This window comes from Tachyglossus aculeatus, chromosome 15, assembly GCF_015852505.1.
Source record: "Tachyglossus aculeatus isolate mTacAcu1 chromosome 15, mTacAcu1.pri, whole genome shotgun sequence".
Taxonomy (NCBI): domain Eukaryota; kingdom Metazoa; phylum Chordata; class Mammalia; order Monotremata; family Tachyglossidae; genus Tachyglossus; species Tachyglossus aculeatus.
In genome coordinates, this window is record NC_052080.1 from 7,112,579 (window position 1) to 7,255,772 (window position 143,194).

At 43.6% G+C, this 143,194-nt stretch overlaps 4 protein-coding genes and 2 long non-coding RNA genes across 13 annotated transcripts; 1 reads left to right on the forward strand and 5 right to left on the reverse strand.

Annotated features, from left to right (window-relative positions):
* Window positions 1-6,041: 6,041 nt before the first annotated feature.
* On the reverse strand, window positions 6,042-8,141 carry LOC119937825 (claudin-14-like). 4 transcript variants are annotated; one of them, XM_038757483.1, is made up of 4 exons: window positions 8,081-8,129; window positions 7,817-7,983; window positions 6,438-6,857; window positions 6,042-6,305 (listed from the first exon to the last, which is right to left on the reverse strand). In XM_038757483.1, exons 3-4 carry the CDS (start codon window positions 6,819-6,821, stop codon window positions 6,177-6,179), a joined length of 513 nt encoding a protein of 170 aa, XP_038613411.1. In that variant the 5' UTR covers window positions 6,822-6,857; window positions 7,817-7,983; window positions 8,081-8,129; the 3' UTR covers window positions 6,042-6,176. The 4 variants fall into 4 exon arrangements, with proteins under 4 accessions (XP_038613411.1, XP_038613408.1, XP_038613409.1 ...); XM_038757480.1 differs by having other exon boundaries at window positions 6,042-6,857; XM_038757481.1 differs by having other exon boundaries at window positions 6,042-6,857; window positions 7,813-7,983.
* Window positions 8,142-23,454: 15,313 nt separating this feature from the next.
* Window positions 23,455-70,785, reverse strand: MOSPD2 (motile sperm domain containing 2). Of its 3 annotated transcripts, XM_038757114.1 has the most exons (18): window positions 70,761-70,785; window positions 70,477-70,546; window positions 58,402-58,557; window positions 55,049-55,135; window positions 53,181-53,335; window positions 48,780-48,840; window positions 47,617-47,655; window positions 46,912-47,036; window positions 46,133-46,309; window positions 45,445-45,599; window positions 44,488-44,584; window positions 43,652-43,748; window positions 41,906-42,038; window positions 39,425-39,527; window positions 36,358-36,526; window positions 28,901-29,013; window positions 27,827-27,936; window positions 23,455-23,660 (listed from the first exon to the last, which is right to left on the reverse strand). In XM_038757114.1, the coding sequence occupies exons 1-15, from the start codon at window positions 70,767-70,769 to the stop codon at window positions 36,461-36,463; spliced, it is 1,530 nt and encodes a 509-aa protein (XP_038613042.1). In that variant the 5' UTR covers window positions 70,770-70,785; the 3' UTR covers window positions 23,455-23,660; window positions 27,827-27,936; window positions 28,901-29,013; window positions 36,358-36,460. The 3 variants fall into 3 exon arrangements, with proteins under 3 accessions (XP_038613042.1, XP_038613043.1, XP_038613041.1); XM_038757115.1 differs by lacking the exons at window positions 23,455-23,660; window positions 27,827-27,936; window positions 28,901-29,013; window positions 36,358-36,526 and adding an exon at window positions 36,551-37,404 and having other exon boundaries at window positions 70,761-70,783; XM_038757113.1 differs by lacking the exons at window positions 23,455-23,660; window positions 27,827-27,936; window positions 28,901-29,013; window positions 36,358-36,526 and adding an exon at window positions 38,520-38,911 and having other exon boundaries at window positions 70,761-70,784.
* Window positions 70,786-74,436: 3,651 nt separating this feature from the next.
* On the forward strand, window positions 74,437-90,623 carry FANCB (FA complementation group B). Its single transcript, XM_038757338.1, has 9 exons — window positions 74,437-75,448; window positions 77,671-77,823; window positions 78,891-78,986; window positions 81,272-81,400; window positions 83,023-83,186; window positions 86,885-87,327; window positions 87,442-87,679; window positions 89,304-89,737; window positions 90,484-90,623. Exons 1-8 carry the CDS (start codon window positions 74,519-74,521, stop codon window positions 89,722-89,724), a joined length of 2,574 nt encoding a protein of 857 aa, XP_038613266.1. The 5' UTR covers window positions 74,437-74,518; the 3' UTR covers window positions 89,725-89,737; window positions 90,484-90,623.
* A 22,234-nt stretch (window positions 90,624-112,857) lies between these two features.
* Window positions 112,858-117,522, reverse strand: LOC119937796 (sperm protamine P1-like). Of its 3 annotated transcripts, XM_038757442.1 has the most exons (3): window positions 117,017-117,522; window positions 116,466-116,535; window positions 112,891-112,997 (listed from the first exon to the last, which is right to left on the reverse strand). In XM_038757442.1, the coding sequence occupies exons 1-2, from the start codon at window positions 117,347-117,349 to the stop codon at window positions 116,488-116,490; spliced, it is 381 nt and encodes a 126-aa protein (XP_038613370.1). In that variant the 5' UTR covers window positions 117,350-117,522; the 3' UTR covers window positions 112,891-112,997; window positions 116,466-116,487. The 3 variants fall into 3 exon arrangements, with proteins under 3 accessions (XP_038613371.1, XP_038613370.1, XP_038613372.1); XM_038757443.1 differs by lacking the exon at window positions 116,466-116,535 and having other exon boundaries at window positions 112,858-112,997; window positions 117,025-117,522; XM_038757444.1 differs by lacking the exon at window positions 116,466-116,535 and having other exon boundaries at window positions 112,893-112,997.
* A 5,197-nt stretch (window positions 117,523-122,719) lies between these two features.
* Window positions 122,720-123,583, reverse strand: LOC119937809. Its single transcript, XR_005454218.1, has 2 exons — window positions 123,391-123,583; window positions 122,720-122,942 (listed from the first exon to the last, which is right to left on the reverse strand). It is a non-coding gene; the product is annotated as an uncharacterized LOC119937809 (long non-coding RNA).
* An 8,170-nt stretch (window positions 123,584-131,753) lies between these two features.
* Window positions 131,754-133,004, reverse strand: LOC119937812. Its single transcript, XR_005454220.1, has 3 exons — window positions 132,822-133,004; window positions 132,110-132,214; window positions 131,754-131,972 (listed from the first exon to the last, which is right to left on the reverse strand). It is a non-coding gene; the product is annotated as an uncharacterized LOC119937812 (long non-coding RNA).
* Between the last annotated feature and the right edge of the window lie 10,190 nt (window positions 133,005-143,194).

Here is a 143,194-nt window from a genome sequence, read left to right on the forward strand (position 1 = left end):
CCTGTCTCTGCTCACCTGTGGTAGGGGAAAGGCTGGTTTTTCTTCCTTTCTAATTCAGCTCTATCTAATTACAAGCAGAAAAAATAGCACATATTCAAGCTCTTTCCCCCCAAGGTCCATCTAATTAAAATTCCTTCAGACCAAACATTTCAAGACATAAATTGTGCTAGTCAGAATGTGTAAACAAGAGAAACAAATTACAAATATCCCAAATGGGATGATAAGAAAGAATGCTCTTTACCAAATGTCATTAAGCATTTAGTTCACCATTGCTCAATATTGAATATTTCTTTGTAAGGGTATTTTAACTTTATATCAATGGCAAGAGAAGATTTTTTTTTTTTAGCAGAAGCCAGTCAGTTCCATGTCCTTATTGTTGTAATAAGGAGAAAACAAATTCTGCCCTCAGATGGATGTGTTTACTTGCATGCATATTTGCAGTGCGTTTGTAGTATGTAAATTTCTATATTGATATGATAGATACATATGTATCTATTATAGGCATCTATATTCTCCAAAACCCAGGGGGGTTAATATTACCTGCTTCTTTACTCATAGAAATATTGAGAGGTTATGCGACAGATGTTATGAAAATGCTTAGGAAAAAAGCTATTCCAACTTGGAATTTGAAATTTCTGCTTGAAATACACTCAACATAAAGAGTTAACCCTGAGTACAATCAAAACTATGTTTTCTGGTAGCACATCTAACCTAACTGGATCACTCAGAGAAATCTCTGGTTTATCAAGTTGTGGGCCGCATTGTATTCTGCCTCATTGTAGACTGATGTCTGGGAAGGTGCTAAAATTCCTAATCCCATTCTGAGGTCTCCCTGCTACTCACTGCCTGGTTTAAACACCCAGGTTACTACTTTGAGCCATTCTGAGTGAGAAGAGAAAGTGAAGTTGGCAAATTCTTGGCCAATGGAAAGCCAGTAGAACAAACAGCAAAGTTGTAGGGGGTTTGGGGAAGAGGGAGGATTTTCATTTTGGCTAAAATCATTTCATCTGTTTAAACTGGTGAACAAGCAATGCACTGTCAGTAGATAGGACATAGAAGTTGGTAATGATTCCTCCTGAAATGTTCACTCCATGAGATCCACCGTAACTTCTTTCTCATAGTTTCCCAGGATAACAATAATAATAATGGTATTTAACCACTTACTATGTGTCAAGTGCCAGGGTAGATATAAGGTAGTCAGGTCAGGCAGAGTCCCTGTCCCATGTGGGTCTCACAGTCTAAGTAGGAGAGAGAACAGGTATTGAATACTCATTTGACAGTTGAGGAAACTGAGGCCCAGATAAGTTAAAGGACTTGCCCAAGGTCTTATAGCAAACATGTGACACAGCTGGGATTGGAATCCAGGTCTTCTGACTCCCAGACTCATGCTTTTTCCACTAGGCCACGCTGCTTCCCTTATAATATGAAAATATGTATGAGGAATATGCAGCAATGTGACCTAATGGAAAGAGCATGGGCCTGAGAGTCAAAGGACCTGGGTTCTAATTCCGGTTCTTCCACCTGCCTGCTGAGACTTTGGGCAAATCAGTAAACTTCTCTGTCCCTCAGATTCCTCATTTGTAAAACAGTAGTCATTTTACTCGATTTTCTTGTATCTACCCCAGTCCTTAGAACTGTGCTTTATACATAGTGCCTAATAAATGCCATTGTTATTAATTATTTCAGAATAATATGATATATATTAGGATTCTTGTTTAAAATTGCATGGTGATTGTTTTTGAGGAAAATTAATGAATTAAATTTGCATCGATTCTATGCTCCATATTATTTAAGCTGAACTCAAGAGCTAGCCATTGCATGGGCCTTCTAAAGAAAATTTTTCATTCCTTGAGGGAGCAGAAGTAAAATGTCATTTTTTGGGCACCTACAGAGTGCAGTGCACTAAAACATATGAGAAAGTAAATTTTAAAAAAGCCTAAGAAACATTTTTTGCTCACCAGAAGCAACGTGGCTCAATGGAAAGAGCATGGGCTTGGGAGTCATAGGTCATGGGTTCAAATCCCGGTTCCACCAATTGTCAGCTATGTGACTCTGGGCAAGTCAGTTAACTTCTGTATGCCTCAGTTACCACAATCTGTAAAATGGGGATGAAGGTTATGAGCCCCACCTGGGACAACCTGATCACCTTGTACCCTCCCCAGTGCTTAGAACAATGCTTTGCACATAGTAAGCACTTAATAAATGCCATCGTGTATGTATATATATATATATAGTGGATGTACCAGGAGATTGAACTAATCCAAACAATTTGATACGTTTTATTTTATCCTCAACTATGCCAAAATTCCAGTAGGCTGTCTTACTGAAGTTTCACAATCAAGGTGATGGCTTTACAGGCATCCACTGGATTTCATTAATTGGTCACATGCCGGGTAACACAAAAAGAGAAGACATCTTATGTAACATCTTCATTAGTGGTCTGGAAGAGAAAGTAAGCAGCGTGCTCATTAAGTTCTCAGTTGATACTAATCTGGAAGAGGCTAGAAACACCAGAGCAGACAGAGAAATAAAGTCAAGGAAAGTTGAGAGTTTTAGTATGTCCTTGGGAGCAACACGAAAGGATTTGGCCTTGGCATTTGCAAACACTAGCCCATCTGAGGAAAGGCAACATGAGCCACAGTTATTAAAAGGGAAAGAAGAAAATGTTTAGGAAACAGCATTGCTTGACAGGCCTTGAATTTGCCAGCAAAAACTTCATTAGAGATGAGCTTCAAGAGGCTTTACTAGTTGAAAGTTTAGGGTGGGAACTTCAGCAAAGCATTTCATGGGCAATTTTAGGCTGATGCAATGGGAAGAGACTAACTGCTTGAATATTAGGAAATTTTATTTCCTCTAGAGGAGACTTCAACCTAGAGGGTCAGTGCAGGAACAATGACCCTCTAGATGGGTTTCAGGCAGAGAAAGTTGAATGGTACCCCAGAAAGGCATGAGAATAAAACATAACATACTGGAAAGAGCTCAGGCCTGGAAATCAGGAGATCTAATAATAATAATAATAACAATTATGATATTTGTTAAGCGCTTTCTATGTGCCAATCACTGTTCTAGATAAAAGGTAATCAGGTTGTCTCACATGGGGCTCACAGTCTTAATCCCCATTTTACAGATGAGGTCACTGAGGCACAGAGAAGTTAAGTGGCTTGCCCAAGGTCACACAGCAGACAAGTGGCAGAGCTGGGATTAGAGCCCATGTCCTCTGACTCCCAGGCCCGGGCTCTTTCCAATACACCACGCTGCTTCTCTAATACCTGTGGTATTTGTTAAATGTTTACTATGTGCCAAGCGCTGTTCTTAACACTGGGATAGATACAAGGTAGTCATGTCAAACACAGTCTGCGCCCCGCTTGGGGCTCACAGGCTAGGTTGGAGGGAGAACAGGAATTGAATCCCCATTTTTCAGAAGGGAAAACTGAGGCACAGAAAAGTTCAAGAACTTGAACAAGGTTAGATAGCAAGTAGGTGGCAGAGTTGGGATCAGAACCCTGGTCTTCTGACTCCCCAGGCCTGGGTTCTTAGGTCCCGCTGATCCTCCCATTAACTCCTTAGTTTGAACCAACAGTATTCTGTCACTGTTCATTTAATCTTATTTATTGAGCTCTTACTGTGTGCAGAGCACTGTGCTAAGCACTTGAGAAGTACAAGTCATTGTTTGTTGACATTTAGTCCTTTAGGGATAGAGATTCTGATTTGTCCACAGGTTTAGTTATCAATCTGCCACAGGAAATAAAAATGGACCTAGCTTATCTTTATGAAGAGGAAGCAATGCGAGACTAAGAAAGGACTGAATATCTGGCCTCTTTTGGACCCTGGTGGACAGTGAGAATTATCAAGAGGGTTCATGCCACGTTATGATTAAAGCTAATGTACTAAATGGGAAAATTGTTTTCCTAATGAGTTGCAATTAATAAGCCTCTGCACCAGTTCCGATTCACTTTCCAACACTTTGCTGATGCACAAACCTAATCACTAAGTAAGCATCAGCAGATGTTTGTGTAAATAAATCGTTGTAAGGTAATTGGAAGAAAGTTAAAAAGGGAGAAAAAAATCTCCCAAGTTTATGATTTTAGTGAACTTATAATTAACTCTCCTGATAAAACTTGGTGCCAAAAGAATCTGCATTCTTTGTTCTTATTGTCTTCAGAGGTTGAAAAATGCATTTTTCATGGTTTGCTTTATTTTCAATGTTTGGTTTTTCTTTGACAACTCACTGGGGCCAGGCATACTCATACCTTGGACCCAGGCACGAAGTTTTTAGGCAGTGATGCATTGTCCATAATATATTTCAGCCCTTTCCCAAAGCAGTAGGTATGGGGGTAGTTGAAATAAGAGGAAAAATTACCATGAACCTGCTATTGTTAGATTTAAATGAGACATAAATGATGATAGATAAATGAAAATATATATTATTACTATTTATATTATGGTATTAGTTAAGTGCTTATTATGTGCCAGGCACTATACTAAGCACTGGGGTGGATCCAAACAAATCGGGTTGGACACAGCCCCTGTCCCCTGTGGGGCTCACAGTCTCAATCCCCTTTTTACAGATGAGATAGCCGAGGCACAGAGAAGTGAAGTAACTCGCCCAAGGTCACAGAGCAGACAATTGGTGGAACCGGGATGAAAATTCATGACCTTCTGAAACCCAAGTGTGGGCTCTATTGACTAAGCCATGGTGCAGGGGCTCTGTCTGGGGAGAAAAATGATTCGGGATATGGCTGTGGTGTTTTTCCACTGTCCCTCTTCTGTTTCTGTTCTAAAAATATGGAAAACACTTATTCTTTGGATTCAAAACTTGAGATTTCACAGATGCTGTACTAGATTGTCTACTTGCATGATTTAAATATCTGTGAAGTACCCATAATTAGTCATCATTTAAATATTTAAGACACCACACAATGCACCCATCCGTATTCTCTCCAGAAATATGGAGTTTTATATTTCCCCTCTCCTTTCCACAGTACGCAGATTTAGGGTAACTAACTCCTTGCAGAGGTTCTAAAAATAATTCATTGTCACCAGTGCAAGTTCTCTCTCTCTCAGGTTGGGCCTGATGAATTCAACTTTCTCCCTTAATACTGGCATTTGATAAGTTCATTCATTTCATATCATTTGTTCAGCACTGGGTTAGACACATAATAATCTGGTCAGATGGGGAGAGCAAAGCACCACACCCCCTCAGGTGTTGGAGGGCTCTGCTTGTGAGGGGGGCAAATCTGACTGCCCAGGATTTGGTCAGAACCTGGCTTTCCCCCAGACGAGTCACACAGTGATTGTGTACGGTGAATGTAGGGAGAAGAGCCATCAGGGGAGAGGGGAAAGGTCTGAGGTGAATGAACACAGAGACCACGGGGTAGGAAAGTGACAAAGCAGGAGTTAGGCAGGGAGTGCTCCGTCTGGCAAAGGAGGCAGGCAGGCAGGCAGAGATGGGTAGGGGAGGAGAGAGGAGCAAGCAGACAGGGTTAGCATTACAAGGGCATAGAACTAGCTCAAACCACGACTGACTGATTGGCTGATGGATCGATTCCTCAACCCAACCGTTTGGGAGCCAGTGTTTCCTGGAGGGGATTGGCCACGATGCTGGAGCCTCCATGGAGGTGAAGGCAGAGGACAAAAGGACAAGGGACGTCTTTAGTCCAAGGAGCGGGGATTGCAGCAAGCAGCAGCTTTGCCTATGCCACCTCTGGGACCCTCGTTGCCCTCTGCCCAGCTATACCCCTGTAAGCTCAGAGGGGAAGGAGCCAGTCCTGAGGTGACTCCACCCCTCATCTTGCCTTCCCTGTGGCAGAAAGCAGAGGGGAGGTGAAAGAGGTAGCAAACAATGGACCTGAGGCTGTCTTTCTCCCCTTTCCCGTGGTCAGCTCCCAAGGAACTCAGCTGCAGGCTTAGGGACTGCAAAATGCCCATGGAAGGGAAGGGCCGGATTTGGGAGGTGAGAGTGGAGAAAGGAGAGCAAGCATTCCAGACTCAAAACAGAACAGCTAGACAAAATGTGAAGCACCAACTTTAATGGACAAAAAGCTAAATTACCAGTTGAAGGTGTTGTTGGTCACTTCCTCTGTCTCCGAAGCATTTATCTGCTGTAAAACAGTCAAGCTGGAAAAGGAAATCTCTGGATGGCGGCAGACCACTTATCTTGTCGGAGGGAGTCCTCTTCAAATGTCAACAGGCTGAATTTGCCTGGTTGCCTTGACCCCACAGCCGTGGGCAAGTAAGATAGCCCCACTCTGTAAGACCAGCAGGGACGATATCATCCCTAGCGGGATGGCTCCGCCAATCTCTCTCTTCACCGGGAAGTCAGTCAGAAGGAAGACAGTGGGATAAGTGAAATGGCTGTTGATGGAATCTAAGTAGAAATTCCAGAATACCGTGCCCAAAACAATGGTACAACCCAGGGTCAGAAAGCTCCCACTCACCTGGTAGCAACTGCTGATGAATTCTGGGTAAGGCTCCTTCTTTAACGTACAGGAGAGTCCCATCAGAGCAAACAAAAGGGCAACTCCTTCCAGAAGGCTGGCAAAGGACATCAAGTCCTGACTCAGTGTGATCTCCAGGGGGAAATCCCAGGTTGTGTTCATTTTCACACAGACCTTCGTGAGAGTGTTGAGGGGGTCCGCGGGATCTCTGGGCAGATAGCAGTAGTTCCACAGGCCTAACCACATCGTGACGATCACGGGGCTGTTATAGTGCCACACTCTCCAGTACAGCAGGATGATGGTCAAGTTGCAGACTATGAAACCTATGCCACCAAACACGAGGGCAACCGCTGGGATGCAAATTTCTCTGAGCTTGAAGGGCATAATTTGCTGATGGCAGAGAACCTCAGGAAAGCTGAGCTGGAAAACACATACACTTATTTTTCATGCCTATATCTACTCTACACATGGATAGATGTACACTTGGGTTAGAGTGCCACCCTCTTTCCCTCGGTCCCATGATTTTTTATTTGAGCTTTCCATTTTGGAAAGTTCCCCTTCAAGAATTTGAATTCATTTGGCCTGACTTGAACTCTGGGGCTTTAAGCAGGATGTACTGCACTCTTGGCATTACCCATGATGGGACGGCCTCTCAAAAACACGTGCACATTTCTGTCCAGAAACAAAGATTTCAGGGCCAGAAATCTGCACAGTGTAACTGATTATACTGCTGGTAGTTTGCACAGCCCAGATCACACTCTGGTCCTTGCCGCAGGGTGTGTTCTCTGCCTCCCTATTCTTGGCACTGAGATTAATACTGTATTATTTTTCATCTAGCTACCTGCTTACAAAAAGTAAATGTCCTATGAATCTAAAGAGTGAAAACTTTTGGTCAGGGAACTACTCTGTTGCATATGTGGTACTTTCCCAAGCACTTAGTACAGTGCACTGCGCCAGGCATACTCCCAGTAAATATACTTCTTATTAGTAAGTTCAGTTTCTACTATACCTACTACCACAACCAGCAAGAAATTCACTCGTGCCTTCTAAAAGGTGAAGGGAAACTGGAGTTGGGATCAATCAGTCACATTTATCGAACGCTCACTGTGTGCCGAGCACTGTACTAAGCACTTGGGAGAGTACACTGTAATGATATAACTGACACATGCCCTGCCCATAACGAGCTCAGGTGCTCAGTCTCCTGTGCTTCCCTGCCCAGTGATGTTTCCTTTAGGTGGTCTTCTAAAGATGAGACCTGTTAAACTTTTAAAGCCAGCAGTTTGTTAACCATCAGTAATTGACTGCCAAATCTTGTATTTGCCTAGAATAATCCAACATCTTTCTCATAAACACCATTTCACTGTTTTATACTCACTTACAGAAAGAGGTTCCGTTCTGGCATGCAGAGTTTGATTTGTAACCAACTCTGTGGATTCTGGAACCTTTGAACATGGTCAGTGAAACTCTGATTAAGTCCGTTTCAAATTTGAGAAGATTTAACCTTGCCCAGGAAAGGATATGCTTCTAAATTTCTGGGTTGCCCAACCTAAAAATGTAGTAGAAGATACTCTTGGTTGGCCTTCTCTCCAACGCTCTATTAAAGCCTAAAGAGGATTTTAAAGCTTCAAAATGACTTGTTATACCTCTTTCTAGAGGGTCTCTCCAGAAACATTCACCGCACTCCTTCCACCAGTAAGGTAGGCCAAAACTTGTTGGAAGGGCAAGGAGAACTGATTTGTAAGATTTCTTTTTCCCCTCAATGCAGTATTCTCATTGGCACTCTGTGTTTCCATGGCAACCCTTCTCAGAGGGCCATTATAGGGGCCTTACAGAGTCTTCTTAAGGGGATCCCTGCCTGACTGTCCCTTGTCAGCTGGGAACAGGGTGTGGGGTTCTGGCATTCTTGGTAAAGAAGAAATTGCTTCTCGGGAATTTTCCCTGCAGATTTTAATTTTGTTTATCCCCAAGATATTTTTTTCCTCATTCCACTCCACAGCTGTTCAAAATATTTTTCAAACTGGTCCCTTATTCAATCTTAATTTAAAACCAATGAAAAAACCCTAGAACCATTCAAAATAAAACAGTTACCGGATAACACAAGGTTCCCCAACTTCTCTCAATTTTCGAACATAAAAGTTGCCTCCCTCCCAATTCTGTCAACTTTGAGTCAGATGCTGTAGGTTTCCCTGCTCCTGTCTCTAGGTTGAAGTAGTATGGATATCCTGAGCCACTGAAGGCCTAACCCCATACTCCTTCCTCATCTTCTCCCCATCCCCACCCTGATTGGGGCAAGGTCAACACTTTTGGGGTTGTGAGGAAAGAGAACCCTTCTCTCCTATCTGTGACTCAATTAATCAATCCAAGGTATTTATTGAGTACTTACTGTGTGCAGACTGCTGTGCTAGTGATGACAACACAAATATAAGGCGTCTTTCATTTGCCAAATATTACTCTACTCTGGAAGTTTCCCTCAGGTTGTTCTACAGAAGAAATACAGGGCTGGGGAAAGTTTTGGAAATGTGCTAGATTAAATAAGGATATGTGGAAATGATTTCCTCCTCCTTGCCTCACAGTAATCTAATATGTCACCCGTCCAAACTCAAATAGTTTATTATTCACTCCAAGCAACAATTATGCTCTTGGGAAGTAATGGGGAATTTGGGCTGGTAAATGGCAAATCCCAAAATGATTCTTAACCCTGCCGGAATAGGTATTTGCTATATGTCCAGATGGCAGCATGAATTCCACAAAATCATTACCATTTATTAGAAGCATAGACTATGAAAAATCATAGCCCTGGAAATACTTATGCCTAAGAAATTATAGGGGCTGCAATTAAGCGATAGCTGGAGTGCCAACTCCTCAAGGACTTCTATGAATACAGTATTTTGAAGTGGAAAACAGAAAAGGCAGAGAAACCTGGAGGTGGAAGAAAAGAAGTCAGTTTTTTTATGATTTGTTAAGCACTTACTATGTGCTAGGCACTGTAGTAAGCTCTGGGGTAGACACAAGCTAATCAGGTTGGACACAGTTCCTCTTCCACATGGGGCTCAATGTCTTGGATGTTATCTCCTTCTACTTCTCCTTTCCTATTCCAAAGCATTTATTCTCTCGGTGCCAGCTTATAATCAGAAAGTTTTCTGTCCTGGTGAAAGTCATTGCCCTGGATCAGGATCTCTGCCTGGTACAGAGAAATTCCATTTATGGTTGGATGTTATTAAAAGGGATGTTTTTGTCCGCTGTTCATTCCACTGTCAAACATTCATTATCCACTCTCCTTTGTTTTGCTGCTCCATTCGCAGACTTCTTGTCTTTTGGTCACTCCGGTGACTGGGGTGGGAGAGCCACTGATGACAGTAAATAATTTCTGTCATCTCTCTGCTAAACCTGTATTGTACCCTGCATTACAATACTAAGGGGATAGTAATAATTGCAAAAGTCGTAGTATTTGTGAACTGCTTACTATGTGCCAAGCACTGTGCTGAGCAATGGGTTAAAGAAAATAGGTCAGCCCCAGACCCATGAAGACTCATCACCAACGGGTTCTTTGCTGAAATTTGCAGAACCTGTGCAGTAGCTGTGTGTGCCTTTCTGGGGAACCCCTGAACCCCTCCATTGGCCTGGAGCCATTGGGTTCCACTCACAGGTCCCCGGAAACATGGGCGCCACTTCTGAGTCACGGGACATGGTGGCAGTAGCTGTGACAGAATCTTCATCCCCCCCCCCCCCCCAAGGCACAGAGAAGTCAAGTGACTTGCACAAGGTCACACAGCAGACAAGTGGTGGAGTCAGGATTAGAACCTAGGTCCTTCTGATTCCCAGGCCTGTGCTCTGTCCACTCAGTCACTCTGAGTACAACCTAAAGGAGTGTGGCTGACCTTTGTACCCGAGAGAGGTACCACTGCGGGTGAAATGCAACCTCTGGGGGTAGTTTTTGGCTGGATAGGTCAAGGCCAAAGCATGGCTCCTGGTCCCAACCACTCTGGGCACCCAGAAAGCCTGTCCTTTTTTGTATTGTCTTATTTATTGCTCTGAATGCCTGGTCCTGGCTTTGCTTTGGCCTCCTTATCTCTACATTCTTCCAAAACTTCTGCTTTTTTATTGGATTGCAGTGCTTTTAGACTGTGAGCCCACTGTTGGGTAGGGACTGTCTCCATATGTTACCAACTTGTACTTCCCAAGCGCTTAGTACAGTGCTCTGCACACAGTAAGCACTCAATAAATGCGATTGATTGATCGATTGATTGCCCCACGCATCTGTCTGTAGCAACTGCCTTCTACTTTTCGCTTGAGACTTGGTTTTACTATATCACAGTGGAACAGCTAGAAGGAATAAGTATTTCCTCTGGGGTTAGCCCCCATTGATATGAGGCAAACATAATTATTTATAAACTGCTACTGCCCCTGGATGTTTAATTGCATTCTGTGTCCCTTTGACTTATGGTGAGACAGGTTAAGAATACCCATCAAGATGTAAATTTAATTTATGATTTGTTTTAGCCTTAATTAGACATTCTGAAGTCTTCTCACAACTGCCAAACTCCGGGATCAAACAATTTTGCACTCGTGCATGAAGTGAATCTTATTCAGTGACTGATTGAGAATGATCTGCGCAACTTGATTCTCTACTTTCATAAATTTGTCACAGCTTCCCATATTCTATGTCCATCCTGCCCCCACTCCCACCCCAAAGCATTCCCTTCCTTCACAAAAGTCATTCTCTCATGAAGCCACCTTCATGGTTTTGCTGGGATTTGTCTCTAAACTCTACTGAAAATATTGACATGTATTAAGCTCTAATCTCATTTGGCCTGGATCACTTACTCTTAAAATTGGCATGTTATGATGTCCTGTTAACTTTGGCTTTCTGGAGAAGGGAGGTCTAGAAGTAGCAGGAAGAGTTTGGTGATGGAACTGATGAAAAAGACTTAAGAATTTTGCCCATTTATTTGCTAAAGCTTTATTTAGGCTCTGAAGCCGGGAACAGCTTCTGTGAATGGATAGTAAACTCCAGAGAAAAATTTCATAATTATTCTGTGTCTGTGGAGTTGGGTGGGGGCAGGGGATCGGGGAAGGATGTTGTGTGTTGACTTTGTCCACTAGTCATGCAAAAACTCCTTATATGGATATGGGTATGTGCTCTCTGGTTATTTAGATTTTTTTTGGTTGACTTCTTTGGAATTTTCCTTCTATTGCAGTGTCTGCCAAAATCACAGATTATTCAAATGGGTTGGCCAATCTCATATTTTTTCACCTGTGATTTTTCACCAATGAAAATAAAGTGTATTATCCTCACCTTGAGGGCTTTCAAAAAAGCCACCTTCTCCAAGAAGGAGTCCATGATTACCCCCCCCCCCCACCTTCCTTACCATCCCACGTAGAACCATGTATCCTTCTGTTTGTTGAGGGACATACTCAAGGGAAAGGTACAGATGAAGAAGGATAAATTAGTAGAGTTTGTTGGTGTATCCCAAGCCAATAGGGTGCATGCCAAGGAAGGCAACTATGACATATTTCTTCCAAGCATCCTGTTGCCTTGTTAGAAGCAGAATACTGCAATTAACCCAGTAATGACATTTTTATAATGATAATATTGATGGCATCTATTAAGCGCTTACTATGTGCAAAGCACTGTTGTCCTCCAAATGCTTACAGTCTAATTGAGAGAATGAAGACATGAAACTGTACTTTGCATAGGTGTGGACAGCTGTGACAGAAATGAGACCTTGTGAGAAGAGCATTTTTATAGATGACGGAGTTCGCTAGCAGACCTCATTTTTGAAGAGATGGTTATAAATCCCTATAAACCCTCATGAATACAATCATTCAGTCAATCAGTGGTATTTATTGAGTGCATGCTTTGTGCAGAGTACTCGGAAAAATACAATCCAGTTTTGTGCCAACATGATTTTAAAGCAAAACCCCAGAAATGCCTTTGTTTGAGATGAATGAGAAACATAGGAACTAGTATTTTCAGAATAGTACTTTCAAGAATTCCCTTAATAGCTAATGTCATTATAAGGGATGTTTTTGCTAGTTTCATCCAACATCAGATTACAGCGATAAAGAGATGAAAATAGTTACCATAGTTACCTTTCTCCCTCTGCAAAGGCCCCTGCAAAGTTCTAATAAACCACAAGTAACACCCACCCACACATCTCAGTGTCTGAATATGGACAATTTAGTTATCATAGTGATGAACAATGTTCTAATATGGAAACCAAAATTTCTATAAATGCACTGCCATTCTAAGGCATCTCCATGCAAATGGCATGTTTCAGATAAGTGCCAAGGCAACTGATATCTCCACATGCTCTTGGTACTCTTTAGGATCAGGAAATTTCATGCCAAGGACCTTGGGGAAAAGCGACAGAGAAGCACAGTGTTGTGGAAATTGAAAAATGAAAATTTAGGCCCTCAGCAGTCGAATCCCCACTAGCCTCTGAGCATGAAAATCTTCAGTTGGGCAAAATACGCCTCTAGGTGCCAGTATCCTACGAGACATAACTGACTAAAGGAATATCTCTCTGTGGCACTTATTAGGCCACTCTCCCACAAAGTAAATTGCAGTCATTTGACAGCAGTTTGAGCCAACATTCGTCTATTTGAAGTAATCAGATTATGATATAGGATATTTGGGAAGTACCAAAGCCTTAATTATAGTTCAAAAATGCCAGTGATCCTTGGGGACAGTTAACTGAAAAGAAGGCTGTGATGGACTTGCTGAATTTTGAACCACTGATATCGATCTGAAAGCCACTTGGTTAATCTGCCTTACTTGAAGATTGGCTATGGATTGCAATTTTCCTTTCCAGTTCATCAGCAACAGGGTTGGGAGTGATTTCAAAGGTGACTGAATTTTTATTGACCCTGGCAGAAGGACCTTAGGAAAAGAGGCCTTTCTTTTTCACCAGTGCAAGCGTAATGAAGGATAAACAGCACGGACACTGAGGCTGGGCCTCAGGCCCACGTGCGTGTGCACGCATGCTCGCACACATGCACACACACAAACACACACACACACACACACACACACACACACACACACACACATATATATGTATATATATATATATATATATATACCCCAGCCTGGAAGGAGTCTGGCAGGATGGTCTTGGCACCTCTGGGGTCCCCCCAGAGAAAACCCTTTGCGACTGAAGCTTCAGCTCCTCAGGGGAAGACCCTGCCTCCTTTTCTTGTTTCCAGCTGCTCAGGGAAGGATTGTTTTTGGCCCAAGGTAAAATGTGGCCAGGCACTTTTTATTCAAATCCAATAATAATAATAATAATAATAATAATAATGGCATTTGTTAAGCGCTTACTGTGTGCAAAGCACTATTCTAAGTGCTGGGGACGATACAAGGGGATCAGGTTGTCCCACCTGGGGCTCACAGTCTTCATCCCCATTTTACAGATGAGGTAACTGAGGCACAGAGAAGTTAAGTGACTTGCCCAAAGTCACAGACCTGACAATTGGCGGAGCTGGGATTTGAACCCATGACCTCTGACTCCCAAATCCGTGCTCGTTCCACTGACCCACGCTGCTTCTCTAATGAGAATCCAATGAGATGTTGGATGTTGTGGTCCTAAAGATTTTGCATTTCCCTCTGCCAGGCTGACTGCACAGGCTCTTTGAAAAATCAATCAATCAGTGGCATTTATTGAGGGTTTAGTGTGTGCCGACCAATGTACTAAGAGAGAGTACAGTACAATAGAGTTGGCAGACCCGGACTCTGCCCTTGAGAAGCTTATGGTCTAGTGGAAGACCTGGGGTAGAAAAACCAAGCAGCATCAGCACTATAGAGTGTAGGTTTGGAGCCGGGGGCTAGTTAGCTGCCACTGAGCTATGCTTTTGGTAGGTGGCAAGAAGGGTCTCAGTTAATGACTGGGGGAAGGGGTTGGCAGTACACAATGGACTATGCTCAGCCAGTGGCGAGAGAGGGAGAGAGTGGGACAGAGGGTAGGGCCAATGGTCTATATAATGATAATAATAATAATAATAATGGCATTTGTTAAGCACTTACTATGTGCAAAGCACTGTTCTAAGCGCCGGGGGAGGGGGGTGGGGGGATACGAGATGATCAGGTTGTCCCAGGTGGGGCTCACAGTCTTAATCCCCATTTTAACTGAGGTAACTGAGGCTCAGAGAAGTTAAGTGACTTGCCCAAGGTCACACAGCAGACATGTGGCAGAGCCAGGATTAAAACCCATGACCTCTGACTCCCAACCCCGGGCTCTTTCCACTGAGCCACATTGCTTATCTGTGCCTCTTCCACCACCTCCCCGGTGGCTGCTTGATTCCCTTTTCCCTCCCTCTCAGCCTTCTCTACCTTAGTCTTCATGTCCTCAGAAACCAACATTGAGGAGGAATCTGCCTTATACTGTCTTTCCTGCCTCCCCAACCCTAGCGGCCTTTCTGTATGTACACAATTCAAGGGTAAACTCCATGGATTTATGGATCGATTGCTCCTGGTGTGTTCTCCCAAACATTCTGCATACAGTAAATACTATTGATATAGATCCAGTGTTTGACTCTCTTTTTCATAAAAAGAAAAGCATTGAGTTTAAATAAGGGGCCAAAGAGATCACCTTTTATTTGTCCCAGAACCACTTAGAGAAATCCCCTGCCCCCTGAAGGCACTTAATAAGCACTTGGTTTTGATCTTCAAAATAGTCAAGCACACAAATTACTTCCCTGTAGAGTATCCTGCCTTAGAAGAGATGATTAATAATAATAATAATAATAATAATAATAATGGCATTTGTTAAGCACTTACTATGTGCCAAGCACTCTTCTAAACTCTGGGGAGGATACAAGGTAATCAGGTTGTCCCACTTGGTGTCACAGTATTCACCTCCATTTTACAGATGAGGTAACTGAGGCACAGAGAAGTTAAGCAACTTGCCCAAAGTCACACAGCTGACAATTGGTGGAGCTGGGATTTGAACCCATGACCTCCAACTCCCAAGCCCGGGCTCTTTCCATTGAGCCACGCTGCTTGCTATCCACAGCCAACATTAGCATATATTGTATAGAGCAATTAGCTGACAATAGCCAGGAATAAATGTGAAGTGGTACAAGAACTTATCTATTGTAATTGGGTCGGCCTTTCCAATGAGCAAGTGCTTGACCTGTGTTGTCTCTGCTTGTGGCAAGTGTGGAATTTGCCACCGTGCTGCCGCCTGCCTGCCTGCCAATTAATGATGGTGTCAGTTTTACAGCACAGATGTCACCTGCCCGAAAACTCCTCCGGGTAGTGTGAGAGGGAAGGCAAAAATAGACAGTCGGGTGTCCTTGTCCCTGTACCACTTCACTAGTGGACAAGAAAATTAGAGAACACAATATCTCTCCCTGCCACCTATCCCAGTAAGCACCACTTTGATTTCCCCCAAGTTGGTTAGAGGAGGATTGAGATGATAACGATAGTGAGCTCTGATATTCTCATCTAACAGGGTAATATTTCACAGAGTTAGATGCAGATTATTTCTACAACTGTGTGACGATCCACTGCTTTTCACAGACTCTTTCTAATTTTAGCAGCCAATCTCCACATCTACCATGCCCAGCCAGGAGAGTTGTTCTGTTTTGCTGTGTCTCCCCCTTCTAGACTGTAAGCCCATTGTTGGGTAGGGACCGTCTCTATATGTTACCGACTTGTACTTCCCAAGCGCTTAGTACAGTGCTCTGCACACAGTAAGTGCTCAATGAATACGATTGAATGAATGAATGAATGAAAGTTGCAAATGTTGAGTCCCTATCACACAGCTAAAACCTTGAGTCCACCACTTGAAAAAGCCTCCACTTAATCAATTAATCAAAAATATTTATTGAGTTTGTACTGGGTGCAAATCACTGGATCAAGCTCTTGGGAAAGTACAGTAAAATTAGTAGACCAGATCCCTGCCCTCAGGGAGCATAAAGCCTAGCAGGGGAGAAAGACACTAAAATAAATTACAGAAAGGAAGAAGGGATAGAGTTAAAAGATATGTACAACCCCAAACCTGTATGAAATCTGCCTTGAAAAAGAAATGGTCCCAAACTAGCATCCCATCCTATACTGAGTTGGGCAAGGGGCACAAATTCCATACTGCAATCGAACACACTGTCTTCTCCCATTTTTCATCAACTTCAATTTCCAGAATTGGCCCTCCTAGAACCTCCAGAGTGCTTCTTACTCTCCTTGATTGAGAGCACATTAGTGGAGAGGCACCGTTTTCCTTTCAAAACTAAATAAATGAATAAAGAAACCTCTTTTGTCTGCCAGGGAGCCTGTCTTGAGAATGATAGTGTTCTTAGTATATTGACTTACATTAAAATGAATCTGGAAGAATTAGAGCCATTGTTGGCATTAGTCCACCCAAGTAAAGCTTTTTACCTCCTAAAAGCACGAAAGTACTTCATGATAGATTATCTTGCTGATCATCACAGCATCCCTAAAACTCATCTGATCTAGGATTCGTCTTCATCATCAAGGCAGCTTCATCATGAAGGGCTTGCTAAAATGAGGTCTTTACAGGGTAAAGAGGAGAAAGAGAATTCTGAGCCAAGGGTATATGGAGAATGTTGTACTGTACTCTCCCAAGTGCTTAGTACAGTGCTCTGCATACACAAAACACTCAATAATAAAAAATTATGATAATTATGGTATTTGTTAAGCACTTACAATATGCCAAGCACTGTTCTAAGCTTGGGAGTAGATACAGGGTGGGGAGCCCAAGGTCACACAGCAGACATATGGTGCAGCCGGGATTAGAACCCTTGACCTCCCAACTCCCAGGCCAGTTCTCTATCCCTTACACCATGCTGCTTCTCTATGCATTTGTATATGGTATGCAGAGACAACATTTTTATTTGAATGAAGGAAAAAAATGGAACTCTTTCTGTGGAAAGACCAATGTCTTTAGATTGACATATTTTAATTAAAAGGAACTAGATATAGATCTGTGTTAATCCAAATTTTGGGAAGCAGGGTAATTCTTGAGATTCTGGAAGAACTAACTTGTCTGGGAATGCGTGAATCATATACTCAAATTCATTGTTTGCAGTCAGTTTTGAAATCCTGCTTTTATCACATATGCCTGAGAGAAAAGTTTATAAATACAATATCAATTTGTTCTTTAAAGAAAGCCATTATCAAAATGCATTTCTCCCACCTAAATGAAAATTATCATTCACCTTATTCCTTCCAACTCACTTAATCTGTAGAGTATGGGGAATTGGGAAGACAAGTAAGGAGGCTGATAAAGCAGTGAGAATTTGTACCAGTTTGGTAGCTATTTGGGTGGAGAGGGAGGGGCGGCTCAGAAGAGGGCATGCTGGAAAACCACAGGATTCTTGAAAGGGGCACAAAAGAACAGCAAGGAGTCAAGGATGACACAGACATGGTCAGCTTCTAAGACCCGGAAGACAGTGGTGTCATCGACTCAGAAAGTTAGAAAGAAGAGTAGCTGAACCTGGGAAGATGTAGCTGTACCCCAACCTACACCCAAGACCCACGATCCAGGAACTTTCAAATGGAAGCCTCCCTCCTGGTTCAAAACCAAACTAAGCTCCGGAACTAAACTGGGCTCTGAGGCCAGTCCAAGTGGGAGAGCTAAGTCACTGCAAAATTGACCAGGGCCCACTATTGCTTTTGAGATGATAATAAATGCAGTATTTTTCTAAGTGCTTACTATGTGCCATGGGGCAGATAATAACAATAATAATAATAATAATAATAATAATAATAATAATAGCATTTATTAAGCGCTTACTATGTGCAAAGCACTGTTCTAAGCACTGGGGAGGTTACAAGGTGATCAGGTTGCCCCACAGGGGGCTCACAGTCTCAATCCCCATTTTACAGATGAGGGAACTGAGGCAAAGAGAAGTTAAGTGATTTGCCCAAAGTCACACAGCTGACAAGTGGCGGAGCGGGATTCGAACCCATGACCCCCAACTCCAAAACCTGCACTCTTTCCAGTGAGCTATGCTGCTTCTCATAGATGCAGCTATGAAGACGGGGCACAGCCCTTGTTAGCACAGGGCTCGTAATCTAAGGGGAAGGGAGAATAGGCTTTTAATCCACATTTAACAGATAGGGAAGGTGAGGCACAGAAAAGTTAAGGGATTACCCAAGATCCTACAGGAGGCAAATGGAGGAGCTGGAATTAGACTCAGGTCCTCTGACTCCCAGACTCACGCTGTGTCCACTAGACCATATGTTAAAATCTTTCACTGGCTTGACTAGTGATTAAAGCCCATTGCAATTTAGCAATAGATAATGACAGATTTCATTAAAATTGCAAACTACAGATCTCTAGTACTTTAATGCAACTGCCTTTTTGCTGAATAGGATATAAAATTAAATTCTTTAAAAACACAAATGCAATTTCAAAGTCTTTATACCGTGCATGGCTCAGTGGAAAGGGCACGGGCTTTGGAGTCAGAGGTCAGGGGTTCAAATCCTGGCTCCACCAATTGTCAGCTGTGTGACTTTGGGCAAGTCACTTAACTTCTCTGTTGCCTCAGTCACCTCATCTGTAAAATGGGGATTAAGACTGTGAGCCACCTGTGGGACAACCTGATCACCTTGTAACCTCTCCAGCGCTTAGAACATTGCTTTGCACATAGTAAGCGCTTAATAAATGCCATTACTATTATTATTATTATTTGATTGTGATCATGTAGTGTGTTGTTGTTTATTGCTGTCTTATAAAGATATAATGTATTAATCAATCTAATGGGTCTTGGAAGCATGTAAATGCAATTTAAACTTTTCCTATAAGAAACTGTGCTTTGTTTGGGATCTTCTACTTAAGGCAGTATCTTCTCGGAGCTAATTAAGGTTGCTGACTAGGATAGAGCATTACATGGGCCCTAATGCCTTTTTGAAACAAAGATTTCTGGAGACTGGAAATAACTTTATTGGTCCCGAATCTGCACTTGACGTGTCTAAACTTGGCTCTAAGCCGATATTTGGTGTCTCCTATGAGGGAGAGTCATTTATGGAGAAGCAGCGTGGCTCAGTGAGAAGAGCCCGGGCTTGGGAGCCAGAGGACATGGGTTCTGATCCCAGCTCCGCCACTTGACAGCTGTGTGACTTTGGGAAAGTCACTTAACTTCTCTGGGCCTCAGTTACCTCATCTGTAAAATGGGGATTAAAAGCGTGAGCCCCAGGTGGGACAACCTGACTACCTTGTACCGTCGTAGCGCTTAGCACATAGTAAATGCTTAACAAATACCATCATTATTATTTATGGGGTTTTCAAGGGACCAAAAATACCAGTGCTGCCTCAAAGCCTGCCATAGCAACCAGGCTCACCATTCTAATGAATTATGTATCATTTATCGGGTCAGAAATTGCACTCTGAACACAGTGGGCATTAGGACCAAGGTCAGAAACACATAGCCAGATACCCAGCAACTGGAAATCTGTATGGCTGCCATTCCGTTTTCCAGGTGTCGAGGATCTGATTATTGATAATTTAATAACAATAGTGGTCCTTGTTAAGCTCTTAGCAAGTGCTGGGATAAATACAAGATTATCAGGGTGGATACAGTCCCTGTCCCACAGTCTAACTAGGAGGGAGCAGGATTTAACCCCTGTTTTACAGATGAAGAAACTGAAGCACAGAGAAGTTAAATGCCTTTCCCAAGCTAACACAGCAGAGGAGTGGCAGAGCTGGGATTAGAACCCAGCTCCTCTGACTCCCAAGCCCCCAGGCCCATGTTCTTTCCAATAGGCCAGGCTGCTTCTCTGTTAGTGGTTTTCATTGTTGAAAGATGAAGAAAGCCTGGCCCAGGAAAACCTCTGGGTCAATTTCTGCAGCCTCTGGCTGTGAAAGCGCCTTTTGACATTTCTGCTTTGATTAAGTGTTGTTCCTTCCTCATGAAGCAACATGAGAAGTTAAGGGTCACAGTTATGCCATTGTTGGAGCTGTTGCTGCCTGGGAAGGTGAGGAGGAAATGCTCTTCGAGCCCTATAATATACGACCGGGAGATGTCTTTATAACTGGTTAGGCATAAATAGAATTTATTTCACTCATCCTTACTGATGTTTCAAGAAATCCCGGGATTGCATCAGTGGCGATCTTAAATTGCGCATCGCATTTTCATGATTTAGCATCCTGTGCTTTTCTACCTTGGACTTTTGTATTTGTGCTTGTGCTTGTGTTTGTGTGTGCATGTTGTGTCTCTTTGCCTCCAGCAGGGGGAGGCAATACACTCCTTTCAGGAGCAGTCAGTGTGGTAAATAAAAATTCGCCGTGTTTTGCGGCCACAAAGCGGTGTGGAACATGGCCTGGAAGAGAAAAATAGGGTTTAGTAGTAATAGTATTTTTTAAGTGCATTCCCTACAGACTGTAAGTTCCTTCAACAATCAGTGGTATTTATTGAGAGCTTACTGTGTGCAGAGCACTGTACCAAGGACTTGAACAGAGTTGGTAGACACATTCCATAGAGAAGCAGCGTGGCTCAGTGGAAAGAGCACGGGCTTTGGAGTCAGAGGTCATGGGTTCGAACCCCAGCTCCACCATTTGTCTGCTGTGTGACCTTGGGCAAGTCACTTAACTTCTCGGAGCCTCAGTTACCGCATCTGTAAAATGGGGATGAAGCCTGTGAGCCCCATGCGGGACAACCTGATCACCTTGTATCCCCCCCCAGCGCTTAGAACAGTGCTTTGCACATAGTAAGCGCTTAACAAATGCCATCATTATTATTATTATTCCCTGTCCACTAAAGGCTGATAGTCTAGAGGGGTAGACAGGCATTAAAATCAATTACGGATATGTGCCCAAGTGCTGTGGTGCTGAGCGTGGGGTGAATAGCCACTGCTTAAAGGATTTAGATCCAAGAGCATGGGTGACATAGAAGGGAGAGGGAATAGGGGAAATGAGGGCTGAGTTGGGGGAATGCCTCTTGGAGGAGATGTGATTTTTGAGGATGGCTTTGAAGTTGAGGGCTGTGGTGTTCTATTCCACCTAAAGGTAAATCTGAAAAACGTTTAAGTTAACCATCTGTGCATAGTGGTGATAATAAATTACATTTGGGGTGGGTGTTCCTCACTCTCCCTTGAGGTCTTCTTCAATTTTTAGGTTCCCACTCATATCATTCCAAGGAATGTCTCTGATTTCCCTGTGCTTTCGTTGCTTGATATTTTTTTTCCTCCCTCTGGGTGGCACACAAATTCCTCATCCCAGGGCTACCCTAGGCCCTCCTTACACCTGTTTTTTAATCTCCTCCAAGAGTCAACATCCCCCAGATGCCTCCTGCCTTGTGCTCGGTTCTTCTCCACTTGAATTGTGTTGTCAAATTTCATTTGCTTCTTTTTCCCAGGTGAGGGTTCACTGCTGATTTGAGTGACTTTTTCAGCATTAAATAGGGTCCCTGTCTCTGTCCCGAGCACAGGTTCATGACAGTCTCCACCCTGAGCTACTCCAAAAACCCAAGAATCAGTTTGGGAAGAGGCATCCTTTGCCCTGGGAAGATTCAAGAGTTCAGGAACAGGCAAAGCCTGCTTGCAGCCCTCTCCTGTTGTTAGCTTTGACTTGACTTCCTTGGCTTTTCATCTTGGGAATGTGCCTGCTCCAGTGCAGTCAAGCTCCGGTTGGAAACTCCTGAGATTTCCAGGGTGTGTCATCGGAGCACGCCAGTACTGTTAGTCCTATGCTGGGGAAATGTTTGTGTTAGTTGTAGTGTTTGTTGAGTGCTTGTTTGGTGCAATGCACTTTATTAGGTGCTCAGGAAGTACAGAATAAAGAAATGACGCATTCCCTGTTCACTAGGAGCTTGCATCCTAGTAGGGACACAAACATAGAAATATTTACAGTTAAAATGGTCAAAATGAATAACCGAGTACACATGTAGACATGAGTTCTGAGGGTGGATATAAGTCAGTCCATAACTGGTAGAGTTGGCTGGTGGAATCATATGGCTAAGTGCATTGGGGAAGATTTGGGATTTTAGGAGGGAGTTGAATGCAGAGCGAGCGAGGGGTCTGTCTTCGGACAGGACTGAATTACAAACCAAAGGAAAGAGCCAGGGTCAAATTGCACCTTCACCACTCATTTGCTCTGTGACCTTGGGCCTCTACCATCTACCCTCTCTGTACTTGTTTCCTCATCTGTGAAATGGAGACAAGATACCTTTCTTCCTTCTATCTTAAATGATGAGCCCTGAATGGGACAGGGACTGTATCCAATCTCAGTATTCAATATCTTCTGCCTGCTGTTAGTAGTGTTGGGGTACATTGCAAGCCCTTGATAAAGACCGTAGTTATTATTGAATGGAAGATTCTAAGTCCACAGGGGTGGCATTCTTTTCTTTGAGCAAAATCTGCACAAAAGTTTCCTTTTGCTTATCAGTGACTGGAAATGATAACAAAATTTCTTTGAAGAACATCAAACCAAGTATCCAGCTTAATTAATGGAGTATTTCCCCATAGCATGGAACATTTTCCCTGTCTTTCAAGAGGGTCTCCTAAAGAATTGCTAATTTTCTTAGCAAAGTTCTGAGCCTGCTGAAATGCTTTTGGAATTGAACCCTCAAACTTGTGATCGAAACATGGTTAAAAACAACATTTACTCAACTTATTGGCTACTCCCATTTCATATCAGACTCTAGGAATGCTTAAAGATCCATAGAGAGGATAAAAAATATATGTAAATGTCACTTTGGTTTACAATCTAGTTGGCTAAGAAAACCAAGAAGCTTGTTCTTAACCTATCAATCAATCAGTTGTATTTATTGACCACTTACTGTGTGCATAACAGTTTACTAAGCACTTGGTAATGTTCAATATAACAGATTTCATAGACACATTCCCTGCCCACAGTGAGCTTACAGTGTAGAGGGGAGACAGACATAAATGAATTATGGATATGTGTGTAAGTTCTGTGGGGCTGAAGGAGGGGTAAATGAACAGTGCAAATCCAAGTGTGTCAGTGACACAGAAGGAAGTGGGAGAAGAGGAATTCAGGGCTTAACTCAGGCCTCTTAGAGGAGGTATACTTTTAATATGGCTTTGAAGGTGGGGAGAGCGATCCTCTTTCAGATATGAAGTCAAGGGAGGGCATTCCAGGCCAGAGACAGGACATGGGCAAGGTGTCGGTGGTGAGATCCCACAACTCCGAAAGGTAAAACATCACTGAGTCATAGTAAGTGCAGCAGCTCTGGACACTTGAAATGGAGACAGTCCCAAGGTTTTCTTGTCCTTGTGTGAGCTAGACAGAAAGCTGAAGGCTGAAGGGTGTGGTGAGGGTGGAAGAAGTAGAGAGTTGCAGGTTCAAAACTGATTTCAAATTCCCAAACGAAACAAATAGCAACCTGCCTTAGCCTGTGGGTTTGGAAAGAACTGCCTTCATTTCCATAATTCCAGTTGGCCTTGTTTCTGCTGCATGCCTAAATAAGTATTCAGGAGCTGTAATCAGGAGCTTCCCATGTATGCTTATAACCTCAAACCGGCCAGTTTTACTTTTTACCGTTTCACTGGCTTGCATCCTTTCTTCCTTCTGTCTTTATTTTTATTCTTGAGGGAAATAGGAAAATATGCCTGGGCAACACCAAATACTACAAGTGATATGACCAATAAGCCCCTTCCAATTTACTGCAGTTTAGTTTCATCTTCTGTGAATAGTGGAGTGGGCAGATAAGCCAAGTCCTGCAGCTCTAAGCCCTGAAGCCTAAACATTGTCATGCAGGCTTCAGAACCCAACGGAGTGTACCCTCACAGAAAATCCCGCTTTTTCTTTTCCATGCAATTTTTATCCTTGGACCCTACTGAATAATCTGACAAAACATGCAGAGTCCTACAATAATTTTGCTTGCCTCCCCTAAACTGCCGGTTGCCTGCTGTGAGCTTGGGCAAATCACTTGACCTCTCTGTGCCTCAATTTCCTCATCTGTAAAATGGGGATTCAATGCCCGTTCTCCTTCCTACTTAGACGCTGAACCCCATTTCTGACCTGATTAAATTGTATTGACTCAAGCACTTGGAATGGCGATTGACACTTATTAAGTGCCATAATAACAATACCAAACACTTACTGTTAAATGCTCCACACTTCTCTGTTGATTAGCTTTATTTCTGTGACTAAGGAAGGGGATAGATTTGATGGTGTATTTGATTGACTTTCTCCCCCATAATTTATATTATTGCGTCTCAACATGAGAATGTAAGATCCTTGTGGATAGGGATCACATTTTCCAACTCCATTGTATTGTGCTCTCCTAAGTGTTTAGTACAGTGCTCTATACACTGTAAGCATGCCCTTTAAAAAATGTATTTAATAATAATAATGGCATTTGTGAAGCGCTTACTATGTGCTAAGCACTGGGGAGGTTACAAGGTGATCAGCTTGTTCCACATGGGGCCCACAGTCTTAATCCCCATTTTACAGATGAGGTAACTGAGGCACAGAGAAGTTAAGTGATTTGCCCAAAATCACACAGCTGACAAGTGGTGGAGTAGGGATTTGAACCCATGACCTCTGACTCCAAAGCCCATGCTCTTTCCACTTAGACACGCTGCTTGTGCTTACTCTGTGACAAGAACTGAACTTAAACCCTGGATTAACCAGGTACAAGATAATTAGGTTGGACACAGTCCCTGTCCCACATGGAGCTCACAGTCTTAACCCCCATTTTACAGAAGAGGTAAATGAGGTACAGAGAAGTGAAGTGATTTCACCCAAGCTCATACAGCAGACAAGTGACAGAGGCAGGTTTAAAACAACCCAGTTCCTCTGAATCTCAGGCCCATGCTCTTCCCATTCGGCTACTCTGCTTTTCTAACAAATATCACTAACTTTGTACTTGCCTGGCTTTTTTCCATAAAATGGCAGTCACCTGTATCTTCTTGGTTTAGTGATTCTTGTTTTCAAAGCATCCCTTTAAGAAGCTCTGATTTTTTCCATGTATCATTGACATTCTTAAGAGTAAACCTTGCCACCTGAGACAGGTGGTGACCTCAACGCCAACTCTCCCCTCGACCCCCTCCAATCTGGCTTCTGTCCCCTACATTCCACGGAAACTGCCCTCTCAAAGGTCGCCAATGACCTCCTGCTTGCCAAATCCAGCGGCTCATACTCTATCCTAATCCTCCTCGACCTCTCAGCTGCCTTCGACACTGTGGACCACCCCTTTCTCCTCAACACGCTATCCAAGCTTGGCTTCACAGACTCCGTCCTCTCCTGGTTCTCCTCATCTCTCCGGTCGTTCATTCTCAGTCTCTTTTGCAGGCTCCTCCTCCCCCTCCCATCCCCTTACTGTGGGGGTTCCTCTAGGTTCAGTTCTCGGTCCCCTTCTGTTCTCGATCTACACTCACTCCCTTGGTGACCTCATTCGCTCCCATGGCTTAAACTATCATCTCTACACTGATGACACCCAAATCTACATCTCTGCCCCTGCTCTCTCCCCCTCCCTCCAGGCTCGCATCTCCTCCTGCCTTCAGGACATCTCCATCTGGATGTCTGCCCCCCACCTAAAACTCAACATGTCCAAGACTGAACTCATTGTCTTCCCTCCCAAACCCTGCCCTCTCCGACTTTCCCATCACTGTTGACGGCACTACCATCCTTCCCGTCTCACAAGCCCACAACCTTGGTGTCATCCTTGACTCCACTCTCTCGTTCACCCCTCACATCCAAGCCGTCACCAAAACCTGCCGGTCTCACCTCTGCAACGTTTCCAAGATCCGCCCTTTCCTCTCCATCCAAACCGTTACCCTGCTCGTTCAAGCTCTCATCCTATCCCATCTGGATTACTTTATCAGCCTCCTCTCCGATCTCACATTCCCCTGTCTCTCCCCTCTTCAGTGCATACTTCACGCTGCTACCCGGATTGTCTTTGTCCAGAAATGCTCTGGGCATGTTACTCCCCTCCTCAAAAATCTCCAGTGGCTACCAGTCAACCTACGCATCAGGCAGAAACTCCTCACCCTGGGCTTCAAGGCTCTCCATCACCTCGCCCCCTCCTACCTCACCTCCCTTCTTTCCTTCTCCAGCCCAGCCCACACCCTCCACTCCTCTGCCGCTAATCTCCTCACCGTGCCTCATTCTTGCCTGTCCCGCCGTCGACCCCCGGCCTGCGTCATCCCCCTGGCCCGGAATGCCCTCCCTCTGTCCACCCGACAAGCTAGCTCTCTTCCTCCTTTCAAGGCCCTACTGAGAGCTCACCTCCTCCAGGAGGCCTTCCCAGACTGAGCTCCCTCCTTCATTTCCCCCTCCTCCCCCTCCCCATCCCTCCTGCCTTACCTTCTTCCCCTTCCCACAGCACCTGTATATATGTTTTTATGTAATTATTACTCTATTAATTTATTTTATTTGTACATATTTATTCTATTTATTTTATTTTGTTAATATGCTTTGTTTTGTTCTCTGTCTCCCCCTTCTAGACTGTGAGCCCACGGTTGGGTAGGGACTGTCTCTATATGTTGCCAACTTGTACTTCCCAAGCGCTTAGTACAGTGCTCTGCACACAGTAAGCGCTCAATAAATACGAATGAATGAATGAATGAATGAGTGAATGACAGGAAGCAAGGATCAGTAGACGGTCTTTGCCTGAGAGACAGGGGATCCAAGTTTGTGGCTGGCTCTCTTGTTGCCCCAGGAGCTACTTCTCTCTTTCATGTTGGATTTTGTAAGACCATACATAACCCTTTTGATCTATGAGAGGTTGATGTACTTTGTTACACGACTTTACACACTTAAAGACAGTTTTAAGGCACATCTTAATCTTCTCTTCTGGCTAAAACCTTGAGTTGTTTTCCCTCTTTGGATCTAATTTTCTAACCCTTCAGTTATTTTGGATTTTTCTCTGTCTTTTCTGGACTTTCCAGTTTTTTCATTCCTCTTGCAAAATGGAGAGTCAGATAGCAAGATACTGAGCAGTGTCCAATATTGCTGAGAGAGGGGGCAAAAGAAGTTTGGCCTCCCCACAGTGCCTTCGCAGGCTGCAGTGCTACAATCTCAGTCGAGTAGGCCCTTATTATTACTGGTAATTACCACTAATCACAGGTATTGTTATTGTCTGTAAAACCAGGGTGCAATTTGATTCGTCTGTGATAGTAGCTGTCTCTGGCAAAGGCAGTGAAATTGCCAGGACTGAAATGAACTGTATCTCTGGCACCCAAAATCCCCATGTCCTGAAGGCCAAGATGGTCTTTGGTGAATGAATGAACCATGAATCCAAATTAAAAGCTGGAGAAGATGAAAACTTTGCTACGGGTGAGGATTTTCCTTTGGTTTCAATACTAAATAGATTGTTTTCAAGCCTGTCACTGCTTCCAAGTTTTCTCTGTTTTGTTTCTATTAACTCGACCGTTCTTGACCTTTTAAACCCTCAAGGATTAACATTGTTTACACACTTCACTTGAATTGCTACCCTTGGGCATACTTGTGTCTTGTTACCTTAGTAGCTGGCCTGTGTGCATGGCAGGACTCTGTCTGTTCTTGTCAACAGTTTCCTTCCTTCCATCACTCTTTCTAGCCTAGGTGTTTTGCTCCTCTCTGGGGCTCCACTGCCAGAATGAAGAGAGAACAATCAGTCAACAATATTCATTGAGCATGTATTGGGGGCAAAGCAATGTTCTTAGCACTTGGGAAAGTACATTAGAATTAGCAGACATGATCCCTTTCTTAAAGAACCTACAGTTAGGAGGGGAGGTGTGATTATGTGGAAGTAAGGGTCTATAAAAACATGCACATAAGTGCTAAGGATTTGTGAGTACTTAAGTGTTAAGAGCAGTATTTGTTGAGAGGTCATTGTTTCCATCCACTGAGATCCTTCATTATGATAATGTGTTTAGCTGGTCCTTCCCACAGGGGACTGTCTTAATAGAACTTCTCCTTCAGATGCTGTTAGGATAATAAATGGCCCTGACAATCAATGCCAGAAATGTCTGTCAGCCACATTCTGGCATGTTAAGGAAAGAGAGGTAGACAGGAAATGGAATACAGCTTGATTCTGTGCCTCAGGATAGCTGAGGGGTCAAATCAGCTTGGATTGACACCTTGGAAAAACGGGGTAGGGTGCAAGGAACAGATCTGGTCTTTTCCTGGGTGATAAAGGCGAACTATCAGAGTAAAAGTTGAATTCAAATTTGGCATTTTCTGGCTTTGGGGAGTGGGTCTGATTATTGTTATTAATAGTAACACTAACGATTGTGGCATTTGTTAAGCAGTTACTATGTGCCAAGAACTCTACTAAATGTGGTGTTGGGTCAATACAGATAATCAGCTTGGTCACAGTCCCCATCCCACCTGGGGCTTAGAGCCTGAGACAATCAACACTCCTCTTTCCCCCTTTTCCCCCTCTTTATTTTAAAACTGCTATATTGCTTTTTTCTAACTTTCGCTTGGAATCTACTTATGCAAAAGAGTTCTTGCCTGTCTTGGCATGATTATGTGACCATTAAAGAAGTAGAACTTACATTCATCCAGAGGAAGTTATTCATAGATTAAAAACAGGTTCTAACAGCTTACCTGTTTACCATTTTTCCACAGGTTACAAAGTCTGTCAATCACTTGGTGACTGTAGTATGCTTATCAGATTCTCCAAGAGCGAAGATAGACCAATTCTAAATGGATATTTCTAGCTGCCCACACAAGAGGGAGAACAGCAATGAAATATTGAGCTCATTCTTCCAAAATAAACTATTAAAGGGGCTGGGGAGGAAAATGCCCTTTGCTGATTTTCCTGAGGATCTGGAAATTCAAAGTTCCTAAACCAGACTCTTACACAGAATCACATATACAGGACTGAGGATATTTTAAACTCCACCTCATCAAATAGGCCAAATCCTCTGCAAAGAGAAGGTAAAATCACATGGCTGAAGCAACCACATGTGGACTGCTAGAATAATTAAAATAATAGTGATTATGGTACTTGTTAAGTGCTTTCTATGTGCCAAGCACTATTCTAAGCACTGGGGTAGATACAAACTAATCAGTTTGGACACAGTCTCTGTCCCCCATGGGGCTCACACTCTTAATCCCCATTTTACAGGTGAGGTAACTGAGGCCCAGAGAAGTTGTGACTTGCCCAAGATCGCACAGCAGACACAGGTGGATAAGACACCCACTTTGTGGCTTCATGTTCCCCCTGCTCTTCCTGCTGTAGGACAGATTGGCACCACCCTATGCCATTACCCAACCATCCTCCTAGAAATTCCCAGAGTCCGAGAAGGACCAGGAGACGGCATTTTCTATCTCCCCTCTTGCCTAGTTCCATGTGGTCACAATAACAATAATAATGTCATTTATTAAGCACTTACTAGATGCAAAGCACTGTTCTATGTGCTGGGGAGGTTACAAGGTGATCAGGTTGTCCCACGGGGGCGTCACAATCTTAATCCCCATTTTACAGATGAGGGAACTGAGGCACAGAGAAGTTAAGTGACTTGCCCAAAGTCACACAGCTGACAAGTGGTGGAGCTGAAATTTGAACCCATGACCTCTGACTCCAAAGCCCATGCTCTTTCCACTGAGCCGTGTTTCTTCTCTAATGAATATTTCACGTAGTTCTTAAGGGGTGATTGTACTTTTCTTAGTCTTGAGATCTGCAGGAAAATAAATGTAGAAACTGTGTTTTTTTTCTTCTTGTTAAATTCTCTCAGAGTGCCTGTGGACTGGACATTATTTTTTTTTAAATCCCTGCTGTTCTCATTAGTCACTGGTTTTGGTTGATATTGTGAAACTTTGTTCTCGTCAATCTGTTTAATCAAGCTGGAGGTTTGCAAAGAAAAGAAAATGATCTTAGGTTTTACTATTCGGTTGGTACTCATCTTTGGGTTACTGTAGTGTGCGGAGAATCCAGGTTTTAATTATACACGCTGGTAAAAATAATTGCGGTGTTTAAGGACTTACTATATCAAACACTGAGCTAAGCGCTGGGATAGATACAAGATATCAGATTGTACAAAGTCCTTGTCCCACTTGAGGCTCATAGTCTAAGTGGGAGGGAGAACAGGTGTTGAGTTCCCACCTTACAAATGAGGGAACTGAGACCCAGAGAAGTTAAGTGACTTGCCCAAGGTCACACAGCAGGCAAGTGGTAGAACCTTAATTAGAACCCAGGTCTCCTACCAGCCCTGTTCTCTTTCCAGTAGACCACACTGCTCCCTCTCTGAATTGGGATGTATAGACCACTCCATGACTATTTTTATTACTTCCAGCACTTCTTAAGCACTTGCAGCCTGTACTAAGTGCCAAATTATTCCAAGAAAATCTGCCCTGAACTGGGCCAGGATCCTCACTAGCATTTATTGAGTGCCTTCTGTGCACAGCTTCTAAGTGCTAAGGTGCTAGTTGGAAAATGTGAATGTGGAGAGAAAAAAATGAATCAGGGAAAACTTCTTGAAGGAGGTGGGATTTCAGGAAGACTTTGAAGATGGGGAGAGCTGTAACCTGGTGGATTTGAAGGAGGAGGGAGTTCTGTGAAGGAGGAAGGGGAGGGGGCACGAGAGATGAGAGCAAGGCTCTGTCAGGTTACCTTGGGAGGAACAAAGAATGCAAGTCAGAGTGAAGTGGGAGGAGTCACTGAAGAAAATATTCATTACTCCGCCAGTTTACACCGAATGGAACAATCTGCTGCCGGACCAGGTGAGAATTTGCACATTATCATTTCTGTGTGGAAAAATTTTGGATGATGGCACCAATTAAATAGCTCCACAGCTGTCTGCGTATCTATAAATCACCTACGCCCCAGACAGTTGGATTCAGTGCAATATAATTCCATTTTATGTCAGTTCCACATCTCTGGGCTTAGCTTTCAGGAACCATGTTGTAGGTTCACTATAATACCACTTGATTCACTCTTTTATTAGTATTCTAGCGATTGTTGTATTCGGATTTCCTGAGCAAAGTAAAGGACTTTCAGCCTTGGGAAGAATGTAGGATTTTGTTCTGTCATTTTGGTCTTAGTATTTCAGATACCCCCAGACTCCTACCAGGAGTTGTGAATTCTATGCGCGCTTTTTTTTTTAATTGAAAGAACTCTTTTGAAAGAGTGCAAAGAGGGCATCTTATCTCTTTTCATTCATCATATTTGGAAAATGAAAGAAAGGGTAACTTCAAAAATGAGAAGACCTAATTATTCTTATTCTGCTGGAACGCCAGACGGCCTACAGCACTCAGGCTTTCGCAGTGTCTTCAAAACAACAAGAATCTTCAGAAAATCTGGGAGCAGCAAACAGTGTGTCTCATAATTAGTTTATCCTTAATCTGAACCTCACATTCCACAGTAGCGTATGCTTGCCTACCAGGAAGCATACTGGAAAATGAGTTTATAAAGACCATTTTTGCTGCTTTGCATCAGAACGCCATTATTGTTCAGCAGGGTTATTAAGCCAGGGCCATTGCTGAGAATGTGCAGAGCTCATGTAGAGGTTATCTGTATTCTGGAAAAGTGACAGCAGCCCTGGAGCGCTTAGCTAACCTAGGTCGGCGTGAGCAATTCGGCTGGTGAACTATAAGATTTGAGATGTAGGTTCTAGCCCGGATCGCCACTCTGCAGGGTGATGCAGTGCGCTTTGAGCTTGGAACAGCAGTCGGTAGATAAAACGGATTTCCCCAAGGTCCCTACCCAGCTAGTTTAAGGTCATGACTGCACGGTGACAACTGGTTTGAGGCTTGCCCCCAGAGAAGAGTTTTTAGTTAGCAGAGGGTCCACCTGGGGAATATACTGAGAGGGGCCTCCCAGTTCTGCTTATTTTTTTTTCCAATTTTGCCACCGATGGTTTGGATGGAGAGATTGAGAGGAGGTTTGTTGCACTGGCAAAGGACAGAATTGAGTGGAGCTGCTGGCATGTTGGAAGGCAGGAATCAAATTCAAAATGATCTTGGCACACTGGGAATATGACCCTTCTTGAGCAGGATGAAATTAAGAGAATTAATAGAGAAGCAGTTTGGCCTAGTGGAAAGAGCAGGGACCTGGGAATCAAAGGACTTGGCTCTGCCACTTTCTATTCATTCAATCGTATTTATTGAGTGCTTACTTTTCGCAGAGCACTGTACTAAGCGCTTGGGAGAGTACAATACAACAATAAACAGACACATTCCCTGCCCACAATGAGTTTACAGCCTGGGGGGTTGGAGTGTGAGACCGTAGGCAAGTCACTTCCTTTCTCTGTGCCTCAGTTTCTTCATCTGTAAAAGGGGTAAGATACCTGTTCTCCCTCCTCAGACCCTGAACCCCACGTGAGACAGGGAATGTATCTGACCTAATTATCTTTTAACTCACAAGTCCACACGTTGGCACTGAGCAAACACTGTTGGTAAATATTGGGCAGTGGTGGTGAATATGGTAATACTTCTGAGAGATGCTTGAGAACCAGCCCCCACTGGCTCTGGGTGGCGAAGAAACACCAGCAAATTTGAACTGGGAGGTGCCCTGGCTTGGAATAGTTATCGCATGGGGGCTCAGGGGAGAGCTGAGAAACAGTGTGGCTTAGTGGGTAGAGCATAGGCCTGGGAGACAGAGGTCCTGGGTTGTAATGCCAGCTCTGCCACTTGTCTGCTGGGTGACCTTGAGTAAGTCATTTCACTTCTCTGTCCCTCAGTTACCTTCTCTGTAAAATGGGTATTTAGACTGATTAGCTTGTATTAGTACATTGCCTATCATGTACTATGTGCTAGAGAAGCAGCATGGCTTAGTGGAAAGAGCCCAGGCTTGGGAGTCAGAGGTCATGGGTTCTAATCCCGACTCCGACTTCACTTCTCTGGGCCTCAGTTCCCTCATTTGTAAAATGGGGATTAAGACTGTGAGCCCCAAGTGGGACAACCTGATTACCTTGTATTCCCCCCAGTGCTTAGAACAGTGCTTGGCACGTAGTAAGCGCTTAACAAATGCCATTATTATTATGTGCTTAACAAACCCCCTAGAGCATAGCCTGAACTGTCACAAACACAGTCTAATGCTCCACAGCTTTCCTCTCTGAAGAGGAGCACCCACTGTTTTTTTATAAAATGCACTGAATGGACTGATTTCTATGCTCATTTTTCTAAAGCTTTTTCACATCAATTATGTTTTTGTTCTTACAAGATTCCTAGGTACTTGCGAGTGGGAGGTTAGACTCCCCCCTTTTACAGATGGGGAAACTAAGGCCCAGAGAGATTGTGTTTGGCTCGAGGTCACCCAACAGGTGGGTGACAGAGCCAGGGCTAGGCCCCAAATGTCCAGGCTTCCAGTCTTGTTCTCCTCCCACTCAAGTCTGAAGCCTCCTAGTATCTAATCAGAATCTTACCATTTGCAGCTGAGCTTTCTTTGTCATTTTAAAATGATATTTGTTAAGTGTTTATTATTTGCCAGACATTGTACTAAGCATTAGGATAGATACAAGTTTATCAGGCTGGACACAGTCCATGTCCCAGTGTCCCCCATGGGGCCCACAGGCTTAATCCCCACTTTACAGATGAGGTAATTGAGGCACACCCGTTGTTGGGTAGGGACCGTCTCTAGATGTTGCCAATTTGTACTTCCCAAGTGCTTAGTACAGTGCTCTGCACACAGTAAGTTGCTCAATAAATACGATTGATTGAATGAATAAAGTGACTTGCTTAAGGTACACACAGCAGACTAGCAGTGGAGCAGAATTAGAACCCAGGACCTTTGACTATCCGGCTCTTGCTCTATCCACGAGGCCACGCTGTTTCTATCAGAGATGATTTTGTTTGGGTCCCTTGGTTTTCCGATTAAATAACACAATCACGTCTGTGCTTACCTTCCTATATTGATAGTAAAGGATATTTCTGGAATCTAATTTTGCCTGCTTTGGGTGACACCATGAGATGATCAAGTGAAAGCCATAAAAATGCTGTCACCTTGGGATGAAAGGAAATGTAGATAGTCCAGGAACTTTTCCTGCAATTAGACAGCTGCGGGATTGCTACCTAGGGGAAAGGATGTACTCTCTAACATGAACACAGCCCACGTTCAGAGGATTTCGCTTCTGCAACTAAGGGCAAAATCGTTCTAGCCCAGCAAAATGTGTTTGGTGACTGCATCTTCTGGCATGAATACTGATGCTCAGTTGAAAAGACAGGCTGACTGCCCTTGGAGACGTACTATTGTTCTCACCCTGAGTTTGATTTTTATCTTATTTTTCTACTACTCAGGTTATTAAATTTATAAGACCTTGCACGCTACTCCGGATTCATGAATAAGCATACATGATAAGGGGATCCTTGCAGTTGTTGGCAAATCTGGGTTCTCCCTGAAACAATCTAAGTAACACCCTGAGCAGATCTGGTCCCCCATGCTAAATTTGTGTTCTGTTCTAAAGGAATGCACTTACAACCAAACAAGATTTTCATCTCCCCAGGAAAGAACAGGAGAAAAATTAATAATTGCAAATATCATAATTGTGGTATTTGCTAGGCACTTACTATGTGCCACAGATTTGTGTTAAGTGGGGGAAAGATATAAGATAGTCAGATGGGACATAGCTCTTGTCCCATTTGGGGCTCACAGTCTAAGTGTGTGGGGGGGAATGCAGATATTTAATACCCTTTTTATACCTTGTAGCTATCTCAGTGCACAGTAAGCACTTAACAAATGCCCTATGTATTATGATGTTTTCAGTCTCTAGAAAATGTTTCCCACTCATTTAACAAATCCTCCAAACGGTCTTTGAAACATTGAGAAAAGCTAATCTACTGATAACTGCACACCAGGCTTGCTTTAGAAGCAGCATGTCATAGCGGATAAAGCACAGGCCTGAGAGTCAGAAGGTTATGGGTTCTAATTCCCACTCTGCCACTTATCTGCTGTGTGACCTTGGGTAAGTCACTTCACTTCTCTGTGCCTGTTACCTCATCTGTAAAATGGGGATTGAGAATGTGAGCTGAGCAGAGAAAGAAAAAGTTATTTTTGAGGCTCATCCCCACCCTGCTCTGTTAGGTCACAGAGGTGGGAACAGATCACCAGGGAAATGATTAGAGGCAGTTGAGTTGTGCATTGGAGACATTTTTTCTTTCATTTTTTCCTATGTTTTCCTAAGCGAGTCTTCAGGTAAAGGAGGTGAATGTCAGGCTGTTCTCTTCTAAAGCAGACACAGGACAAACTAGAGACTGATGCCTGTTACTACTAAAAAAAAATTTCAAGAAAACTATAACCCATATGGAGGCATGATGAATGGAATACATTGCTTGTTTTCAGTAAGGTACTTTACATTCATGGTTTCAATTTCCTCTAGACTATGGGTAAGGAACATGTCTACCAACTCTGTTGTACTGCACTCTCCCAAGTGCTTAGTGTTGTTCTGCACACAGTAAGCTCTCAATAAATATCACTGGTCAATTGGCTGAAATAGACATATACACTTTCAAATCAGGCTGTTGGGCTAAAAAGCTTAGAGAAGCAAAGGTCCCCCAAAAGAGGCATTTCAGAATTTATTTTCTATTTTAAATTGGTGCTCTTATAAAGCAAAAATAATTTCAACTGATTTCTTAAAAGGCCATCCGTCACACGTAGCTGAAACTCTTAGTAAATTACGTGGGAGGGAAGGAATATGGCTCACTGGAAAGAACCTGGCCCTGGGAGTCAGGAGACCCAATTTCTAATCTCAGCTCTGTCTCTGGCAAATTACAGAACTCCTCTGGGCCTCAGTTTCCTCACTCGAAAATGAGGATGATGCCTGCTCTTTTTTCCCCTCACACTGTGAGCCTTGAAGGATGGGAACCATGTTCAACTGATTACCTTGTATCACAGTGTCACCAGAGGGGGAAAAAATGAAAGAGAATGTTCATTTTAACAACGTCTGTTTTACCTGGTCCAAGAACAGGGACACAGAGGCAGAGCAGCACCTGCCTAACCTGTGGTTAAGGGAGGAGACAAAGCTGTCAGTGGTAGCAGGAGCAAACCTCCCCCTGGACCTTTTAAAAGGGAATCAACGCAGTTCCTGGAGCAACAAAGAGTAATCTGGGTCCCTAAGGATTGGCACCTGGTCTCTGGCTGGGGGTCCGTCTCTGTCTCTCCCTCTCCTTCCTTCTTCAAAGACAAAAACAAATGCGAATGAAGTAGTCACATGGGTTGAAGCACGGGTTTCAAGACTTGGAACAACACAAGACATTTCTCCTGATGATTTTTATTTCAGAAATGTAGTTATTTCTCTAAAACATATTAAAATAGAAAACATGTCCTTTGATCAGTTATACAAAGAAAATACCAATATAGTAATAAAAATACTGAAATTATATGAAAGCACCAGAGTGTTAGAATAATTTTACTGGTAACAATTCTAAATATATTTCTGGCAGTTGTACAATAAAGTGCTATTAAATCTATTGAAAATTAGAGGCAAGAATTTCAAAATAGTTACAATGGTGTATTAAGAAATTTGAAGCTAGATTCACCACAATTTCTAGGATACTCTCTAACGATTAGGTGACTTTCAATTTAACAGAAACTTTATATAATCCACCATGAGAATTGAAAGAGGATCTACATTTGGTTCTCAGTAATTCATATGTAAACAAATGACATTATGAATTCAGAAGTATGAGATGAGCTGTGGACTACTAAAAACGACTGTTCAAATGAGACACTGAGTGAAAATATGAATTCATACAGAATAAATCAGGACAAGCGTAAAGGTTAGGCTGTCAATATCTTCGATATTTATGGTAAATTTTCAGCAATTCTGCATTAGTCACAAAAGTCACATTGTTAACAGCTTATGTTACTGAGTTTAAGAAGGAAAGACTGCTCAAAACTTCAAGCCGTTATGATTTTGTTAGGCAGTATTATCTCACGAAAAAACACCAAAGAGATACTGTTAGATCAAAGCAATTTTCCAACCTGCCCAAATTTTTCCTCAGTTTTTAGCAAAGGAACACATGTCCACACTGAGCAATTTTCTCCATTATATTAAAGCATCTAAAGCCAAGAACTCAGCATGCATGAAAAATGACTGTGCACATAAAATGGAGTGGGAGAAAAAGGTACTTAAGGTGGAGGTCAGTCAGTTTCACGTCTGGAGTTGTTAAAACTGAAATATAAAAATTTAAGTTAAGTGGAGATACCACAGCAGTGTGCAGTCAAGGAATTAAGTTTTAGTCCAGTTTTCAGAGTACTCTTCTCAACCATTATTTACACACCAAATTTCTACTCAACCACCAAAGAAGCTCAGTGAAGTTGTGCAGCATAAACAACCCCTTGATCAAAAATCTAAATTCAATCCTAGGTTAATTTATTTTCCAATATATAGTACTCTAGTGTTATAAAGTTTGATTCTCTTGTTGAGGTCATTTTTCTGTAACACTGAAAAACCAACTGCCTCCAGAATGACTCTCTTCATCTTTCCAGGTGTGCTCAGGAAGACCTGCTCTCCTAGATGTTTTTCTCGATCTTGGCTTGTTTCAGCCAGTTTCAACAGATGTTTGTGGGCCAATCCAAAGGCTGTTTTTAGGATGTTTCTTTTTTGGGAGGTACAAATTTGAGCCCCAAATTAGCCATTTGGATCTGTACAGTACATAGAGTGCAAACTGTGGCTATTCAAGAGATTTTTTTTCCTCCCTTTAAAAATAGGGATTAATGCAAAATACAATTGTCACCCACAACAGTTGCTTGAAAGAACCCTTCCAGGAAGCACCAAGTGACAAAAAAGGGAAAAAAAACCCCTTAAACCTATCGGATGGTAGCTACTGTTTTTGCCCAAAATGAAGTGAGGGTGACAACAGAGTCTCAGGGAATGCTATTAGCAAACTGTGGCCACTTGGCATTAACTACTGAAACACTCTAACATTCCTGAAGAAGGCTGACTATAATCTGAAAGTAGTTCGGAATTACAAAAAGTCATGATTACATAAATTACACATCTTAGGGGTACATTTTCTTTACTCAATATACACAGACTTAATATACAATGGATAGAAAAGCTAATACGTTTGTTCAAATGTGGCAATTCAGGTCCACAAAAAGGCAGAATATCTCTTGGCTGCAATATAGCATTCGGCTTGCACATTATCAGTCCACCGTATATACAGGATAAGACCTAAGATGTGACATTTAAGGTACTCCAACCGAAAAGGAAAAGTAACTCGTATTCAAGTGTTACATTGTCCAATTTTGACCTCCACTTGTTCTATAACCACATTCCATTCATTTTTTCCAGTGTTCAACGTCTCTATTTCTCTTCTTCCCTCATTACACAAAAAAGTTAAACTACTTTCATCGGCATCTTTGTTCTTGCTTTCCTTTCTTCTTTGAATGGCAAGTAACCTCAGTGCTGTACTTATGACTCTGGAGAGCACAGATGTACACCACCAGAGCCTGTTCTGGTTTAGTGGAGAGTTTTGGAGTCTGACTTTTTCACTACTTAGCTCAGGGAGCCATGCACCCTATAGCGCATCGCTTCTCCGATTGTATAACACATACAAGCAAAAGGTGGCAAAGGAGAGTAAGAGGACTGTTAGAGAAGTCAGTAACTGTTGGAACCAGAGACAACGGTCAACTTGCTCTTGAAGTTTCCTATTGAGGTCTAGTAACCGTGTAAGCTGAAGAGGAAACAAAAATGGTGAAAGACTTTTTAAGTCTAGCCACACAACAGGACATTTCTCATGTGAATGCCACATATGAACATTAGAAATCCACACATGCAAGCTATCTATCTCAACCCTTTAATGGCAAGTGGGGAGGAACGGGGCCTGAAACGGCTATGCCACGTTCATTTTGCTTTACACACTAATTCTCACTCCCTTGTTTTTACTAGGCTCAGCAAGTATCTCGCAAGAGAGAAGATGGGTACGTGGTGACTTCAGAGATGTGCAAGATTGCCTGCTACTACATCTCTCCAGTGCAGGACTTCTTCCTCGGAATCTCTCAAAAGCCAGCAAGTTCTTCTGTCCTGCACCTCACTGGTAGGATTAGACTCAATGCAATGGGGTATTTTTTTTTTAATTAAGGAACAAAGCACTGCTTTAATGAACTTCAAGAATTCTAAAGTTATGGGATAGTTGATATTTTAAATCCTGAAAAAAAGAATTGGAAGGAGATTAAAAGTAGCTTACCTGTGAGTATAAATCCTCATTCGTCTTCGTTGGAACATTGAAAGCGTTTTCTTTTAATGAGAGACTAGAAGGTTTGCTGCTTTCGAGAACATGGCATCTTAACCTAGAAAAAGCAGAGTGGAACAGTAGATCCAGACTTCAGTTTTCAGCATCAATTTAAGGCTCTAACTCACTGAATTAACAAATCAACTTCCATTCTGTTTCTCGGTAGGAGGTGTTGGAATCTCCCAATGAGAAGGGCTGCAATGTCGGGCTGACCTGTGCCACAGTCAGTCCCTAAGCCAGCAGTCAAAGGCTGCCTGAGAAGCCACTGCTGGCAATCAATCAGTAAATGGTATTTGAACACTAACAGTGCGCAGAGCACTGTTCCAAGTGCGTGGGAGAATACAATATAACAGTACAACAGAGTTCGCCACCCACCTCAGCCCACTATTTTTCAGGAATCCTGCCGGACCTGTCCTCCTGAAGGAACTCCCTTGGTGGTTCTTCGGTCAGAAACCTACACCGCTGATATCATCACCCCAGCCAACATCTTACCTGCAGAGCTGGGCTTTTTTCCCTGGGACCAACTGCAATAAGTAGTCACTAGGTGAGGAGTAAGTTTATTAGGGGCAAGTGATTTTTTTCCCTCCTTCCAACTCAGATAAGAATGAAGTCCAACTAAATTCTAACACGTCTCTTCCTGCAATACCTTTGCATCGTGGGGGCTGCAGCTGTCCAGAGATTAGCTCTATCTTCTAGTGTTGGGAGAGCACGGAATCCATGCCCACCATCTGCTGTCCTTTTTTGCCCCACACAAAATCCCAACCCCACCACTGCTGTGGCTGGTCCTTTTCATCTCCCAGGTTCCTACTACCTTCCTTGGTTTGTTGATGTGTCTGTCTCCATTCTTCTCCCCCACCTCTACCCAGAACTTGTTAGCCTCTCAGGGCACAGCCTCTGGGTCTAAATCCCACTTGTGGACTCTTTCCCAGCAGTCAGGACAGTGCTCTGCTTCTGATACTACTATACTAGAGATCCTACAAAAGCCTTTAAGAAGTCTGCCACTTTGAATGTTTAAGGGTACTGTTTCAGATGCCTTTGACTGGTTGTTGTTGTTTTTTTAAAAAAAAGCTTATCAGGTCTTCTAAAGCTGCCAGAGATGAATCTGAGAGCCCCAAACTTGAGAACATTATGCTTAAAAACAGAATTATTTGAAACGACCTGATTTGATATGTAGGAACTGGCTATCTTATTTCGAACAGAACTATGGATTTATATACCCTTCTCTTTCAAGTAGCAAAACACTCCGTGTTTGTGAACATTCTCACTTGTGAGTGTAGGACAAAGGGAGGGCCAGGGTGAATTAGAGATGTCTCAACTGCTGAAGTGACAAGGTTTTTTTAATTATACATATGAACTGGCATTGATCAGTTCATGTTTTTTTTCCCCCCAGACTGAAGCTTCCCCCTACCAACCCTGAGAGGAGACAGCGTAAAGTTGTCCCAAAGACAGATCCTACTTTTAACCACAGCACTTGGGCTCTCCCTCTGCTTTCTTCACTAGGCTTTATCCCTATTTCTGACCCCTCTTCTCTCTTTTCCCAGGGCAGCAATTTTCTCAGGCTATGGTGTAAAGATTAAAACATGTTTTCAGTAAAAATTCATTCCTAAGAATCTCAATTTCCACAACATTAGTGTGTTTAGACACAGAAAAACACATTACTAAGTCCCCTAGCCCTAATCCATTTTAATGTTTGTTACACAGCCGAGGAATCGAACCTATTAACTGTTGTACTGTAGCACCATCAATGGTATTTACTGAGTGCTTACTCTGTGTGGAGCATTGTACTAAGCACTTGAGGTAAGTTATAATATATACCTTATTGATATGTATATAAGTCCTGAAGGGTTTGTTGTACTTTCCCAAGTGCTCAGTACATTGCTCTGTCCACAGTAAGGCCTCAATAAATACCTCTGATTGATTGAACTTATTTAAGGCTAACTATGGGAGCTCTCTTGCCCCATTAGCCTATAACAAACTGAGCAGGGCTCATGTTGGTTGCAGGTGAGAACAAAGCAGAAGCAAAGCTTTCACATTTGCCTCATTTCTTAAAGTTTAGTAAGCTTAATGGGGGTAAGGTAGTGGAGAACTAAGGACTAGGCTTACCTACTTTTGGAGCTCTTCCTTGCCATCTTCGCAACTATAAACAATCAATCATATTTTCTGAATGCTTCCTATGTGCAGAGCACTGTACTAAGCGCTTGGGAGAGTACAATAAACAGAATTAGTAGACATGTTCCCTGCCCATAAGGGGCTTACAGTCCAGAGGAGAGGAGGACCTCTAGATAGGTTGTCAAGGGAAAGATGGCACTGTTTCACTGGGCTGATCGATGTCCTGGCTGATCAATGCCTAGTGAAGGAAGATGACATCCGAGCTGCCAAGTATGAATTCCTTTTTCAAAACTGTGGAAGGGACAGAGGAGGTTCCGGGTCACTCACCTGTGCTCCATGACTTTGGTACGGGGCACATCTTTCCAGAATTGGGCCAGTTCAGCTGCCCCTGTGCCAGAAAGCTGCTGCTCCATTTCAGCAGCCATTATCAGGAAACGGTCTTGGGGGGAAACCATGAAGCCTGTATCCCAAAACAGCAAAAGCAAAGGGCCTCAATAGTCAAATTAGAAATGCTTTTGGCAGTTTTACCATTCTTCATGTCATTAGCCTGTATCTACCCCAATGCTTAAAATAGTGCTCGACACATAGTAACTGCTTAGCAAATACCATCATCATTATTAATATTTTTCTTCAGTTTTAAGAGAAAATTTCTATATTAAGCGAGGGAGGCTGTAAAGCACATATATGGAGGATTTGATTTCAGGAAAATTCTCCTTAACTTAGAAAAGGGATCTCAGTGAAAAACAGCTTGGCTTGTGGAAAGAGCCCGGGCCTGGGAATCAGAGGACCTGGGTCCTAATCCCCGCTCTGTCACTTGTCTGCTGGGTGATCCTGGGCAAGTCACTTATCTGTTGCTTCAATTACTTCATCTGTAAAATGAGGATGAAAATATCTGTTCTCCCTCCTATTGAGACCGTGAGTCTCACTGTAGGACCTAATTATCATGCACCTATCCCAATGCTTAATACGGTGCTTGGAATATAGTGTTTAATAAACACTACTTTTTACATTATTAATGTTATTATTAGTGCGAAGTAGGACAGTGCCAAGCGTTTGGGGCCCAGACATTTTTGGCTCTGTAGGTAACTGACCAACCAGGATCCTGATAAGGACATGACCACAAGAGTTATTTTTACCAACTCTGGCTTAAGACTTATAATCAATCATATTTATGGAGTGCTTTCTGTCTGCAGAGCACTGTACTAAGCACTTTAGAGAGTACAATAGAACAGAATTTGTAGATCGATCAATCAATTGTATTTATTGAGCGCTTACTGTGTGCACAGCACTGTACTAAGCACTTGGGAAGTACAAGTTGGCAACATATAGAGATGGTCCCTACCCAACAGTGGGCTCACAGTCTAGAAGGGGGAGACAGAGAACAAAACAAAACATATTAACAAAATAAAATAAATAGAATAGATATGTACAAGTAAAATAAATAGAGTAATAAATACGTACAAACATATATACATATATACAGGTGCTGTGGGGAATCAATCAATCAATTGTATTTATTGAGTGCTTACTGTGTGCAGAATGAACTAATTTCTTGGCAGAATTTAGAGTGTAGAGGAGGTCTGGATACTTCTAGGTATCATCATGCTCTTTTTGAGTTACTAAATAATCTGCATATACAAAACTGTTGCTTCTCTACAGTAAGATGAACTTCCATTTTTTATAGTCCATGTAAAAATTTTCATTTGGAAAACCAAGATTAAGAAATGTGTGATTCAATTTTGACAACATGCACAGCCACATCAGGATCCGAATAAATTAAATTTAGATAATGTCTCAAAAACAGCTAAGCCAAGAGAAACAATCTTTGGCAATGTGCAGGCCGTTATCTGACTGAGAGAATGTATTAATTAGGAAACCAGTCATTTAGGATAATAAGATTATAAGCCCTGGAGCTGTTCAACACACAAATCTTTGCATTTTAAATCCTGTAACAAACAAGGAAGGAATTGTTGATTAAGAGCAAAATGAGAGATGGATATGTGCCTTCTGAAACCTGTGGTGGGGGAGGGGTGTGTGCTTAATAAAGTACTATTTAACAATGACTTGACTTACCCCCATGAAGAGACACCACTATATCTAATGATGTGCCAGGCTCACAGCTACTGTTGCTTGGTTTAACTCTATATTTATCTGGAGCAGTTGTTCTCACCTGAAATAGGAAGCGATCCATTTGTTCCCCAAATCCAACAGTATAATTACCATAAGTTTGACACATTATTTAAAAATACAGAACTCAAAAGATGGCAGAGTGGACAGAGCAAGGGCCTGGGAGTCAGAAGGTCACGGGGTCTAGTCCCAGCTCTGCCAATTGTCTGCTACATGACCCTGGGCAAGTCATTTCACTTCTCTGTGCCTCAATTCCCTCATCTGTAAAATGGGGATTGAGACTATGAGCCCCACGTAGGACAGGGACTGTGTCATCTCAAATTCCCTTCGGCATTACCCTGACTTGCTCCCTTTGCTCTTCCCCCACCCCAACTCCGCGCTACAGCACTTATTTCTAGATCTGTCATTTGATTTATCTTGATGTCGGTCTTCCTCCCACCCCCTCTCAGACTGCGAGCTCCTTGTGGGCAGGGACTGTCACTCTTTATTGCTGTATTGTACTCTCCCAAGTGCCTAGCACAGTGCTCTGCACACAGTAAGTGCTTAATAATATGACTGACTGAATAGATACATGTGTATGTATACACAGATACATGTATCCTACGTTTGCTATACTTACATAAATTCATTTTACCTTCTATGCCATTATGATACTGTAATTTTAAGTAAAGCTGTAAAATGAAAACCTGGTAAAATCATGCCTTTCTCCAGAATTGACCTTAATGTTTGCTTTTTTTTAAATCAGCCAAATGTTTGAAGCATATTAAAATGAAGATATTTACCTTAAATGCCACTGTATTTTTAGCTACATTTGTGAGCACTATTAAGCATTTTTTCTCTCCAATTTCTTTAGATCCAAAATACAATTCTTCCGCAGGGCTATATGGAAACAATGACAGTTCATGAAATTTGCCCTTCAGCAATCTTTGCTTTGCACTTCCCTATCAGTCACAGAAAAGTTGAAGAGAATATTTAACAATGGAACTTTCAAGGTCTTGTGCCAGGACTGAATCACAGTAAGAGACGACAGATCATTTTTTGAAGGTTAAAACTTACAAAGAAACAATTCCAGTACTGAGGCCTGAACGTTTCATTACAATGGAAACCTTGGGACCAAATGCCATTTTGCAGAAACTGAACCCACGGAGGCAGAACATTTAGAAGAGGCCTGAGTAGATTAAAGAACTAAATTTAAAGTGAAAAGTCCTTTTCATACATAAAGGGGGCAGCACAGGGGAAGAGACTTAGCCCAGTGAACAAGCCTCAACTCCCCAAAGTGAGTTGGGTTTGAAACTGCAATCTGGAACATAGAGCTGACTTGAAGGCATTTGTGAGCAGCATTACAGGTGGTCCTTCATTTACTTAGACCTTTGCTGGCCTTACTTCATTTTATACTTAGTTCATTTTATAGTTCAACTCCACTAACTATACTGCACTGAAAGCCATTTGGATTTGAAAGGATTTTGTTGATACAAAGTTGAATTGCCATTGCTAGAATGCATGGGCCTGAGTTCCTCTTCAGATTAGGGATTTCTGGAATCCTGTAAGGTCTCAAATCATAAAAAAAATAAAGATCTTCCAAAGGAGGAAAATCTGATTTAGATGACTCAACCCTTAATTTAATACTAATTTGTTTTCAAACTATAGTTGAAATATAGTACATTTTTAGCCTAATTCACAGACTTGCATAAATGATCAAGAAATGTTATGACTGGAATGGTTACTCAAATCTGTGTTACCTGATGTGCAATAAAAGTCCTTTAAATACGCTTAATGGTTTCTTCACTGATTTTGTTTTTGACTCTCCTTTGTCGCACTCTTCAGGTTTGGAAATTGAGTCTTCTGGTTTGGAAATTGGTTCTTCTGGTTTGGAAATTGAGTCTGCCAAGCTTATCTGTTCAACAGCAAGAACAATTATAAAAGAACAAAAACGACAGCACGTGAGTCACACTTTGACAGCCAAAAAGGTTTTCCTCACAGAAACATGACAACAAAGATAGTCTTCCATTTGATTACAGATGGAGGACTAGTCACCATAGACTTTTGGGAAATCTGTCAACATACTTCAAGGCCCTCATTAAGCTTGCATCGGAGCAGTGATGTTTCCTCCTTCTCTGATCCCCAAGAATAGTGGAATTCACTAGTACTAATCCCAAACAGAGTTAAACTCTGTTAAGCTCTGGGGATCCAGACTGGACCTCAGTGCAACAGTAAAAATTAACCCATGTTCTGAATGGAATGATGGATGGAAGACTCCACACATTAGCAAATGCAACTGTCATGAACCAAAATTTCCTCCTGAGAGAATGAACCTTGCAGGAAGCAGTAACGAAACTCTATTTTAAAACCATTCATTCATAAATTAATACTTGAAAAATAATTTTTAGTTAAATACAAAGCCACAGACTTTTGGTTTTTGACAAATACCTTTTTGGGGCCAGGGAGTTGTTCTTCATTGGAATTTGGTTCTCCAGTTTCTTTACCATCTGTATCTATATCCTCTTTACTTTCAGTTTCATCCTCGCTGGTAATAGGCCCGTTTTCACACAGTGGAGTCTGAAAGTCATCATCTACCAGTGGAGGATAACTATACTTGAAAGGATCCTAAAATAGAAGAAATAAAAATATAATTTTTGTCCAACTAATGAAAGGAGCACAGTCAGAGCAATAAACTAGACAAAGTGCCTCATACAATGAGTTTAAAAGTCCTTTTAAACAACGACTTTCCCCACCTAAGTTTAAACATCAAATTATGACCCCATATACTTCCTACTATATTTATAAAACTTCAGGTTCAAGGGACTAGTAGGCAAAGAGGGGATGGTGACAATCATAGCAACGCATGGTGCCCTTGTTAATAAAATAAATTACAAACTACAAAATCCTAATCTGAGGTGAATTTTTAAATGCTCGCTCAACTGACCTCAGTATCCCTACACCTTAATTTAGGAGAAATGCATCCCCCACTAATAGCCAATAAATTATGAATTGGTTAGCCCTGGGCAAGTCATTTAGTTTCTCTGTGCTTCACTTTCCTCCTCTGTAAAACGGGGATTAAAGACCTGCATTTCTTCCCGCTTATACTGGGCACCCCATCCAACCTGATTATCCTGTAAGTCTCCAGTGACTAAAACAGTGTTTAGCACAAAATAAGCTCTTAATAAATACTATCATTATTATGAACTACTACTCTGTGGGATACTTACAGTTCCACCCATATGTGAGGGGAGGTATTCCATACTGACATACTCTTGCACTTCATTCTTACTTGTGAACTTCAACATGTTTATTGCATCTGGGCCAAGCCAACCTTTTATAATTTTAAAAGCAGCTAAAAAGAAAACAGCAATTTCATTTAACTGCCTTCGTGTTCTCATTTTTACGTATTGTATGTCCCATGAGCTAGCCAATCCTTAAGGACCCTAAGCTTTGCATTAACTGATTTAGAATGAAGCCATTGCTGATTTCACTATGTGGCTGGGCTCACGTATTAGGAGGGGGGAATAAAGAGTACAGTGCCTGGTGCTTAATGCTGTTCCTGGCATACAGTCAGCACTTAAATCCCATTCAAATAAAAATAATTAAAAAAAAGACAACAATGGCTTGATGGACATTTCAAATACAAATATTTCCATCCCGATTGTCCCATAAAAGTTCAGTTTGACATGTTTAAAAACAACTTACGTCAATCTCGCATTACGATTGCAAATTGATCCAGAAAAGTTACAAAATACAAAACCAAGCTTTCCCATGAAATATTCTGGATAACCTGTTACAGGGCTTTTGACTCTGGACTACATATTGCATGTGTCTTAACATTTGTAAAAACACTTGGGCTATCCTCTAGCTGGCTTAAAAAATGAAATTCAGTCAAAGACTAAATGTATTTTCATGAAGTTAAAACAACTCACCATTCATGATCCATGGCATGTCAAAGACCACTATTTTAGCTGAAATGATAAAAAGAACACATTGGAATGAGGTTTAGCATTCTCTGTCATTTTTGCCAGACATGAAAATCACAGGTCACTGGGGGGCTACTACAAACTGGGCCTGAACAACTGAGTGGTCAAGTGCATAAGGCGTAGCCTCACCACTACCCCATGTAATCCCACAGAATGTGTCAAGAGGATCCTTTCTCAGGAATAATGGAACATAAATAATGATATCCTTCCATGTGCCATCTTCCAGTCAGTCCAGTCTTCAATTGTTCCTCTTGAGCAGTGGTGTGCAGACCCCAGAGTCAGCAAGACCCAGCTCCACTGCTGTGGTTTTTTTGTTGGCCTGTATTGTCCCAGTCTTAAATAGAGGCTTCTCTCTTTTGGGGGTTCTTATTATCACGGTTTCCACAATTCACTCTGTGAACAATGTAACAACTTCTCAAATTAATTCTGGACAGTCGTTCTGGATTTGCTCTAGAATAACCCCTGGCACTGACATTTGTCAAACAGAAATCATTCTGGAATTTGTACATATTTTGCCTTTCTTGAATTTGTTGGTGTCCTATTTCCATCTTTAAGTACCATCCCTATATTCTGTTTCATCCTCATGGCTTTCAACTCTTGCATTTCAACTACTACTATCAATTCTTTAACCCTCATTCCCTTTTTTCCATCTTGATCCTTTTAAGCTGTATATTTTCTTCCTCCTGCTATCATGCTTGCTCTCCTCAATTACCTTGTGAGTCTCCTCCCTCACTGCTTGTTACTTGCTATTTTTGCTTTTGCTCTACTAACTAATGAAGTTAAAGGAAAAAATACAGCAAAATCATTTTTTATACAGTTAACAGTCTACCAACTCTGTTAAACTGAATTCACCCATGCAAATTCACCCAGATTCACGCCTTCCCCTTCATTATGCCCCTCTGTGAACTCAGGATGGCCCTTTCTCCTCCCTGGGACACATTCAGATTTTCAGACTTAATCTGACTTTAAATTAACCTTCAAGGAAAACAATGTAATACTTAGAGCACCTGTAAATATGTGTGTTGTGGGGGGGGGGGGAGGGGCAACCCACCAACATTTTCCATAGCCAGATGTTCCTTACTATATTTAATATAAAATAAATTACTTACTGAGGTATTTAGGATAATAAATCTTAAAGCAGTTGATGACAAACCGAACGATGTCCATGTCCTAAAATAAAGGTTGATGTTTAATCACCATGATTTAGGATTCTTAAAGGTGCTAAACATTTCATGTAGAAATATTTGAATAACAAAATGAGGAAAAAAAAATACCATTACAAAATCAAGTGAAGATTATGCACATGAATCTGGATATGATTGGTAAACAGAACACAGGAATTAATATGTATGGAACGGAGATTAGTGATAGCAAAATTAATCTCAGAGGAGGAGCTGAGAAACAACAGATGCCTAGGAGGGTGCAACCAGTTGGCGTTTTTACATCCCCAGTCTAATCACATGGTGTGGGTCCCAGACAGGGAGCAGTGCTCAACTTAGCTCATGCCCCAATCAATCAATGGTACTTGGTGAGCACTTTGACTGCAAAGCACTGAATCAAGTGCTTGAGAGAGTATCAAGGACACAAGACACACATTCCCTGTCCCTGAGTTTTCAATTTAATGGGGAGGTTGGAGGGGGGAGCCAGACAACAAAAAAACAAACAAAAAAAAACAGAACAAAAAATATGTAAATAGTAGGAGCTGGTGAAAGCATAATGATGTAATAAATAGGACACCTCCATGGTGGGTGTCCAGAAGGTAACCAACCATCTGTGAGTTAATATGCACAACACAAGACCAGCCCAAGCCTGGTGCCGGCTCACAAGGCCATGTAGGCCCTGGGATTACTTCACAGTACACCCTCAAAACACTGGGGTTGGGCTGGGAAGGGGTGGCTGGCCTCCTACTATTGAGGTCATTTCCCAGCCATGTTAAGTAGACCCAAACCTAGCCTACAAACACTCAGTGCAGCTACTTTTAAAATACTTCAAAGATTAGAATATTTCCTAAAACAAAACAGTACAAACACTTGCAGAGTGCTACATTAGAAAGCCAAGGGAAAACAAACAAACAAACAAAAAACGGTTAGGGAGAAAAGGACACAGACATAAAGCCTTTGGGAAATCTAAGCAGTTCTGCTAACAAAATTATAAAGCATAAATTATGACTCTAATATTCTATATATGCCTACACTGTGGCCTAATGGAAAGAACAAAGGCATGGGTGTCTAGAGCACGAGGGTTTTATTCCTGGCTTCGCCACTTGACTGCTGTGTGATTTTAGCCTAGTCAGTTATCTTCTCTGGATCTCAATTTCCTCATCTATAAAATGGGGATTCGATAACTGTTCTCCCTCCGACTTGGACTGTGGGCCGTATGTGGGACATGGACTGTGCCTGATCTGATTGTGTTGTATCTACCTTAGCACTTAGTACTGTATTTTAACATAAGTACTTAAACACCACAATTATCACCAAACTCTTTCACCTTGTAGCAGACACAGGTACTTTAAAAGATGGTGGAAATGCATTTAAAAAAAATGCTCAAAGCTTGTGAAGTTGCTTTGTTTTTGATAGCATACCTATTTCACCTGATTACTTAATCACAAGGATTTCCATTTAGGTGGAAAAAAAATGCTCTCCCAACTCAATTTCTGATTTTTATGGTTTAAAACAGAAGCAAAACATATTGAATGGGGATTGGGTCTGACAACTTGACTCTAACCCAGCACTTACAATAGTGTTTGACAAATAGTTAACTTAATACCATAATTATTAAAGCAAAATAGGAAACTAATTTCCTGTTGACTTGTTTCCATGGGAAGAAAAATGCCAGCCCCAACCCAGTCAGTCAGCACGTTTCTCTGAGCTTCCTGAAGGCAGAGATCATGTCTTCTGTATTCTCCCAAGCACTCAGTACAGTGCTCTGAACAGGATAAATGCTTAATAAGCACTATTGATTGACTTTGCTCTTTCAATCACTGGCAGCTCATCTTTTTCTGCTTTTCTTTCCTAACAGAACAGGTTGAAGTGACTTGATGCCTTGTCGCCTTCTCTTCTTTGTTTTTTCCTCCTCTTTTCCTTAGGCTGTGGCAGAAGAGCAGCAAACACATCCGCCCACTGCAAACTCAAGTCTATATGATGACTCCTAGGAAACAACAGCCGCTGACTAGGCTAACTGTTCCTCGGGTCCCTGGCAAGGCTCTGGAAAATGAGTGTGACAGGGATTTCTCTCTCGAGCCCCCCTCCTCAAAGGAGATGCATAATAATAACAATAATAATAGTAACTGTGGTAGTTGTCAAAGGCTTGCTGTTTGACGTGGGCTGGGACTGACAGTGAGAGAACAGTTATTTAATCCCCATTTTATAATTGAGGTTACGGAAACAGAGAAGAGTTAAGTGACTTGTCCGAAGTCACCCAGCAGGCAAGTGGCATGGCTGGGATTCAAACCCAGGGCCTCTCACTCCCAGGCCTGTGCTCTTTCAACTAGCCCACAGTGCTTCTTGACGGGGAACAGCAGAGCTGTGTTGGGTTGCCGACGCTCTGACTTGTATTTGGTCAAAGAGCAGCAGCTGGAGCCACAGAGGGGAGGGAGAGCCTGCATGAGGTTGGTGGGGGAGGAATACATGACCCATAATCTAGTCTACCCTGTAACCCCATCCACTCTCTCCTGTACTGCACTGATCATCTGTAATAACAATAATAATAGCATTTGTTAATAGTGATTTGTTAAGTGGTTACTACACACCAAGCACTGTACTAAGTGCTGAGGTAGATACAAGATAATCGGATTAGACACAGTCGCTTTTCCATATAAGTCTCAAAGTCTCAATCCCGATTTTACAGATGAGGGAACTGAGGCACAGAGGAAGTGAAGTGACTCACCCAAGGTCACACACCAGGCACGTGGTAGAGTGGGGATTAGAACCCAGCTCCTTCTGACTCCCAGGCCTATGCCCTATCCAATTCAATACAATTGTATTTATGGAGTGCTTACTGTGTGCAAAGCACTGTACTAATAGCCGCTGGGCCTTGCTGCTTCTCTATAGGCAGTGTGTGTCACTGCATTACGATTTTCCTTTAGACGCACGTTCATGTCCTAACTTTTGTAACTTTTGTAATCTCTCAGGTGCAGCTTCCATGGAACAGAAAGATGATCTAACATATGGGCAGAGTCCCACAGCTCTGCCTTTATGCTGTGGGGAACTTGGCAAACAGAACCTCAGGAGAACAGGAACAGTAAGTAGGATTGCGTTTCTGTGTGGATTCCTCATTCTGGGAGGGCTACCAGCCTGCTGGTCCTGGTCAGGAGGCTTAGTGATTCGCAATTAGCAGCGTGACCTAGTGGAAATAAGTCCTGGACTGGGAGCCAGAGGATCTGTGCTTAGTACAGTGCTCGGCACGTGAGCACATTCCCTGCCCACAATGAGGGCTTGGGTGGGGGAAAGGCTCCTACTAAAAGTAGTATGGAATGGGGCTCCTGCCCTCAAGGAGGTTATATTCAAGGGGAAATACAAGTAAACATTAAAGGATCATGTGAGAGGGGATTAGCTCACTTATACCACGATGTTCTCCAGAGTCTCCTCAGGAATTTAAGAGCTAATGTGCCTAAATTACTACAAGGGAGACTTTGCGTTAATGAGATTAATGAGTTGGATATCAAAATGAGTGTTTTCACCTCTAAAACCTAATTTAACACATGAGGAAAGGGAAAATATTAAAAGACACTTTCTGTGAAAGAAACTTTGGCTCTAAAAGGGATTAGGAGTTTAAAAAAAATTCATTTAAGAAGCAGCAAACTGATGGCCCACTGTCCTGGGAAAGGATTCCAAGAGCCTAGAGACTATTAATAAGGTGTGTGAAATAACTAGGAGCAAAGTAAAAATCTTCTGGAATAAATACGCTGCATTCAGAGTCCTTATTATCCCTGTCTTTCCAGGAGTCACAGGGACGGACACCTGCAAAATTCCAGCTTGTAACTATTGCATAGGGGGCCTACACTGAAATGTCAAAGTGTAATTAAAAGGAACAGAATGGCAGTTCAGCAAAAAAATGCCCAAAGTAACATGTTTGTTTAACCTTCATTAAGCATTTACTATGTGTCAAACACTGTTCTAAGCACTGGGGTAGATACAAGTTAATCAGGTTGGACACAGTCCCTCTCCCACATGGGGCTCACCATCTAGGTAGGAGAGAGAGAAAAGGAATTTAATCCCCATTTCTCAGTTGAGGAAACAGGCACAGAGAAGTGAAGTGGCTTGCCCGAGGTCACACAGTAAGCAATTGGCAGAGCTAGGATAAGAACCCAGGTCTTCCGACTCCCAGGCCTATGCCCTTTCCAATAGGTCATGCTGCTTTTCATGCATCATTAAAATCCTTCATGACAGAAGAAATGAAAGCACTCTTATATTAAGAGTGTTTTACTGGATTACTCTGGTATAATTCCACAGAAACCCTACAAATCATAAATAGAATGAAAATCAAAATGGGAATTGCCTTGAAATGCTTACTATGTTACTTAGTCCGGTTTCTGCCATGTCGAACATCACTGTTAGGGGCTTTCCAGGCTCCCTTCTGGCGTACCGCTCTAACCAGAAGGCTATAAGCTTCTTTTTGTCCAGAAGTGTTTTATTATCTTTTATATGGAATTTCACCCTGAACCAGACTGTGACAAAAACAAAAAAGAAAACACTTTAGAAACTGAACAGTGAATAGCTGCCTTCATATTATGTAGCCCAAGTCATGCGTCTCAACTGTTTTTCCATGTTTCCTCTTTCTTCATTCTAATTGTGAAATGAGGAATCACTTTCTAATGCAAGAGAACAGCAAGAAGTGTGAAAACGGATATTTTCCCCAGGAAAATTAGTGATAACAAAAATGATCCACTACAGTTAAGTCATCAATTTATATTTACTGAAATAAACATTTTGTCCAAGTACAATAAAAGTAATTGCTTGGGTAAAGTGTTTATTTTTGACACAAATTTAACACTTGGCCTAACCAAAGAACTAAAAGCCAAAGAACTGATTCTCTCACACTCACATAATTAATCCCTTTAAACTAAAAGATTGAAATTGTCAAGGATTTTCTTTTCTGGGGAGATGAGTATTTGAAGTCAATAGCATGTCTCTAGTCACTAACTGGAACTATTCTAAATTCTTTCTGTCAGAAACCTGAATCGAGCCCTAAAATCCCTTACTTCTTTGGTTTCTTTTTACTAAGGATTTTACTGGAAACAAGAACCAGGCAACTATAGACACTCTGTGTCTGAACCAATAATCTAGGCTAAGTAGTGCTGGATTTGGCCAATATTTTCCCCTTTTGTGAACTAACCCTAGGGGTACGTATTGGTGGCAATTCCTTCTAAATAATAAATGAAAGCTCTGAGCCATTTAAGGCATCACTTGATCTACTAGAGCTGTCCTCTGTACTAGAATTTAAGATAGCGAGGCCATGAACTTTCTGCACTGAAGCCCACTCCTTGGTCAATTAGAACGCTCAGATGAAAAGATGTCCTTCCTCGGCTCAGAATCTGGCCAAGACTAACGGGAGGGTGGGAGGGGAGAACAGGGTGGGATGAGAGAGGAGAGAGAGGAGAGAGAGGAAAGAGAGAGAGGAGAGAGGGAGGGAGGGAGGGAGGGAGGGAGAGAGAGAGAGAGAGAGAGAGAGAGAGAGAGAGAGAGAGAGAGAGAGAGAGAGAGAGAGAGAGAGAGAGAGAGAGAGAGAGAGAGAGAGAGAGAGAGAGAGAGAAAACGCACATGCATGTGCAAGCACACACTACTTTTACTGGGGGTAAAAGCAGAAGTTGTTTGCTGTTTCTGCTCCTGCTCCGGCAGCATAAAAAGGTGGGGAGCAAAGGGAAAGAGGAGACGATACATAAGTAAACATCTGAGGTGCTAAGATTCCAAATTGCCAACAATATTTAGTCAGAAAGATTGTGTGGCTGTACCCCAAAGCCCTGGGCCCAATTTCCATGTCTTGCCTAAATTAAAAACAAAAAGAGTAATACCCTGCTTAATTAAATTCCTTTGGCAAGGTTATAATGAGATGCTTTGTTTTCCTCTGTGGCCCATTCTAATAGCATTGTGCAACTGAGTGGTTCAGCTCATGAACAACAGCTCCATACTGGGGGTGGCAGCAATAGCAATGACTTAAGCTAACCTTGGCAGGGAGGCCCTTTCATTTACTTAGCATCCGGGGAAGGAATGTCGCTTTAGAATTTAAGATTATTGTTAGTCATACTACACCCTCACACTTTCTAACTCTGTTTTTCTTAAAATCTTCAGCTTTCCCAGAGGTATCATATGCACATACGGGGTCAACAAAAGTCATCGGATGTTCAAAAAACCAAAAAAATACAGGCTACAATTTTACTTACACAGCTTGTTACCCTCCTTGTCATAGCCATGGAGATACACAGCACCAGTTTCAAAGACCCATTTGGGAAGAGTGGATTCACTCATGTCTGAAAAGTGAAATGTTATTTTTTAATCAAATTAAAATGTTGATTAATAGTAGAAACGTTAAGGGCTCAATTTATAAAAACATTTCTAAGGAAGATTTAGTTTCAGGAAAACTTTGGAGAAGAGTGCACTAAAACCACATCAGTACAGTTTCTAGACACTCCTTGAAATACTGCTTTATAAATTCATATTAAACCAACACACTAGCATCCCTCCGCCAATTCCCCCATCATCTCCGTATTCTGTAAGCTCTTTAAAGAGCAGGGATTGTGTCTACCAACTCTAGACTGTAGACTCCTTGAAGGCAAGGATCATGTTTTTCAATTATACTGTACGCTCTCATTACATGCCCAACACACAGTAAAAGCACGTAATATTATTTGATTGATTGTCAACATGCACACACTTGTTAGGAGCATGGGCCCTCTTTTAAAGTCCACCTTCTCTTTGTCCAGAGCCCTTGAAAGAAAAGAAAATTTTAATTTCAGTAGCAAATGTTCACTCTGCATCCAGGCACCAGTTAGCTGAATTGCTTATGCATTGCTGAGCAGCAGCCTAAAATTGCAGGAAATTGTAGAGGGACGTGTACAAGACTATTTCCTGTCCCTCTTGTGGAGATTCAGAGATGGAGTGAGAAGTAGAAATCAGGAAGGTGTCACTGGAATCACTATAGGCACTGAGAAACCCACCCTCTGAGATATGGACCCATAAACAAAAGCAGAATAGAAAAGCAGGCACCCTACATATAATTTGTCCATTTTAAATACGTACTCCTTCATTCTTGTCAAATAATTTCTTTAAAAACCTGAAACTTCAATACCTTAATTACCAATGATTTACTGGCTTATATAAAAACCCTAAATAACACAATGTTTTCCAAAAACCACTCAAATCATGTTGTTGGATTTTAGAATATATTACTTTTGAACTTACACTAAAGACACACAATCCTTCCACTGAAGGTAAAAAAAAAAAAAAGATGGTTTAGAAGATAATGAAAACCACCAGTAATCTTTTCCCACTCAAGGAAAATTCATATTTTTGTTTCTACATTATTTAAATACAATGCTTTGCTAACTTTTAATGGCTAACTGAGCTAGGGGAATACCAACAACAAAAACTTCCTCTAAAGAAATTCGAAGACCTTTCTGTGGGGGATTTCATGCAACCAAAGCTAAACTTATACATCACTGCTTATGGGGCTTTTTGCGGGGAGGGGTACAAATGAAGTTTCTGAGTAAAAACAAGCTTAGTAAATATGATTTTTAGCATTTTATTTTGGTAATAAAATCTCTCCTAAAATTTTTAAATGAAAATTTTTTTTTCCAAAAATCCCATGATTTGAGTTTCATACCTACAGGTAATGATCACACCTACCTATAGAACCACCACCAGTTGTCTACTGTGTGAACCTTGGCAAGCCCCTTAACTTCTCTGTGCCTCAGTTACCTCATCTGTAATATGGAGATTAAGACTGTGAGCCCCACTTGGGACACTGGCTGCGTACAACTTGATTAACTGGTATCTACCCCAGCACCTGGCAAAGTGCCTGACACAGAGGAAGTGCTTTAACAAATACCATTAAGAAAAATAAAACATCCGTAAGATCTCAGATGCTTGTACAATCCTAACCCAGGGCTCACTTTCAGATATGTCCTGTGCGTGCTGGGCTGTAGGGTTTAGCAATACAGACTTAAAAATGTCAGGGCTTCTGATTGTGACAGGTCTCTTGAATATCTGGGTGGTTAAACCCTGAGGACCCCTACCTTTATCATCAGACTTGTTGAACTCTGAACTTTATCTTTTGTGCTGTTGACTTATTTATATGATTTCACCTTCCTATTTTGTCCGTCACCCAACCCATTGCTATCTCGTTCTTACACTGAGTGAACTGGAGGGCCAGGGACTGCGTAACTTGCCCCTGCATTTTTTTTCCCAGTCCTCTGCCTGCAGTAGGTACTAAATAAAACATTATTACTAATCATTTTAAGGAAAGGGCATTCATAGCCAATAAAAGATTGACTGTGCAAAAAGGCAACAGAACATAAACTTTGTTGCTGAACAAACTGAAGAAGTATTACAGGATACAAGCTAGACCAAGTTGGAATCAGTTTAGCATGTGGAAAACAGCAAGTAATTTGGAAAGATTTTTACTCCCAGGAAACTTTGATGACTACAAAGAAAAATCTAAAGAAAATTAGTTCCCTTTTCCACTCTACAATGGCAGATGCAATAGATAGATTCAGACAACTCTTCCTGAGGGCTGCAACTTCAAGGCAATCAAATTCTAGTAGTCAAGTTGTGTTTTCCGGAATTGATTGTGACTAATTGTGATCCTGAACCTTAAAAAAAAAATCCAAAGCACAAACATCTCAAAATAAATATTTTTCTCTGAGTTTGCCAATGACACTAAACTTGGTGATCGTACTTTCTCCTCTCAACCAGATAAAAGATGAAAACCTGAGACATCACAGGACTGACCATCATGAGAGACCATGTCTACCAGGGTCCAAATCTACCAAGGTATGCACACCCATCAGTGATCATGCTGTTTTTTTCCTGAGCCTATTGTGGCTGCATTTTGTTACTGCTGTATAGTCTAAACCACACATTTTTGCAAAATGAGTATGTTATTCATTCAATCGTATTTATTGAGCACTTACTGTGTGCAGAGCACTGTACTAAGCGCTTGGGAAGTACAAGTCGGCAATATATAGACGGTCCCTATCCAACAACGGGCTTTGTAGGGCAATGAAAATCAGGACAGTTTATGCTTATTGTTCCTCATGATATACCACAGGTTTACCAAGGTCATAGGTGATTATATTTGTTACACAAGTTTGTAGTTCCTGGTACAGTCATGCAGCGTCTTTTCCAAACTCTGTTTTCTTCAAATTAATTTGATTCCTCCCATCCGCAACACTCTTCTGGCTTCAGAAGTTAAGCTGCAACTTGGAATTTCCCAGGCCACCTCATTTTAAGAGGGGAGGTGTGCTAATTTTCTAGACTTTGGCTTTCCTTCCCTGTACCCCAGGCTCAGAACCTCCCTTAAATGATCAAAAACAGTTGCTAGTACAATGACAACATCTGACAATTCTCTGAGTAACCTAGGTTGCAAATCATTAGGATCCTCAGATTTAAATTTATCTAGTTTAATTAATAAGACCTTCCCAAGTACTCTTCTTTCCCACCTTGAATTTCAACCCAGATGCATTTCAAAAAATTACACCTTAATAAAGAGTAAATCAATTATGTCTGAATAACTTACCATTGATCATGAATTCTTTCCTCCACTGAAAACTTTCATCAATCATTTTCAATGTATCATCCACAACATTGTGTCTCCAAATTAAGTAACTTTCGACCCAGGAATCATCTTGTTGTAATTTTTCAACATCTCGGAGATCATACTTATCAGGCTTATCTAGGAACCAAAATAGACATTTAAAATTTTGTAAACAACATATTGAACACATTGAACAAATTTACAGACATACTAGTGTTTAAGACAAACAGGCCCTGATGGTTGATCTTAAACTGGCTTCTGATGAAAATGTAATACACATTTAAGGAAAGATCAGTCATATTTGTTAAATGTTGGCAGTGTATGTGAAACAGGTGGGAAACAGCATCAATTACGTAGAAAGAGCACTGGACAGGGAGATAGACGGTCTGGCTTCTAGCTGTGCCTCCATCACTTGCCTGCTGGGTGACTTTGGACACATTACTTACCCTCTCTGGGCCTCAATTTCCTCATCTGTAAATTAGGGATAAAATCATTTTTCCTTCCTCCCTCTTAGAAGGAGAACCCAGGTGGAACAGGAACTATACCTGATCTGATTATCTTGAATATCAACCCCAGAGCTTAGGAGTATTTGGCACATTTTAAAAATACCATCATCTTCCCTCTTCAAAATATAGTTACACAACAGCAGAGCCATCCTTCAACTCAAAGACCCATATGATAATTATCATTTGTTGACCACCTCTCAGGTGACTTTTAAAATAATAATGATGGCATTTGTTAAGTGCTTACTAGGTGCCAGAAGTAATTATAACTTTAACAAGGGCTTCTTTCTTTCTGTGGCTTAAAAATGGACTTTCCTAGAGAACTGGGGGCCAGGCGGAGAGGGAAGGAGGCAGAAAGATAAAATGACAAGTTCCTTAGATCAGCATTAGGTGGAAGTGCTTTTGAGAGCCTGATCAGATTCAACACTTCATTAAGTCATTCTAATCCATGATTACATGGATCCACTGTAATTAATGCATTACACATAATAAAGCAATCACTTCACTGTACCTGGGCTCTTGTTATGAGTGGGGGAGAGAGTTTATTTCATTATCATTTCAGTGGGCTGGGGAGGCAGGGAGGAGCCTCGGAGGGTGAGATTCCAGGGAAGTGCTATCTTCTCTTCTTCCTGTAGGCCAGCCCCAATGTTGACACCCCCCGCCCTCCCCCACACCCTAATTGGCAATCTCAGTTTTGGTAGTGATTGATTCACGGTAATCAGAAGGGGTACCCCCTTGTCCTATTTGGGGTTCACAATCTAAGAGGCAGGGAAAGCAAGCATTTTTATCCCTACCTTCCAGATAAGGAAACTTAAGTAAAAGCAGTGCAGCCTAGCAGAAAGAACACGGACTTGGGAGTCAGAGGATCTGAGTTCGAATCCCACTCTGCCATTTAGCTGCTGTGTGACCTGTGTGAGTGAGGAGGCAGGTGAGAAGATTATGATCGGAGAGAGGGATTTCAGAGTTGGTGAGGGTGGACACAGGGCAGGGATAGGAGATGATGACGTCGAGGGTGTGACCAAGTTGGTGAGTGGGTGAGGTGGGGTGGAGCAAGAGGTTGGCAGCGTCGAGGAGAGATAAAAGGCGGGCGGCAGAGGAGTCATCAGGGATATCCACGTGGATGTTGAAGTCTCCGAGGATCAGAGTGGGCATGGAAAAGGAGAGAAGGAAGGTGAGGAAGGGGGTCAAAATCATTAAAGAAGTTGGAGGTGGGGTCGGGGGGGCGGTAGATGACGGCTACAAGAATCTGGAGGGGGTGGTAGAGGCAAATAATGTAGGCTTCAAAGGAAGGGAAGGAAAGGGAAGGGGGAGGAGGGATAGTGCGAAAGCGACATTGGGGGGCGAGAAGGAAACCGACACCTCCTCCTTTTCCGGTGAGTCTGGGGGAGTGGGAGAAGAAGAGGCCTCCACTGGAGAGAGCAGCAGAAGAGACCGTGTCGTCCGGAGACAACCATGTTTCAGTTAGGGTGAGGAGGAGTAGACAGCTGGAAAGGAATAGGTCCAGGATGAAAGGAATCTTACTTAAAATGGAGTGGGGGTTCCAGAGGCCACACTCGGCAGCAGCTGTCGAGGGAGGGGAGGGAGGGGGAAGGGTGCGAGGGGTAGGGAGGGTTTGGATTGGGATGAGTTGGCGGGGGCCTAGGCGGGGAGAGTGGGAAGAGGGAAGGCGATGGGAAAGAAGAACTGGGATGGGGTGGGGGCGGGGAGAAGAGGAGGGAGGGGGCTGGGAGGGAGGAGTGGCGGACTGGTGCTGGTACAGAGGGATCCTTGGTAGGGGGTGAGGGAGAGTGGTCTTAGTGGGGGAGAGGGAGGGAAAAAGCTGAGTGGGGAAGGTGAGGAATGGGAATGGCAGTTGGGAGCAAGGGAATTGCTTCCTCTCCCCCTCCCCCCCATCCCTCCCGTCTTACCTCCTTCCCCTCCCCACAGCACCTGTATATATGTATATATGTTTGTACATATTTATTACTCTATTTATTTTACTTGTACTTATTTATTCTATTTATTTTATTTTGTTAATATGTTTTATTTTGTTGTCTGTCTCCCCCTTCTAGACTGTGAGCCTGCTGATGGGTAGGGACAGTCTCTATATGTTGCCAACTTGTACTTCCCAAGTTCTTAGTACAGTGCTCTGCACACAGTAAGCACTCAATAAATACGACTGAATGAATGAAAGAATGATGAAGAAAGTAAATAGGTAGGGACATAAAGATTTCCTTACTCTTCTAAAGAGTTTTGTTTTCTTACTTGTCACTGTGTCTCCATCTAAACCAGCAGTTTTGTGGGTCAACAGTGATAAAGTTCACAAGGCTAAAACATCAGAGTAGGTGTTTCCAGAGGAAATGTGGGGTCCTTCTCTTACTCTCCCTCCTGTTTACTGACAGTGAAACAGAGTAGTAATAGCATATTAACAACTCTTGAATAATCCAAGAGCAAGTGCTTAGAACAGTGCTCTGAGCCCAGTAAAAGCTCAAATACCACTGATTGAATGACAAGAAAAACTTGTCTTCAAGTTTTCTCCATACTTTATACCACCCCACCTCCTCCCTCCTGCCAGATTTTGGATAAGATTGAATTTCTTCAAAATAGAAAATCAATGAACAGTATTTATTGAGTGCTTACCCTGCACAGAGCACTGTACCAAGCACTTAAGACAGTACATTATAACTGATTTGGTAGACACCTTCCCTGACCTGACCACAAGGAACTCACAGTTTAGAGGGAGAGACAAACATTAATATAAATAAATTCTGGATATGGTATAAGTGTTGTGGGGCTCAGGGTGAGGAATGTACAAAGTGCTTAAAGAGTACAGTTTCAAGTACACAGGCGATGCAGAAGGGTGAGGGCATAGGGAAAAAGCACGGTTACATATGGAGTAGGAGGGAGTTCTAGGCCAGAGGGAGGAGTGGTTGGAGGGGAAATAAACAAAACTGAGGTACAATAAGTTGGCACTGGAGGAGCAAAGTATGTAGGCAGGGCTGTAGCTTCAGCCTGCCAAGCATGTTGTCTGGGTTAAAAAAAGAAGTTCCAAACAATTAGAATAGCAATATAAGGTTTTCACTATGCCTGGATTTAACTGCCCCCATGGCCACACAGCTCCACAGGTTCATACTATGGTTAGGAGCAGCTGAGATTTTTCCATTATTGTATTGCCGGAGAAGGCAGCTCAGTACAAAGTCCCTTTTCCTAAAGAGTTTAATCCCCTGATCATTCCAATGAAAACACCCTCAGTATCTCTGATCAGATTCATCTAAACAGGATACAGAGCCTTTGTCGGTCACAGGCACCATGTGAGATGAGGGAGGCCGCCTCGCTCTCTGCCGGGCCCATCCTCAATGGCCCCTTTGAATAGTGAATGAATGAAGCCGGGGAGTGGAGCTCTGGCCTTATCACCTCGTATAACCTCTGGACTCCTCCCAGCTGCCAACAGCCCTGGGGAAGGCAATTCAACTTGGGGCCAAGCAGATAAATTCAGGGTAAACAGCCTAGTCATTGCTTCCAGGACTGGCACAGGTAAATAAATAAATAAGAAAAGTGGATTACACATTTAAACATACAGGTGGGACCTGAGTGGCCTGAACAGACTGAAAAATTGCCAGCCCACTCTGACTTCAGTACTGACCCTAGCCTGGACAGAGGTCTGGACTCTACTCAGGGGGTTGGCCTTACTGCTGAGGACACGCTATGCTGGAGCACATGTGTAGCAGAGAGGGATAGGAGGTTACATGTGTGGTAGAGCGTTACTCATAGCTTAACCTTGAGCCCAGGCCAGGCAACCTGGGAGAGGAAAGTAGAGAAGCAGCATCGCTCAGTGGCAAGAGCACAGGCTTGGGAGTCAGAGGACGTGCATTTCAATCCCGGCTCCACCACTTGCCTGCTGTGTGACCTTGGGCAAGCCATTTAACTTGTCCTTGCTTCAGTTACCTCATCTGTAAAATGGGGATTAAGAGTGTGAGCCTCGCGTGGGACAACCTGATTACCTTGTATTTATCCCAGCACTTAGAACAGTGTTTGGCACATAGTAAGCGCTCAACAAATACCATAATTATTATTATTATTAAGATTCCCCATGTAACATTGATTTGCTCATATCAGCCATATCATTAATTATAATGAGCTTCAAAAACTTATGAAGTCAGTACAAGATGTGCAAATTACAAAAACATCTTCAACATACATTTAAATGAACAATCGTATGGTAATGCACTAAGTAGTTTTTCTGTTTTTTATCCTTAATAGCTTTAAATCGACATCAGGGTAAAGCTTCTAGAGACCCTGCTCTATGGAAGGCCACTTTATGGCACTTTAGAAAGCATCTTGTGCAGATAATACAAAAACTGAACTCAGGGGTTTAGTCTATTTACCACAGAGCTGAAGGGGAAAAAAAAAATACTCAATGTGGAAAGCTGCTTGAAACAGGCTGATTTAGTTTCGATTTCCAGCACACTCCAGTCCATACTTCACTCTGCTGCCTGGATCATTTTTCTACACTCCTCGAGAACCTCCAGTGGTTGCCCATCCACCTCTGCATCAAACAGAAACTCCCTTACCATTGGTTTTAAAGCACTCAGTCAGCTCGCTACTCTCCTAAAACAAGCCAGTCCACACATTTTGCTCCTCTAATGCCATCTATCTCATCGCCAATCTCTCGCCCATGTTCTGTCTCTCTGGCCTGGAATGCCCTTCCTCTTCATATCCGTTAATTATTCTCCTCAGGCTTAATAGACTTTCTGAAGGCACATTTCCTCCAAGAGGCCCTCCCTGAATAAACCCTCTTTTCCTTTTCTTCCACTCCCTTCCGCATCACCCTGGCTTGTCCCCTTCATTCATCCTTTTTTCCAGACCCAGGGCACTTATGTACATATCTGTAATTTATTTATATTAATTATGTCTCCCCTGTAAACTGTATGCTCAATGTGGGCAGGGAATGTGTCTATTCTACTGTACTCTTCCAAGAGCTTAGTAAAGTGCTCTGCACCCAGTAAGCTCTTAATAAATATGACAGAATGATCACACTCGTCAATTCTATTATGGAAGCCTATTAATGGAGAAAAACCTTGAGTATAAATGTCATTAAAGGTAGAAAAAAACCATAACAGTACTCAACTGTGACAACTCTCCCAACAGCCATGATAAGAATGTGTTTAGCTTTTAATTCAACGACAATAAATGGGTGTTAGGAAATGTAGATCTCTGTTTCAAAAGATTAGACTGGACATTGTGAAAAAACGTATTACTAGCCCTATGGTAAGATTCAGGAAGAAAAGTGTGTCTAAAATGATCTGAGGTGGGGTCAATGAACTATTGATTGAGATCTGTTTCCTTTTAGAACTTTTTTAAAAAAATGGTATCTAATAAGTGATGATCATGCTGATGATGATGGTATTTGTTAAGCGCTTCTTATGTGCCGAGCACTGTTCTAAGTGCTGGGGGAGATGCAAGGTTACCAGGTTGTCCCAGGTGCTTACTATGTGCCAGGCTACGTGCTCCAGTGGATACAAGATAATCAGATTGGACACAGTCCATGTCGCACATGAGGCTCACGGTCAACCCCCATTTTACATATGAGGTTACTGAGGCACAAAGAAGTTAAGTGACTTGCCCAAGGTCACACAGCAGTGTAAAGTAGGCATTAGAACTCGGGCTGTCTGACCTATAGGCCCCTGCTCTTTCCACTAGATCCCCTTGCTTCTGTTTCAACCAATACATATACATGTACATATGTAGATGTCTATCCGCAACATACGCTATGAGTGTTTATAGAGATATCTGTGATGAGCCCACCACAAGCTGCCTTATTAGTGACTGTTTGTGATCCTGTGAACAACAACAAGGACGAGATTGGTGAAAGCACTAAATGGGCTCTACCTGAGGCAGGTGATTGAGGGCCTGTGGGGGGTGGAGCATGGAGGGAGGCATGGCTTTCTCTCCCTGTTCTACCCAATAATGGATCTGGACCAACCAATGACTGCTGCGTAGAGATACAGCTGCGATGCCTTAAGGCAGATTAAAGGAGTTTGCTTCAAAGCACAGAGGCAAGCTGAAATCCAGAGAGAAACAAGCAATGGAGCAGCAGGACAGCTGCACTTGGAAGCAGAGAGAAGAAGCACTGGCAGAATGAGCTCCTTTGACTCCAGACTGCTACTGAACCCTTGGTGGAGTGAGTGAGAATGTGTATGTATCCTTCCCTTGCACGTTGGTAAAAATAAGTAAAAAACTTTACACGTTAACCTTGGCGATCAGAAGTGTGGTTAGAACTCTACTATGTGTCACTGAGGCTCCCCCAGTCTAGGGAGATCCTGGTTGGTATAAACAGGGGGCTCACAACTATCTAGAGAAGTTTTTATACATATACAGCATTTACACATAAACAACACTCTAAAACTACTCTAATACAGACTAAAGAGAAGTATACAGAGTATGGGACATTGAGTCCAAAGAAGTGGTACTTTAGCCCCAGCTCTGCTGAATGTCCATGACTTAGTCACTTAACTGCTATGCCTCAGCTTCCTCATCTATAAAATGGGAACAAGTTCCCTAGTTACTCCTACTCCTAGATTGGGAGCCCCTTGTAGGTAATAACCATGTTCCACATTCTTTTTCTTTTCTCTCTTTTTTTTGTGTATTTGTTAAGTGCTTACTACGTATCAAACACTGTTTAAGGCTTGGGATAAATACAAATCATTCAAATCAGATGCAGTCCCTGTCCCACATGAGGCTCACATTCTAAAGAGGCAGCATAGCCTAGTGACAAGAGCCCAGGCCAGGGAGTCAGAGGTTGTGGGTTCTAGTCCTAACTCCACCAATTGTCTGCTGTGTGATGCTCAGCAAGTCATTTCATTGTGCTTCAGATACCTCATCTGTAAAATGGGTTGAAGACTATGAACCCCGAAGTAGGACAACCTGACTACTTTGTATCTACCCCAGTGCTCAGAATGGTGCCTGGTGCATAGTAGGTACTTAACAAATATCATTATTATTATTATTCATAATAAGGAATCCAATCCAGCACCTAGCACAAAGTAAGAACTTAATACCATAGTTAGCAAAAACTTCTGAATTGCAGAATTAAGAAAACAATGGTATTTGAGTGCTCGTCTCTATACACAAATCTCTCAACCCTTGCTCACTCCCTCCCCAGATGAAGCTTGGCACTGATTTAAGCATAAGAACTCCAGCCAGTCAGAGCTATGCTCTTCTTGTTCTCTCTGGTTTCTCTAACAATCCCTTCTTTCCTTTCACAATTCTTTGTAGTTCTCCTCTTGTGCCTGCCTACCTGTTTTCCAATAGCAGCCATTCTCTCTGCCTGATAGTAGTAAATGATAATAGCTAACTGGCTTATTATGTGTGCAAGGCACAATACTATGCATTGAGGAAAAAATGATGTATGAGGACTACACATAATCCCTTGAACTCAGGGGTCCATGCTTATCTGCTTATATATACTACACAGAAAAAACCCACCTGAATTATTGCAAATTCCAAAATAATGCAATTTATTACTAATAACTAGGTTATGTTGCATGCAGTTAGTTGCTCAAGAATATAAGCTTCCTCAAGGACTATGCCAGGACTCTCCTTGGGAATGCTGCAATGCGAAGGGCAGGGATGCAGGAAAAGGGACTTAGTTTCTAAGTACACCAGGGACATTTCTAAATTGTTAGCTTTGGGGGTGGCTCTCTTCCTGGCCGGCAATATCAGGAAGTTATTTTTCAAAAAATTCCCCATGTCACTGTGGGTAGAGAAAAACCTGGTGTTCAGGAAGCAGCCTCCATTACATCTAGAAAAGGTGAAGAGGAAAATAGGGACCATCTCTATATGTTGCTGACTCAACCCTATTGGATCCTCCGTCTCTATATGTTGCCAATTTGCACTCTCCCAAGTGCTTAGTACAGTGCTCTGCACAATAAGCGCTCAGTAAATACAACTGAATGAATGAGAAGAGCAAGCAAAGAATCCCTTGCCATTAACCATCAAGAGCGCAATTAACCTTCATCTCCAAAGGCCTAGTATAGCCCCATATTACATCTCTCCCAGATGTTTTTAATGGCTGAGGCCCAACTGGGCGTGATTCAATGAAAACCAATTTACAGTCCATTACTGGTATTTACTGAGTGCTCAATGTGTGCAGAGAGCACTGTTCCAAGGGCCTGGGAGAGTACAATACATGTGGTCGATATGATCCCTACCTAAGAGGAGCTTAGAGTCTAGAAGGAGAGAGGCACATTAAAATAAATTACTAACAGGTAAAGTGGCAGAGTATAAGGATACATTCCCAAGTTCTGTAAGGCTGGAATGAATATCAAGTGCATAAAGGGTAGAGATTCAAGTGCACAGGTGACGCAGAAGGGAGGGTGAATACGGGAAATGAGGACTTAGGCCTCTTAAACTATACAAAAGCTGGGGCCTGAGATTCAAAGGATCTTGATTCTAATTATCACTGCCACCCGTTTGCTGCACGACTTGAACAAGTCACAGCTTCTTTGGGTACCACTTTCCTAATCTATAAAATGGGGATTAAATACCTGTTCTTTGACCCTCTGAGACTGAGTGCCTTGTGGGGTAGTAAGTGTGCTTGATCTGATTATCCTGTATCTACCCAGGCACTGAGCCTAGTGCTTGGCACTTAATATACTTAAGTAATATCACTATTATTACAGTAATGGTCCTCCTGCATAAACTAAAAATGACACTTGAATTTCAAACTTATTTATGGTATTCAGTATTTTTGCAATGTCAGAGGGGTCTAGGGAAATGGTTTTCTAAGGTCCTCACACCTGGAATTGAGGGTTTACTCAAGGAAAATACTGACACAAACAAGAAAACTAGAGTGTAAAACCATCCCACTTCTCCATTAACCAAATATCAGTCTCATGCAAGAATTTAACCAATCTTTTTGTGAATTTTCTGTACTGATACTTTGTATAAATCTAAAGGAAGCAAATTCCATGCACTTGCCACCTACTATTTAAGGCCAAAAAACAAACCCCACAAAAAGGCTACCAAAATAATCATATCTGAACAGCTACAAACCCATTTCTTGTTTAAAATTGCAACTCTACATTTTGCTTCATTTCCTATTTTAAGGCCATAGGTAAATAGAATGTTATTACAACTGAGTCAAAATATTGCTATACCTTTTATTTTGTATTTCTATTTTTCAAGTCACATTTTTTTTTAAAAAAAAGCCTACCAATGTTTGGTGTTGAAGCAATGCACTCAGTAGGCATTTGAAAAACTAAGAGCCAGTCCAGACTACCTCTAAATTTAGAGAACAGAATCCCCAAATTGCCAAGTGTTCTCCCACACCCTTCTGTGTTGTACTTGCACTTGGATTTACACTTTTTATTCATCCCAACTTCAGCCCCACAGCACTTAGATGTATTCACAATTTGTTTATATTTATGCCTGTCTCCCCTCTAGACTGGCAGGGAACATGTCTACCAAATCTGTTGTACTGTACTCTCCTGAGTGCTTAATACAGTACTCTGCACATGGTAAGCACCTCATAAACACGATAGATTGAAATCTCATGATATATCCAGTTACTGGGTATATAAATATTAGCCCCTATATAGCAAGACAATATTTTTAGACTAAACACAATCCGTAAATCTCATCCAGCTTTATCTGCTAGTATTGTACTTTCCCGAGGACTTAGTACAGTGATCTGCACAAAGTGCTCAAATACCATTGACTGACATAACATTCTTTGTAGATGTTCCGATGGAATTTATTTACAGTACAGGTGTCAAACAGGTGTCAGCTGTGTGACTTTGGGCAAGTCACTTCACTTCTCTGGGCCTCAGTTACCTCATCTGTAAAATGGGGATTAAGACTGTGAGCCCCACCTGGGACAACCTGATTACCTTGTAACCTCCCCAGCAGTTAGAACAATGCTTTGCACATAGTAAGTGCTTAATAAATGCCATAAAAAAAACCCGAAAAACGAAAAAAAGACATTGAAAACGGAAGGTAACACACTACACCCAGATCACAGTAGGTCAATTGTGTTTGAGAGCTTGTGTGAGTGCACTATAACAGACGCATTCCCTGCCCACGGACTGTCTCTATCTGTTGCCGAATAGTGCTTTCCAAGCGCTTACTAGAGTGTTATACACACAGTAAATGCTCAATATGATTGAATGAATAAATAAAATTACAGATATGTACATCAATGTTGTGGGGCTGGGAGGGGGGGGATGAATAAAGGGACAGAGGTCCAATAAAGCAGCGCAATTAGCTGTACCTGAGTGAATAAACCCGAAGATTAAGAAAAATCTACTTTCCTAGGCATGTAACCTAGAAGCCATTGTTAACCGAGTCCTGAAGTGGTGGCATAAAATGACCAAAACAACCAAAGAGGAAGTCAAGTTTATCTTAAACAAGTGATCTGACTACAGCTGGTGGAGGGCCATAAAAGTGAGAGGCTCTCAAACCAAATGACCAAAGCCTTCTGCTTTAGAGGGAGCACAAATCATTTGTATTCCTTAACAAAACTCCAAATTGCACCAACCCATGAGATTAAGGCCATATCCCTCTAGACTATAAACTCGTTGTGGGCAGGGAAAGTGCCTACTATCTCTCCTAAACCGTACTCACCCAAGCGCTTGGTACAGTATTCTGCATACAATAAGCACTCAATACACTTAACTGATTCTATCCTCTCTGTAAACACACTACTTTAGGGAAGCAAAGAATGAAATTTGCCTTTTTGGATTTTTTACTAATCCCTCACACATCCCCAAAAAGTATCAAAGTGGGCGTGTGTGGTTTTGGAATAACAGTAATATTAATTACGGTATGTGCCAAGCACTGTTCTAAGAGATGGGGTAAAAATAAGGTATTCAGGTTGTCCCCCGTGGGGTTCAACGGCTCAATCCCCATTTTACAGATGAGGTAACAGGCACAGAGTAGTGAAGTCACTTGCCCAGGGTCATACAGCAGACAAGTGGCAGAATTGGGACCTCCCCCTTCAAACTGCAAACTCTTTGGGCAGGGAATGTGTCTGTTTAGTGTATTGTACTCTCTCAAGCGCTTAGCACAGTGCTCTGCATACAGTAAGCACCCAACACACACTACTGACTGCACAGAACACTGTACCAAGCGCTGGGAAAGATCTATTTTGATATTGACGTCTGTCTACCTGTTTTGTTGTCTGTCTGCCCCCTCGAGACTGTGAGTTTGTTGTTGGGTAGGGATTGTCTCCATCTGTTGCCGAACTGTACTTTCCAAGCGCTTAGTCCAGTGTTCTGCACACAGTAAGCGCTCAATACACACTACTGGCAGCAGTGTGGGAAAGATCTATTTTGATGATATCGACACCTGTCTACTTATTGTGTTGTCTACAGTCTTCCCCCTTCTAGACTGTGAGGCGGTTGTTGGGTAGGGACCGCCTCTATACACAGTAAGCGCTCAATAAATGACTGAGTGAATGGTTGGACAGGGCCCCTGGCCGGGCAGGGGGTCATGACCTAAAAACCTGGGGGGAAAGTCAGGAAGGGCCTTGGCAAGGCCCAGCACCCAAACCACAGGCCTTTGCGCGGGGACCTACCTGACAAATACTCCGCCTCAAACCGCCGCCGGGTCTCACTGACTAACCTGGCTCTCTCCTGCGGCGAAACCTGAGGAAGACATAATGATAATAATTAGTAATAACGATGATAATGGCATCCGTGAGGCGCTTACTATGCGCCAGGCACTAGGTCCCTCCCGCTGCCCCCGGCCAGACCCTCCCGGGGACGACGGAGGGAAAAGGGCCCGTGAGGGAGGCGGGGCGAGGCGGGGAGAACCCGGGCGACCGGGGACGACCGCGGGCGGCACGGCAGGGCCACTCACATCGGCCATGTTGGCCTCGCCTCAGGGGCCGCGCCGGGCTGAGGAGAAGGGAGGAGGAGTTGGAGGGTCACGTGCCCCACGTGCGAGGCCCCAGCGGCCCCGCCCAGAACCCGCCCCCCCCCCCACGGCTCCGTCCAATCACAGGCCGGGACGCCGAGATTTCCCTCTCCTGATTGGCCTAAAATGGTCACGCGGCCCCTCTTCTCCCCCCCGCCCTCCCTCGCGCACGGGGGGAGCCTCGGCGTTCGGTTCCCGGCGTGCTTCGCGGCGCGGGCCGTTTGGATGGGCCTCCTTGTCTGAGGGAGGCGGCCCGGCCATCTTGCGGGCCTCACGGAGCCCGTGTCGGCGCCACGCTTCGCAGAGGAGTCTGGTGGAAGGGGAGCCGGCCCAGGAGGCCAAGGTAAATGTGAGGAACCTAATGGTTCCACCCTTTGCCCTCCCTTCCTTTCCCTTCTCCTGTCCCCTTCTTCCATTCATTCATTCAGTCAGTTGTCTTTATTGAGCGCTCACTGTGTGCAGAGCCCTGGACTAAGCGCTTGGTGCTAAAACCCGCGCTTAGGTTCAAATCCCGGCTCCGCGAATTGTCAGCTGGGTGACTTCACTTTTCTGGGCCTCAGTTCCCTCATCTGGAAAATGGGGATTAAGACTGTGAGCCCCCCCCACCCCCGTGGGACAACTTGAACACCTTGTATCCTCCCTAGCGCTTAGAACAGTGCTTTGTACATGGCAAGCGCTTAATAAATGTCGTCATCATTATTAAAAGCGAACATGGGCCTGGCTTTTCCCAATATTTGGGGGCGGCTACTCAAGCTAATAGTGGGATTTGTTAGGCCTTTAACTCGTGCCAAGCCCTGTACTAAGCGCTGGAGGAGAGTCAGTATAATCAGAACGAATGCAGGCGCTGCCCTACATGGCCATGGGTTCTAATCCTGCTCCGCCGCTTGTCTGCCGTGTGGCCTTGGGCAAGTCATTTCTCTGGGCCTCAGTTCCCTCCTCTGCAAAATGGGCAGCCCCAGGTGGGACAGGGACCGTGCCTGATCCGATCTGCTGGTATCCACCCCAGCGCTTACTACAGTGCCTAACCGTTTAATAGTAATAATGGCATTTTAACCATAATAATAATGATGGTATTTGTTAAGCTCTTACTATGTGTCAAGCACCGTTCTAAGCGCTGGGGTCGATATAAGGTAATCAGGTTGTCCCACGTGGGGTTTATAGTCTCGATCCCCATTTTACAGATGAGGTAACTCAGGCACAGAGAAGTTAAGTGACTTACCGAAGGTCACACAGTTGACGGAGAAGGGATTAGAACCCACGACCTCTGACTCCCAAGCCCTGGCTCTTGCTGCTAGGCCTCCAATACTCAAAATACCAAGGTGACGAACCCAGAGAGGGATAAAAAAAAAAGTATCAGGTACAGGGAGTAACAGAGAGGAGACTGAGGGGGAGGGTGCAAAGGAAATTGAGAATGAGAGGAAGGTTGAAGAGGGGACGTGAGAAACCCTGAACCCACCTTCATTCCCACCCTCAGCCCCACAGCACTTAAGTACATGGCTGTAACGTTTGTCTCCTCTAGACTAAGCTACTTGTGGGCAGGGAATGGTGTCTAACAAATACCACAATTGTTATTATCGTTATTATTACGGCTGCAACAGTGTCTAGACTCTTGGACATGGTGTCCTGTTATTTTCCGTATCTTTATGTAGCTGTCCTGGTTGACTGCTGTTGTAGAAAAGCAATTTCACTTTAGGGCTTGAAGCAGAAAATTCAAGCATTATAAGGACTTTTTTGTCATCTGCTGTTGACCGATTGTGGAAACTAATCATTACTTTGGGAAAGAAAGAATGGCATCACCTACAATATTTGGATTTCCAGATGATATAGTGAAAAAGCATATGTTAGGCTGCATTCTGATTGAGTTTAGGTAATGAAATGATTTTTCTCAGATGTAATTTGTCTTCCATTTGCACATAGTTTAGACCACATTTCAGGTTAATTCTTTTATATATTAAATTGAAATATTGGCTTCTGTAGAGGTTAATGATGCTTTTAAAAATTTACTCTGATGAAATATTTTGAAATTAAGTTTTAGTTCCCTTAATCCTAATTATATAAGACTGAAATATTCAGTGCTTTGTAGAGTATTTCAATTAAATTTTCTAATTTTTCAATTGTCATGCAATGTCTGGTCTTCTAAGTCATGTTTGTTTCAGCTGAATTTTAGTAATTCACCAGGAAGTATGCATTTTTATGAGCTATGGTTTTTAGTATATTAGGTTAGAACTCATTTACATGAACTTTTTAAATTGTATTTAAGCACTTACTATGTGCCAGGCACTGAACTAAGCTCTGGGGTAATTATATGTTAATCAGATTGGACATGGTCCATTTTCCAAACGGGGCTTAGTATTAATCCCTCTTTTTACAGAAGGGGTATCTGAAGCACAGAAAAGTTATGTCACTTGTCCAAGGTCACATAGACAAGTTCCAGGGCTGGGATTAGAACCCAGGTCCTTCTAATTCTCAGGTTAGTGCTCTATCCACTAGACCATGTTGCTTCTCCTGCTGGACTTAGAACTCTTGATACCTTGGCAAAGTTACTCCTGCTTTACCCCTTTATTTTCTCTTTGGTGGTTAATCATGCCAGGGAATATGCAGAAGGCAATGTGGAGTTCAGACAGGTTGGGGGGGAGGTGGGTCGGGGGGGGGGGGGGGGGGGGGGGGAATCACCCTGGACACCTGTCAGTCCATCTGAGGCAGAGAGGCATCAGAGTAGTAAGAAACATGGAGATGCAGGGGAATCTGTACTCATCCTCAGTACTGTAAAAAAAAATATATATATAGATGTAGTTAAATATTTCTGCAATTAATATATTTTCATTAACGTAGCATGGCCTAGTAGATAGTGCACAGGGTTGGGAGTTGGAAGGAACTGGCTTCTCATCCCAGCTCTGCCGTCTGCTGTGTGACCTTGTTGAAGTCACTTAATTTCTCTGTGCCTGTTACCTCATCTGTAAAATGGAAATTGACTGAGCTCCATGCCTGGCAAAGGACTCTGTCCAACCTGACAACCTTGTATCATCATCATCATCATCATCAATCGTATTTATTGAGCGCTTACTGTGTGCAGAGCACTGTACTAAGCACTTGGGAAGTACAAGTTGGTAACATATAGAGACAGTCCCTACCCAGCAGTGGGCTCACAGTCTAAAAGGGGGAGACAGAGAACAAAACCAAACATACTAACAAAATAAAATAAATAGGATAGATATGTACAAGTAAAATAAATAAATAAATAGAGTAATAAATATGTACAAACATATATACATATATACAGGTGCTGTGGGGAAGGGAAGGAGGTAAGATGGGGGGGATGGAGAGGGGGACGAGGGGGACAATGCCTGGCATCTAGTACCATTTGAAAAAACAAACAGAAGTCAGCCCTCTTTGTCCAAGTGGAGGAGATTTGACTTTCTCAACTCATGTCGATACAGTATGTTGATGTTTTATCATTTTATAAAAATACATCTTGAAAATTTGACCCATTTTTAATCTGTAAGTGTTGGTTTACTCTGACTTAAAGTTTATTTACTGTGCCTTTTTAGTCTGCATTCATTCTCTCTTGGATTCTTAAATGCAAATTTTAAACCTTTATTTTTAAAGGCAAGAAGAGACCAGTCACTGTTCAGTTTACCTCTGGAAAATCAACCGATATGAAGACCTGATGTGGTGGAATTAACAGAGAGAGAAAGAGAGCAATGTCATCTGAAGAGCAGGAAAAATTCTTGTCTTACAATGGGGAAGTCCTTGTTTTTCAGCTGTCTAGAAGAAAATTGTCAGAGGAGAGGCCTGCAAAAATATCAAGACTCCACGTCCGAAAAATGGCATTTGACAGAGGCACAAGAACATTTATTCAGCAGGCCACTGGAATATTCAGCCTTCACGGGGAGCATTTCAGTGTTGAAATGGTTTGCTGCAGCTGCACAGTCGACTCCCGGACAGGAATTAATCTCCCTTGCATTTTGATGAGAAAGAAGAAAAAACCCAGCATGTTCAAATATTTTTTATTGCTCCTTCACAGCTCCAATAAGTTTGAGCAGCGGCTGGCTTTTGAATTGGACTATGAGCTGCAAGATGACGTAAAGCTGCTTGCTGGCCCGTCTGTCTTGTGGAGGCATTCCAGTGCCGTTTTTTACATCTCCTCCCAAACTGCCACCATAGTTAGTGCTCCTGTTCTATTTTCATCGATTGAGTGGGCAGGAGATATTGAAAATCTAGGTACTGTTATATTGGGAGTAAGAGAAGCTCATCTGCCCATGGAAGAAATCAGCCAGGTGGCTTCAGAATCAGATGCGGCCATTTGGGGAACTGAATTCTTTGTGTACTCAATTGAGAGAAAAGAAACGTTGACTGGTGCATGTTTCTTGCCCCACGCCTATGGCAGTGTGGTGACTTGTGTGCATGTGTGTGCCATTGAGGTATTGGACAAGCAATTCAGAACATCTGTGGTTGCTGTCACTTCCAAGAATCAGTTAATTTGGTTCCAAGATGGTCTCCCAAAAAATATTTGCCAGCTTCCATATGAAAATCCCCATGAAGTACAGGTTATGGCTTCAGTTGGAGGGGACTTCTTCATTGTCTTCTTTGAATCCAGTAATGTTTGTGCAATTTGGAAAAATGACTTTCAGGTATTTATCAATATTCTTGTTATCAACAGTCCTTATTGGGTGGTTAGTGAGCCGAACTGTATCCCTGGGGAAACATACAGAGGAACCATAACGTAGTCAAGGAGTTTTCACTATAAAGGGGAAGGTGCACTAATTAAAAGAATATATGAAGACATATGAGTAGAGAGATCAACGATAAGCAAATTTCTACTTAAGGACAATCAAGAGTATAATAATAATAATAATATTGATGGCATTAAGTGCTTACTATATGCTAAGCACTGTTCTAAGTGCTGGGGAGGTTACAAGGTGATCAGGTTGTCCCACGGGGTGGGGGGGCTGTGCTCACAGTCTTCATCCCCATTTTACAAATGAGGTCACTGAGGCACAGAGAACTTAGGTGACCAAAGTCACACAGCTGACAATTGGTGGAGCTGGGATTTGAACCCATGACCTCTGACTCCAAAGCCCAGGCTCTTTCCGCCGAGCCATCCTGCTTCTCTATCAAGGTGCTGGTGCAATGGCATGACTAGTAAAATGGAGATTAATCAGGGAATACCTCATGGAAGAGGAAGCTTGTAGGAAGTTGTTTGGAGGAAAAAGAGGTCAGGATCTGGTTAAGTTGAGTGGAGGCAACAGTTCAGGTTTGGGTTGGAGGCAGGATCGTTGAATGTGAGGGGCATTTGAGGGATTTGCCTGGAGCAGAGCACATTCTGGTCTGTCCGGGCATAAGGCAGCAGCCAGGTATGAGGAAGCAGTTGCTGTTAGCTTGAAACCGATGGTGAACAATTTGTTTTAGTGAGGGACATCCAGTAGCCATTAAAGGGAGGGGAGTGATATGTGTCTATCAGTTTACATTTAGCTGAAAGATGATTCAGCTAAACGTAAGATGGATTGGAGAGAAGCTAAGAATAGAGAGACTAAATAGATTGGGATTTATTGCCTTTGACCTAAATTATGGTTGTACACATTGAAAGGATAGCATGGGTCTCTGATGTTACTAACAGATGTTCAAAACATTTTCATTCATTCAATTGTATTTATTGAGCGCTTACTGTGTGCAGAGCACTGTATAAGTGCATGGAAAGTACAATTCGGCACCATATAGAGACAGCCCGTACCCAACAATGGGCTCACAGTCTAGAAGGGGTAGACAGACCGCAAAACAGAACAAGTAGATAGGTGTCAATGCCATCAAAAAAATAGAATTACAGATATATACACATCATTAATAAAATAGAGTAATAAATATGTACAAATATACAGAAGTGCTGTGGGGAGGGGAAGGCGGTAGGGCAGAGGGAGGGAGTTGGGGTGATGGGGAGGAGAGGGTGAGGGAGGGTGGCTCAGTCTGGGAAGGCCTTGAGAGGTGAAAGAGAAGTCAGGGCTGGCCCTGAGGTTGCAAGCTCATGGATCAGGGAGGATGTTCAAACAGTAGTGTTTATGGATCACCTTTGTGCAGAGCATTGTATTTACTGAGGATCTAGAATCTCTCAGGAAAAATATTCCTTGCATTTTCAAGAATCAGCAAGTTTTCCTGGTGGATGTCTATGTGAACTGTCAGCATCTGGGTAGCGTTAACCTCTGCCTTTCATACTAAAATGTTTTCTATTATCTGTTACTGAAAGCTTCATGATCTCATTAATATCCCTAATTGTATAAAAGCTAAAGCTAGTTTTTTAAAATGGTTTACCTTAGAACAGTGCTTGGCACATAGTAAGTGCTTAACAAATACCATCATTATTATTATCATAATTATTATTATTCTCACGGGAAAATCATTTGAAATGCTACCTTAAATTTTGTTTGACTAGAGAGATTATTTTCCCTGAAGATGTTTCTTCTCAACATTTTAGATATTCCAATTTTATTCTTGCCACTTAAAAAATTGTCATAGAGGTTTGACTTCTTCCCAACCCATTTCCTTTCATTTTATTGGACACTGGAGGCTTATTTCCCAGAATTTACCTATTTGCAAAATTAATTTTCAGAATTCCTATTTTTAAAGCTTCTTAACCTCTACTTTCCCTTGCAAAAGCCACTAATGCAGTTTTTGCAGTCATTGTGTACCTGCTAATATATGACCTCTTTTTCTGGGTGTGTGTTTTTTAGGCCCTGTTCATTATAACACCATATGGTCTAATTGAGTTTGCAGGCAAGAATAAAATAAAAATGCTTAACCTCACTTTCTCCTCCCAGTCTTATCTTTACCACCTTTTTTAACCCTCTTTTCCTTCTCTTAGGTTACTTCCAGGTGGCAGAACGTTAAGTCAGTTCTGGTAGATGACTTTACTGGAAGTGGAACTGAGCAAATACTGTTGATTTTTGAGGATGCATTCAACCCAGATAGTCTGACTACATTCAGAATAACCAATCTCAGTGACATTAACTACTCAGTAAGTTCTGTTTAACTACACTTATATAGTCCATAAAGAAACCTTGTGAAGTTTGACCATATATATCCTGCTTGCTGGGCTTAAAAAATATTTGAAATTGAGTATTCAAGATACAAACCATATGAACTTATTAAATATGTAGCTCCCCTCCATCTGATACTATAAGTTTTTCTTCACGAAATCCAAATTCTGAGTGCTGATTGTGATCCAAATAGCAATGAAGAAGGTTAATGTTCATCAGATTTTTTGCATGAAATGTTTTGTTACATTTAAAAGTTCTTTCTAGTCAGTGTGGCCTAATGAAAAGAGCACGGGCCTGGGAGTGAACCTGGGTTCTATTCCCAGTTGTGCCACTCACCTTCTGGGTGACCTCAGGCAAGTCACTTAAATTATCAGCACTTCCGTTTTCCCATCTGTAAAATGGGATTTAATTACCTCTTCTTCCTCCCACTTAAACTGTGATCCCCATATGAGATGGAACTGTCTAACCTGATTGTCTTTACCTAGCAAGTGCTTAACAAATACTACAATTGCTACTAGTATTATTGCCATTTCTGTCGTACCTAAGAAATGAGCTTGACTGTTTTAAGCTTGACAACAGTTGTCTATTTAGTAAAATTTAAGAGTTGTTTGAGTAATGTTGCTGCATAGATCCAAGTCTGGACTCATCGCAGTGCCCATTTCCTGGTTTCCAAAAGAGAGTCAAAAGTTTGGGACATGAACCTTGCTTAAAGTAGTCTGTACAACAACACCCTTCATTTGCTTCTTGATCTTCGTTGGATAAAATTTTATTTGTCCTATGTGGTATTTTTAATTTCTTGCCATAAACCTCTTCATAATTGTGGGTCAAAAGTCTGTGCCCCATTTTCAGGAACCTTAGGCAAGTCATAACTTCCCTGTGCCTAAGTTACCTCATCTGTAAAATGGAGATTGGTAGCCCCATGGTGGACGAGGACTGTGACCTATCTGATAAGCCTATTTATACCCCAACTGTGCCTGGCACATAATTGCTTAATGAATGCCGTTTTTTAAAAGGAATAAGGCTAAATGTGTGTTCTTTTATTTAGAGTGATAGTTTTGAGCGTGAAGAAGATGCTTCGCCTGAAGATCAACTACAGGAGAATCGTTCCTTTATGATTCAGGCTCTTGAAACAAGATTGCAAGTAAGTATAAAATTGTGCTACTTTTATGTTTACAAAGATTTCTACTGGACAAACTACATTGAAAACTAGATATTGGGATTTAAGACATGGAAGAAATATTCGAAAATTTAGAAGTTATAAATATTTAAGAAATATTATAAAAGTTATTCAGTGAGGAAATTAAGTAAATGACTGAATTTTGAATATCCCAGTTTTCTGGTTATGCATTTTAAGGAATCCTGGCATCAACTTTTCCTAGAATTGTGATTCTTTTGGGATTTACTATCGCTATATAATAAACCCTGCCTTCAGCCAAGTGAATCCGTGAATTCTTTCAAGACAATAGAGTATTTCATTCATTCAATCATATTAATTGAGCGCTTACTGTGTGCAGAGCACTGTATTAAGCTCTTGGAAAGTACAATTCAGCAACAGAGACAATTTCTGCCCACAGTGGGCTCGCTCACAGTCTAGAAGAAGGGTGACAGGCATCAAAACAAGTATACAGGCATCAATAGCAGAGAATTCTGGACACACACACACACACACACACACACACACACACACACACACACACACACACATTAAAACAAGCATTATCAGGCATTAATATAAATAGAATTATAGATATGTACCTACATACACAAGTGCTGTAGGGAGTAGGGGGTAGAGCAAAGGAAGCAGGTCAGGGCGATGGGAGGGGGGAGCTGAGGAAAAGGGGAACTTAGTCTGGGAAGGCCTCCTGGAGGTGGTGAGCCTTCAGTAGGGCATGGAAGTGGGGAAAGTGTGATTGACGGATGTGAGGAGGGAGGGTGTTCTAGGCCAGAGGTCAACCGTGGGACAGGCGAGAACGTGGCACAGCGAGAAGGTTAGCAGCACCAGAGGAGCTGAATATGCCGGCTGGGATGTAGAAGGAGACAAGAGAGGTGAGGTAGGAGGGGACAAGGTGATGGAGGGGTTTGAAGCTTCTAGTAAGGAGCTTATTCTTGATATGGAGGTTGATAGTTAACAGTTGGAGATTTTTGAGGAGCGGGGTGATATGCCCAGAACATTTCTGTAGAAAGATAATCCGGGCAGCAGAGTGAAGTATAGACTGAAGTGGGGAGAGGCAGGAAGTTGGGAGACAAGAAAGGATGCTGATGCAGTAATCCAGTTGGGATAGAATGAGTGATTCTACTAATGTGGTATTTAAGACATCCTATTTGGATTGTTCTTACTGGTAAGATTGTTATTTTCATAATAGAAATGAATTTCATATCCAAAATAAGCAAAAAAACTTGATCTTGTACTAATGAAAATTACTTTTTTATTCAAATCCCATCTTAAACCAAACAAGTTGCAAGCTTCATATTAATGTCAATATTCAGGCTAAAGGTCATCCTGTATTACTACTTATTATTGAATTTATGCTCATCTTATAACACTTTTCATTCATCCTATTGTTCCCTACAGTGCTCTGGTGAGAGGGATAAATTACTGCAATATTCTCATTTAATCAGTCAATCTGTCAGTGAGCTAGGCACTGTAGTAAGCTCTTGTGAAAGTACAAAAGTAACAAGGTGCATGTTCCCTGTCTTCAGGAGCTTACAGTTTAAGGGGGGAGACAAATTATTACAGATAGTAAAAGTCAAGGGAAGAACAAGGATTAAAGAGGAAACAGTAAAAGCACCTTAGGATAAAACAGCTATACATAAATAAAGGTAAAGTTAAAATGAAATGTACATAGATACATAAGTTTGCATTACAAAAACTGAGAGAAGAGAGAGTTACAGGCTAGGCCAAGACCATTACATAAATAATTGAAGCTACAGATAAATTGAAATGTACTTATGCATATAAGTTTGTACTGCAGAAACTGAGAGGAGAGGGTTTCAGGCTGGGTCAAGGCCATTTAGGAAGTTATGAATAAGAAATTAATCGGTCAACTAGGAAGAGGCTCCTGTAAAGTTGCCCCTCTTATAGTATTTTCTGTTGGTATCCCATTATTATGTATAGTGATTGTTTCCCTGTTAAAAATAAAATTACAAATATCCAAAATTGTCAACTGTGGAGCAACTTTGGTAGTGGTAATTTCCATGCATAGAAGAGAAATCAGTCATCACCTTGATGAAGCTATTTCACTCTGCTAGTGTCTGGGAAGGAGGACTTTTACTTCCAGCCCATTGTTCTTGACACAGGGTGGTGAGGGGGAATGTCTTCATGAAGCTTTTTAGATCTCTGCTTTGGACTAAGTCCTGTTCTTAGTTTGCTTTGAAATGTTCATGGTGATAAGAAGAGTTTTTATGCAGTTGATTCTTATCTCACAGGTTGGTTTGGCTGGTATTCAAGAATTGAAACAGCATCTTCACCTCAAGGAGAAAATCATTACAAAGTCTTGCAGAGCTTTAGTAGACCTTGCCCGGGGGAAGGAATATACTCTTGGAAGTGCAGAGGAGGTATGGCAGTTTTTCTATTTTATCTAGAAAACTAAGAGCCATGTGATAGAGTGTTCCTATTTTTTATTTTGCTAAAAAAAAATTAAAACCTGCAGCTTCTGGTGCGTCTGCAGTCAGGTGACTTCAGGACCGAGTGGTTCTCAAACTTTTATTGCCCTTCATCTCCCCATCAATATCTATATTAATGTGCACATATGTGGTGGATAGAGCATAGGTCTGGGAGTCAGAAGGTCATGAGTTCTAATCCTAGCTCCACAGCTTGTCTACTGTGTGACCTTGGACAAGTCGCTTCACTTCTCTGTACCTCAGCTACCTCATCTGTAAAATGGGGATAGGGACTGTGCCCAACCTGATTTTTCTTGGATTCCCCCCCAGGGCTTAGAATAGTGCCTGGCACATGGAAAGCGCTTAACAACATAATTATTACAAGCATGGCTATGCACACACGCACATGCTCACCTTGCATTCACTCATTCATTCGTATTTATTTAGAGCTTACTGTCTGCAGATCACTCTACTAAGCGCATAGGAAAGTACAGTAGAACAATAAAGAATGAAAATCCCTGCCTACAAAGAGTTCACAGAGTAGAGAGCATCATGCTCCCATTCAGCATCAAAGCAGATTTTTTTCAGTGCTGGTCCGGGGGTGTTCAATGAGAAGGTGGAAGAGGCGGAGTCATATTGGTCATTGGCCACCACAGTAGAATTTTTCAAGGCTATTTGTACCACCCTAGTCAAAACTCTCAAGCGTCACATTGAGAATTAATAATCATAATAATAATGGCATTTATTAAGCGCTTACTATGCGCAAAGTACTGTTCTAAGTGCTGGGGAGGTTACAAGGTGATCAGGTTGTCCCATAGGGGACTCACAGTCTTCATCCCCATTTTACAGATGAGGTAACTGAGGCACAGAGAAGTTAGGTGACTTGCCCAAAGTCACACAGCTGACAATTGACAGAGCTGGGATTCGAACCCATGAACTCTTACTCCAAAGCCCGTGCTCTTTCTACTGAGCCACGCTGCTTCCCCAGTTACTGTCCTGAACTTACTAAGGATCGACATTCTTTAATTAATCATCTTTATTCAGGGGAAAAAGTGTTTGGGGAAACATCAATTGAAATGTGAAGAATCATGAATTTGGATATGCACCTCTCTTGTACAGAGAAAATGTTTGCTATTCTCTAGGGAGAGTACAACAGAGTTAATAGGCATAATCCTGACCCTTAAGGAGTTTACCATCTAACGGGGAGACACACTGAAATAAATGTTACATGGAAATTCCCATTCCAGGGGATAGTAAGCACCCTTATAACTCCAACAGGTTAAATACAAAAAAATTGAATCGGAAATATAGAAATATTTCGTACCTCTTCTCAGAACTAAGTATATTTGCAGCTTCTCCTACTGGCCTCTGTATTGTGGACGCACAGTTGCTGCTTGCCACTCAGAAGTTTTCCTCTTGAACACAGATTCTCAGCAGAACCTGACCAAAAGGAATTTGAAAAGAAATAGAATTTGTTAGGCTTCTTGGGTTCAAGGACTGTTTTGCAAAGTTATAACAAGAATCTTTTAACATTTCATGATTACTTCTGGGATGCTAAATTGATGTTTTTCTCTAAGGAAGGTCTTGTTTCTCTGTGGGAAGATTCCGAGCAGCCTCCCCATCCCACTGAAAAGCCAAGTGACACATCTCCAGATTCAGAACATCTAGTAGAGAAGCTGTGGCATCGTGTGCTGGATGACCACTTGGTTGTTGGACTAAAATTAAAGTATTCACCTATCTTGTAAGTAAAGGAAAAATGTTGTTTGTTGTTAAAAGTTGAATTATTTATGAATGCATACCTTAAAGTACTCTGGCATGTGGATTTATGACCCATGGTCAGTGCTGCCAGTGAAGGTACCACCAAGAAGGTCTTTTAGATGAAGCGTTGACTATTGAACACTCTGACAAATATTGCAACATCTGCCTCAGGATAGTGACTAAATTTGTCCCTTTGCTCTCAATTTTAGCAATTGATTCTAATGGTCTATAACCATTAGACATTAACCATTTCTATAACCCCTACTGCCAATAGTCATTTATTCAGTAGGTGAGTGTCCAGGCATTGTGCTGCTGTCTAGCTTTTTGTCATTTCAATGCTCCTTCCCCACCAGAACGAAGAAAGAGTCAGAGAGGAAGTGATGATGCTCAAATGATTAACTTTGCTTTTCAGGAGTTTCCATCTTCTCATCTATACTAGCAATAGTTAAAAGCAGGGTGAGGTTTCAGGTTGTGTAGATTTCAGTAATCCATGCTATTCCTGTGCCCCTATTCCCTGGATAATTTATGTATTTGTTTTACCTCAACAATCCTTTATTTCTCTGGGTTCCTTTTGGTTCTATATTCGGATTGGGATCAAGGAGAGCATGTAGATTTGGGGGTTGGGTGATTTTACTTTTCAGAAGGGCTTAGCTTTATTAGACAAATATTCTTAAAACCGCATGCAAAGGCACTCAACATAAGCTTGCTTGGCCTGGTGTTTTATAAATTGTCACTCCCTGTAAAACCCCCTTATCCACATAAATGCCTCGAGATGTAGCAACTCAGTCCGAGTCTTTCCTTTAGCCAATTAGTGAGAATTGTGCAGGAACACTTGGCACCTCTCATCAAGAAAAGAGAAATGTCTGTCTTTAACTTGATGAGAATGCCCTTCTCACTTTTCATTTCCCATAGACCATTTCTTCAAGAGCAGTGTTTTTCCAACTGTTGGCTGGATTGCCAGAGGCCCAGACCCCAGCCTGTAGGGCCGTCCCCATGGATTTCCACTCTGGAAGGAGTATTCCTTTCTTTGAGTGTCCACACTCAGTCTGGGGCTATTAGTGCAGTTCTAATAGAGACAGCTGAGTTCTAATTCTGGCTCCACCAATTGCTCGCCATGTGATCTTAACTTCGGTGCCTGTTTTTCTCTTCAGTAAAAATGGAGATTAGATACATTGTATCTCAGCCCTTAGACTTTGAGTCCATTGTGTCCAATCTGCTTATGTTGTATCTACCCCAGTGCTTGGTACAATGCAAGGCCCTGTTCTAAGAAACAATATTCTCCCAATCAGTTGTTATTGAAGGGGTTCACCATGTCTACATCTCTTTTTCTGAATCTCTTTGTATTGCAAATCTTCGAGAACCAGCATTTTCCTCAGTCATGTTTCGATCAGATTATTCACCCCTAAAGATTTTGATTATAAGTGTTTATGATAGAGAGGAAGAAAATGAGGAAGGACAGAGGGGAAAAATCCCTGCATAGTTTTGTCACTAAATGTAAATGGAGGCAAACATTACATGGTTTCGTTACATATTCTGTCACTATTTGAGGCAGAAAACTAAGCAGAATCAACCGGTGGTCTGACCAGAAATGGTGTTGATTATGTTCGGATGTCCTCGCTGTAGTATCAAACAGCACCTTTCAACCCCAGTTAATTATATTTTATTAAATAACTTAGCTGAGAGCTGCAATTTTATTCGCTATAGAGGCTTTCAAGCTATGTAATTTTCAGCTGGCAGAGACATACCTTTGGTTTTCAAACTCTTCATTATTCCTTTGTTTTCCATAGTTGCTTTACATCCAAAATAGTCATCTCCATTCAGTATATACGATTTGCCTTTGCAATAAAAACATTTCCAACTCGAAGTGTGTAGAATATTTTTTTAGTATGTTTTTGTTGAGGAGCATAGATGCTACTTTTCCCCATATTTCTAAAGTGATGTTTTATAGTTAGCTAGCAGAAAATGGAAGCGGTAGTGTTGATGCTCCTAAAAATCAGCTCTCTGATTGTAAGTGAACTGACTTTCTTGCCTTTTGGGGCTTTCCTTGGGCTGTAGTCTCCTGGGCTCTCATCTGACAGAAACAACAGTTTTCAGGGAATTGGACCCCTCCTTGTCAGCCTCTATTAAAATTTACTGGGCCTTCCCCCCGCCTTTGTCACAATAGTTTTGTTTGTTTGTTTGTTTTCAGCAACAAAACATTCTTTGATGTCCAGTCTAATTATTGTGTGCCTATCCCAGCATTCAGCCCAGTGCTAGGCACATTAGCTCCTAACTAAAAATTTTAAAATAGTATGTGCCATATTCAATTGAATGATGATGACTCCCCTTTTGTTTATAGGCAAACAAATCTTGAAAGCATGAGATCATCTAACTTTCTGTCTTCTGAGACTAACTGTAAAGTGACATGGGTCAGTGACAGCTGATGATCATTGGGCTAGGCAGGGGGCCGAAGAGAGCCTATGCTACAGAAGTTTTGTTGGTAGAGAGATACGAAGTCAAGTTGAGAGACTTGACTTTGGGGAACTCAAGTCTGGAGGAAAGTGGGGCAGGGACACCCCATGCCTGGTTAAACCGTGGAAACCTCAGGGCTCCTGCACAGGAGTTTTTTCTGCATGAATTTAATGGAAGTTGAAGCAGTGTGGCCTGGTGGAAAGAGCATTAGCCTGGGAGTCAGAGAACCTGGGTTCTAATCCTGGCTCCACCACTTGCCTATTGTCTGCCTTGGGGCAAATCACTTAGCTTCTTGGTGACTCAGTTTCCTCACCTGTAAAATGGAGGTTCAATACCTATTTTTCCTGCTATTTAGACTGAGCCCCATGTAGCCCCATGTTTGGCACATGAAGAGCACTTAAATACTTCTTTTAGATGAAAAACAATGATCAAGTTAGGTTGATGTTGGTGAGCACATGATTTATGAATATCTTCATAACTGAGAGCTTAAGTATGAAATTATGTTTGAATCATATTCATGGAAATCATAGTATTAAAGCTAGTAAACTAAAAGATTCAGAGTGAATCCACTAATTTAAAGTTTACTTTAACACTAATAATCCAATGAAGTTTTACTGGCTAATAGCAGATATTTTTCCCCAACAAGATCGTAGTTTATTTTCTCTCTTTATTCACTTTCTCTCTGTACATTCTCTTTTATATTTAGATTTTCTTAAGGATCAAAGGGGCAATCATAAACATCATCAGAGATGTATTTCTTCATATTTTGCAACCTTATATTCTGAAGTGTTTATGTGTAGTTTTCCTTTGAGAGATTTCTTTCTAAAGTAATGTTGGTGCCAGTTCATGAAACTCAGGGATGCGCAATGATTGGGGGGGTATCTTTCAAAACTGAAAGCCTCTTATTAAGTTGTGGCTTAGGGAATGAGACCAAGGGATTTGGAATTGGGAGATAGAAATTCTAGACCCAGCCCTGTAACTGACCTGTGTCAATCTGGGGCAAGTCGTTTCACCACTCTGTAAATTGTGAGCCCCATGATGGACAGAGACCTGTGCCAGATCTGATTACCTTGTTTCTCTCCCAGTACTTAACCCATAGTAAGCACTTACTAAAAAATCATTAAAAACATAAATATCAGTACCTATCTTTGCAAAACTCAAATTCTCTTTATTTTATGATTTCAAAAAGAATGAGCTTAGACCTTAATTGTTTTTCTTGGGTTTTTGCAGATCTCTGACTGACATCACTTTATCTCTGCTAATGGATCAACCTTGTTGTTTGAACTCTCCACTTATCGAGTGTCAGAATAAAGTGATAAAGCTGAAAACGGATTCTTTCTCAGCGACATCATTTTCTGTTAGGCCAGCAGAACCTGAAGCTAAAAGGATAAAGCTGGCCCATCCCGAAAAAGAAGGGGACAATAATTTCAGTGAACAGCAGCTGGAAACAGACTGTATACAAATGTACACTGCTGTTACCTCTCTTTCACCTCTTTTGGTATTACACAATTTTTGTTGTGTTGTGCTGCTTCATGCCCAAAGAAGAGAGAATGAAGAGACCACTGGAAAACACCAGGAAATTGCTATACCTTGTGGGAGACTCTGTATAAATCTGGATGACCTTTCCGGGGGAAAATATTCCATAAAACTTTCAAGGCAAAATAGTTTTACAGGTAATTATGAAAAAATCTTGACTCATAGGAGCGTAACTTCATATGTGCTTTTATCTTTTCCACCCTAATTTAAATATTCCCATTTTATCTTCAAACCTTTTTTTTTTTCTGCAGGATTTGTAGAGGATCTTTTTGCCACTCTTGCTATATTTCACAAATTTTGTTTTCAAATATCATCACCTGATTATAAACTGACATCCGTGGCTCCCTGGCTTATTGAAGACCTGGAATGTGAAGTAATTGAGGAATTTCCTGGCCACCTGCTCTGTAAAAAGCCTGGCAGTGTGCAAGGGAGCCTTTTCAACTGGAGCCAAAAGATGCCATTTGAGGGCATTCTAGAAGTCTTCTGCAGGTAGTACACATAATAGTGATGATAATGATGACATTTATTAAGCACTTACTATGTGCAAAGCACTGTTCTAAGCGCTGGGGAGGTTACAAGATGATCAGGTTGTCCCATGGGGGGGGCTCACATTCTTAATCCCCATTTTACAGATGAGGTAACTAAGGCCAAGAGAAGTTAAGTGATTTGCCCAAAGTCACACAGCTGACAATTGGCGGAGCTGGGATTTGAGCCCATGACCTCTGACTCCAAAGCCCATGCACTTTCCACTGAGCCATGCTGCTTCTCTACACACCCCTTGAGTGGGGGAAAAAAAAAACAATATGAAAAATAGTGATTTCGGTACAGATCAACTGGGGCATAAAATGTTAGCTCATCTAACATGTCTTTGGGCTGATTAATAATATGAAAAACCTAAAATCAGGGAGTGTGTGTATTGTGCATCTCCTAAAGATGCTCAAAAAGACTGCTGGCAGAAGGGCCCTTTTGTGAGCGGAATGATCCTTTTAAAGAGGAAAAGAAACTTGTTTCACAGAAAAGCTTACCTTTTAAATCTTTTTGTATATGAAGATAATGTATTTGAAATTGAAATTCATCTTTTACCTCTGGGACTTCTATGTGCAAAACATTTGGAAAGACAAATGTTATGTCATAATGATGTATACCCATTGAACTGGTACCGAATTTCAAGTCTGTCTCTTGAAGGATTGATTGCTTCATTTCCCATGAGACACTGTTTCCTGAGTGGTTTTTAGGTTAGTTATTTCTCAATAGGATATGTAGCAGAATGTGTCTGTTATTGTTCTGGACTAAGAAATCCTTTTATATTTCTGTGCCTATGTTTTGGGGAACTTAAAATTTCATGAACCGATTTTGAGAGCTATAAATATTGGTGTTTTTTAAAAGTTAAGTTCCTGGGATTGTATATTTGGGGAGTCTAAAAGTTTAAGCTAGTTCCCTTTTAGATAGCAGGTCTTGACGTAGCATTTGCTGCTTCTGGGAGGAGGAAAAAGAGATTCAGTTGTCCTTGTTCCGCATTTGTTCATAGTTTGATTTGCTTTCAAAATGGACCTAAATGGTTTGTCACCCATTTTAATTTTGAAAACCAAGGTCAATAATTCTCACTTTCTTAGGAACTTCTGTTTGATTTTTCTAGAGAAAAAGTGAAAACTATTTTGGGCAGGTTAGATGATCTTTCAACTCAAAAAAAGCAAAAATGAATTCAGTGCAACCGGAACAGGCCAAGTTAGTATCAACTGACTGAGTGTTAGTCATCAAGTGTAGTAATTCATACCATTTTGAATCAAGGGAAGGGGCTGCAGTCTGTTCAAATGGTAAAGGGCAAACTGTACAGATGAAATAATTTCCAGGTCCTAAAGAACAGGGAGCTCGTTATGATATCAAATATTATCGCAGTGATCATTGATTCACATTAATTGAAGGCCTTCCGCTCAGCCGCTGGACTGTCTTTGCCTATTAAAATATGTGGAGCTATTTAGGGTATTCTCTGTGCTACCAACAAAGTAAAGAGCCCAGAAGGAGGTGGGAAATGGAAGAATGAGTGTTTTTGTTTGGTAATGTACACAAAGTGTTGCAACTTATTTGCAGTTTTGTCCTTTTTTCTTCATTTCAGAAATCAAACCATTTTGTTCCAGTGCCTTCATGATCTCACCAAGGTTCTCCCTCCAGGCTGTGTGATAAAACAACTAAAGTTTGGGAGCAGGGGCTCCCTTACTGACCACCTGGCACTAGGTTTAGAAAAGGAAATGGTTACCTTCAGGAGTTTGTTTTCATCTGCAGTATCTGAGACTGATCAAAAGTTGGGACTGATGTGTGAGGCTGACCCACAATGCAGCAGTGACACCGTGGCGGCTTCATCACTCCCAGAAGAAGTAGTGCAGCAGTACAGAGACAAACTTCAGAAGGAAAAAGAGCAAAGCATGTTGGGGATGAACCTGACGATCACTGGTGCTCATTACAGAGAAATTACTTGGAAACTAGCTGAGATTCAGCTAAAATCTGACAGAGATGCGCAGAATCTGGACAGTTTATAACCATAATCAAAACGTAAATATCTTTTGAATATTTTAACTCCCAGAATACTATTTATCTTTTATTTTGCTGGGTTTTTAAATTGGTTCCTCTGGTGTCCAAAGATCTAAATATCATGACTTTAAAGCAGTTACAGCTGGCTTACTCTTCTCCCCCCCGCTCCCCGCCGCCTCCCCCACACCAGAATCTAGCACAGTGCTTGGCATATGCCAGCCACTTAGACACAAAGAAATGAAGTGAATTGCCCAGGAACACACAGCAGACAAGTAGTGTACCTGAGATTTGAACCCAAGTCACTTGACTCCCAATCCTGTGCTGTTTCCTAAGCCACGCTGCTGCTTCTCTCTCTCCCTCCCCTTTCCCAACTCCCAACTTTGCATTTCACTCAGTAATAAACAAATGCTAAAACTGTGCTTAAGTCATTGAGCTGGGGGTGGAATCATTTAAGTGAAGTTAAAATCCTGAATTTCCACTGTGCAGATGTAAAATAACAGCAACAAATACTGTGATGTAGGGCTGGAGAAATTAAGTGTGTCACTAGTATGTCAGAGTTGTGTTTTTGCTATCTTGAATAAATTGAATTTTTAGGCACAGATATCCACTAAAGAATAAAGGCATTTCAACCAATAAATTTTAATAACTTATTAGTCATCTTGGTTCATTGTATGCATACTTATCATAACCTGTTCACAAGTAGATTTGTGAAATTGATCAGCTCGTTTTCATTGCCTTTTTTATGTCTTCTTTTATGCTTGCCATAGATGCATCATTTGTTGCACAGAGACATGAGGCACATGAACCTGTTTTAGGGCAGCATCCCTCTCCCTGGCTCACGCAAAGCCTTATTCTGCTCTCCCCAGCTGGAATCGAAGGATTGTTGGAGGACCATGTCAGGATCTTCATTCCCAAGGTAGAGAGCGGGAAAGGGACCTCGGGAAGGGTAATATGTGCAATTTTTCCTTAAGAATTTTGGCCCAAGCTACCTCTTTCATATCTCTCCACGGCAGTGGGCCACGTTATTCCCATCTGGACTTTAGACTATAGAAGTCCCTTTTGGATGGGGATTATACCAGCTCTCTTGTATTTTCCTAAGCGTGGAGTGCAGTGCTCTGCACATAGTAAGTACTCCGTAAATACCACTGGTTGATTGATAACTGGAGGGATGCCCAAGAAGGTTCCCCCTGTAAGAATGTATCATCTTTTGGGGCTGGCTGTGTCTAATTTGGCAAGAGCCCCACAAGGGGGGTCTTCAGTCTTCGTTATTCCCCATCTTTGGCCACTAGCCTTACTCCCTGGAGCAGGAACTATCGCCATCCAATCTGTATGAGGGCTGGGTCCCAATATTACTCCATCCGTCCAGACATTTCTGCCAGTTACATCCTGCCAACCCGCTTAACTGCTGCAGGTTCCTTGGGACTAGAGTGACGCAGGTGTGGATCAGGAATTATCCCACTTTGATATGTTGAGGTGATCCTGATGTTTGTTCCAGCTTGTAAACTTTTAGGGAGGAGAGTCCATGTGTAAGGACTATGTAAATATGGGCCCTTAGATACTTTTTAATGATAGTGGAAAAGCAGCATGGTCTAGTGGAAAAAGCAGGGGACTGGGAATCAGCAGACTTGGATTCTAATTCCAGCTCTGCCACTTGTTAGCTTGTGATCTTGTGCAAGTCACTTCACTTCTCTGTGCCTGTTACCTCATTTGTAAAATGGGAATTAAATCTTACTCCCTCCTAGACTGTGAGCCCCAGTGCTGGATGGGGACCTTGTCCAACCCGATCATCTTGAACCTATCTCATACTTAGTTCAATACTTGGCACACAGTAAGTGCTTAACAATTACTGTAATTATTATCCTGTCGCTATTTTGTCAGCCCCAACCCCCAGTAATGAAAGACAACTTACTCATATGTGACCTTTCCTAGTACTGACCACTGCCTAGAATAGATTCTGCTGATTCAATAATCAGAGATAAAATGTCCAAGTGTAGTATGAACGGAATTATTCATTCAGAACTCACTTTTATTTGAGCTATGATCAATTCATTTGCCTTTACCTGAACAGTTGGTTTTGATCAAGATTGATCTGGCGCTAATGATCGAGTATTCCTAAACTGGAAGGGAGAAAAACCTTTTTGAACTTAAGTGGCACAACCTGTTTCTTCATACTAACCTCAAGTAAAATTTCAGCAGGGCAACGAGTAAGTCTTAAGGTAGTTTTCGCAAGCCTCCTGTAGTGTTGTAAAGTGTAGCCCAGAAAAAAACATAATTGTGTATTTTAGAGTCTCAAACAGAACTTAATCGTAATTTGTTTCAAGGTGCTACAAGCCGTAGGTGAGCATTTCTTCAAGTTGTTCAAGCAGCAACTTGAACAACTGTAAGGAACTTGGAACTTCAAAAGCAGTACAGAGTGTCTTGGGGAAGAAAACTGCAGGAAACTGCACCTGTGTAAGGGGAGCTGGGACCAAATTTGCTGTTTTGTTGTAAATAGACGTGTTCAGCAAAAACAGAATAGGTGTTAAGGCCAATAGCACAAACATTGTGCTGCCTTCTGAATCCAGTGCCTAATGGGGGGAGAGCTTGAGAGTTCATTAAATGTAATGTTTCTTTTATGAGAAATTCTGCCAGTAGCTATGAAGTAGAGAGAAGGAAGCCTAACCATTATTTAGGTAAGGAAAATTATTTGGAAGAAATAGCAATTGTAATTTCCACATTAGCTTTCCTTGGCATGTTCTTTTCAGTAGGTAGTGTAGTCAGCAACCTAAGATTTCAGTAAAATCCATGCTTTAATCTCTTAGAGAACTCTAGAATTTATTATTTTTTTTAATGCTTTTTGTTATGCGCTTAGTCTGTGCCAGGGACTGTACTAAGCACTGGGGTCCGTGTCCCAGATGGATCTCACAGTCAATCTCCACTTTACAAATGAGGTAACTGAGGCACAGAGAAGTGAAGTGACTTGCCGAAGGTCACCTAGAAGACAGGTGGTGGAGCTGGGATTAGAACACAGATTCTTCTCTCAGGCACGTGCTGTATCCACTAGGCCATGCTGCATCTCTCCACCTTCAGAAAGCATTCTTCTTGAATATGTACTCTATTTAGAAAACATTCAACAGGCAGACACTCATACCAACTGGTAATGGTAAGTTGGAAAATCAGCTCTGAGCCCAAAGTGAAAAGTTATGAGACCATTTCCTAGCATGTCATGGCCTCCCAAAGAGATCCTCCCACATTTGAGTCTCCCCCACATAAACTTACTTCTGACCACAGACCTCCCCTCCCAAGAGGCACTTGAGCCCACTCTTCTGATTCCAAGTAGCTCTGAATGTTAGAATTATAGCACCTGGCTTGTGACTGTCCTATTCAAACCATCGTTGGACATCGCAAGCATCTTGGGCAGTAGCTGCCCATTAGGCAGACTTCTGGGTCAACCAAGAATCACACCCAGGGAGAGAAGCTCACAGGGAAAAAAAATAAAGCCATGTGCAAGCATCAACAAGCTAAAATGTGACACATACAGCCTTTGCAGGTCCATCGCTTGTTGTGTGGAAAATAAGAGAAGCAGAGTGGCTCAGTGGAAAGAGCAGGTGTGGGCTTTGGAGTCAGAGGTCATGGGTTCAAATTCCGACGCTGCCAATTGTCAGCTCTGTGACTGGGCAAGTCACTTCATTTCCCTGGGCCTCAGTTTCCTCATCTGTAAAATGGGGATTAAGACTGTGAGCCCCCTGTGGGACAACCTGATCACCTTGTAACCTCCCCAGCACTTAGAATAGTTCTTTACACATAGTAAGTGCTTAATAAATCCCATTATTATTATTATTATTCTTAGCTTTGCACTCTGAAAAGGCCATAATTAATTTTAAGTAATTTAGTCAGCCGGTTTCCAGGGGGATCTGCTCGGGGCATGAGGTTCTGAAGCTCAAGATGGAGCTGGTCTGTGTGACTAAAGGCCTCAGCTTTCTCTGTGTGCACAGTAACAGTGGTGCAGTGTGTTTCAAAGCTTTTCCGAGACAGTAGACCAAACACAAAACCTATGCCCTAGACCATTGCCAAAAGCCACGTCAAATCCCTTGGGTCAGCTCTCCTGGTCTCTTGGCAGAGTAGTCATTTCTCAAATTTTCTCGGTTATTGATCCCCAAGGAGCTGATAGAAAAAACAAAGTGTGGGTACCATAAGGTCTCAGCTGTCACCAAAATCATTCTCAAAGAGTCACGCCTAGTCTTTCACAGGGGAAAGACATAGAAGCCTGTAAATGTGGGAACAAATCAATATGAGGTGAGACAAGTCCTGCCTCACGCCTCTCCACATAAAGATTTACATTATCAGAAAGCAGTTAAAGTGTCTGCATGTTCTGACACAAGCCAAACACTAATCTTCAGGTCTTGGCTTATCAGGTAGTTGCCACCAATATTTAGCTGTGTTGATCCTTGTTTTGATGTTCTATACACTTAGCATAAGCAGTACACTGATTGGGTCAGACCAGTGGTTCACTGACTCAGTATTCTCTCTTAGCAGTACCATGTTATCGTGGCCCTCTGTGACATCCATCCCCAAGTTTAGATGCAAGTCCTCCAACATACCTTTCTTTTCCTCTGGAAACTGTTTTATGGACCTCTTGGCTCTGAACTTATCCAAGTCCTCCCTTAACCAAGTCCTCCCTGATCTGCTACTGTTTTCAGCTGCACAAAATCCTGTGGTAACATCTTATGTGCTCTGGAGTATGTACCCGAGAGATATTGTGGCATCTCCGTGCCTAGAGATATCTAAAGAAAAAGTTAACTGTCCTCTCTGAGTATTGGTTGAAGGGCAGTACTTCCCAGAAGTAAAGGAGAGGACTAGATAAACCCTGAAAATAAGCATTGGTCCTGGACTTTAAAGTTTAGAGATAAGCCATTTAGGCCAAAAACTGGTGAAAGTATAGTAAAAGTTCAGCAGCAAGCTGCTCCTTTGTATTCACTTTTTGCTTGTTTTCTGTGGGAGCTGATATTGCAGCTAGAACTTGGGATGGAACCTGCAATTCCTTGCAGAATCTTTGTTCTTTTAGCTTAGGGATATGGGGCTTTTTAGCTTAGGGTTATGGGGCTCGAAGACCAAAAGGAGTAAGGAGGAAAGGGCTGACTAGGATAAATTTTGCCAGCAGGGCTCATGTAAAATTTTAGGGTTTAAAGGTTTTCAAAAAGGATTTACTGGGTTGGATTAGCTGTTATCTTTAGCTCCCTGACAGCTCTGTAGTTCTTTGGGCCTTTGATTCTGAATTTTTGATGAGAACAGCGTAGTGAAGAGAAAATTCCACTCAATTCGCACAGTAAGACGGAAGATCACCTTATAAAACATAGGAAAAGCTGTTCATTGGGGAAATCAGTGATCTCACAACACCTGCATGCACCTTGACCGTAACCCATAAGGTTGTGAATTACTGCTATGGGTTTAGTTTAACCTGCAAATGATGGCTAAAAAGCATACAGTACTAAGCAGTGCCATTCCTCTTTCAGGCTTATGGTCCATTCAGCCCTGAATTTTTCTAATTGACAATCTGCTTGGAGGATTTCTGGTGGTTATCCTTCTTGGAACTCAAATTATTGAGTTCGTTTAAAACTCAACCAACCTGTGCTTCCTTCCCCTGGGGACCCCTACCTCCCACATTAGTCTGGCTTTGTCTTTCTCCCCATCACTTGAGAGTATCTCATCCAGTGGTTTTTACTGGGGAAGCAGCATGGCGTGGTGGTTAGAGCCTGGGAGTCAGAAGGTCATGGGTTCTAATGTCAGCACTGCCACTAGTCTGCAGTGTGACCTTGGTCAAGTCACCTTACTTCTCTGTGCCTCAGTTCCCTCATCTGGAAAATGGGGCTTGAGACTGTGAGCCCCGCATGGGACAGAGAAGTGTGCAAACCGATTTGCTTGTATCCACCCCAGTGCTTAGTACAGGGCCTGGCACAGAGCAAGTGTTGAACAAATACCATAATAGTTATTATTATTATTGTCGACTCTGCAGGTGACTGTACTAAGCCCTTAGGGAAGTACAATATAATCTGTAGATATGATCCCTGCCCACAAGGAGCCTACAATTGAGCATTCATTCAATCATATTAAGCGCTTACTATCTGCAGAGCACTATACTAAGTGCTTGGGGAGAGTTCAATATAACAGTAAATAGATACATTCCCTGTGGAGGCAAACTCTAAAATAAAATACAGGTAGGAAGAAGTAATGGAGTATCAAGTGTACATAAGCACTTCTGGTAGTGGGTGAGTATCTAGCTGCATAGGTGGCACAAGTGCCACAGTTATGGGGAGCTGAGACATCAATTTGAGAAGGCTTCCAGGAGTTGTGATTTGAGAAGGGCTTTTGAACCTGAGACTAGTGGACTGATAGATGGAAAAAAAGGAAGTTGCTGGCAGTGGGAAGGGGAAGGGGAAGAAATTGGCAATGGGAAAAACAAGAACCTTTGCGCACAGTAAGTGCTCAGTATGATTGAATAAATGAAGAATGAGGCATAGTGAGTAGATTGCCTTGCAAGGAGTGAAATGGATAAGCTAGGGTGTAGTTGGAGAAGAGGGAGGGTAAGTAGCATCCTAGCATTGAGAAGCAGCATGACTCAGGGGAAAGAGACTGGGTTTGGGAGTCAGAGGTCATGGGTTCTAATCCCAGCTCTGCCACTTAGCTGTGTGACTTTGGGCAAGTCACTTCTCCATGCCTCAGTTACCTCATCCGTAAAATGGGGATTAAGACTGTGAGCCCCACGTGGGACAACCTGATCTCCTTTTTTCTCCCCCAGCGCTTAGAACAGTGCTTTGCACATAGTAAGCGCTTAACAAATACCATCATTATTATTATTATTATTATTATTATCATCTGTTTTTCAGGTCTTAGCTACTTCATTTGTCTAGTAGAAACATTGGTCACAAGTTAATTAGCATTTGTCATGCGGACTTATGCCACCGAAGGCTGAAAATCCTCAATTAAATCAATTTGTTTAGTAAATTAAATCTAAAAACTGATTTATGGTTCATGGTCTGGATCAAAAAATCTTGCTTTTTTTTTTTCTCTCCACATTCTTCCTAAATGGGGTGACATTTTTCTCAGACATCAACTCCATAAACAAATTATATTTGAAGGAGTTTCTTCTGTTATCTTGATAATAAGCGAAAGGAACAAGCCCATTGTGCTTTATTCAGTTGTATTTATTGAGCGCTTACTGTGTGCAGAGCACTGTACTAAGTGCTTGGGAAGTACAAGTTGGCAATATAAAGAACGGTCCCTACCCAACAACGGGTTCACAGTCTAGAAGGGGGAGACAGACAACAAAACATATTTAAAAAATAAAATAAATAGAATAAATATGTACAAGTAAAATAGAGTAATAAATATGTACAAACATATATACATATATACAGGTGCTGTGGGGAGGGGAAAGAGGTAAGGCGGGGTGGAGAGGAAGGAGGGGGCTTAGTCTGACTTTATCTGTAGCCACTAGCCCTAGGGTGTAAGCAGTTGACATTTATAAGATACTAAGAGATAAGGTGGATGTGGCAGTACTTTTGGCTATCAAGTTAACTGTCTCTTCCTCGACTGGATTGTTGTCTTAGATCTGATATGTAATCATTGAAACCGTTGTATTATCCAAGTGAGCAATCTCATGTTTGAGTCATGTTGCCTGGGGACACATTGATACACCCAAATAGAGCTACATTATTTATGCATTTATCTTTATAACAAAGCAGTGCCGGATGTTCACTTGTATGCTCATTTCAAACAATTGTGTCACCGCAGTTTAAGGGTGATATGAGTAAGACCTCCCAGAAAGTAACATCCTCTTGGAATATGCAAGACAACTCTACTACTCTAAAATATAATTGGGAGAGAGTGGAGCATTATGTCGTGTTTATGATTGTCCTTGGGTTCCTGTGTTATGTCTTCTCGTATTTGGTCTCACTTCATGTGCTCATCCAGGGCCAGTACCCCCATCAGAGGTTGTGAGCTCCCTGAGGGCCAGGGGACTGGGTTTTATTTATCCTTCATTGTATTCTTCATGCACTTAAGAGCTCAGTAAATGCTACTGGATGGATGAGTGAAAACATTTCAAGAAGTTGATCTGGGCTGTATTTTGAAGTATAGCCTGAAGAGACTGGAGATAGGGAGACCTTGAAAAGGCTGGTGCAGTGGTAGGCTAACCATGATAAGATTAATTTGATGGCTTGTCATCCTGTCAGCAGGGTGGTGGCTCTTTGGATGGAGAGGAAGGGGCAGATCTGGGAAATGTTGTTGAGAAAAATGAGCAGGAATTAACTTTTAGAAGAGAGATGCCAGGTCAAGAAGGGCTCTGATAGGTTTAGTCTCTAGACAGTAAGCTACCTGTGGTCAGGGAACGTTTTTCTTTGTTATATTGTATTCTCCCAAGCGCTTAGTAATAATAATAATAATGATAGCATTTATTAAGCGCTTACTAAGTGCAAAGCACTGTTCTAAGCGCTGGGGAGGTTACAAGGTGATCAAGTTGTCCCATGGCGGGCTCACAGTCTTAATCACCATTTTACAGATGAGGTAACTGAGGCCCAGAGAAGTAAAGTGACTTGCCCAAAGTCACACAGCTGGCAATTGGCGGAGGCGGAATTTGAACCCATGACCTCTGACTCCAAGGCCCGTGCTCTTTCCACTGAGCTACGCTGTATAGTGCTGTGCCCACAGTAAGCACTCAGTACATACAAGTGACTGACTGTTGATTAGCTATGAGATCTGAATGATAGCTATTGCCATTCCCCTCTGTGCTGTGCCTTTCATCACCCTCCACAGGGCTGCCCCACCTCCTCTATTCTGTCAAGTATAACTGCCATCATCATTATTATATTATTATTATTATTATTATTATTATTATTATTTGACAGGCGAGGACATGGTGAAAGGGACTGAAAAGTAGGTTGAGTGCTGTACTTCAAATTGCCCATTGACAAATTCCCTCCAGACTTGCCCCTTCTTGAGATAAATCCTGTGTATTAAAAGCAGGAATAAATAACATCAATTAGTCCCAGTATGTGTAATTGAGAAGCAGCATGGCCTACTGGAAAGAGTACGCTCCTGGGAATCAAAACACCTGGATTCTAATTCTAGCTCTGCCACCTGTCTGCTGTGTGACCTTGGGCAAGTCACTTCTCTGTACCTCAGTTACCCCATCTGAAAAATGGGTTTTTAATACCTGTTCTGCCTCCTACTTGGGACCTGATTATCTTGTATCTACCCAGTGCCTAATGCAGTGTTTGGCACATGGTAAGCACTTAAATTCGACAATTACCGATGGAGACTCCTTTCTACAACAAACGCCAGTCTTCGGAGACATGAAGATTGAGAACCTTCTTGGAACTGATTCTAGTGCTAGTGGTTTGCCCAGGGCCATGCTCACATTGTCATTTCCTGGCCGGGGCATGGGCGTACAATGAGGGAGTTGGCAGGCAGGGGTTCAGTGTACTGCCAAGCGCAAGGACACATAGTAAGCTCTTGTTCATTAGGAGGGCCTCAGACTGAGGATTTCTCTCCGCTTTTTGAGGTTAGAGAAAATGTCACCAACACCTCCAAGTTTCTTCAGTATAATATTAGCATATTATGCTTAGTATAGTATTGTATTTTCTCAAGCGCTTAGTATAGCGTTCTGCAGAGTAAGCACTCAGTAAATACCATTGATTGATTCCTGTATTGTCTGAGAGCTTACAGTGTCTTTTAAGGGATATTAATAATCTCCAACTACTTTAATCCTCAACTAGCTTTCCACACCTGTTGAAACTTATAAAAAATTCGGCTTATGATCTTGGACTTTTTAGAGGCTTTGATTTTTTTTAATTTAATTTATAAAGAAATCAATATGAAATTCCATCTGTGAGCATTGCACATTGATTTGCCTGCAGTTGAAATCCTGTTTTTCATCCGACTGAACTCAAGATAAATCCCAAACAGGTAAATCAGGCAAGATGTATTCATTTGTGATTCACTTGGCTGTTGAAGCAAATTGCAAATGCGTACTTTATCTGGAAAGGTGGAACCAGCCACACAGTCTTACAATTTCTAATAGCAGTGGGTTATTTTCTCTTCAAGGTCTTCAATGTATTGTATATGGAGAAATTGTTTCTTCTTCCAAAGCTTTTGTTAGACTTGAACAGTGTGGCCTAATGGGAAAAAGAATGGGATTGTCTTCAGGAGACCTGAGTTTTAATCCCTACTCTGCCACTGGCCTGCTGTGACCTCGGACAAGTCATTTAACCCCTCTGTGCATCAATTTCCTCATCTGTAAAATAGTGATAAAATGCCTGATCTCTCTCCCTCTTAGATTATGAGCCCCATGTGGGACAAGTGTTCTCATTCAGTTGTATTTACTGAGCGCTTATAGTGTTGAGAGCACTAGACTAAGCGCTTGGGAGAGTACAATACAACAATAAACAAACACATTCCCTACCCAAAGCAAGCTTACAGTCTACAGGGGAAAGACAGACATTAAAATAAATAAATTATGTACATAAGTGCTGTGTGGCTGGAAGCAGGAAAAGAACATAAGGAGCAAGTCGGGCAATGCAGCAAGGAGTGGGAGAAGAGGAAAGGGGGGATTTAGGGAAGGCCTCTTGGAGGAGATGTGCTTTCAATAAGACTTTGAAGGTGGGGGAAGAATAATTTCATTTCTGTTAGATATATTTTTTTTGTCTCCACTCCAGTGCTTAGCACAGTGCTTTAGCATAGAGTAAGTATTTAAAAATACAAGTATTATTGCAACCAATTTCATTTAGATGGTGTTCAAGACACATGACTTACATGACTGAAAATAAATCAGTTAATGTTATGCTTAAATTCCAAATAGTATAGGGGAAAAAAAAATCTGCTATCCACAAACAGCTTCTATTGTGAAATTTAATATTTCTTAGGGTTGGGGGGAAGACCTTAGAGCCTTGTTTGAACCATTAGATTTATTAACACTCACAACACATACTGTTGAATTGTACATTCCATGCCTCAGTCAGCCTGGTTGAAACAGCCCTTTTTTGTCTTCTCTCTCTCTCCTTTCCTTTTCCTATTTCCCCTCTTTCCGCTCCTTGCCATTCTCCTCTCTCAATATCCCTGAAGTCGTCCAGTGGCCAGCCTACCTCGTATCTAGATTCCTGTTGTTTTCCTCAGTGTCCTTGCTTCTCCCTTATGGAGTTTCTCTTAGTATTCCCTTCTCCTTTTCCTTTCCCTGCCTTTCAGTGTTCCACCTAGCCTTTCCTAGTTGCCGGAAGCATTGCATCTCTGGTTCCCTCTTCTCTTCCGACCCCTTCCCTTTTGCACCCTTTCCCCATTCTCGTCTCCGCCTGGTTCTGCTCCTTTTGTCCTCTGTTGGTTCCTCATCTTATGTTTGTCTTCAAGTTCTCTCTTTTGGCCCTCTGATCTTTAGCTCTGCTTTTTCATGTCTCCCCCTTTCTCCTCCTCCCCTCTCTCCCTTGCCCGCACCCCCAGCCTGCTTTCAAAGAAGAAGTGAACTCTCACGATCTTGGTCCTGCCCCCAGGATACAGACCGCAGTCTGTCCCTACTCTCCCATTCCCTCCATGATGCGGGCAGGCAGGATAAAAGGCTAGCCATCGGTCCCTCCTCAGTGCCCAATTTCCATTTCAGAAAAGCAGCATGGTGTAGTGGATAGAGCACGGGCTTGGGGGTCAGAAGCCCATGGGTTCTAACTCCAGCTTTGCCACTTGTCTGCTGTGTCACTTTACGTCTCTGGGCCTCAGCTACCTTGTCTGTAAAATGGTGAGTGAGGCTGTGAGTCCCGCATGGGACAGGGACTGTGTCCAACCTGATTTGCTTGTCTCCACCCCAACGCTTAGTACAGTGCCTGGCACCTAGTAAATGCTTAACAAATACTAGTATTAATATTAGTAGTGGCACATAGTAAATGCTGAACGAATACCAGTATTAGTATTAGTAGTATTTTTATTATTATCACTGTGTGAGTAGCAGGGCTATGGCAAGAGCCTGCCAATCATCTTGGGTCTTAACATCGCCAGCCAGTCACATTCGCGGGAGCCCCTCGAGCCAATCAGAACACTTAAAATAGCAATCCGGCCCTTACCATAGTGTTAGCACCTAAAAAGGGTTTAATAGATACCGTAATAACAATAATTATTATAACCCAGATGGCTCCTCCAGCAGGAGAGAAGGAGCTTATTCACGACACATTCAATATGGCATTTTTAAGAGCTTTGGTAGATGAATAAACACATCGCTCATTAATACTGAAATCAAGTATCTGGGACAGCAGGGAAACATAGCCCAGATTCTCCCAAGGCCTCAGCATTTTCCACGGTAGTATATTAGGGGCCTTGCCAGGCACATTTAACAATAATCAATCAATAGTATTTCCCTCCACCAAATGAATTTGGTTGAGAACTGCCAACGGTTTAGCTCGGAATGATCCGGAGAACAAAAACATTTTTGCCGCTGAGGTGCTCGGGAGAGACACAGATTAAAGGGTAGTCATGTTTCCAGGAATGGAAAACAACCTTTCCAAAAATAAATTTGGCACATAAGTAGTCACTGCACAACAATTCAAAGATGTCCATTCCCTCCTGGAGCCATCTTGCAGGTGTCACCCAGGGGTCATTAATCAAAGGTCTCTTCGGACACCTCTTAGATTCTGATGACTTTGTCTTGTGATGAAGACAGAAAATGACATGACCCAAATTTTCTCCAGTTTGGTTATGGAGAACCAATTGTTTTACAGACATCTGAAATGACTTGTGGTGGCAGAAACCCTTGGGCTGTCAACTGCAGGTGGTGACTACTGACTTTCTTTGTTCTGAGTTTGTCTTAGCATTTCTTGGAACAGAGCATTCTGCTCAACAGGAGGTCCCAGCCCTGGAAGGGAAAGGCAGACTTCCTTTGGGAAGCTCACTGCCTGGTTCTTTGAGGAAAAATATCCTCTCTTGGGTAGGCAGGCTATATTGTTCTCTTTGGAGGAGAGATTACTGTTTTTTGGTTAAATGCATTCAGTTTTCCTTTTTTGAGAGTGTAGAATCCTCCTTGTCCTTCCTTCTCCTCAGTCCTTTCCTCTCTCCCCCCCCAACCCCGCACCCCCGGCACCCCTCCTTCCTCTTGCTCTCACCCTAGATTCTGCTGACCCTATTTTTCTGCTCTCCATCTATCTTCTCAACTCTCCTTCAACCCCTCTTCAACCCCTCCAGAACTCGTTTCCCACACAGGCCTCTGAGCTTTGCCTTACACCCACCGCTTTCTGTCTCCTCCTGTCTACCTTCACTCCCTACTCATTTCACTTACGATAATAATGATACTAAATGCTACATACCAAACTAGTCAGATCTGACAAAGCTCGTTTCTGACACAATGCTAATACCGTAAGGTAAATCGAGCAGGTATTTTATCCACATTTTACTGATTTGGACACTGGCACAGAGAAGTTGTGGTTCATCCACTATCACACAGCATGCTAGAGGCAGAGAATGGGTTGGAACATAAGGCCTCTTGCTCTTTCCGCTAGTCCACACTCCACTTCTTCAAGTCGCCGAACCAGACAAACCATCTGGTCTTTCTTTTCCATTTCTCTAAAGTTATTCCTTCTTTCAGTGTATTCTGACAGCTGATGGGAGTGAGAGAAATGAAAGAAATCCAATTCTGAGGCCGCCTAGTCCCTCCAGGCTGTAATGTCCTTTCAATTTAATAGTCAGTTCCCAGAGCAAATCATTTTCATTCCCTCCACTGTATGTGCAATAATATGTTTCCCCTGCAGATTGTGGACAGAAATGAGACATGGATAAGCAGTGTGGCCTAACGGAGAGAGCACAGGCCTGGGAGTCGGAACGACCTGGGTTCTAATTCCGACTCTGCCACTTGTCTGCTCTGTGTCCTTGGGCAGGTCATGTAACTTGTCTGCGCAGGCCTGGGAGTCGGAACGACCTGGGTTCTAATTCCGGCTCTGCCACTTGTCTGCTCTGTGTCCTTGGGCAGGTCATGTAACTTGTCTGTGCCTCAGTTTCCTCATCTGTAAAACGGGAATTAAAACTGAGCACCTGTAGGACAGGGTCTGGGTCCAACCTCATTATCTTGTTTCTACCCCAACACTTAGTAGAGTGCCTGGTGCATAGTAAGTGCTTAACAAATAACATTAAAAAAAAAAAAATCCCCATTTAGATTTTAAGCTCCTTGTGGGCAGGAAGCATATCTTCCCACTCTGTTGTACTCTCCCAAGCACTTAAGTGCAGTGCTGTGCACACAGTAAGCACTCAATAAATCTACTGAGTCTCTAAACCTGTTTGCCACAATTCACATTTGCTTTTCTTATGAGCCATTTATACTACAGAACATTATTTTGAGAAGCAACATATTTCAATACCAGCAGCACCATCCATAAATAAAACTTTGAGCCATCTCTAATGTCTGTCACGTGCATCATTTAAAGTCCATTGAGGAAGCATAATGAGTGTTGTCACCATGAATACTGGTATACTCCGTCTAATTTGTGTCCCTCAAAAAAAGAGAAGCAGCACGGCCTGGAGGAAAGAGCACAGATTTAGGAGTTAGGAGACCTGGATTGTAATCCTGGCTCCACCACTTGCCTGCTCTGTGGCCTGGGGCAAGTCACTTCTCTGGGCTTCAGTTTCCTCATCTATAAACTGGGATTTAAATACCTGTTCTCCCTCCTGTGTAGTCTTCAAGACCTGTGTGGGGCATGAACACTGTCTGACCTGATTAATCTTATGGCTATTCTTATAGGTGATCTGGAAGAAGCAGCGTAGTGTAGTCACAAGGGCACAGGTATGGGAGTTAGAAGATGTGGGTTCTAATCCTGACCCTCCACTTGTCAGCTGTGAGGCCTTGGGCAAGTCACTTCACTTCTTTGGGGCCTCAGTTCCCTTATCTGTAAAATGGGGATTAAGAGTGTGAGCCCCATGTAGAACAGGGACTATGTCCAACCTTATTAGCTTGTTTCCACCCAGTGCTTAGAACAGTGCTTGGCATATAGTAAGCATTTAACAAATACCATCACTACACTACTATTTTGATTATTATAATATCTGCCCCAGTACACAGTATAGTGCTTGGCACATAGGAATAGTTCAACAAATATATTAACGAATACCATAAAAATGATATTAATTGCCCAGAATGTCTTTACCCTGAGAAGAACCCTAAATATGATGATCTAAGTGCAGCTGCAGATTGGAGAGAAACCTAGTTCAGAAGATGCCAGAGAAACGTATGACTAGGGGAATCCAATGAGAATAGATCAACTTGAGTATGAATCTCAGGTGTTGGGGATTTCTTTCCAAGAAGAGGTTGTGAAAAGTACCTATTAGGGCCTGGATCCTAGAGCACATTTAGCGGAGGACAGGCAAAAACCCAGCAAAGGATAATCTTTGGGTGCACAGGGTGAAATCACTAGTCATGTTAGGATGATCAGCTTCTCCAGCACTCACAGTAGAGTTGTCCTCCTGTTTGAAGGTGACTGCATCCATGAGTATCTTTAGAGCGAGGATCACTCTCACACTGTGCCTATGAACAAAAAGTGGTCTACCTTCCAGGCCAGGTGCTCATTTACCAATGGTTAAGTTGAGGAAAGACATGTGCCTGAGTAGTGGGGGTGGTTGGCACCGAGCCATCCCCACTCTCTCGCCTAGTCCCTCCCCGTCCCCAGCAGGACACATTGCGAGGCGGCTGGCAGCCTTAGTGGTTGCAGCCTCAGGCCCCGGAGCAGAACATCTCCGAGACCCCAGGGGCAGCAGACCGCACCGCACCGCACCGCACCCCACCCCACATGCTGCTTACAGCAAGCTCCAACAGAAGCACCACTTTTCAATCTGAAGGCTGAGAGTGGGAATAGGGTCACTCTTGACTCTCCAAAGCAGATTAGTGGCCCTTTCAGCAAATTTCTCCGTGGTGGAGCCCTGCAGGATATTGTAGTTTGTGGAATTTTGTCCCACGTAGAAGCAGTTGGACCCCTTACCTCACTCCACTGAAAATGGTAACTCACTTTGCAGGCAAGAGTCTAGGAAAGGGAAACCTGGAGACATTTCCCCACCAAACACTGTTAAAGAGAGAATCATCCTGCTCTCTGCCCGATCATCTCTTCAGGCTCCAGCATCTTTTCTTTCTAACTGGAAAATGGGAAGCCCTTTGTGGGAAATACTCTCCTACTGAGCAACTTGCATTGACAAGAAGGAAAATTCTCTTTCTGCCTCTCCTAATTGCCTGCCTGGGAATCTTCACGTTCTCGGCTTGATACTTTCACACAGAAAGGCCTGGTTCTAACTGTGTGGTGCTGGCTAATGCTCCTGCACCTTTCCTTTTCAGTGATGCAAATAGGATGCTTGGTCAGAACTAAGCTGTGGACTCCTGGGTTATGAATAAACAATAGTTCTTTTAAATGTATTTGCCATTTCTTTTAGTAATATTTCAGAATTACACGGGGGTTCTATAAAACAGGGATTGCGTTCTTGCAAAACCTTACATTAACGGCAACCCACACATAGTACAATGCTTTACACATGTGCAAACATTCTTCCAACACTGGTGTGCAGTATCCAAAAAGGCATGGTTGGTTGTACAAAACATTCCCTAATTCCTTAACCATCAAAACGCACAGAGACAGACCCTATTACGACTTAATTCAGTGTACTGGGAAGTACCATAAAATGTAATGAGAACGTTTTTTTAAAAAGCATAGGTAATGATTGGTACCTAGTAACACTAATGATGGGTAACTCATGAGCTTAGGAAGATTAGAAATGTCATGCTTGGGATACTTTCTGGAACGATGTGTCAGTTATTCTTAGCATCCACCCTCATGGTTAGGGATGAACCATCTAACAGCTCTAAACTTTCCCCCTCATAGTTGATCGTGCACCTCTTCTCTTAGAATTTATTTAAATCATCTAGTGCTTTCTAACAACCCCCAAATGTTCCCTCTAATAACCCAATTTGGATTTCTCCCTCTCTAGAAATAACCCCCGTAGACTATAAGCTTGTCGTGAGAAAGAGAATGTGTCTATTGCTCTATTATAATCAATCAATCAATCGTATTTATTGAGCGCTTACTGTGTGCAGAGCACTGTACTAAGCGCTTGGGAAGTACAAGTTGGCAACATATAGAGACAGTCCCTACCCAACAGTGGGCTCACAGTCTAAAAGGGGGAGACAGAGAACAAAACCAAACATACTAACAAAATAAAATAAGTGGAATAGATATGTACAAGTAAAATAGAGTAATAAATATGTACAAGCATATATACAGGTGCTGTGGGGAAGGGAAGGAGGTAGGATGGGGGGATGGAGAGGGGGACGAGTGTTTAGTACAGTGCTTTGCACAGTATGCACTCAGTAAATACAATTGACTGAATTTATGAATTCTCCAATGAATTTAGCCACCTTTCTTGAAACTATGCTATTTTGCTGCCTGCCCAAATCAGAACAACCTTGATGATTCATTACTGCAGCCCATGAGAAAAACCTCACTTTAAGACTAGGAACAATTTGTCTGTTACACAACACCCCTCAACCATTATTTAACAGAATAAAATATTCATTTATTTTATAACAACAAATATAGCTTAAGCATCTCAAGTACTCACCCTAGGAGCATGAAATTGATTTATTTTGGAGTAATTTCAAATATTTAGAACATAAAAGGTGATATTACTAGGTCAGATAAAAGTCATGTAAGAAAACAAAGGTGTATAATTTTGAATTTTGACACCAGCTATGACTGTTAAACATCTTTCAGATGTTTCAAATAATTGATTGTGGCTATGCCCTGTAGATAATACATTTATAGGATGCTCTTTTTAGTATTGAAATCTAATTCTTCATACAATATTATTTAGTGTGGTTACCTGCTCTGACAAATTGTTTAAAAATGTATTCCTCTGATATATTTTATTTTCACCTGGCAAACATATAGGCTGCATGTAAAATTCAGATCATGAAGGGCTTTCTAGAAGCAGGGAAATATCAAAATAGATTAAAAATTAGTGATTTCATTTCATAAAAGTTTTAGGGTAAGCTCTTCCCATAGCATGAGTCATTCTGGTATAACACCACTCACAAGCTGGCCCAGCTAAATTCACTGTAGCTGGAAAAATGATTGTGTGCTTTCCTTTTGTGTTATGCTGCTATGCATCCCAGCCTCTGCCCCAGTCTGACTGTATCTCACAATACAGTACTTTTTGAAACTGCAACTTCACAGTATTTACTACAATAAAATAGCTGAGTGGCATGGATGTAATGCATTCTGCTAGTGGTGGATATGATATATGAATTTGTAAGGAAAAATGTTAGTCAAGACGGCATCATCCAAACTGTCATCCCCTAACCATTAATTCACAACTGATACTTTAGCACGATTTTCCAGTAACGTGACGTTCTTCAGGAACACAATTGCCACATTGTAGCAGGACCCTAAAAGGAAAGGGGAGGGATTATCATAACATAACAGTCATGTCAACACACCCCTACCCTTATCACTTGTAAGATTTCATTCCTGTCCTCAGCACAAACTAAAGCAATGGTTGACATGCCTGGGGTACTGTGAAAGTAATCAGGAAAAACCTTCCCGGAAGAAGAGGAGGAATTTTAATTACATCTCTTTCTCAGATGCTGTTCCACTCTGGAATGTGTTCCAGAGTGGTGGCTATGAGAGGGTTTGTGGGCATATATAGGAAGAGACACAAATCTGTGAGCTGTATGCAGATTCAGGAAGAAACAGAACTAGAGAGGTGAAAGGGCCTTATCCTGGGTCTCCAGATGAATGTGGCTGAATTGGGGTTAGAATTCTAATGAAGTCTTCCCTCCCATTCCAGTCCTGTGTGAACAGCAGATGTGATCCTATCTTAGTGGGAGAGGAGTGGTTGTTTTGTTTCCAAGGCAACTCAGAGGCGAGGTAGACACAGAGTGAGCTTTATTGGGCAAGGCAAGATGTGACACTCTTCTTCATCTTGATACGTGATTGACAGCCCTTCCTGACTGCGATTCATAGGAGGAGCATTTAGTGGTGGGTTTTCAGATGCTAAATATTGAACAGTCTCTCACCTTCAAAATGACCCTTCTGTTCCATTTTCAGCTCTTTTTAGTGATTCTTTTCAAAGGGAAAACCATCCTAAAGGTACAGTGGTAAAAGCCAGCCAATTATTGTAATTGAGTAGCTACATTAATTCAGTAATTAACTTTAGTAGTCCCCACTGAATATTTATGTGTCTTCATTAGGAATAGTGGAATGAGAAAAGCAGCCAAGGCAAATTGAGATCTCAGTAATTCGGGCTGACTTCAAGCAATTGTTTCTCCATCATGGGGGAAAATCAGCCACTTTTTAGCCCATCTACGGTGACATTGCAATAAGACCAGGTCTATGGTAGCTAATTATCCATGTAGCTTAGTCCAAAGTGTGTTTTTACTAGATTAAATAGATGCTTCTATTCTTCACTTAACTTCCGTGCTATTGGGTCACCGCAGCCTGTGGTACAACCTAAATGGACCCAGGGAAGACAAGGTCTTCCCGTAACTCGGCCTCTCTTACCCTTTGAATATTTCAAGGTCACGAGTGGCACATGGAAGCTGTCATGGGAGCAAATGGTAGCTCCTTCCCAGAGAGGAGATGTTCCTGGATCAGCCTAGTGAGAAGCAACATGGTCTAGTGGAGCGAGCACAGGTCTGGGAGTCAAGAAGGACCTGGGTTCTGATCCCGGCTGTGCCACTTGCCGGCCGTGTGACCTTGGGCAAGTCATTTGGCCTCAGTTACCTCATCTGTAAAATGGAGATCGACTGTGAGCCCGACATGGGACAGGGATTGCGTCCAACCTGATTTGTTTGTCTCCCATCAGTGCTTAGTACAGTGCCTGACACGTAGTAAGCACTTAACAAATACCATTATTATCATTATTATTATTATTCTAAGCTGCCCTTTCCCAGGGGATTCCCCAGGCCCCTGGGGTCAGTTGTACTAAGAGCCCAACTGGCCCCAGATGTTGCCCCATGAATGGTGTGCTCACCTATGTTGCACCAGGGCTTGATCTCTGGTTTTCTTGCCCCCCTCAAAACATTTGCAGAGGAGCTTCTAGTGCAGTTTCTTCACCTGGGGATCCTCCTCCAGCTGGAGCTGGGCCATGTTTGACCTCAGAGCAGCCGATAAGGAAATGGAGCAAAGTTCCATTTTCCCAAGTGTGCATTTCTAGCACCTTCCCAGGCGAAGCACCCAGTTGTGAGGCAGTTCTTGACCAGGATGATCCTCCCGTAACTTTCTCTTGAAGTCTTGTTCTCTTTTAGTATTTGCTTCCTGTGCTACATTAGAGGCTTCCTGAGGGCAGGGATCGCTTATACTGTATCAGTTGGTTAGTCATATTTATTGAGCGCTTACTGTGTGCGGAGCACTGTACTAAACACTTGGGAGAGTGCAATATAACAATAAACACATTCCCCGCCCACAACGAGCTTACATTCTAGAGGGGGAAGACAGATGTTAGCATAAATAAGTAAATTACACATATGTATATAAGTGCTGTGGGGCTGGTAGGGTGATGAATGCTTTCTTAAAGCACTTAGTGTACTGCTCTTAGATTGTAAGTGCTATGAGGGCCTAGATCTTGTCTGCTCACTCTCTTGTGCTATCCCAAGCACTGAGTAGAGTGCTCTGCATAAAATAAGCACTCAGTAAATACTATGAATTGATGGATTACTCTGTATCCAGTAGACCGCCCTCCTCCAATACATGCCATAGATTGACTGTTTCACTGCAGCAATCCTAGTTATATAGAATTACTTTTAAAAGCTCATCATCTCTTCTGAAGCCGGAATGATACCGTATTTTCTCTTGGTTCTCTCGTACCCCCATAGCAGGGCCCCACTCCTACTTGCTGTTCCTTCAGACCTCCAGAAAATGCAGCACTTTATTTGGAGAAGACATCACTCCTCTGTCATCCGTGACTCTGGGCCTAATCAAGCTGTCAGACTTAGTTTAGGGTTAGACGCTACCTGTGCCAACTTTAGTAAGCAGTACCCAAAGATTGCTCCTGATTTGCCTGACAAAGTGATCCTGCGTGACAGACTTTATTCATAAATCAAATGGGAATTAAGGCACCTCATTAATAAATGACAAACCTTACTGTCCTCTCTGAGCTATCCACTTCCAACTGCATTGGATAAAAGGGACTTGCTTTGAAATAACTGAGCGATCCTTTATTGGTCTGCCTTGCAAAGGAAGAGCCTGGCCAAGCTTTCTCTTGTATCATTTGAGGAGCTGAAACCAGTAAACCAGATATTTTAATTGTATTGGGTCTTTCATCTTCTAATACCTGGAAACCCAGGCTTAAAACCCTGCTCTTCAAGGACCTGTATTAATATAAATATCAGGATTCACGGAGGACAACCCGATCCAGTAATCTCTTCCACTGCATGCACAAACCCAAACAACTCGTCCCTGATAAAAATCTCACTCTTAGTAGCATCATCTTCATACCCAAAGGTCAGTGTTCTAATCCTGCTTGCAGCCATCTGGAACCAAGGGCCTAATTTAGTTCTATATGGCTGCTCTGGTATACATCTCTCTGTCAGATGTAACAGGGGTTTTTTTTGAATATATGTTATTCCCTTCGTTCCAGGTGAGCGCAAGCAGGATTTTCTTACAGAAACACAGAGAGGAAGAGGGAAGGTGGAGATGTGTTACAACCCCTATGGGGCTTTTAAGAATGGGAGAGGCAGCTGAAATAGAAATCAGTGACTGGCAGCCAGCCATGCTCGGATGGTAACATTTCTATTTCTATTGGCTGTGTCACAGGCCAACTCTTCCTCACCCCGTCCCCAAACTCACTGAGTGTCGGGAGGAATGTGCCTATAAAATGGTCCCTGTGAGTCCCCCAGGGGATTGGAACAGGTCTGCTTCTCACATCCACAGGAGGAAAGAACCCAAAACCCAGCTGAGGGCTGGAACACGCTTCCCTATTCAGGCTCCCATTGCCCAGTTGGTAACTCCAAAACAGCCATGGGCGTAGCTCGCTCATTAGAACAAAAGACAAAGAAAGAGCACTGGAGAAATCTCCATAGCTTCCTTAGAATGGGAACTAAAAAATTACACTCTAATCTGGCCTTTGGGGCAGAAATTACTTAAGGCTTCCCCTGATTCAAAATAGGATTTAATGTGAAGATCTTGTAATGGCATCAGTTTGGGGACCAGCACTTGGATTTGCACCCTTTTTTCACCCCTCCCTCCGCCTCATAGCACTATATACCTATCTGTAATTTATTTTAATGTTTCCCTCCCTCTCTAGACCTTAAGCTCATGTCTACTAACTGTTTTCTTGTACTCTTCCAAGCGCTTAGTACAATAATAATAATGGCATTTATTAAGCGCTTACTATGTGCAAAGCACTGTTCTAAGTGCTGGGGAGGCTACGAGGTGATCAGGTTGTCCTCCAGGGGGCTCACAGTCTTAATCCCCATTTTACAGATGAGGGAACTGAGGCACAGAGAAGTGAAGTGGCTTGCCCAAAGTCACACAGCCGACAAGTGGCGGAGTAGGGATTTGAACCTGACCCCTGACTCCAAAGCCCGTGCTCTTTCCACTGAGCCACGCTGCTTCTCTAGTACAATGCTCTGTACCCAATAAATACTCAATAAATATGATTGATTGATGGACCAGTCTTGGGGAAACTCTTGTGGGCAGGGTAGGGTCTACTAACTGCTATATTGTACATTCCCAAGCACTTAGAGAAGCAGCGTGGCGTGGATAGAGCCTGGGAGTCAGAAGGTCCTGGGTTCTAATCCTGGCTCCGCCACTTGTCTGCTGTGTGACCTTGGGCAAGTCACTTCTCTTCTCTGTGCTTCAGTTACCTCATCTGTAAAATGAGGATTGAGACTGAGCCCCACATGGGACATGGGCTGTGTCCAACCATATTTACGTGTATTCATCCCAGCGCTCAGTACAGTGCCTGGCACACATTAAGCACTTAACAAATGCTGTAGTGGTAATTATTATTATTATTGTTATTGTTATTAGTATAGGGCTATGCACACAGTAAGCACTCAATAAATACCATTGATTGATTGGGTAAAATGGATGAATGAGAATGGCTTGAAGTGGCAGAAAAGCAGTAGTAATGGCATTAGCATAGTTCTATTTGGAACTTGATGAGGAATGATGGAAAAATGAGACAAAGCTTGGAATGCACTGACTGAAGTTTACTGACAGGTGGCGTCTACTTTGGGGCTTGGAGGTCTGCCACGATCACCTGGATCACTTCTTGGGCTCAACCACACTCTTCTTGAAAAAGTATTTCACTGTGCAGAAAATAACGGAGACATAAGGTAAGAGACATTCAAATCCAATATCAAATTCCAATCCAATAGCAATTACTGAGAGTCTGCTAGGTACGGGGGCCAGTACAATAAAAGTTAAAGACTTGAGCCCTGCCCTCATGGAATTTACAATCCCCGTCAGCCCCCGTAGCACGCATGGTGGGCATGCCCGCTAGGTTGTAAACGCCATGAAGGGCAGGGATCATGTCTGCCAACTTTATTGTTCTCTGCAGAATGCTTAGTACAGTACCTTGCACTCAGTAAGCACTCAATCATTACTATTATTTGATTGGTCATTTAGTGTTCCAGAATTGGGTGTACTCGGCTAGTTGGGATTTGGGGGTGGGATGTGAGGATATGAAAAGTGGGATGAGAAGACAGGAAGATGGATGGGAGGAAGAAAACTGGAGTGAGAAAAAGCATGGAGTGAGAAAAGCGTGGAGGAGTCTTAAACATGGACCTCCAACTGCATTCCTTCCCCAGTTCCAGGTCCTCGGCTAGCCTATCTAGATTAGCCGAAAGCTTGTACTATGCCAGCTCTGGAGAGGTTGGAGTTGTCTGAAGTTAGTGCCTCCTAATAGATAAAATTGAAAATGGAATAATGGAAAAAAAACCCCAAAAAACGTTATGGCTGTATCTGCGTGGGATGAGACTAATGCTGGATTGAAAGGATTCACAAACACCCATTGTCATAAAGACTCTAATGCTGTCTGACTCGTAGGTTAAATAATGTCAGGGTATTTAATAGTAGTAGTAGTACTAGTAGTAAGGCCTTACTGTGTCTAGAACACTCTACAAAAGAATACACAATTGAGAATTAGGCATTGTTCCTGACCCTCAGGGGTCTCTCAGTCTAAAAATCTAGGGCTTTTGGTTTCAAAACCAGAGGGGTTGGAGAGCCTTGGATTGGGGAGGTGCCAATTAGAGGTTATTTTTCTGTGTAACTGTGTATTCATATTATCCTGGAAGCCAACCTGTATGACTGCTGCTTCTCAGATCTAACCACTTGACAGTCTTCCTGGACTCTTGGGTCCATTCAGGATGACAGTGTGATGAGGGGATAGATTTCAGGGAGGGGTGGAAGTTCACTATGCAGGCTTACCCAGGAAAACAGATGAAAAGGTTTCAAGGGTTCTCTTCAGGCAGATTGGAGATAAGAACAGGGATCCTTACTCTGGCATGGTGTGGGGGACAATTCCTGACAATGTTAGCTCATAATGATAATAATAAAAATGGTCTTTTTAAGCATCTGCTGTGTTCTGGGGTAAATTCCAGATAATCCAATCAGATACAGTCTCAGACCCACACAGAGCTCCTATTCCAAGGGGGCAGGAGAGCAATTATTTTGTCCACATTTTACACCTGAGGTAACTGAGACACAGAGAAGTTAAGTGACTTGCCTGAGGTCACAGCTAGGAGCTTGATTTTTTATTTTTTAATGCCAGACTTTTGAGAATTCTGAAATTTTCTTAAGATCTAACATGATTAGATCTAACAAGATCTAAACAGAGAAGCAGCGTGGCTCAGTGGAAAGAGCCTGGGCTTTGGAGTTAGAGGTCATTGGGTTCAAATCCAAGCTCCGCCAACGGTCAGCTGTGTGACTTTGGGCAAGTCACTTAACTTCTCTGTGCCTCAGTTACCTCATCTGTAAAATGGGGATTAAAACCGTGAGTTCCCCGTGGGACAACCTGATCCCCTTGTAAGCTCCCCAGCGCTTAGAACAGTGCTTTGTACATAGTAAGCGCTTAACAAATACGATCATTATGATGATGATGATGATGATTACCTTATTTAATGCCTCGGCCTGGAAATGTAACCAAGTAGCACTTTAACTATGAAGCATGAGTTTCTATGTGTGACCTTCTAGAAGCGGCCTAGTGGAAGTCAAGAGTCTGCCACTGCCCTACTGTGTGACCGTGGGCAAGTCACTTAACCTCTGTGCCTCTTCCCTATAGAATGAGTAGCTGCCTTTCCCTACCTCCCAGAGGTATTGTTAGGACAATAGTGAGATAATATAAAAGCACTTAGCCAGTGCTTTCATCTGTAACATGGAGACGCTCTTCCTACCTCTGTGATTCTGAGCCCTTTGTCAGGGACAGGGATGGCCTCTGAGCTGATTATCTTTTTGAACCTCAGCACTTCACAGTGCTTTGGAAGCCTGGCCTCGTGGAAAGAGCATGGCCCGGGGAATTGCCTGAGTTTTAATCCTGCCTCCCCCACTTACCAGCTGTGTAACACTAGACAAATCACTGAACTTCTCTGTACCTGTTTCCTCATCTGCTCCAACTTAGACTGTGAGCCCCATGGGAGAGAAGGGACTGTGTCTGATCTGAATATCATGTATCTACCTTTGCACTTAGTTCCCTGCCTGCCACATAGGAAATGCTTAACAAATTCCACCATTGTCAATAATAATAATAACAATAATAAGGAGCTTGGGACTGGGATTCAGGAGACCCTAGGTTCTTGGGGAAGTCGTTTATTCTCACTGGACTTCTGATCCGTGTAATTTCATAACCATGTGTCAATCCCAAGGTTTAGGGCATGGGAAGCCTGTAATAAATGCCAAGGTCCCATCCGGGGTGATATCAATATGCTTGAAGCAGCATGCTGTAGTGGATAGAACCCAGGCTTGGGAGTCAGAAGGTCATGGGTTCTAATCCTGGCTCTGCCGCTTGTCTGCTGTGTGACCTTGGGCAAGTCAGTTCACTTCTTTGCGCCTCAGTTACCTCATCTGTACAATGGGGATTGAGACTATGAGCCCCATGTGAGACAGGGACTGCGTCCAACCTGATTTGCTTGTATTCACCCCAGCTCTTAGTACAGTGCCTTGCACTTAGAAAGCACTTAACAAATACTTAGTACAGTGCTCAAGCGCATACTACAGTGCTCTGCACACAACGCTTAATAAATGACTGAATGAAATACCATAATTATTAATATTATTATTCTCTGTACCTCATCTGTCAAATGGGGATGGAGACTGTTCCCCACATGGGACAGGGACTGTGTCCAACTCAGTTTGCTTGTATCCAAATACCATCATTATTATTTGATTAGTAAGCACTGTATTGATACGTATTAAAAGAAGCCCAGAAAGGCTATGCAGGGGTTCAGATCTCAACCTTGTAATGTATATGTGAACTCTTGTAAAGTTGCCCACATATTTGTGATATCATAGAACTTTAAGGGATAACAAACTCTAGATTTATGGCTTTGTTACCTTAGAAACCAGGCTCAAAGCCCATCTGAAGACATTGAGAAAAGCAAAATGGGAATGGAAAGGTGGTAATGACCAGCTCCCCAAGGAATGTGTTTAATTCCCACCCGGATATTCTCTCCCAGTACTTAGTACACACAGTAAACTCTTAATGAATAGCATGACCACTACAATTATACTACCCTCCCAGCCCTCCTGGGGTCTGCCTTCCTGAATCCCGCTCCGCTTACCCCCATAGATTCCGTTTCCTCCTTAGCACCTCTCCCTCTGTGCTGCTGTGCTGACTTCATTTAAGCCTCCCTGAAATAGAAGGGACAGGGTGACGGGCTTCCAGAGAAGCGAAGAGCCCTGTGTTTGTCCAGGCTGGAGGGGTTGAGGCAGTGGTGAAACAGGAAGGAAGCAGAACCCTGGGCTTTGACAGTTTTCCCCCTCACAGTCAATCATGGTCTTACTGACCCTCCCCTGACTCTCCATTCCCCACCACTGATCTAGTTGAAATGGCCTCGCCTAACAACCAGGTTCAAAACATGCATCAGACAGACTTAAGGACCCCGGGTAGTTTTGAGGTAGGTTACTTGCAGCCCGAGAGAGCTGTCAGGATCCCAGAATAGAGCATTAAAAAATGGCATTAATCGTGGGGTTGGGAAGGAGCTGTTGTTGCTATTCCTACTGTAAAGTTCTCTGGGGAAGGAGTCTCTACGGAAGTTGTTAAATGTTCACTGTGCTAAAATGACTCAAATATCCCTCCTCTAGACCATCAAAACCAAAGTTGCGATTGAACCTTTTTACCCTCCGTTCTCCTCGGCTGCCTCCTCCTGGAACGTGACTGACTCCTTTTCTTGGGCTTCCTCCGACTGTTTTTGGGCTTCCTCCGACTTTTCTTGGGCTTCCTCCGACTTTTCCTGCGTCTTCTGTACTGGGATCTCCCCCGTCGGGCTCTTCTCCGTCCACGCTGCTGCTTGCTGTTCTGCCGAGCGCCGCACCTACACTTACACTTACAGCGCCTTCTCTTCTGGGAAGGCTTCTTTTTGAGCTGGTCCCTGCGTTCCCTGCGTTCCCTGCGTTCCCTGTGTTTGCGCCGGCAGATTCTGAAACAGAAACAGTCGCGAAACATTGTGATCGTCACTGCCGTCGGCCGGCTTCTGCCAGCCTGGGGCCCGGTAACCACATTCGTCAGCCTTCGTGGGCCATGCTGGGGCTCAGCCTCTGGCGAGGCCGAAGGGGCGGTGGTTTGAGTCCCCGAGCGGGCCCTGACTGGGATTGGAGGCCCTGACACCTGCCCACTGTGCGGCTTGGGGACGGCTGGCTTAACAACAGAGCATCTCTGACATGGGAAGCCTGGCTATTGTGACACGGCACCCCATGGGCTGGTGGGGCATTGAATTGAATGCCAGGCAAGGGAGATTATTACCTGTGCTTAAAAAGGACAGACTCTACTTATGTGTTTCTGTTCCTCTGTAAATAAGCTCCTGTATGGAGTTCCTTTATGGAGAACAGTTCCTGAAGGTTGCCTCTTCATTCATTCATTCAATCAATCCTATTTATTGAGCCCTTTCTGTGTGCAGAGCACTGTACTAAGCAGCATGGCATAGTGGATACAGCACGAGCCCGGGAGTCAGGAGGTCAAGGGTTCTAATAATCCCAGCTCCGCCGCTTGCCTGCCGTGTCACCTTGGGCAAGTCACTTCACTTCTCTGGGCCTCAGTTTCCTTATCTGTAAAATGGGGATTGAGACTGTGAGCCCATGTGGGACGGGGACTGAGTCCAACCAAATCACCTTGTAGCTCCCCCAGCTCTTAGAACAGTGCTTGGCACATAGCACCTAACAAATACCGTAATTATTACTATCATTATGGAGAAGCACTTGGGAAAGTACAGTACAACAGTAAACCGATAATCCCTGTCCACAACAAGCTCACAGTCTAGAGGAGGGGAATTTAATTTCGACCAAGGCCATGGTGACGGGGAGAGGGGGAAATACACCCACTCGTAATCTTGCTGCATTTTAATCCGTCTTCCCACCCCTACTAAGCGATGCACTTCTTGAGAGAGGAAGCATGTGTTTTGCTCTGTTATACCATCCCACAAGGAACTAAAGGTTATAAAAATGTAAGAACTGAAGAAATGCCTTTCTTGGGTCAGACCAATGAGCCATCTTGCATGCCTCTGTCTCTGTTGATGCCTACAGGATAATAATGGTTATTATAATTTGGATTAAGGGTTTCCATGTGCCCAGCACTATGAGAAACAATAGGGTAGATACAGGGAAATCAGAGGAAGCCCAATCTAAGAGGGCGGGTGAGCTGGTATCTTCTCAGCATTTTTAAAAGGGAGGAAGCTGGGGCCAGAGAGATTGTGTCTTTCCCAAGCAAGATTCCCAGACCTGTGTGCCCCTGCCCCTAGGCCACACTGCCCTTGCATTCATCCGTCTTGATCTCTTTAATGTTGAGGGATACCATTTAACATAATGAAGATTTTCTGCTACACCTCCAGTTTTCCTTCTAAATTATCCATTAAGGATCTCTCATCTACAGAGGTGTGTAAATCCTCGAACCTACTGATATTTTGGATCTGTACGTCTTTCTCGGAAGAGGCCCCCCCGACTAAGCCTCTGTTTCCCCAACTCTCCTTTCCCTTCTGCATCACCTATGCACTTGAACCTCTCCATTTTAAGGACTTGATATTCACCTCAGCCCTGCAGCACTTGTGTACGTGTCTGTAATTTAATGTCTATTTCCCCTCTAGACTTGTAAGCTCTATGTGGGCAGGAATGTATCTACCAACTGGTTGTATTGTGCTCTCATAAGTGCTTACTACAGTTCACTGCTCACAATAAGCACTCAACAAAAATCATTGGTTGATTGATGTGGCCTGTCATTGTGTGTCAGCAGCAGCCGCCTATCTGCCTGGATGGCGATTTTGTGTGGACTCCAGCCCACCCAAACATGTACAATCTGGTCATTGTAACCTCCCAGCACGTTCACACTGGGCCCAGAACCGACAACATTAGGGTACAGTAGTGACCCTAAGAAGCTATAAAACTATAACCATTCCTAATGGCTCCACTTGCCATTTTTACATTGCTGGGGGCTCAAATTAATGAAATCATAAAGGCCTTTAAGGCTTTCAAACCATCTTTTACCTGCAAAGCAGACTAATAACATATGTAGTCTTTGTTAAGCCGTTGCAATGTGCCAAGTACTGTGCTAAACACTGGGGTCGATATAAGATAATCAGATTGGACCCACTGTCTGTCTTCATGGGGCTCACAAGTCTAAGGGGGAGGGAGGGCAGGTATTTAGTAACAATATTACAAGAGGAGCTATCTGAGGCCCAGAGAAGTTAAGCCACTTGCCCAAGGTCACATAGCAGGCAAGTGAGGATACGGGATCAGAATCCAGGTCTCCGGACTCCCAGTCCGGTGTGATCTCAACCAGGTCGTGCACCCTCAGAGCCTGTTTGTCCCTTTCAAGGTCAGGGTGGAAGACAGTATCCCCCCCCCCATCTCTCAAGGGGGTTGAGGAGGTGGGAGTGAAAGACAGAGTGCTCTTGGCCCTGCCCTCCCTTTTCCGGACACACCATCTGTAGGACAGGAGTGGGACCCCTTAAGTACTTTGGCACCTCTGCCCACAGACCTTATCTAAATATTCTTATATTCCACTATTTCCTCTGCCCCCAACCTACTTTAATATCTGTCGTCGTTCCCCCCCCGCCCCCACACCGAATGCTGTACGCTCCTTACGGATGGGGATCGCATACTAAGCGCTTGGGAAAGTACAGTGCAACAGAGTTGGTAGATGTGAACCCTTCCCATAAGCAGCTTGCAGTTTAGAGGGGAAGACAGACATTAAAGTAGATTGGGGGTAGGGGAAGTAGTAGGGCATAAGAATATTTACAGAAGTATTGTAGAGCTGGGGAGAGTATCAAAGTGCATATGGGGTACATAGCTGAGTTCATACAGAGGGGACGGCAGTTGAGAGAAACGTGGCTCAGTGGAAAGAGCACGGGCTTGGGAGTCCAAGGTCATGGGTTCGAATCCCAGCTCCGCCACTTGTCAGCTGTGTGACTTTGGGCAAGTCACTTCACTTGTCTGCTTCAGTTACTTCATCTGTAGAATAGGGATTGAGACTGTGAGCCCCACGTGGGACAACCTGATCACCTTATATCCTCCCCAGCGCTTAGAACAGTGCTTTGCACATAGTAAGTGCTTAACAAATGCCATCATCATCATTATTATTATCAATTAAAGGGTTCAGTCGGGGAAGGCCTTTTGGAGATGGGATTTTAGGGGGTTTTGAAGGTGAGGAGAGTGGCGGAATGTCGGATACGAAGCGGGGGGAGTTCCAGGCCCATGGGAGAAGATGCTCAAGGGGCCAATGGCAGGATGGACAAGTAGGTTGGTGTGAGTGGAGTGTTTGGACTGGGTTGTCAGAAATAAGCGAGGTTAGGTAGAGAGAGCGCTTATTTGAGTGCCTTAAAGCCAATGGTAAGGAGTCTGTGCTTGATGAGGAAGTGGTTGGGCAACCATTGGTGGTTTTGGAGGAGTTCCCACCTGTCTGCCCGGACCATGTTTACCCCGGGTTGAGGGGACTCCAGCCGGCTGCGCCTTCAAAGTTTGGATCGATCAATCGATCAGCCGTATTTATAATAATAATAATAATGGCATTTGTTAAGCGCTTACTATGTGCAAAGCACTGTTCTAAGCGCTGGGGAGATACAAGGTGATCAGGTTGTCCCACATGGGGCTCACAGTCTTAATCCCCATTTTACAGATGAGGTAACTGAGGCTTAAAGAAGTGAAGTGACTTGCCCAAAGTCACACAGCAGACAATTGGCAGAGCCGGGATTTGCACCCATGACCTCTGACTCCAAAGCCCGTGCTCTTTCCACTGAGCCACGCTGCTTCCAGAACACTGAACCGAGTGCTTGGGGGGAGTACAGTACAGCAGAATTAGGAGACATGTTCCCTGCCCATAACGAGCTTACACTCTAGAGGAGGAGAGACAGTACTATGAATAAATAATTTATAATATTTAATTTAAAGCTATATGCCAAAGTGCTATGGGGTTGGGGGAAATATCAGGTGTCCAAAAACCACAGATTGAAGTGCGTGGAAAATGCAGAAGGGAGTGCCAGCCGGAGAAAAGACGGCTTAATCGGGGAAGGCTTCTTGGAGATGCCATCTTAATACGGTAACGCTTTGAAGGTGGAGAGTGGTGGTGTGGTATATATGGTTGTGGGGGGAAAGTTCCAGGCTAGGGGGATGACCTAGGAAAGGGGTCTTGGGCGAGATGGACCGAGGCACAGGGAGTAAAGGAGCAGAGTCTGCCGGCTGGGCTGTAGTAGGAGATTAGTGAGGTGAGTTAGGGTGGGGTGAAGCCGAGTGCTCTGTTTTATGCGGCATTGGAAGGGTAGCCATTGAAGGTTCCTGAGGAGTGGGGTGACATAAACTGAGCATTTTTGTTGATAAATGATTCGTGCAGCAGAGTGAAGCATAGATAGGAGTGCAGAGAGGCAGGAGGCCGAGAGGTTAGTGAGGAGGCAGTTGAGGAGGAGGAGACGGGATAGCACTTATGTACATATCTGTAATTTTATTTGTATTGATGTCTGTCTCCCCCACTCTAGACTGTAAACTTGTTGTGGGCTGGGATTGTGACTGTTTATTGTGGTATCTGCCGAGCACTTAGTACGGTGCTCTGCGCACAGTAAGGGCTCAATACATACAATTGAATGAATAAATGCTTGAGCCAGCATGGTAGCAGTTTGGATGGAGAAGAAAGGGTAGATTTTAACAATGGTGTGAAGGTAGAACCGAGAAGACTTGGTGACAGATTGAATGGATGACCCTGACATCCCCTCTCCCTGAATTCTGTTGTTCTCAGCCCTAGCCATGACTTCAGAAATTTGGGTCCGTTCCACCTATCCTAGGCTGTCACACCCTTCTGGGATTCTGAGCGTCTCTGGAGTCAAAAATCAAACTCTGCTGGGGCCTGGATTTTGGCTAGCCGCGTTTAGCTGCGTGAGTGCAAGGGGAGAGGCAATGAACTGGGAGAGGAGGAGGATCTAGGGCGATGGATAAAGCTTTAGTTTTAACAGGGCAGAATGAAGTGGCAGAAGTCAGGTTGGTGCCTGGATTTCCTGCAGTCGCATTCAGAACTGTCTCTATATGTTCCCAACTTGTACTTCCCAAGCGCTTAGTACAGTGCTCTGCACACAGTAAGCGCTCAATAAATACAATTGTTTGATCGATTGATAGGTCGGAAGTCGGTGGGATGGACCCAGATTTGAGAGGCCACGGGCTGGGATTGACAACAGGATTCTGGGAGAGGGGATGTGGATAGTGTCAGGCCAGAATACGGTCAGATAGTGGCGGGTTAGAGATGGGGCCCCGCAGGTGGGGAGGTTAGAGCCGAACCCTCCCCACGCCCGAAACCATCCGTCCCTACCCCAGGCCTTTGGTTTTATTTGCACAAGACATCAAAAAACATAATGCATTTTTCTGATTTATTTGCATTTTACAGGCTTACAGACAGGTCTTGGCTTTGCTCCACAAAGAGATGGATCGTGGATCGTGAAGTCACCGCTCTGGGACGACGCGCAGTGTTGCTTTTGGTGGCTTCTGGTCGTCGTTCTCAGCCAAGACGAAGGAAGGTACCGGAAATTATCTTTTTTTCCGGTAGTAGTAAGTCGTCGACACCAGAAAGGATGCTGTAAGTAGAAAAATATTTTTGAATAATAATAATAATAATAATAATAATGATAGCATTTATTAAGCGCTTACTATGTGCAAAGCACTGTTCTAAGCGCTGGGGAGGTTACAAGGTGATCAGGTTGTCCCTCGGGGGGCTCACAGTCTTAATCCCCATTTTACATATAAGGTAACTGGGGCCCAGAGAAGTTAAGTGACTTGCCCAAAGTCACACAGCTGGCTATTGGCAGAGCCGGGATTTGAACCCACAACCTCTGACTCCAAAGCCCGGGCTCTTTCCCCTGAGCCACGCTGCTTCTGCCACGTAGAGTAACTTAACATTCTGTTCCCTTTGTCAGAATTACCTCTACGTTCTGAATAAGACTCCTATGGAGAGGCATAGAAAGTCATGTCTAATGGCTAACTAAAACCCCTGCAGCAAACAGAAAGAGCAAAATGTCCTCTTACATTTCTTTCCTCTCCTCCTCCTCCTTCTCCTCCTCTTCTTGCTTCGTTTTCTTCTGCCCCTTGGGGTTCTTCTGCATGGGCGGCAGCAGGCTTGTCTTGCTCTTGCCATGTTTCTCTTCGGTTCGAGGTTACCTAGAGGGGAAGGGTTACTGCCCCATGGAAGGAGAAGTGCCGGCCTGTCTACCTGGACGGTGTTTACCCAAGGCTGAGGGGGAGTCCGGCCGGCTGCCCCTTTATAAAGGTTGGGTGACCCTGACATCACAGAAGAGCCGTGCCCTCCCACCCCCCTCCTACCCCTCACCCCCACCCCCGGGACCCTCTGGGTTCACCCTTTGTTTGGAAACAAGGTCCTTTGTGTTTCTAGGGGACTGACCATTTGCACTGGGCCTCAGGGTACGCCTTCTCACCCAACGGGTGATTCCTACCGAACCATCAAAAAACCATCAATTCCATTGACTGCGATCCCTAGGGAGTCAAAGGAAAAATATTACCAGTTTTAATAATCTCTGGAATCTTCCACCCAAGAACAGTGGACAAGTTTCTGGGTCAGAGACTCAGGGTGGCACTTCAGTCAATCGACCAGTGGTATTTATGGAGTGCTTCAGTGTGCACAGCACCGTACTAGGCGCTTGGGAGAGTACAAGTTGCTAGACATGTTCCCTGTCCTCAAGGAAATTACAGCCTTGAACTTTCTAGGCCAGGCTGCTTGCCTTTTCCCCACGGGGCACTGTTGATGGGAATAGAGGGGCAATAAGTTTGGGAGGTTTCCACAGCAGTGACCACTGCCGTGACCTCCCTGGCTCAAGGTCAGGGGCAGCTCAAGAGGCTTCTGGGGAATTCATTCATTCATTCAATCGTATTTATTGAGCGCTTACTGTGTGCAGAGTACTGTACTAAGTGCTTGGGAAGTACAAGTTGGCAACAAATAGCGACGGTCCCTACCCAACAGTGGGCTCACAGTCTAGAAGGGGGAGACAGAGAACAAAACCAAACATATTAACAAAATAAAATAAATAGAATAAATATGTACAAGTAAAATAGAGTTAACAAATATGTACAAACATATATACAGGTGCTGTGGGGAGAGGAAGGAGGTAAGGCGGAGGGGATGGGGAGGGGGGAGGAGGGGAAGAGGAAGGAGGGGGTTGAGTCTTGGAAGGCCTCATGTAGGAGGTGAGCTCTCAGTAGGGCTTTGAAGGGAGGAAGAGAGCTAGCTCGGTGGATGTGCGGAGGGAGGGCATTCCGGGCCAGAGGGAGGACGTGGGCTGGGGGTCGACGGCGGGACGGGCGAGAACGAGGCATGGGGAGAAGATTAGCGGCAGAGGAGCGGAGGGCGCGGGCTGGGCTGGAGAAGGAGAGAAGGGAGGTGAGGTAGGAGGGGGCGAGGGGATGGATGGACAGCCTTGAAGCTGACAGTGAGAAGTTTTTGCTTGATTCTTCAGGACTTAGTACAATGTTCTGGTAGTAATGGTAGTAGAGTTAGTATGTGCTGAGTCACCACTTGATACAATGTACTATATGCTAGATGCCCACAAAGCACTTATATTCTCATGGGGGAGACAAGGATGCTGAGGATGGCCATAAATAAGTTCCTAAGTGCTAGCTGGCAGCAGAGGTGGGATTGTAGGAGGGCTTTGAATACTGTAAAAATTGGTCAGTTGGATTTGGGAAGGGCGAGGAGTTCAAAGCCTGGGGAACAATGGGAGTTAGGGGACGGAAGTGGGAGAAAAGAACAAGGAACAACTAGGTTGGCTTGGGAGGAGCAAACCAAGTGGGTTGGGGAATAGTATCTGCTAAGCACTTAATCTGAGCCAAACACTGCACTAAGTGCTGAGGTAGGTACAAGATAATTAGGGAATATGATCAGTGGTCTGTTACATAGGGGGTCCTGGGGAGTGTGCTCGGCCACAATGCAGGATTGTCATAAATCACCCTGCACCCAATCAGAGTCATACTGACTTTGCTAACTGTATTCAACTGCCTGAGATCCTCTAGTTGTCTGATGCCAGTGCAGCATTATCCTTGTTTAAAATGTCACTCTGGTGGATTCATTTTACAAGGGAGAAATTAAGATAATTTTGACCCTTTTCCATCTTCCTGCCTCTGGCTACTAAGTGAACTAGGAAATATTTAGTAGTGATTCCCCAACCTTGGAGTCCCCCCAAATCTATTTTTCATGTTTGGACTACAGCTTTCACCCCACTGAAGGGCAGCGTTATTAATCAAATTATTGTTTTTTTTGTGCTATGATTGAACATTTTTGATTGTAGAGATAAATTTGAAACAATGAGCCTAATTATCCCTGTGCCTAAATTGACTCCCAAGTTACAAGTTAGACACTTTGGAAGGAACATCAAAAAAATCAGTCTGTGGTATTTATTGAGCACTTCCAGTGTGCAGGCACTGTACTACGTGTTGGGAGAATACAATACAAAAGAGTTAGTAGACATGTTCCCTGCTCATAAGGAGTTTCCAGCCTAGAGAAGAAGACCGAGAATAAAAGAAATTACAGATATATGCTGTGGGGTGATTATCAAGTGCTTAAATGGTTCAGGTCCAAGTGCATGAGTGACGTAGAAGGGAGAGAGGGGGTACTGTGGGGAAGGTGAGGGCTTAGGCAAGACAGGCCTCTTTGGAGAGATGTGATTTTTAATAGGGCTTTCAAGTCCCTTCTCTCCTTCTCCAGCCCAGCCCACACCCTCCGCTCCTCTGCCTCTAATCTCCTCACCGTTAGGCCTTGTTCTCGCCTGTCCCGCCGTCGACCCCCGGCCCACGTCCACCCCCTGCCCTGGAATGCCCTCCCTCCGCACATCCACCAAGCTAGCTCTCTTCCTCCCTTCAAGGCCCTACTGGGAGCTCACCTCCTCCAAGAGCCTTCCCGCACTGAGCCCCCTCTCCCCCTCTTCCCCATCCCCCCTGGCCTTACCCCATTCCCCTCCCCACAGCACGTGTATATATGTTTGTACGTATTTATTACTCTATTTTATTTGTACATATTTATTCTATTTATTTTATTTTGTTAATATGTTTTGTTTGGGTAGGGACCATCTCTGTGTGTTGCCAAATTGTACTTCCCAAGCGCTTAGTACTGTGCTCTGCACACAGTAAGCGCTCAGTAGATACGATTGAATGAAAGTGGTGGTCTGCCATATACAAAGTTGGAGGGAATTTCAGGTCAGAGGGAGGATGTGGACGAGGGTTTGAGTCCTTCTCCTTCAGCTTAGCAGGACCTCAAAGCTAAGTCAGTTTGATTCCTTCCTCCTTCAGTTTAGCAGGACCTCAAAGCTAAGTCAGTTTGATTCCTTCCTCCTTCAGTTTAGCAGGACCTCAAAGCTTAGTCAGTTTGATTCCTTCCTCCTCCAGGTTAGCAGGGCCTCAAAGCTAAGTCAGTTTGATTCCTTCCTCCTCCAGTTTAGCAGGGCCTCAAAGCTGTCAGTTTGATTCCTTCCTCCTCCAGTGTAGCAGGGCCTCAAAGCTGTCAGTTTGATTCCTTCCTCCTCCAGTGTAGCAGGACCAGAAAGGTAAGTCAGTTTGATTCCTTCCTCCTCCAGTTTAGCAGGACCAGAAAGGTAAGTCAGTTTGATTCCTTCCTCCTCCAGGTTTAGCAGGACCAGAAAGGTGTAAGTCAGTTTGATTCCTTCCTCCTCCAGGTTTAGCAGGACCAGAAAGGTAGAAGTCAGTTTGATTCCTTCCTCCTCCAGGTTTAGCAGGACCAGAAAGGTAAGTCAGTCAGTTTGATTCCTTCCTCCTCCAGGTTTAGCAGGACCAGAAAGGTAGAAGTCAGTTTGATTCCTTCCTCCTCCAGGTTTAGCAGGACCAGAAAGGTAAGTAAGTCAGTTTGATTCCTTCCTCCTCCAGTTCAGCAGGCCCTCAAAGCTGTCAGTTTGATTCCTTCCTCCTCCAATTTAGCAGCATCTCAGAGCTAAGTCAGTTTGATTCCTTCCTTCTCCAATTTAGCAGCATCTCAAAGCTAAGTCAGTTTGATTCCTTCCTTCTCCAATTTAGCAGCATCTCAAAGCTAAGTCAGTTTGATTCCTTCCTTCTCCAATTTAGCAGCGTCTCAAAGCTAAGTCAGTTTGATTCCTTTCTCCTCTAATTTAACAGGACCTCAAAACTAAGTCAGTTTGATTCCTTTCTCCTCTAATTTAACAGGACCTCAAAACTAAATCAGTTTTATCCCTCCCTGCTTCAGTATAGCAAGACCTCAAAGCCAAGCCAGTTTATGCCTTCCCTTCCAGTTTAGCACGACCTCTAAACCAAGTCAGTTTTATTCCTTACTCCTCCAGTTAAGCAAAATTCTCAAAGCTAAGTGAGATTCCTTTATTCTCCAGTTTAGTAGGACCTAAATTTAAAATTATTAAATTTTTATAGGTTAAATAGGTGAAATTTTTAATATAAAATTATATTAAATTTTCCAGTTTATGCCTTCCCTTTCCAGATTAGCAAGACCTAAAAGCCAAGTCAGTTTTATTCCTTACTCCTCCCGTTAAGCAAAATTCTCAAAGCTAAGTGAGATTCCTTTATTCTCCAGTTTAGTAGGACCTAAATTTAAAATTATTAAATTTTTATAGGTTAAATAGGTGAAATTTTTAATATAAAATTATATTAAATTTTCCAGTTCATGCCTGCCTTTTCCAGATTAGCAAAACCTCAAAGCCAAGTCAGTTTTATTCCTTACTCCTCCAGTTAAGCAAAATTCTCAAAGCTAAGTGAGATTCCTTATTCTCCAGTTTAGTAGGACCCAAATTTAAAATTATTAAATTTTTATAGGTGAATTTTTAATATAAAATTATATTAAATTTTCCAGATTAGCACGACCTCAAAGCCAAGTCAGTTTTATTCCTTTCTCCTCCAGTTAAACAAAATTCTCAAAGCTAAGTGAGATTCCTTTATTCTCCAGTTTAGCAGGACCAAAATTTAAAATTATTAAATTTTTATAGGTGAATTTTTAATATAAAATTATATTAAAATTTCCAGATTAGCACTCCCTCAAAGCCAAGTCAGTTTTATTCCTTTCTCCTCCAGTTAAACAAAATTCTCAAAGCTAAGTGAGATTCCTTTATTCTCCAGTTTAGCAGGACCAAAATTTAAAATTATTAAAATTTTTATAGGTAAAAAACTGGTAACATAACTTAATATTCTCCTCCTCTAGTTTGGCAGGACCTCAAAGCTAAATTTAATTTTAGGCCTTCCTCCTCCACTTTAGCACCACCTAAAAATTTAGTTAGGGTTCATTCCTTCCTCCTCCAGCTTGGCGGGACCTCCTGGGTAAGGCAGTTGAGGACATAGACCATCGTCTCTTCCTCCTAGGGAGGAGTTCGTTTTGGGCAACTCCTTTTCCCTAGGAGCGAGAGATGGTGGGAGGCCTCAACTGCCTTACCCAGGAGGGCCCGCTCAGCTGGAGGAGGAAGGAATGAAGAGGTCCTTTATTGGGTAGTTAGGGAAAGAAGAGATAAGGGCGTGTTAGTGAGCTCTGCTGAGGGAGGAGCCCTCCGTAGCACAGGAGGCAAGATGGCAGGCTACAGTGCCCGAGGTTGGTGGTTCAAATCCCACCTCGGGGTGGTCGCCATAAGAAATTCAACTTTTTAAGTAAATTAAAACTAGGCAATGAGACAAAGAGAGTGTTGTGTTTGTTTTTGCTCTCTTGTCTTTAAATCTAAGTTAACTTCAGTTTTTCCTCCTCCACTTTAGCAGGACCTCAAAGCTGAGAAGCTGAGTCAGTCTGTTTTTTTTTTTTTATTTCCTCCTCCAATTTAGCAGGACCTTAAAGTATTAGTTTTTGATTCCTACCTCCTCCAATTTAGATCTTAAAGAAATATTAGTTTGATTCCTACCTCCTCCAATTTAGCAAGACCTCAAAGAAATATTAGTTTGATTCCTTCCTCCTCCACTTTAGCAGGACCACAAAGCTAAGTCAGTTTGATTCCTTCCTCCTCCAGTTTTGCATTGCCTAAACACTAAGAGACCTCTGAGGCCTTGGAGGAGAAAGGAACAAAACTGAGTTTTATTCCTTCCTCCTCCATTTTAGCAGGACTTTAAAGAAATATTAGTTTTATTCCTACCTCCTCCAATTTAGCAAGACCTTAAAGAAATATTAGTTTTAATCGTACCTCCTTCAATTTAGCAACCCCTCAAAGAAGTTTTAGTTTTATTCCTTCCTCCTCCAATTTAGCAGGACCACAAAGCTAAGTCAGTTTGATTCCTTCCTCCTCCAGTTTTGCATTGCCTAAACACCATGAGACCTCTGAGGCCTTGGAGGAGAAAGGAACAAAACTGACAGTTTTATTCCTTCCTCCTCCATTTTAGCAGGACCTTAAAGAAATATTAGTTTTATTCCTACCTCCTCCAATTTAGCAAGACCTTAAAGAAATATTAGTTTTATTCCTACCTCCTCCAATTTAGCGAGACCTTAAATATTAGTTTTATTCGTACCTCCTTCAATTTAGCAAGACCTTAAAGAAGTTTTAGTTTTATTCCTTCCTCCTCCAATTTAGCAGGACCACAACGTTAAGTCAGTTTGATTCCTTCCTCCTCTACTTTTGCATTGCCTAAACACCAAGAGACCTCTGAGGCCTTGGAGGAGAAAGGAACAAAACTGCCAGTTTTATTCCTTCCTCCTCCACTTTACCAGCACCTCAAAACCAAGTGAGTTTTATTCCTTCCTCTTTCAGTTTAGCAGTACCTCAAAGTTAAGTCAGTTTGATTCCTTCCTCCTCCAGTTTTGCATTGCCTAAACACCAAGACACCTCTAAGACCTTGGAGGAGAAAGGAACAAAACTGCCAGTTTTATTCCTTCCTCCTCCATTTTACCAACACCTCAAAACCAAGTAAGTTTTATTCCTTCCTCCTCCATTTTACCAGCACCTCAAAACCAAGTTTTATTCCTTCCTCCTTCAGTTTACCAGCACCTCAAAACCGAGTTTTATTCCTTCCTCCTCCAGTTTAGCAGCACCTCAAAGTCAGTTTGATTCCTTCCTCCTCCAGTTTTGCATTACCTAAACACCAAGACACCTCTAAAACCTTGGAGGAGAAAGGAACAAAACTGACAGTTTTACTCCTTCCTCCTCCATTTTACCAGCACCTCAAAACCAAGTGAGTTTTATTCCTTCCTCCTCCAATTTTGCATTGCCTAAACACCAAGACACCTCTAAGACCTTGGAGGAGAAAGGAACAAAACTGACAGTTTTATTCCTTCCTCCTCCATTTTAGCAGCACCTCAAAGCTAAACCAGTTTTAGGCTTTCCTCCTACAGGACCTCAAAGCTAAGTCAGCTGCAAAGTCCTGGTACCCTAGAGGAGGAAGTAAAGAAACCACCTGGGATTTGAAACCCTGAGAAGCTGGAGGAGAAAGAAGAGAAAGAAGAAGAAGAAACCAACCTGCCTGCCTGAGAGGTGCTGCTAAACTGAAAGAGGAAGGAAGGAAGGAAGGAAGGGAGTGAGGTGAATTTATACGTCCCTCCTCCAAGTGGGCTGGATCTCAAAGCTAAATCAGCTGTGAAGTCTCATTAACCTTTAGGAGGAGAGAGTGAAACTAACATTACCTGTTGTGAGGTTCTGCTGAATTGGAGGAAGGAATCAAACTGACCCAGCTGATTTAGCTTGGAGGTCCTGCTCCATTGGAGCTTAGCAGGACCTCCAAGCTAAATCAGCTGTGAGAAAGGGCTACGCTGAGGGCAGAAGGAATGAAACTGAAAATAAAACTATTTTATTCCTTCCTCTTCCAGTTTAGCTGCACCGCAAAGCTAAAATCAATCGATCGTATTTATTGAGCGCTTACTGTGTGCAGAGCACTGTACTAAGCGCTTGGGAACTACAAGTTGGCAACATAAAGTCCTAAAGGTCAGCCCTGAGGTCTTGATCAACTGGAGGAGGAAGGAATAATCCTGATTAAGCTTGGAGGAACTCAGGGTTTGGCCAGAAGTTGACGGCTAAATTAATTTTATTCCTTCCTCCTCCAGCTTAGCCAGACCTCCTGGATAAGTCAGTTGAGGATGTATACCATCATCCCTTCTTTCGAGGAGGAGGAGATGGTGTGAGTCCTCAACTGATTGATCTACCAGGTCCTGCTAAAACTGGAGAAAGAAGGAATACCAGGTGTTCCGTATTAATCATTTTTGTGCAACTAAACCCAAAGCTATGCTAGGGGAGGAGTCGGGAGGAGGAAAGGCCGAGGGGTGCAGGAGGGAAGAGCCTGGCCACCAGAGCCAGAGGTTGGGGATTGTAATCCCACCTTGGGCTTCTGGCTGTGGAAGAATCAAACTTTGGGGGGGAAATTAAAATGGAGTGCTACGTCTGTCCTTGCTCTTTATCTCTCTGCTGTGAGAAAGGAAAAAGGAAAAAACTCCTAGCAAAGACTTACTTGGAGGCCGAAACGGTTTCACGTAAATCCGGGCCATCTCCGGCGCTGTTACCTAAAGAAAACCTGCAAAGGGGATCCCCTGTGCAGTTGCTGTGTTCTTCCCCTCTTTTTTCTGTCTTTCAATGTGAAGAGAAGAATGGTTTGGCTGTAAAGGGTGCCTTTGGGCTAAAAGCTGTTTAAAGCTGTTTGTCCTGTTCCACTCGAAAATCTCCCACGGTGGTCACCTAAAGGAAAAATCCAAGGCGTGGCAGGAGATTCTGAGGGAAAAAGTTCCAGACTCCTTTAGAGCGCATCCGGTTTGCTGCTGCTCCTTCACCCGGCCGTAGAGCTAGGAATAAACAAGTGCTTGGGGGTCGCTCACCTTATCGTCTTTCTCCGGAGGACGGGGGGCTCTTCTCCATCATGAAATCTCAGATTGTCTGCCAATGCCGATCTTTACACGCGTCTGCCCGATGAACCGTTGAGCCTGCAAAAAAGGAGAAGAGTCATGAAAATGCATCGTAAAGACAAGAGGATGAGAGCCTTCTCAGAACCAGTGTTTCTTTTCTGAGGGATCCCGGCAGCCGGGAGGGCCGAGTGGGAACGTGCGGAAAACAACCCGGGGAAGAAGGAGTGGGATATGAGAAGGTGGGGAGCGCCGCCAAACTGAGCCCCCGCCCCAGTCCAGACCATCTGGCTCTAGCAGGCTGAGCCTGAGAACCCTACAGCCTCCACTTTCCTAGCAGTAAAAAGGGGCCCTGGAGGAGAGATTAGAATAATACTTAGCTTGACAATTTTGAAGAAAACCGGGACCCCTGACTATCACCCCAAGGTTAAGTTCCAACCTGCTTCCTGGCGGGCGGCCCCGGCCCCGTGGCCGAGACCCCCTCCCTCCCTCCCTCCCTCCCTCCCTCTGTAGAAGCAGAAGATGCCAGGACTCAGAGCCTCCCTCCCTCCCTCCCGCCTGCCACCGTGAGCCTTCCCCGCTGTCAGTTAGAAAGCCGGGGCCGAGATGATCCCCCTCCCCGGCCTCGGACTCCCGCGTTCTGTGGCCCTCCTGTTCCATCGTGGACAAACGACCTACTGTCGCCTACCTGTTCCTCACTTGCTCTTCCTCCTCGCCACCATCCACGGCTGGATTTAGCCTGATAATTCTGTACCCGCTGCCGCTCTTTCGGGGGGCTCACTGTCGTCCCCAAACCCCCAAGCTCAGGGCAATTGGGGGAAGAGTCCCACTGCGCCTCACTCCCTACTGTTGCTTCCTCTCTGTCTCTTCCCCTCCTCTTCCTCCTCCCTAGGAGACAGGAGAAGGTGGGAGGGCAGTGTGAGGAGGCGCTCTGCTCACCCTGATGATGGCTCCAAGGGCTGGGGGGGAGCCCCGTTCGCCTGAGGCCGAGCAGGGTGAGGACAGCAGCTCGGGCTGCCGGGCCCCCTGGGCTTTTCTGGGTCCGCCCGGACCACGTCGGACTGCCCGTGGGCTTCCCCGGGGCTGCTTTTGGCTCCCGCAGGGGCCTACGCAGGGCCAGACCGTGGCCCGTCCGGAATACGAGGGCAGCGGTAGCTGATGGGAGGCCAGAGGGCCTCCCTCCTCACCAGAGGCAGGACGACGAACCAGGGAATGGAGGCTTAAAGCTTCACCGTGAAGGGTCTGGGTCCACAAACATGGGGGTCGGGCAAAATGAGAACGTGGGGAGAAGGAGAAAATGAAAAGGGGGAAGGGGAGGGAGATTAACAGTAATTATGGTGCTTTTTAAGTGCTAACTTTGTGCCAAGCACTAGCCTAAGCACTGGGGTAATAATAATAATGATGATGGCATTTGTTAAGCGCTTACTATGTGCCAAGCACTGTTCTAAGCGCTGGGGAGGATACAAGGTAATCAGGTTGTCCCCTGTGGGACTCACACTCGTAATCCCCATTTTACGGATGAGGTAACTGAGGCCCAGAGAAGTGAAGTGACTTGCCCACGGTCACACAGCAGACGAGTGGTGGAGCTGGGCTTGGAACCCCCCGTCCTCTGACTCCCAAGCCCGGGCTCCTTCCACTAAGCCACGCTGCTGGTGGAGAGTCCTTACCTGCGTTGCCGCTGACCTCCGCTGCGGTCCAGGACCTGCTCTTCCTCCTCCTCCTCCTCCTCCTCCCTCCCGCACAGTGGCCGGCTGCCGCTGACCTGGCGTCCGCCGGTCTGGGAAGTCTGGCCGCTCCCCTCCTCGGCGGGGGCCGCCTCGGGCCCCTCTGGCCCCTGCCCCATGGGTCGGCGGGGCTCGGGCCCGGTCACCTGCCTGCACCCAAGCCGGCCCTCCTGGACGGCGGTGGGGATTCTGGGGTGGCCACGCCGGGACCTCCCCGTGCCGGCTCCCACGGCCGGCCGCCACCTCCGCCATCTAGAAAAGACGACAAAAAAACACCCAGTCATTTTTTTCCCGCAGCTCCGGACTGGGCATATTCCCACTCACTCACTCGCACATATAAATATTGGAAAGAGCCCAGGGTTGGGAGTCAGCGGTCATGGGTTCTAATCCCATCTCCGCCGACAGTCAGCTGTGTGACTTTGGACAAGTCACCTCACTTCTCTGGGCCTCAGTGACCTCGTCCGTAAAATGGGGATGAAGACTGTGAGCCCCACGTGGGACAACCTGATAGCCTTGTATCTCCCCCAGTGCTTAAAACAGTGCTTGGCACATAGTAAGCGCGTAACAAATACCATCATTATTATATATGGATACATACATATGAAGCCAGTTCCTAGAAATGGATTCCTCGGCCTTTATGGGCAAATGGGAGCTAAATACATTCAAAAATACATACATGAAACATGTAAGCTGCTTATGGGAAGGGACTGGGGCTACCAACTCTGTTGTACTGTTGTACTGTACTTCCCCAAGTGCTCAGCAAGTACACAATAAGTGCTCAATAAATACCATTTATTGATAAACACTTCTAGACCGTAAGATCGTCATGGGCAGGGAATGTGCTGAGTGGATCTAGATAAATTGTTTTCTTTCTTCATCCATCTGTTTAGTCATATTTTGCTGTGAAATCACTCGTTTTGTGACAATATTGATTTCGGCCATGCATGGGTATTTCCCATCTTATCGAGAACGACATTTTGAGAGCAACCTCTGCGGCAAAGGATAAGGGTGGATCTTAAAGTGAACCTCTGTCCTCCTTGATGATAACGACGGCATTTGTCAAGCGCTTGCTAACGTGCCGAACACCTTTTCAGTGCTGAGGGAACGTGTTGCTCTGCTCTGTGCTGTGCTCTCGCAAGAGCTTAGTACAGTCCTCTGCACATAGTAAGTGCTCAATAAATTCACTGATTGAAACACCACTCAGTACTTCTCTTCCACCTCCTCCTCTGTTAGTTCGTAAGGAATTCCCAATGCCTTGAAGGTATTCAGGAAGCCTTAGAGGAACTTGCCTTAAGCCGGCATCTTATCAACCAGTACTTATGTTCATATCTGCAATTGATTTTAACATCTGTCTCTCCCTCCAGACTGTTAGCTCCTTGTCAACAGGGATCTCGCCTATCAACTCTATTGTACTCTCCCAAGAGCTGAGTTCAGTGCTCTGCACAGAGTAAGCACTCAATAAATACAGCGCCTGGCACATAGTAAGTGCCTAACAAATACCATTATTATTACTATTCAATATAACTGGTTGAGTCAGAGGACCTGGGTTCCAATCACTTGTCTGCTGTGTGACCTTGGGCAAGTCACTTCCCTACCTTCTCTGTGCCTCGGGTACCTCACCTGCAAAATGGGGATTGTGACTGTGAACCCTAAGTGTGGCAGGGACTGCATCCAACCCGATTGTACTGTACCGATCCCAACGCTTAGTAGAACACCTGGCACACAATAAGCACTTCATAAATATCATTTTTAAAAAAACGAAACACAAACTTCCATTAACTCCCATTTCCCCAGTGCCGAACTGAAGAAGTCTAGGCAAGAGCTGAATCAAACTGCGGGAAAGAGCACGGCCTAGAAGCAGAGTACCATCGGTTAAGGGAGACGTGAGCATCTCCCCATCTCCCTTACAGCATAAACTCCTTGCGTGGCAGTGTGTGTGTGTGTTTGGGGGGGAAATGACATAGCCAGAGCCCCCCCAACACAACACCCTAAGGGCAGACCTGGGAGGCTGCCTGCCCTGCAGGACAACCCATCCTCAGGAAGGCCTCTCCTTGCAATTGAGGTTGAATATTTTATTAGACCACAGACTTCCCAAGGAGCTGAATCCTCGAGTCACTGAAAATAGATATGCAAAGCCCTAGCTCGTCTGCTTCGAAACTCAAGCCAGCAACATTGCGGCGAAAGCGTACCCGTGAAAGAGCCGTGCTGGGTACCATTCCCAAAGCGATGCGCCGTTCCGCGCAGGGAACGTGCCACTGATTTTCATCTACATCCGATGACTCACTCGCCTCTCCGTGAGCCCCCGGAAAGGACGATGAATACACGTCCTCTCCTCCCTCGCTGCTGCTCAAACATGTTCCAGATTGAAAACATAAACTCCTCATCTACTAACTCCCTTGGGCTCCCCCAGGCACTTACCCCAGTGCTCCGCACACGACAGGTGCTGTCAGTCTATCAACTGACAGAGGCCCCGCTGCTAGGGCACTACAAGTCATTTAACTTCTCTGTGCCTCAGTCACCTCATCTGTAAAATGGGGATTAAGACTGAGCCCCCTGTGGGACAACCTGATCACCTTGTAGCCTCCCCAGCGCTTAGAACAGTGCTTTGCACATAGTAATGGCTTAATAAATGCCATTATTATCATTATTAGCTAGGGCTTCTAGTAGCCACGAGGCCAGACGCGAAGAGCCACAGATGGGCAACCTGCTCCCTCCTGCTGGCTCACGGCAGCCCGCCGCTCTGAGAAAGGACTCGGTCCCTAGTCATCGCCCGCTGGTCAACCGTTCGAGAGGGTCGACCAGCTCTCGGAGGGGGGTCTAGGGTCAGATAGGTCAACGCTCCTCACTTGACTGTCACCCGAATGAAATCTTGGGATGTTAGGAAACCCGGATCGGACTGTTAGGCCTCACCCAATTTGCTCATAACCTCCCACCGGCTCCACTCTGAGCTCCCAGGAGGCCCAGAGGGAAAAGAAAAGCAACCCGGTTACATACAGCTCTCGGGCCCAGAGAAAATCACGGCCTGTGCTCAGTCCCCGAAAAGCTGGCCCTGTCAGGCGCCTGCTTATCGCTCAGATAGAAGTCTTTCTCACCTTTAGTTGGTATTAAAAAACAAACACAAACAATGCCAGGCTGCCACTGGGGTTCACCACTGCCTCCGCAGTTTGAGACTTTTCCAAAAGAGTCTGCGGTCCCGCGGACGCGCAATTAGGTCTACCCATTAGAAACGGGAACTCAGAACAGGGACGCACGTCGGAGACGTTCCCGCTTTGTACTCACGCCGGCAAAAGTTCCGACGATTCCCCTCCTCCGAGCCCGGTGGATCCGGAGAGAACGAGCCGCCGGCCCCGTCTGGCTACGTCCCGGGAGCCGGGCCCGGGAAGGGCAGGGCCCGGGAAGGGCGGGACCCGGAGCGGACGGACCTGTCCAGCGCGGTGTCTCCGGGAGACGGCCGTCGTCACTGCACAGGGCATCCCGAGTGGGGCAGGAATTCCTGCGAGTAGGTGGCCACGGCTTTGGTCGTGCAGGTCATCGTCCCGTAAGGCGCCGCTGGCCGTGCTGTCGTAGAAGAGCTGGCAGATCCCCAAGGCTTGGTCTCCGTTCAGACAGTCCGCGGCCCCCAGCGATGCCTGCAGACGGGGAGGGCAGGGAGGGAGGGTGAGAGGGGAACTACGAAGGCTGGGCACGGAGGGCCTGACGTTAGGCACCAGCTGGGCCGCTCAGGCAGTCTGTCCGTCGGTGGTATTTGTTAAGCGTTTACCGTGTACAGAGCACTAAACTAAGCGCTTGGGAGAGTCCCACAGAACAACGGAACAGACACATTCCCTGACCACAGTGATCTTACAATTCAGAGGAGGGGTCAGATATTAACACAACCGACCAAGCCTATTACAGCCCGGGTCCACTTGAACCGCTGGGCCCCTCTTCCCACCCGAAGCGTCCCTGAAGGCCACGCGGTCTGAGACAGTAGGGAGGGGAGCAAGGAAGACCCCAGAATCGGCTCGGGCCTCTCCGAAAGGGTACGGCCCCCCCGAGGGGCAGACCTTCCCAACCTGCAATATTCAAAAACCTGGGCGTTGAGTTTGTCCAGCCCCTGAATTGTACAACTTCTCCCGGTCTGGACCCAAAGTTATCCTGGGCAGGACTCACTGGGGCTTAGGGTCCCCCCAGCCAAGGGAACGGACTGTGGTCTAGAGCCCCCCTCCCCCTCAACGCCCAAACTGAGTCGAGGCCTGTTTGGGGGAGTTTAATCAAGTCTGAAAACTTCTGGTTTTTGGGTGATGGGCTTGTCGTAACTAGAGGAGTTTGACAGCTCCGAAATCAGAAGGGAACTAGCCCGAGGGGAACAGAGAAGCCAAGCCCAGCTACCGGAAAAACACGCCTCTGTTTAAAGAAACCAGAAAGGCCCATCTCAGGGACCCCGTGGACGCCTCGTCAACCGCTCGGCCCCGCTGACCGGCTGCAGTCTCGGCAGCTCTCTCCCTAGCTTCCCCCAGGTCCGGCCACTTAATACAGTGCTCTGCACACAGTAAGGGCTCAATAAATACGACCGACAGATTGGCTGGCCAGACGTCACAGCCACGGTCCCCGAGCGTCGGGACCCGACGGGCCGTTGACCAATCCCTGCCTGCTTGGCAGGAAAGCAAAATCAGAAATGCCCATGCTCTTCGGGGCAGGGAGGCGGCGGCGGCGGGGACGAGGATCGGTGTTCCCTGGCACGCCCCGCCCAACGCACCTGCTCCTGGCGGAAGAGGTCGTTGGCCATCTGCACAATCTGGTCAACGTGGATTACACCTCCTATGCTGCTCGCCTCTAGGTCCAGGAGGAGGGGCAGGACAAGGGTGGCTTCAACCAGCAGCTGCCTGTATTCGGGACGGGGCACGCGGTTCAACACCGACTCCACGTGGACGGCAAACTTGATCTTGCAAGGCGTCATCTGTCTCCGGTGAGCGGAACCAGAGGAGGGCGAGAGCGAGAGCGAGGGGAAACGCAAAAATGTGTCCCAAGAAACTGTGGTGGCGGGCTTGGAGGTGCGGGGTAGGCAGTCCAGCAGGCCACGGGGCTCCTAGGAGAGGCCGTGGTGAACCAACGGAATCATCTACTGGGCCGCTCGCTCAGTGGCCTGTCAGAAACCCCTTCTCCTCCGTCCCTTGAGGTGTCTAGGGAGTGGGCCGGAAAGGGGATCGGAAACACCTGATCCCGCCCCATTTGCCTTGTGCACTGGAGACGGGATGGATGGGCAGGCGCCAAGAGGGGTGACGCTGGCCGGGCAAGCCCCTTACCACCAGCAGCCCGCTCGCCCTCCCGCAAACCCAGCAGTGAGCCACGGACGCCCCTACCCCACCTCTTCCGGACGCTCACCCGCGGCCCGCCGTGTTGGAGTCAAAAGTCCAACCCTGAGCAACTTCTCCCACCATTACTCTCCCCTTCTTCAAAGCCTTACTGAAGGCCCGTCTCCTCCAAGAGGCCTTCCCTAACTAAGCCCTCCTTTCCTCTTCTCCCTCTCCCACCTGTGTTGCTCTGATTCACTCCCTTTATTTCATCTCCCTTCCCAATCCCACAGCACTTCCATACTCCCCCTTCTAGACTGTGAGCCCACTGTTGGGTAGGGACTGTCTCTATGTGTTGCCAACTTGTACTTCCCAAGCGCTTAGTACAGTTGCTCTGCACACAGTAAGTGCTCAATAAATACGATTGATGATGATGATGATTGATTTATATTAATGTCTGTCTTCCCCTGTAGACTGTTAGCTCACTGTGAGCAGGGAATGTGTCTTTTTATTGTTATACTGTACTCTCCCAAATGCTTAGTACGGTGCTTTGCACACCATAAGTGTTCAATGAATACGATTAAATATGAATAAATACAATTAAATGTTCTAAGCGCTGGAGTAGATACAAGCTAATCTGATTGGACACCATCCTTAACCACTTGGGGCTTATAGTCTTTATCCCCATTTTCCAGATGAGGTTCAGAGAAGTGAAGTGACTTGTCCACGGACACACAGCGGACAAGTGGCAGAGCCACGATTAGAATCCAGTTCCTTTGGACTCTGGGGCCCGTGCTCTGTCCACCAGACCGTGGATGGCTTCTTCCCCTCCCTGCTGGCCCAGGCTCATTTGGCAGTGGGGCGGAAAAGGATCAGACTATATTCACCCTGAGCACTTTGGCATATCTGGACAGTCAGTTGCACGTTCAACTATTTACTCTACATCACCTTGGCATACTCTACTTTCAATGTGCCTCGTTCTCACCTGTCCCGCCATCGACCCCCGGCCCACGTCCTCCCCCGGGCTTGGAATGCCCTCCCTCCGCACATCCGCCAAGCTAGCTCTCTTCCTCCCTTCAAAGCCCTACTGAGAGCTCACCTCCTCCAGGAGGCCTTCCCAGACAGAGCCTCCTTTTTCCTCTCCTCCCCCCCATCCCCCCCACCCTACCTCTTTCCCCTCCCCACAGCACCTGTATATATGTTTGTACAGATTTATTACTCTATTTTACTTGTACATATTTACTATTCTATTTATTTTATTTTGTTAATATGTTTTGCACTGTTGTCTCCCCCTTCTAGACTGTGAGCCCGCTGTTGGGTAGGGATCGTCTCTATATGTTGCCAACTTGTACTTCCCAAGCGCTTAGTACAGTGCTCTGCACACAGTAAGCGCTCAATAAATACGACTGAGTGAATGAATACGATCCCCACTATCCATTAATAATTCTGTCCATTTCCTCCATGCAGGCGATAAGCTTCTAATGGGCAAAGAACCTGAGTTTTGCTTCTGTTGTACTTCCCCCAGCACTTAATTCAGTGCCTGGTACTCAGCAATTGCTCAAATACCATTTATTGATTGACTGATTGATTGGTACGGTCTCTTCTTAAGCCTCTCAAAAGTAAAACAAAAACTGAATGAAAGATAGGTGTGGTGAAAGAAAGCTAGATTGCTTATAGTCTTCCTGCGTAAGCCACCTACATTCAACCTGACTTTCTAAAGGAGACCTCGGAAACGGATTTGGGGCAGACACACTGATGGATCAACTGCACGTACATCCTACAGTGATGACTGAAATAACCCTATTTTCTTCCATGAACTGAGATGGAAGCAGCACGGCCTAATGGACAGAGCACTGGCCTGGAGGCTGTAAGCTCTTTGTGGGCAGGGAATGTGTCTTTTTATTGTTGTATTCTCCCAAGCGCTTAGTACAGTGCTCTGCACACGGTAAGCTCTCAATAAATACAACTGAATGAATGAATGGGTCAAATGGATCTGGATTCTAATCCTAGCTCTGGCACCTGCCTGCTGGGTGACCTTGGGCAAGTCACTTAACTTCTCGGGGCCCCAGTTACCTCATCTGTGGGGCTTTTAGACTGTGAGCCCACTGTTGGGTAGGGACTGTCTCTATATGTTGCCAATTTGTACTTCCCAAGCGCTTAGTACAGTGCTCTGCACATAGTAAGCGCTCAATAAATACGATTGATTGATTGATTGAACGCGCCCCATGTGGTACAATGACTATGTCCGACCTGATTAGCTTTTATCTACACCAGCACTTAGTATTGTGACTGACACATCGTAAGAGCTTAGCAAATACCCTAAAAGAAAAAAAAAGGGAAAAAAAAGAAAACGGACAGGCTCTACTTTGACCTGTGTGTGCTCTCTGATGTGAACAATGTGATTCAGGCTACGCCTCTCCAGTGATAGAAGGAAATATGCCTTTTTGCTGTTGGGTTGCAGCTCGAAGAACAGAAGCAGCAATGGTTCAGCGGAAAGAGCCAGGGCTTGGGTGTCAGAGATTATGGGTTCTAATCCTGGCTCCGCCACTTGTCAGCTGGGTGACTTCGGGCAAGTCACTTAACTTCTCTGTTCCTCAGTTACCTCATCTGTAAACTGGGGATTAAGACTGTGAGCCCCATGTAGGACAACCTGATTACCTTGTATCTCCCCCAGCGCTTAGACCAGTGCATGGCACATGGTAAGTGTTTAACAAATACTACCATTATTATTAGAAATATAGGAAGTTTGGAAGCTTCAGGTGGCAACAGTTTAATATCAGAGGAGGAGTTCCAGGCATTTCATCACGAGGTGGAAAGGCTTAGATTGGGTTTAAAGCTTTCTTAAGGCGGAAATCTTTGCAGACTGCTTCGCTATATCAGAGATGGACAAGAGGTTCTGGCTAGTGCAAAGGGGCTTTCGTATTTTTCTTTCCCAACCAGGATTCAACCAGTATGAGGGGAAACTTAATGAACTATTTTCAGGTTTCCTGAAAACATACTGAAAAGTCTAAACTAAGAACTGTGGTCTGTGTGGTTTTGGAAAAACTTTAACCCAAAGCACTGCGCAACAGAGGTGTTCTTTCACTTAACATTAAATGTTTGGTTTCAGCAGTGGTAGTGGAATATACTGAGCACCTCCGCAAAACAACGCACTGCACTGAACATTTGGGAAGATACAACGGAAGTCCGAGACAGGTTCCCTGCCTGCAAAAGCGCTTGCATGTTATCAACTGATTGTATTTATTGAGCGCTTACTGTGTGCAAAGCACTGTACTAAGAGCTTGGGAGAGTACAGTATAACAATGTAACAGACACATTCCCTGCCCATAAGGAGTTTATATTCTAGAGGGACAGGCATTAATATAAATACATAAATTACAGATAGGTACATAAGTGTTGCGGGGCTGGGAGCGGGGGTGAACAAAAGGAGCAAGTCAGGGTAACGCAGAAGGGAGTGGAAGAAAAGGGAAAGAGGATTTGGGCAGGGAAGGCCTCTTGGAGGAGATGGGCATTCAATAAGGCTTGGTGGGGGGGTACGGGGAGAGTAACTGTCTGTCGGATGTGAAGAGGGAAGGCGTTCCAGGCAACCGGGAGGATGTGGGAGAGAGGTCAGTGTCGAGATAGGTGAGATGGACGTACAGTGGGAAGGTTGGCATCAGAGGAGCCAAGTGTGTGGGCTGGATTGCAGTAGGAGAGTAGCGAGGCGAGGCAGGAGGGGGCAAGGGGATTGACTGCTTTAAAGCCGACGGTGAGGAGCTTCTGTTTGATGCGGAGGTGGATGGGCAACCACTGCAGGTTCCCGAGGAGTGGGGAAACGTGTCCGGAACGTTTTTGTAGAAAAATGAACTGGGCGGCAGAGTGGACTGTGGACTGGAATGGGGAGAGTCAGGATGCGGGGAGGTCACCTAGGAGGCTGATTCAGTAATCAAGGCAGCAGGATAGGATAAGTGCTTTGATTAACATGGGAGCAGCTTGGATGGACAGGAAAGGACGGATTTTAGTCACGTTGTGGATGTTGAACTGACAGGATCTAGTGGCAGATTCTAACAGGGGACATAGAGGAAAAA

Bases quoted from the DNA above. Each gene is read 5' to 3' on its own strand.
- FANCB (XM_038757338.1), top strand. From the start codon at position 74,519: ATGTCATCTGAAGAGCAGGAAAAATTCTTGTCTTACAATGGGGAAGTC. The intron at 75,449-77,670 runs GTATTTATCAAT...TCCTTCTCTTAG, and splicing joins TTTGGAAAAATGACTTTCAG to GTTACTTCCAGGTGGCAGAA. The intron at 87,680-89,303 runs GTAGTACACATA...TCTTCATTTCAG, and splicing joins ATTCTAGAAGTCTTCTGCAG to AAATCAAACCATTTTGTTCC.
- LOC119937825 (XM_038757482.1), bottom strand. From the start codon at position 6,821: ATGCCCTTCAAGCTCAGAGAAATTTGCATCCCAGCGGTTGCCCTCGTG.
- MOSPD2 (XM_038757113.1), bottom strand. The intron at 47,656-48,779 runs GTAAGTAATTTA...TTATCATTTCAG, and splicing joins TTATTATCCTAAATACCTCA to CTAAAATAGTGGTCTTTGAC. The intron at 38,912-39,424 runs GTAAGCTACTTT...TTTCCTCTTCAG, and splicing joins ATGAGGATTTATACTCACAG to CTTACACGGTTACTAGACCT.
- LOC119937796 (XM_038757442.1), bottom strand. From the start codon at position 117,349: ATGTTTCGCGACTGTTTCTGTTTCAGAATCTGCCGGCGCAAACACAGG. The intron at 116,536-117,016 runs GTTCAATCGCAA...CTTCTATTTCAG, and splicing joins GGAGAACGGAGGGTAAAAAG to GGAGGCTTAAATGAAGTCAG.